Here is a 135,569-nt window from a genome sequence, read left to right as displayed (position 1 = left end):
TAGCATCCCAGTGGCCCCAGCCCCCCAGGGATGCTCTGTAACCACCATAAGTGTTTGTTCCTTGCCTCTGGGCTGGGTACCCAGTGCCACAGAGGCCACATGAGCTTTGCAGTTGGATAGCTCTGGGTTCAAGTACCAGCCTGGCCACTTGCCAAGCTGCCTTTGCATAGGCCCTTCCCTTGTCTGGAAAGCTGGGTGTGATACCCATCGCCTCACTGGGCATCTATGAGAATCCAACTAAGTAGCCAGTCACCCCCTTGAGCCCCTGGGTCACTGGCAGGACTCTTGCCTGTTGGGGGTATGTGGGTGCTGGGGGTCAGGCTGATGGCTATCTTAAGGACAAGTCAAGGTTCCAAGTACCAACTTTGAAGGGGCCTCTGGTGGCGGCCTAGCTCTTGGTATGTGGAGTGCTCACCGCTGCTTCTATTGACTTGAGGGAAATGGGGTAGGGAGAGGGCCTTACCTAGGTCTTCCAGCTGGTGAGCGGCCATTGCAGTTTGGAGAGGAAGCCAGCTGAAGATGAAGAAGCTGGAGGTGAGAGGTTGGGGCCTGAGGTGCTCCAGGCTTTCTTGTGGGTGGTGGGGGGAGATAGGTATTAGTGTGCAGAAGCCACAGCCCAGCTCTGGGCAGGTGTGTGAGGGTAAATGAGTGCCAGGTAGCCGGGTGGATCCAGACCTCCCACCAGACTCCCCTTAGGCTAGGTAGGAACTTCTTGGTTAGGGTTCAACCCACCCTAAAGTTCTTACCACAGTGGATGCTTGGCAGAGAAAACTCCCAGAATTCACTTCTTAACAAGCCTTGCCCAAGTTCACCTCCTCCATCCAGCCCTATGGTAAGAGCTGGGGGACCCAGATGGAAATGAGGCCCCTGCCAGCTTCGAGCTCTGTCTGGTAGGCAAGCAGACGTGGGGACAGTGGGACCCAGTGTGATCAGCACTGTAGCAGAGATGATGCTGGGACTGGGGGCCAACACCAAACAGGGGAGGCCCCTTGCCACAAAGGTGTCAAGTGGTACCCTCCAGGATACAGAATCAGATGTTCCCAGGGGAGGAGACGGATGGTCTAGCGCCTCTAGTGGTTTAGGATGGCTGAACGTGGGGTAGTGGCTGGAGCGGAGGTCAGCGAGACTCTGCCATCCTGGGCTTTGAAAGCTGTGTTAAGATGCGGGGTCTCATCTGGAGGGTGGGGCAGTCCTGAAGGGTTGTAGGTGGTTGTGTCAGGGTGTCTCCCTAGCATGTACAAAAGCACCCCATGTTTCCTTTGGGTAGACTCCCCTCAGTCCTTTTGGTTTATATGAGACTGGGCTTGCACCCCCTGCATACACATACACCCAGAGCATGTGACCCAGGTTGGGCTGTTAGGAATCTTTGGTTGCAAGTGACAGAGCTGTCCTATAGCTAACTTAGAAAGTGTTAAAGGGATATGGAGGGGCTTCCCTGGTGGTGCAGTGGTTAAGAATCCGCCTACCAATGCAGGAAACACGGATTCGAGCCCTGGTCTGGGAACATCCCACATGCCGCAGAGCAACTGAGCCTGTGCTCTAGAGCCCGCAAGCTACAACTACTGAGCCCGCGTGCCACAATTACTGAAGCCCGTGAGCCTAGAGCCCATGCTCCGCAGCAAGAGAAGCCACCACAATGAGAAGTTCATGCACCACAATGAAGAGTAGCCCACGCTCGCCTCAACTAGAGAAAAGCCCGCGCGCAGCAACGATGACCCAATGCAGCCAAAAGTTAATTAATTAAAAAAAAAAAGATATGGAGGAGCTGAGTGGGGAAGAATCAGAACTGAGGCAGCTCATCAAGGCACAACCTCCAGAAGCAATATGCTACAGCCATGTTTATGTCTCTGCACCACTGAGCTCCAGATCCAAGGAATCCAAATGACCAGGCTGGGAACCTGCCCACTGTACATCGGGGGCAACTAATGGGGTGAAATGAGTCCCCCAATGAAATCAGGGTGCTCAAAGAAAAGGTAACATACTGGGTGGCTGAACACATATCCCTTCCCCCATACCTCGATTGGATCACCTATGGGCACTTGGCCAAAATGAATCCAAAAAGAACCTAGGGGGTTGCTAGAACTGTTGGGGAAGAATTGGGGTTCTCAGTTCCTCCGGGGATGGGTGACTTGTGCCTAGAGCTATGGGGTCATCCTTGCCACCATTTGGCGGCAAATTTGCTTGAAAATAATGCAAACAGAAGAGAACCGAGTGGAGAGAACAGATAAATGCCTCATTCCATTGCTGGAACACAATTGTGATCACAGCTAAAATCTACCCCTGGACTTCGCAGTTACATGTGCCAAATGCCTTTGAGCTCAAGCCTATTTGTTTTGAGGTTCTGTCACTTGGAACTCAAAATGCCCCAGCCAACATGATGGTGGAGGATGTTTTAGAAGACCACCCTAAGCATGGTGGAGAATTTGGACTGGAAACAAAGAACCCAATTAAGAGGCTGATGGACAGTCAGGTTCAGACTCAGCCTAGGTAGCGGGGCCCTCACTAGAGCTCACCTCTGTTCCCTGGGGATGAGCAGGGTCCATGAAAGCCAGGGCTATGGATCCAGCACTAGGTTTTCCCTGTGCTACTTCTTACTAGACATGTGATAGTGTGTGCTGGGAACACAGTGGGAAGGGCCGTGAGTTGGGAGTGGGCTATGTATTTGTGAGTTGGAGCCACATTGGGGTGCCTGCCTGCTCCAGCCCCTGCCCACTGCGTGTGTGCGGTGCCCGTCAGGATGTGGCCAGGGCCTGGACATGTGTGCGTTCTCCGGGTGGAGGTAGGTAGGTAGGTAGGTTCGTTCTCCATCTCAGCTCCTTGGCTGAGCATCCTGTGTGCTCAGCCGACGACGGTGTGCACCGGGTCTGCTAGCGTCTGCCGGGTCCGGACAGCATGTTGCCAGGAGCTGTGCGGCGTGGCGTGGGCATTCCCTGTGCAGGGTGAACCCGGCGCCCTGCCTGCCGAGTCTCGGTGCGGCAGGTGGGTGCCGGGTCCTCAGCCTTTCGCTCCCGGGACAGCATCCTCGGCGGCGACTGACTGGGGGTGGGGGCCCTCTGCCGGCGGCCGCGCGCGCGCACGCCGGGCTCGGTACGCGCCGTGTACGCGCCCGTGCGCGCGCCCCGCGGCTCCAGCCCAGCTCTCGGAGCCGCCTTCGCTGCCACAGTCCGTTCCCTGGGGCCGCCGCCGCCTCCCCCGGGTCGCGGGCTCTGTCCGCGGGGCCCGTGCCGCTTGCCCCGAGCCAGGAGGACGAGCTCGAGGAGGATGCCTGGGCCCGTGAGTACCGCGGTGGCGGGCCGGTCGGTCCGGAGCGCGGGCGGAAGATGATCCCGGGGCTAAGCCCCTCCCCGCGGGCGGCTCCGCGCCCTGGCCCCGGGTCGCCGCCCCGGACCCCCGCCCCGGCCGGCCCCTCCCCCAGCCCACACCGGAGGAAGGGAGGGAGGCAGGGAGAAAGAGGGAAGGCGCCAGTGAGCCAAGAAGCGGGAGCAGGGCGCAAGCCGCCGCCGGTTCGCTTGGAAACGGTTGCCACAGCAACCGGGTTGCGCTCCCCGGCAACGCGGCTGCAGGGCGGTGACCCCCTATCCCCGCCCCCACGAGGGGCCGAAGCCCCGGGGGACTCTCCCTCTCGCGGTGGGGGGAACTTCGACCCTCTGGCCCGTCTGGGTGTTCCTGCCTCCACAGCCGTCGAGGGTGGGGGTGGGGGGCGAGCGGCCCCGTGGGCAGGAGCTGGCTCCCACGTGGCTGCAGTCGTCGCAGCAGGGCTCCTGGGGTGGCAGCAAACGTGGGGGCGGGCCAGCCCCTGGGCCAGCCACGGGAGGAGGAGGCATGGGTCCGGGGTCTGTGCCCGTCATCCCAAACCCAAACCCCACCACCACCACCCCCCGCCAGCGAAATGGCCTGACCCGAGTTGGGTGCCCCAAAGGTGATGGTCCCTACCAGGGGAGATGAAAGACGCTCGCATCCCTCCTCCTCACGGCCAGAGCATGTGCCAAACCGTGGCTTGGGCCCGCGGTGGGTCTCTGCTCCTCTTCTCAAGCCACCATTCTCCGGGAAGGGGTGGAAGGAGCGTGGGCAGTAGCAGAGGAAAGGACACTGCTGACCCAGGGAAGCTGAATCCCAGGCCAAATAGAAGCACCCGACCCCCTGTCTGGATCACAAGTGTCCCTTTCTTGTCTGAGCACAAAGCCCAGACTGTGCTGGGTGGCATGCAGGTTGGCCGGCAGGCAGGCCAGCGCCACATGGAGATGCCCTATCTTCCAGGGGAGCTCCTCTGAGAGGAGAATGGCCGCTGAGTCAGAGGAAATGACCTCTGGCTCCCCTCCCAACCTCCCCTCAGTGGATAGCTTGCTGGGGGAGAGAAATGGCCCTCCTGCCATCTCTCCCGGGCCTGACTCAGCAGATGCCAGCCCCAACCGCAGGCCTTGGACCCAACATCCCAGTGACCACAACCACCCTTGGGTTTCCTTTCCCATCCAGGGAGGTCTCCTGGGTACCAGAGGTGACCATTACCTGGGCATGTGAGGCCTTGACATAGATGCCCTTAGATGGGTGGTATCCTAAGTCAGGTCTGAGTCTCCCACAGGCAGGAGTGCCTTTGGAATTACTCACAGGCTCCTTTCATTCTGTTCCTGCTGTGTGAGACCTGTGCTGAGCACTCTGCATCCATGATCTCCTAGTCCTTACAACATTGTGCAAGGTAAGTTTATTATCCCCATTTTAGAGATGATGACTCCAAGGCTCAGGGAGGTAAAATGACTTGCCCAAGGTTGCACAACTAATAAGTGGTGGAGCTAGGTTTCCAGTGCAGGTTTCTCTGCTGGCATGGCGCCTCTTTGCTATGGTATTGCTACATACTATCTCTTGTGAGCCAGGCAGAAAAGAACTGTAGAGCCTTCTAGAGGAGCATTCTTAACCTTCTTCTGCATTCCTCCAGTGAGGAAATTCCCTATGTCTTTTAGGCCTTGGCACACCTTTCCTTCTTCCAGCAAAATCAGCCAGATTCTTGCCCCCAGATGCTCTGTAGGACCGTGCTATGGCTGGGTTGCCTCCTTTCCTCCCTCCTTCCATTTTCTCTCTCTGAGGGAAGCTGAGCAGTGAGGGCTACCTCAGTCCCCTGGGAAGCCCCCAAGGCCCTATTCCTTGGTTTGTGGGCTCTGTGGCCTGGTCAGCTTGCAGCCCTGGCTGTAGCAGAAGGAATTTAGCAATGATGGGCCCATGCACTGCTGGCCGCTGTGGGTGCTCAGTCTAGCTCAGGGGTTAGAAACCCAAATGCCTCCAAAGCCCAGGTGGACTAGGGCACTAATCAGCTGCAGTCTGTGTCACCATCTGAGAATGTGGACTTGGTATGACAAGGTTGTCCAGTTTTCAAGTTGACCCAGAAATGTATGTAAAATCTCCTGGTTTTTAAATCTTGGCAACTAATCATATTTTTTAAAAAATGGTTATGGGCCAACAAAACATGTCCATGAACTGTGTCAAGGCTGAGAGTCACAAGGCTGAGATCTCTAGTCCAAGGGAAAGTGATGGCAATTTTTGCTAGACCATCTCCAGGCTTGTGTAGATGTAGTTCCATGGGCCAGTTTCCACAGTTGAGCCTCTTGAGGCTGCAAGGTGCTGGCATTTGGTTTGTCAAGTGCAGCTGTATATGCTGGTGTATTTTCACATCCCCCATCAGTTCTGCTCCTACCTTGGCACTGCCAGGCAAGTCTCATCGTCTCTGTCATACAGGTGAAGAAACTTCAGCTCAGGCGTGGGAATAGCTGGGATGGGATTACACAGCCTGGGCAGGGTATAAGCAGGATTTGAACCCAGGGCTCCCTGCTCAGTGCTCTGCGTGTTCACCAGGCTGCCCCTCAAAAGAGGGTACAATCACCTCCGCTGCCCCCCCCACAACCCCCGAGGTGTGGCCAACTCCCTTGGAGGGACAGATCTGAGTACAGTAGACACCAACCCACTAGGGCCCCAATCTCTATTGTCCTGTTTGCAGTTTCGCAAGCCCTGGGTTCCTGGCATTGTGCTGAGGTTGGATCACAGAGATGCTGCCTGCAGGTGAGGGTGTCAAGCCAGTACCTTGGCCTCGCTGGAAATGAGGTTCTGGCCAGCTCCGCGCCTGGCCGACTGTGGCAGCTGGGACAGTTGCCATCATCTCTCTCTGGTTTCAGTTCATTTGTCTTGGTGTGGGAGGAGTGTAAAAATGTCACCAATGCCTCCCTAAAATGGCCTTCCTGCCAGGACAGTGGGCTTTACAGTCCCCTGGATTTCATAAGCCCACAGGCTATGTGGGCCTGTACTGGCCCCAGCTCCCTGCCTGTAGAGTGGGGATGGCAGCAGCTCCCTCCTCGCTGAGGTAATGAATCTAGAGAGGTTAGCAGGGGGCTTGGCACGTGCAGGGCACGCAGGACAGGTGAGCGGTCACCTTTCCTACCCCACCCTCATTCCACACACCATACTCTCCTCCTTCTCTCCTCTGTCCCCCGGCCTGAATGCCTATTCCTTCACTTGACCAACAACTCTGGTGTCACATCCACGGCTTCCCCTTGTGACCCAGAGCCCCTGTTGCCTGGGATTCCTTCTTTTCACTCCAGAGCCCCTGGTACACATCTCCACGTAGACTTTTCCTTTTATTCACATAGACGTATGCATCCTCAGCTTGCTTACAAACCTCCCTGTGAGGGCTGAGAGCTGCTTTCTCAGTGACATTTTGGTGAATGGCCAACATTTCCCAGGAATGAACTAGATGCAGACCTAGCTCTTGAGGTATTCCTTGTCAGACAGCTAAAAGACCAAACAGGTAACTGGACACCTCCAGTTACTCCTTCAACAAGTGGTTTTTGAGCTACCGTATGCCAGATGATCAAGGCAGATGCAGCCCTCGTGTTGGACACAGGCCACTACAGAACACTGTGATTGATATCGTTGGACTTCTCATCCAGCCCTGCAGGGTGAGGTAGCTGGAGGCTGACACGTCCAGGGAGGTAACAGGTGAGGCTGAGGAGCACGCGCTGGGGCGAGAGCAGCGAGGCTGTGTAGCAGCTGGGTTCAGGAGCAGGCCAGGGGGAAATGGACAGTGTGGAGAGTGGCAGGCCAGGCAGAAGCACAGCGTGGAAGTAGAGAGAGTGGTGGCAAGCACGGTAATGGGGGCCCAGGTGAGAGATGACAGTGACCTGACCCAGCCAGCTGCGGTGGGGGGACAAAAGGAAGTGGACAGATGAAGACACACTATACTGAGGGTTAAAAACAACAGGATTTGGCAGATGGTGAAAACGGTGGGCCCTTTGCTGAGATAAAAGAGCCAGCAGCAGATCTTTGGGGTCTAAGGTTAGGGGGCCGGGGTTCTCCATACAGAGGAGTAATGTGGGAGGTGCCCACAGCAGTGCACCAGGCCCTAGAGTAAGAGATCTGTGTGACCTTGGGGGTCATTTAATCTCTCTGAGCCAAGTGTTCTCATCTGTCAAATGGGCAGAATGCTCACCTAGTTTATAGGGTGACTGAGAACTCTCTGTGGCATCCAGCCCGGGGGCACACACCTCTGCACCCCCAGCTCTGAAACTGTGGACAGCAGTGCTCATGTTTGTTGGGCATCTCCAAGCCCTTTGTATGGATTAGCTCACTCTTTCTCCACGGCCACTGACGAGGAAACTGAGACAACATGTCACCCTCCAGCTCTCACTCCCATCCCCTGCTGTGCTCCCAGTGAGTGTGTGGCCTAAGAAAACCCTACAAAGTGATATACTCACAAACTCCACAAATAAACCAAGATGGAATCCTGAAAAACGTCCAAATAACCCGCAAAAAGGTAAGAAAAGAGAATAAGGAAACAAACAGAAAACAAATCATAAAACGGCAGACTTAAGGATGAGTCTGGCCAAAGGCTCCGCTCCCAGCACACAGTTGGAGTTGGTATTTACTAGGGACCAGGCATGCATCTGAAGGGGATGGGGAAGGTGAGTGGCTGTGAGCAAGAGGCAGGGTCTGAGTTTGAAGGGCGCCCCAGACCTGGACAGGAGCATGCACAGGTGTGAAGGGATAAAGGAACAGCCCTTTGGAAAGGCTTTGAGAAGCTTGGCTTGGTCAGGAAGAGCACTTGGAAAAGCCTGAATTAATTCCTTGACATTTATATATTGGGCAACTACTGTGGATTAGATGGGATATTACTGAGCAACTCCTATGGACCAGCCTGTGTGGGGTCAGAGGGCCAGCTCAGCTGTGAGACCTTAAGCAGACTTCCTCTCTCAGACCCACAGAGGCCAAGTCTGTAAAATTCAGCAATAGTTCCTGCCTCTCAGCTGGAGTTTAGCTAAATTAGAAATAAAAATACCCACCAAGGCTTGTCTACTGTGTGTCAGGCCTTGTTCTGGGCCCCTTCCACACAGAATCTTATGTGATCTTCAACACTGCCTTCTCACTGGGGGTCATGCCCATTTGATAGATGAGACAGGCTGAGAGGCGACAGTGGCACCCAGTGGGTCTTGGGTGTGGCCTGTCCCAATCCTCCTAATGCCCAGCGAGCTGAGCTGGACCCCTCAGGGCACAGTCCCTGTCCTTTGTTCCTTGTTAACCCTAGAGCTGCCATTCCATCTCTCCTTCACCCTGTAGCCTTTCCCACTGTTGGGCTGAGGACTGGTTGCCAGAAGCACCAAGTTTTGGTGGGAAGGAGTAGGAAGGCGCGTTTTGGTTACAGGCTGGCCAGCCTGGCCAGTGTCCCCACGACTGCCAAATCTCCTGTACTGAGTGCTCACGTGCATTTATTTACATCTCACTCATCACTTAGGGGAAAGTGTTTCAACACAGACTTTGGATTCACACTCAGGCTAAATCCTAGCTCTTCCCCTTATTAGCTGTGTGACCCAGGGCAAGTCACTTCCTTCTCTAAGACTGTCTCATCCATCAAATGGGCATGACCCCCAGTGAGAAGGTGGTGTTGAAGATTGCATTAGATTACTCTGCATGGAAGGGGCCTAGAATGAGCCTTCACACAGTAGACAATCCTTGGCAGGTATTTTTATTTCTAATTCAGCTAAACTCCATCACCTCCAGCCCCAGAAGTGCTTTCCTGACCCAGAGCTGTTCCTACTTTGCAGGCCAAGGAGCCCCCTAGTTAGGGCCAGCTTCCTCAGAGCACTCCTGAAAATTCCTGTGGGCTCAGGAAAAGGAGAATAACAGATTTAATTAACTCCCAGTGACTGGCAGCATCGTGTTTTTATCTGGGCTGCGTCACCATGGCAGCCTCATGGTGGGGTTGTCGAGGGGGCGGGTGGAGCTATTGTTCCTGCCATTGTGTGTTCTGGAACACAGGCCCAGGAGAAAGGGACTGGCACGGGCACCAATGGCACATGGCACAAAGCAGTCACGGAGTCAGAAAGGAGCCATCTGGGGGAGAAGTGTGGGGTGGCCTGTGTGGCCTGGCTTCCCCCCAGCTTGCTCTCAGACCAGTCTAAGTCAGCTTAATGTGGGGTCCCCAGCTTGGGGCTCAGGCTCACTGTGGCCCCCAGAGCTGAATGCATGTGTGCCTTGGTTGGGCATGCTGAGGATGGGGGGTCCATGGGGCTCCTGGAAGAGACCCACAAAGTAGCTCAAGCAGCAGCACTTTCCCACCCCAGGCTAGGGTTTTGTGGCCAGGCTTGGGTTCAAATTATGGAACCGTCAACTGCCATCCACACAGCTAATTGTGTAAAATCTGTAAAACAGGAATAATTTGTTACCCCAAAGGGTTGTATGTGAAAGCCCCTGGGTATAAGGCAGTCAGGAAGGGGTCATTCCTGTTCTGAGGGGGTGGTGAACAGTCGCCTGTCCCTCCTCAGTTAGGCCTCCCTCCTACATACCTCTTAGGATGCAAGGTTCCCCTCTCAACCCTGGCTGTGGAGAGGAAATGGAACTAGAGGTGCCCATCTGGAGTGATGTGGAACCAGGTGGTACCGATTACTTGAGCTAATTTTCCTACCCTCTGCAGAGAGGGAAAGGAATTGGGGGAAGAGACATGGCGGCCTGGAGCTAGAAGGGCAGGGCCAAGTGGGGCTGCGCATGGGTAGGAGGCTGAGGAAGCGGAGACGGAGCTGGGATTCAGCAAGCGGAGGCGCCTAGAGTAAAGGAAAAGAGGGAACGGCCCACGCTCGGCGGCGCGTTGGGCTCAGACAAAGGCTGGTAGCACGCAGTAGCCGCGGGAACCACCCGCCCGATCGCCCCCTACAAGAGCTGAGACAAGCAGGAAGCCGCGGTGCGGTCCGGAATGTTACACGCTTTGGACATCCAGGGTTGGGAGCGGATACAAGGCCTAGGGCGCCAGGGGCTGCCAGGTGTGTATGCATAGGGCTGAAGCTGGGCACCGGCGGGCTGCTTGTGGGGCCTAGGAGGTGGACCACCTTTTCTCCGCCGCAAAACAACTGCGCCATGGCTCCCCTTCGGCGCCCTGGGAGTCTGCCTATGGGCCTCTCGAGCCCTTTCGGAGCTGGGGTACCCTGCACCCCGGGGATGCGGATGGCGAATCTCCGTTCGCACTGAGGTCGAACCTGGCATTCGCGCGCCCCCTGCTGGCCTGCCTGGAGTCACCTCGGCTGGGAGGCGGCGGCGGCCGGGTCTCAGATACGGGAAAGCCCTACGGGGGAAACCTCTGAGCGTGACGTCATCCAGGTGACGTCACCGGGCCCCCGCGGAGTGCGGAGGTTCCGTAGAGGAGGCTTCCCCGGGATTGCGCAGGGCACCGGCGCGGGCAGGGAAGTCGTCCGGGGCACGCCTTCACCGCGCCCTGTGTCTGTCCCACAGGTCCCGCGCGGCCCCGGGTGAGGCCCGCCAGCGTGCCTGTCGGCGCCATGGGAAGGAGCGGGCGCCGCTGCTGCTGCCCCCTGCGTGCGCGCGCACGACTTGAACCCAGCTGCGGGCAGCCCCCGGCCGCGGGTCCCCGAGTGACGCTGGAGGCATCTGGGAGCTTGGCGCGGGCCCGGGGCCACGTCGAGGAGCCCATTGTCCAGTGAAACAGCCGAGGACCCGCCGCCCGCGCCGCCGCCATGGTTATGTCCCAGGGCACCTACACGTTCCTCACGTGCTTTGCCGGTTTCTGGCTCATCTGGGGTCTCATCGTCCTACTCTGCTGCTTCTGCAGCTTCCTGCGCCGCCGCCTCAAACGGCGCCAGGAGGAGCGGCTGCGTGAGCAGAATCTGCGCGCGCTTGAGCTGGAGCCCCTTGAGCTCGAGGGCAGCCAGGCCGGGAGCCCCCCCGGCCTGGCGCCCCCGCCACCACCTCACCGCGGTCGTCTCGAGGCGCCAGCGCACGCCCACCAGCACGTGCACGTGCACCCGATGCTGCACCACGGGCCCGCGCAGCCGCACGCGCACCCGCACGCACACCACCACGCGCTTCCGCACCCACCGCCGCAGCACCTATCAGTACCGCCGCGGCCGTGGAGCTACCCGCGCCAAGGTAAGTACCGACCTCCGCCAGAGGGCAGCCTGGGTCACTAGGGTGGGCGAGGCCTCGTCAGGGGGCGGGCTCGCTGCTTACCCGCGGGGCTTCCACAGGACAGCCTCCTTGAGAAGCTAGGAGGAGGGAGCGGGCTGGGTCTGGGGTTGGCGGCTGGCCAAGGCCTCTGCGGGAGGCTGAGGACGGAGAGCCTCACGTCCTCGGACCGCTTCCCACTTCGCAGCGGAATCGGACACGTCCAAGCCACCGTGCTACGAAGAGGCGGTGCTGATGGCCGAGCCGCCGCCGCCCTACAGCGAGGTGCTCACGGACACGCGCGGCCTGTATCGCAAGATTGTCACGCCCTTTCTGAGCCGCCGCGACAGCGCGGAGAAACAGGAGCAGCCGCCGCCCAGCTACAAGCCGCTCTTCCTGGACCGGGGCTACACGTCGGCGCTGCACCTGCCCAGTGCCCCGCGGCCAGCGCCGCCCTGCCCTGCGCTCTGCCTGCAGGCGGACCGCAGCCGTCGGGTCTTCCCCAGCTGGACCGACTCAGAGCTCAGCAGCCGAGAGCCACTGGAGCACGGAGCTTGGCGCCTGCCGGTCTCCATCCCCTTGTTCGGGAGGACTACAGCCGTATAGAGGGCGCCCGGCGTCCCGGGCCCCACCCGCGGACTCCTGGCCTGATTGCGGGGCTTTTTAAACGCTTCCCTTGGACTGCGGAGGTGGGGGGCGGGGCGGGAGGGAGGGATTTCTTACCCCGTTTGTTACATTTTGAGGATAATAAAGGTGTGTGATCTGGTTTGGTACAAGCGGAGGGGGCACCCACTGCTTGCACCCAAGGTTCTGGCGGCCAGGTGTGCCCGGCCTTATCGGGACCGAACCTTGTTGCGCCTTTCAGCTACAAACTGGCCTGAGGGTGTAGAACTAAACCTGAGGTCTGCCTGCTTCAAACCACTGGCCGGTTCCCCAGGGAGCCTCATATCCCACCTTCCTTGCCCTTGAGGTCTTGGCGAGGGCGCTCCCTGCTGCCTTGGAAGTGGGAAGAGTTGGGAATGGGGTCGTGGCAGGCAGTCCACCCCAGATCAGCCCCTGGAGGCCCGGAGCAGCAGGCCCGAAGGGATCTGGATTTCTTTATTAACAGACATGAGCACGACCTGTTACAGAAGTTTGTGCTTTCCAAAAAACAGTTACTGAACGTGAAAAAGGAACCCAAGCAAAGAGGGAGGAGATGGAAAGGGGCCACCCATAGCCCTGACCTGAATCACGCCTAGGGCCTCCAGCCTGGGACCTGCCCAGCAGGAGGGGGCAGGAAAGGGCCAGGAAGCTGAGAGGCCCCAGCTGGGCCTGCTACTTCCTTCGGACCAGGTTGGGAGGGGTCAAGAGAAGGGGGGAGGGGGGCGGGTCCCAGGGAACCAGAGCCCACGAGCCATTTATTGCCATGTTTTAAAATTCGTGCAAAATATCTGAAGCCCTGGACAGAGAATACAAAGTGATATTTTTCCAAGAAACAGAAAACTAGGAAAAGAGGTGGGGGGAACATTTTCCCACCAGAACTTCCCCCCACGCCAGGCCCCAAGCAGGGTGAGGCCTCCACCCCGGCCAGCTGAGTGAGCAGGGAGGACTAAGAGCTACAATCTGGACCGGGTGGGAAGGGGGTGGAATTTGCAACAGCATCTCAACTACCAACGGGAGGAAAACCAGTCAACTGTACAAGTCTCCTATCAACTTTAAAAAAGAGAGAAAAGCTGTAAAAGTAGGGCCCTGTGGGTAGGGAAGCGGCCAAGTCCCCGGCCAGGGCCGGAATCCAGAGTGGGTGCCAGGCGGAGCTGCTGCAAGTGCAGGCACTGCGGGCCGTCTGGCCAGAGGCCAGCGCAGGTGGGCGGCCTTGGCGAGGGCAGCCTGAGGGCAAGCATCACCGCTAGTCGCCACCCTCGAAGCCCTCCTCCTCTTCTGGTACCGGGTCTGCATCCCAGCAGGTGATGTCGATTTCTATGGTGTAGGGAAGGGAGGGGAGTTAAGGAGATGGCCCAGCAGATCCATGCCTGTGTCCCTCCCAACCCTGGGGAGCTGTGCCAGCTGTGTGGGGGGGGTAGGGGGGGCGCTGCCTGTCCACACTTGAACACAGCACCGCCACCCAAATTCTTCTCCATCACCCATCCCAGTACTACCTGGAGGCTTGTTGTAGAACATAGGAGGTGGAGCCTTTGCACACAGCTCTTCCGATTGGGCAAACTCCTCCTCCTGTGATTGGCTGAAATACCCCTCACTGGCCTGTAGGAGAAAAGGTCCATGTCACTGGGTCCCACCCAGCAGGACTAGGGCTGACCTACCAGGCCTGAGCACGTTTCCCCTGCAACCAGCGATTCTATCAGCGGTTGCCAGGCAAACACAGATGCCCGCCTTGGGAATAAAAGCAGAGCTGGCCCAGGGAGGGGGAATGAAATACAGCTTCCCCCCCACCCCCGAACAATGTGGGTCACAGAGAAAGGGGGCAGGGTACTGCTGCAAGCCTAAGGAAGGCAGGGTCAGCCCCCTGCTCCAGCCCTGACCACTTCCCCTCCCATTAGGCAGCCCCAGCCCCACCTGGGTCCCCTCCTTCTGGGTGGTCTCGCCATTGGTCAGCAGCTGGGGCTCTGGCTCCAGCTCCGGCTCCGGCTCCTGATCCAGCTCCTCTAGAGCTGAGGGCAGAGTTGGAGCCTGGGGGGCAGCCAGGGGCTCCCCTTCTACTTCCTCCCCTGGGTCACAGAAGGTGGCTGGTGGCTCAGGCAGCTCATCAAAATTGAGAAGGTTGGCACTGCCTTCACCAGCCGGCGGCAGTGGCTCCTGAGCCACCTCGTCCAGCAGGGGCACTTCTGCCAGAGTGACTTCGGCACCTGAGGGTGGTGTGGGGGCCCTAGGCTCAGCCTGGGGTACGGAGGCCCCTTCCCCATTGCCAGGCCATAGGTCAATGAGGCTGGCAGTGGCAGGGGTGACGGTGTTGGCAACACTGGTGTCAGCAGCGGCAGTGTCGGTTTCAATGGCATCAGCTGCTGGGGTATCAGCTGCAGAGGCTCCAGCCATGGCAGGCTCTAGAGAGGCAGCCAGGACTGCCTGCTCTGTAGACGCCATGAACATCAAGTCCTCTGTGGGGCTGCCTTGGCCCTGGGGAGGCTCTGGTGCCTGAGGGGACTCCTCCAGGGGGCTGGCCCAGGCCTGAGGGTCTGCTGCTCTGGCTTCCTTGCTGGTCTCTTCACTATCCAGGCCAGGGCTGGGTTCCTGGGTCTCTGTCAAAGCACAGATGGAGGAGACATGTGATCAGCTCCCAGGAAAGGATGCAGGCCCTGGGCAGGCACCCTACAGTACCCTGCCCACCCACTGAGGAGTCCAGGAAAGAAGGCCTCCACTAAGACTTCCATGCAGAGTGCCTTCTAGCACCCACTGGTCCCCACTGCCCCTTTACCTAGTGTCTTTCAACCTCTCAGCAGCCCTGGGAGGAAGGCGCAATCCCCACTCCAGGGAGACACTGAGGTTCAGAGAGGGCAGGTCTGACCAGGGCTCCTCGCTGCCCCAGCCACTTCCAGGGCAGTACAGTCTGGCCCAGATCCCTGGGGGGTTGTTACCATGGCCATTTGGCGTTCCCAGCCCAGGGGCTAGGGTCGTTCACACACCTTGGGCTGCTGGGGGTGGTGGTGGCAGTGGTGGAGGCTGCGAGGACGTGACCTCATCCAGGGCCCGCTCGATCTGCTCAGTGACAGGGGTAGAGGCCATGCTGGAGTCAGATGGGCTCCGGGCAGGGATGGGGGTAGGCACCATCCTCCGGTGGCTGTCCAGGTGGCTGCCTGTGGAACAAAAACCCCTAGGCTGGTCAGTAAGGGCCAGGGAGCCAGGTGGAACCAGGATTGTCCACCTTGGGGCCTGACCAGCCCCTCCTCTCTAGAGTCTGGGTCGGGGCTGGGAGCTCCCCAGGCCCCCCAGGGGCCAGACCACAGCTCCAGACCCTATAAGCCAGGCCCCTAAGGGCCAGTGTCCCTTCAGGGCCAGGGGAAAGAGGCAGGCGGTACCTGCTCTGGGGACAAACACCAGAGGTCAGCAGTCAGGCTGGGGGAGTGAGGGCAGGGGGACTGCTGGGAAGCGGGGGGCCCTCCTTACCCCCCCACGGAGGCCTGGGGTCTGCTACCTACATGGGAGGGAGGAAGAGAGGTTTGGGGTGCGGTGACAGGTGATATAGGGAAAGGGAGTCCGTGGAGGGGAGGAGGAGGAAGAGGAGGAGGAGGAAGGCCCACTGTCCGATGCCTTTATGAAAGGGCAGTACGGACGACCTGCCAAGAGAGACAGACAGAGAGAGAGACAGAGGACAAGAGAGGGTCAGTCTCCCCCACCCCCACCCCGAGGCCTCATCCACCCCCAAGCTGGCCCTGGATGTCCAAGCTGCCTTCAGCCAGGGCGCACATTCAGCCAAGCTGGGCCAGAGCCTCAAGCCAACGGATGACTCCACCATACCAGCCACACACAGCAAAGAGCCTGATACGCCACAGTGCAACCAGCCTCAGGGCAGCCCACGCCTCGGAACAGCCTGCCCCACCCCTCGGAGCAGCCTGCCCCAGCCCTGGAACCCTAGCCCAGAGCCAAGCACACAGAAGGGGCAAACAGACCAGCAGACAGGGAGCGGAAGGGGGCTTCAAGGAGAGGTGGAAGCTGCACAGGGAGAATCCAAACAGGGAACCCTGGGTACAGGCTCCAGGCTGCTCAAACTCAGGACCAGGGAAAGAGCCCACTCCCCATGCACCCACAGGCCTTCAGATAAGACCTAGTTCAACCCCAGCAGGGCTACTCCTTGCAGCCAGGGGGATGCCTTAGCCCTTGTGTGAAATGCCCAGATGGCTCGAGCACAGCCCATTGCTCAGCCCAGGCCCAACACTGACCCTGCCCGAGCCCTTCTCAGCCCTGCCACCTGGAGGTGGCGGGTGGAAGCACACTCAATGACTGGCCTTGCCTTCTCCAAGGGGTCCTTGGGCAAGGTTTCCCTTCCAAGAAAGGTCCCAAAGAGGCTCAAGGCCAAAACCTGAGGAGTGGGGATTGGGTGGGGGTGGGAGCTGGGACTACCTGGTCGGTGGTTGAAGGGTGAGGGCACATCACAGCTGCCTGCGGAGGCCGATGCAACTCTTTCCTGCTGCTTAAAGAACTCCCGTGGGTTATCAGGTCGCTGGGCAATAATGGCTGCTGCCTCCTGGGGGCACATGGAAAGGGTCAGGCCAGGCGGGGCCCGACTGAGGCAGCCCTACCAAACTCAGATGTCTGGTCCCCCTGGCTCTCACCTCTACCTCCGATTCTGACTTCTTCATCTGGGTCTCTTCCTCCTCATCCCGCTGGTCACCCTGGAAACCAAAAGGGAAAGTGTTCTGAGCACCCCACTCCCACAAGAGCTCTTGGCTTTCTTACAGCCCCTATGTTTCCTCCACTATCTGGAACCACTTTCACGACCCAGTCACACAGCACTTTCTATCTGCAAGGTCCTCAGCCACCTCATCTCCAGTCCAGACAGGCCCCTGGGCACCCCAGGACACCCAGGAGCACTCCCTGATTTGCAGCTAACTTTTCTCGAACCTCCTACCCCAGCACCTAGCCAACCACACCTCCATCACTGCTGCGTGGATCTTGGTATCATGACTGAGGTTTCTTCATTAGTCCCCTGCCTCCTTGTTCTCTTTCCCCCCATTTCTTCTCTACAGACCTGAAAGGATCTTTTCAAAATGTTAATTAGTCGCCATCACTTAAAAATCAGGTTTTCTTACTGAGATCAGGGTCTCCAGTTTCTCTTGAAATGCCAGAAGCCCTGGCAACACAGGCCAGCATGTCCCAAAGCAGCCATCGACTAGAGCTGCACTGTAGCAGCCCACAGGGTGTGTGTTGTCCAGTTCACCACAGTCCCCACCACTCCCTACTGCCCTTCACATGCCCACTTCACTCGCTGTTTTGAGATTGCAACCACAGGAATAAAGGTAGGTGGGGCCCCTTTGCTTGGCCCATGTTCCCTTCTCCCTGCCTGATCTAGTCCATCACCTCTCACAACGCTCCCCTCCCACCCTGACTCGCCCACACCCTGTGAGATGTAGGCATAAAGTCCTCAGCATGATGTAGTTGCAGTTCCTGGAACATGCATACAACTTCCCACCTCCGTGCCTTGGCATGGGAGACGAATATCTCTCCCCAAGTACCCGACCCCCACCCCAGGTCCAGCTCTTCCTGCTTCCGGTCTCAGCTTGGGCACTGCCTCCTTGGGAAGGGGTCCCTGGCCCATTCAGGTCATTTCCTTCCCTGGGTCCCCATGAGGTGTTCCAGGCATACACCACAGATTACACTGCGTCGTAATTTCCTGTTTCTGGATCATCTCCCCACCCTCTGTGTGTAATACAGGATAAGAACTCACTTATGTGTGAGTGACCAGCCCAAGGTTCAGTTCATACCTGTTTCCTCAGTTGAACTCATCACACCAAAAGCCTCAAGAGGGTTGTCACCCCAACTGCCACTTTGTGTCTTCCAGAATGAAGTCTAAACTCCTCCTCTGACCTTGCTCTCTCCTCCCAAATTTCCCAGCGGGCTCCAGTCATTGGGGAAGGCTCCTTGCCTTCCCCCCAAAATGTACATCCCACCAGCCTTTGCTGTTACGCTGCCCCTGCCTAGTATAACCTTGCTAGGTTCCTCTGCCTTGTTCAAAAAAAGGACCAGAGGCAGCTTACCACAAAAACCTTAACTACATAACACTGTGAAAAAAACACTGAAACAAATTAGAGCTTGGGGTTGGAGAGAGACATCAATGCACTAACCATAAATGTCAATAGCATTGCTATGCCTGAGCATCTTCAGATAAATGGAAGCTCCCCGGCATCCCAGGCAAAAAGGGAACTCACATAAGGAATGCAATTCTTATCAGAAGAGAGAAAGCAGAATAGCTCCTTAAGCCAATATAAAGCACTTCTAAATTCCAAAGTTTCTCATGTGGGAATTCCCTCAGAGGACCTGAAGTTGCAGGGTAACCACAGTGACCTGCTAAAACACCTACTGTCACTGTCACATGAGCCACACTTGAAGGGCCAGATGAGACTATAAAATAATGATGTGACACTGTAAGCCTTTGCCTGAAACACTGGTAATTGGTGAAGATGAGCAATCAGTTCAGTGGGTTCACTATACTATTCTTTCTACTTTTGTGTACGTATGTGAAATTTTCCATAAAAATAAGCTTTTTCGAAAAGAAATTGCTCTGAATGGATGAACAAAATCTGGTATACGTATACAGTGGAATATTAACAGCTTTCAAAAGAAAAGACATTCTGACACATGGATAAACCTTGAAGATGTTATGCTAAATGAAATAAGCCAGTCACAAAAGGTAAAATAACGGCGTGATTCCATTCATACAAGGTACTTTGAGTAGTGACATTCTTAAACACAGAAAGCAGAAAGCAGTTGCCAGAGGCTGGGGGAGGGGGCAGTGGGGAGTTAGTGTTTAATGGGTACAGAGATTCAGTATGGGAAGATGAAGAAAATTCCGGAGATAAACAGTGGTGATGGCTGTACAATATAAATACACTTAACACCACGGAACTGTACACTGAAAAATGGTAAAGATGGTACGTTTTATGTTATGTACACTTTGCCACAATTAAAAATAAACTAATTAATCAATTAATTGTAAAAAAGCCTTGTTCATCTTGTTCTCCACCATGTTTCTCACACTGGCACATGGCAGGTGGCAAGGGTTTGCTGAATGAATGAGGCTGCAGCTTACTAACCACACGTCCTCTCCACCCCCAGGGGCTAACGTGAGTGGAATGACCTATGACAGCCATTAATGCCAGTGCCGGCAGGGCTGTCCTGCCAGCTCCCTCCCAGCCTCCTGTGGGTGTGACCTTGGAGTCTGTCTGAGTCCCCATGGCCCAACGGCTACCCAACACAGTCCCAGTCCAGATGACTACTGCCCACCTCCTGTCCTAAACTCTACCATGCTCAGCTTTGAATGATCTTAACTATTTCTCAAGTATAAAATTCAATTCAAAGCATGAAGATTTGACTCCACTGTGATTTTGAAGGGGTCAATCATGATGACCCTATGGGCCATCCCAGTGTTTGGAGGTTCAGCCAGCACCCCTGGAACAAGTACCTGTTCTCAAAGAGACACTACACACACTTGTATGTAGATGCTCAGAACTCCAGCCCAGATCCATTCAATGGCTCTGCAGTATTCTTGCCGTGGGGACCAGGCCTCGAGCCCCATATAAGTGCAGGAAGCATGTCTAATCCACCTCGAGCCCCTCAGGCCCTGCTGGGCGGGGGCAGGAGGAGCCTGGTCAGTGAGGGTCTGGGTCAAGGTAGATTTTCTCTTTCGGTCTAGAGTATTAGCTTCTCCAAGGAGGTCTCTTTCCACAGCCAGGGAACAGAGCCTCACATGATCGGGTACCAGGCCTGACACTGCATGCTACCCCATGCCCATGCAGCGGTACCCAGAATGCCCAGCACTGTCCCCAAGACACTTACTCCCCCCACAAGAGGCGCAGGAACACGAGGACCATCCTCGCTTCCCTGGGCAGGAGACAGGAACCCCGACTAAGAACTTACAAAGACTGACTGCTCCTTCAACCGCCTCTTGGCCTCCTCTGCTTCTAAAGTCTGTTGTTTCCTCCTGGAATGAGAGGTGCAGGCAAGCCTTCAGGATGGGCCCACGTGGGGCCCACGGCCCAGCACCCCGGGGGCGGGGCGGGGCGGGGCGCACCTGTGCTCCTCGATCTGCTGCTCCCGCTCCCGGTAGCGCCGCTCCCGCTCCTCCTGCTCCTGCCGCTCCTGCTCCATCCGCTCTTGCTCAAACCGGAGTCTCTCATCCAGAGCCTTCTTCCGCTCCTCCTCCTTCCTCAGCTCTTCCTCCTTCTGCAGCACCCCGTGCCAAGGCAGTGCAGGCCCTGAGCCTGGGGCCCGCCCCAGCCCTCCAGCCCATCCCCAACCCAGGGTTCTGAGAACTCAGGGGCTCGCTCTTTCAGTAGGGGAAGCACGTAGGATGGCCCATGCTGTGCAAGCGAGGCCCTTAGGGAGAGAAGGCAGAGCTACCCCATGGGGTTAGGACAGGGAGTGGCAGCTCAGCCTGCAGGCCGGGGTCAGGGTTCACACCTTGGCCTGCTCCCAGAACTGCTCGCGGTTAATCCGCTTCATCTCCACAGCTGCGTCGGTCTTCTGATAGGTGGTGCCCTGCAGAGTCAAGCGGCCTGGCGTGAGCGCAGCCCACAGGCCGAGTGCTCAGGAGCCCCCACACGCAAAGGGTGAGGACTGAGAGGAACCGGACGGCGGAGCCCTGGGCAGGGCCAGCCTGCCCGGGGCGCACACTGACCACCGGCTCGGCGTTCTCATCCTCACGCAGCCGCAGTCGGTGCAGCACGGGGCTGGAAAGCCGTGCCAGCCCGTTGGAGAGCCGCTGCCCGATGGCGCCCGCATCTATGTCTTCCACACTGCTGGCGTTCACGATCACATCGACGCCCTGCAGCAGGAAGAAGGCGTGTTCAGGCGGCAGGGCTCCCTCCCATCACCGCCCCCATAAGCCCTGACCCTGCTCGCACCTGGAAGAACTCGGCCACCTTAGCCACGTGGCTGGCACAAGCACATTTGCGGGCATCAGGCACATCTTCGCCAACCTGCAAAGTACCCAGCGAAAGGGGGTGTCGGGAAAGGACAAGAGTTGGCGGCAGGCTGAGGGCCAGGGCTCTCTTCCCGGGACTAGTGGGGTTCTCTCCAGCAGTATCAGTGAGTGGAGTGGGATGGAGGATAACCGTTCTTGGGCCTTCGGCTCCCTTCCCCAGCCCATAGCTGCATACCCAGTTGATGAGCACGTATTTCGGCAGAGCAGCCTGGGAGTCCTTGACGCTGCAGAAGCCATACATCACCTTCTGGTTCTCAAAGTGGCCAGAGAGCTCCTGCAAGCCCCCATCTGGGGGAATCAGGAGGGTGTCAGGCGCCATCTCCTGAATCCCTCCCCCACAAAGGGCCTGGAACCCAAAGCAAAGACTCTTCTTGTGGGCTCTGCAGGCACCGCCAGAGATCTGGAAGTCCCAGAGTTCTGTGTTGGTGTGAAAGAGGCAGCAGGCAGGTGTGAGCTTTGCCTCTGAATCCCCCAGGACCTTGGGGAAGAACTGAGGAAGTGTTCTTCACACATCAAGTCTCACGCGGGGCTGGCACCCACTGAGGTAAAATAAAACCTTTTAGGGCTCTCAAGAAAGTGGGGTGATCTGGGCCATCCCTGCCAGGCCCATTCCCGTCTAGCTGTGTGACTTCGGGCAAGTCACTCTCCCTCTCTGAGGCTCAGTCTTCTCATAATCAAACAGGAAACAAGTCTCCCTCCCTCCCCACCCTGGGGATCTTAGGGATAACCACAGGAAGGACACAAGTGTGGGTCTGCTGGATGAAGGCAGCGAGGTGGCCTGGAGCCAGGCGGGTGGGGAAGAAAGCAACCGGAGGGGCGAGCGGAGAGGAAGGCAAAGGAATGGCTGGAATTCTTACCTCCTGACGCTGCAAGCTTGAGGTCATCTGAGCCATCCTCATATGTGTACAGAGCCCTGGGGAGAGGGAGGGGTGGCTGGGAGAACTGGCAGGGCCCAGGCAGCCAATTTTGGGTGGAGACGGCTCTCGGGGATAGGAGGGATACAGAGGGGGCAGGACAGGAGGGGGGTTCCAGCCCAGCACTTAAGCCTTGTCACCATGACAACAATGGCTAAGCACCATTTCAGGCTGGAACCCAGTGGGGGACAGTCTGGGATCTGATGGAGGGAGGCCTGGGTCAGGTGGGGAGCAGGCAGTGGGGAAGAAATCGCTGCCCAGTCGCTTGCTTCCAGTGAGCCAGTGTGTTGCGTCCTCGGAGCCCTGGCCCTAGCAGCCTGCAACTCAGCCAGCGGTGTGAGATGGAGATTCCAAGGCGACGGTTCCTTGGTTACCGTTCCCTGGCTACCGCTCCTCATCCCCATTGGCCGTTGCCAGGAACCTACCTGGCGCGTGCCTCGGTACCCACTGCCCCTCCCCCCACACCGAGGGGGATGGGGAGAGAGAACCTGGTGCTGTTCAGCTCTGGGCATCCCCTGGTAACTATGGCAACCCAGCAATTGGCACGCGACTGGCCCACCCCAGCTGCATTCTCCTGAACACAAAGGACCCCAAGGGGACACGCCCTCAGTCTCAATCTCAGTCTCTCTGAAATGGGGATGAGGTCACCATGGTCACTCCTGCCTGGACTCTGGCCCCTGGGTGAATGTGCTCTCCTGGCCTTCCAGCCCTAGGCCTCCTCCGCCCTAGCTGAGGCTCTGGCCTCTTGGGACTGCTGGCCTTGCCTTCCCTCTCAGCTTTGGCAGAAAGCTGACCTAGCAGCCTTCCTCCTTCCTCCTCCTCCCTAGCTTTTTCTTCACAGGTAGCAGTGGCACAGCATCCATTCCACAGAAGGGAAGACAGAGATAGCTCCTCCCCAGGACCCACTTGGAGGACAGGCTTGGGGCCAGGAATAAAGGTCATGTACCGGAGGTGCAGGAGGCTCAGCCCCTCCCCCAAGCTCCTCTTTCCTTACTGCCAAGGTAGGGGGCTAGGAGGGGAGGAAGCAGGAGCACCAGGGAGATGCAGAAGAGAAAGCGAGCAGGGAGAGGAGGCAGACAGAGAAGACAAGAGAAGGGAGGGAAGTGAAGGGATGAAGAGAAAATGAAGGAGCAAGGGAAATGGGAGGGAAGGAAAGAGGGAGGAGAGAAGAGGGAGGAAGGGAGAGAGGGAGGAGGGTGGAGGGCGGAGCAAGGAGGGAGCAGGGAGGGCCTGGTCCAGGCCCAGCCCCATGAGGTCAGCACAAGTCACTGCCAGAGCCAAATGGGCCCCCAGCCCCCTGCTTCTCGGGATCCCTCCCTCCTGAAAGGGACACAGGTGGGCTGTGGGGCCGGGAGCTCCTGGTCCAACTGTTGCCCAGGCTACAGTCCTGGCAGCTGCTTCTCAACACAGCTGTCCCACCACCTGTCTGGCTGCCCTAAACCCACCACTGGGAACAAAAGGCCCTTAGAGAAGCAGGGTCTTCCCTTCTCCATTCCACAGATGAGAAACTGAGGCAGAACTCCAAGACCCTGGTTCCCAGACACTGCTCTGGCCATCACACCTCCCTGGGGTGACTTGTCAGCCTCTCCTAGGCTCTCTGAGGGACCCTGGCTCCTCCCAGGAACCTGCCCCTTCCATTCTTTACTCCTTGCCTACCCACCTGCAGCCACCTTTCCTGCTGCAGCCCTGGCCCTTACCTGGTGGAAACCATAGCTAAGTTCAAAGGTTTCAGCAGGCCTTCAACCCTGAGCTCCGCCCACCTGCCTTTCCAGCCAGACCTCCGTATCCATACCATACACTAGGGTCACATTGGATGGCTCCCTGATTCCCAGCACAGTTCTGGATATTTCCCAACCTGGAGCCTCTGCATATGTGGTTCCCTTCACAGGAAGGCCAGACCTGTTTCTCCACCCATGCCCATCCCTGACTGAAATCTCTCAGGGACCCAATGCCAGCTCCCATGAAGCCCTGCCCTGCGCTGCACCTCCCCAAAGCGCTTACCACACTCCAGCAGGGACAGGAAGAGGCACCTGATCCTGCCCCAGATCTCACTAGACCACCAGTGCTTCTCAAACACATTCGAGGTGGCCTGAGCCTTGGGTGGGTGGGAGCTGGTGAAACTGCAAGGAATCAGGATGGAGGGGGGCAGGAATCTACACCACCTCCAACCCCTGGAGACAGACACTGTCCTGAACTATAAGCTTCGTGAAGGTGGGACCATCTCGGCCAGAGAAAGTGGACTGGGGTGAGGTGGGAGCTGAATGTAGCAGCTCCAGGGAGATCCTGGGGTCAGCTGAGGATGGGGGGCTCAGGGCAGGTGGATTCTTCAGGACAATCACACTCTCAGGATATCAGAACTGGAAGGGCCTTGGGTATCCCAGGTATGGTTGAGCCCAATCCCCTTTTCCTCTTTTCAAGAGGACCAGAGAGGAGCAGAGACTTGGTGTGGCTATGTATAGCGAGTCGGATCACATCCAGGACAACACTAGTTCTTTTCACTACACAGTCTGACTTCCTGGGTCCCCTGCTGCCAGCATCAGGGCAGCGGTCCATTTCAGAGTGAGCCACCTAGGAGTGAACTCCCCCACCCCTACTCCCCACTCAGAGGCAAGGTAAGGGAGGGAAGTGCCAAGCCCCATTTGCCCAGACAGCAATTTTACCCAAGACGCCCTCCTCCAGCCTCTGAGTACAGGGTCTGCCCCTGAGTCTTGAGACTCCACTGTACCCCTGGTTCTGTGCTAGGTGCTGGGGGCCCTCATGTCCCCTTCTGCAGGTTGATCCTCACATCCTTTCTACCAAATGTTTATCTGGGCCCTTGGGAGTAAGCAAATGTATGTATGTATGACGGTGCATGTGTACATCTGTGTGTGTCCCACACACAACGCAGATTGGGGTGGGGGAGGGGTGAGGCACGCCAGTGATGAATAACTCACTTTGGCCACATGGATGCTGCTGGGTGGTGGGAGCCCAGGCCTCTGCTGAGCAGGATGTGGGCCAGCAGTGGCTGTGGGAGCTCTGCCTTTGGGAAGGTAGGGGTAAACGGGGTGGTGGCAGGCAGCACCCCCGCACTGGAGGGCAAGGGTTCCAAGGTGGGCTGTGCCTCTCTCCAGGCATGGCCCATATCCCAAGGCCAGCTCCTCCACCAGGCCAAGCCGGCCACTTGCCCTGAACTCCTCCCATGATCTCAGTCCCCATGGGGCAGGGCTGGGACAACGGATGGGCCGCTTGCCCGCTTAGCCTGTGCTGGCCTCTCCTATGACTGACCCGCAGGACACGAGAGCTTGCTTGTCTCCCGCGTCCATCCCTCCAGGCCTGGCCGCCCGCCAGTGCTGCAGTACTGTGGCATGGATGCCTGGCCATCTTGTCCCCTCCTCCAGCCCCCAGGTCAGTGTCCTCCCAGAATGAGGGTGAGGCCATCCCAAGTGAGGTCCCTCAGACCTGCCTTCACTTTGTGTTTCCTGCCTGCCAAGGGGAGAAGAGCCCTAGGGAACAGAATGGGCATCTGCCCCAGGAGAAGAGTATCTTGGGAGGATGATGATTCCTGAATGGGGCAGTGTGAAACCCCCTGGCTTTCCTGCCACCATGGGGACTCCAGTCCCAGAGCAGGTGGTCCAACCCCTCCCACAGCCTAGGGGGAGACAACAGCTGGGGAGGGAGGAGAGGGCAGCCCAGCTCCTCCCCCACAGAGGAGCTGAGAGCCCCTTGCCCCTGGGCCACCGGGCTAGGGGCTCAGTGGATCCACTCACCCCCTCATCCTTCTCTGGGAACTCCCTGCAGAGTGGTGCGCCTGGGGGCTTCCTCCCAGGGACCCCACCTGGCTCCCTAGGCAGGCAGTTCAGTTCCTTTGGCATGTCCCAGCCCAGCTGCCTACTCCCTGCAATCCCCTTGGCATCGAGGAGAGCACTTATCCTTGCCTCCTCCTCGACCCCTCAGGGGAACAGGAGTCACTTGGCGGTGGCCCTGTGGCAATGAACGTCTTTCCATCACACCCCAACTCCGAGAGGCCCCCCGGTGGGCGGGGCGCCCCGGCCCCCAGCCCGCTCTGCTCCTCCCCCGCCCTAGCTTTCCTTTGTGCTGTGGCCGGGGCCGGGTTGGGCCGGGTAGGCTGCGCTGGCTCTGCTAGCTCGGTCCCTGCCCCGTCCTCGCCCGCTCAAAGGTGGCAAAGGTGCCCTTGGCCGCCCATGCACACCTGTCCGCCCGGCCCGAGGCAAAGGGGAGGGGGCGGGCGATGGGCTTCCACAAGGCCGGGAGGCCCCGGGCCACACATCTGGACCCTGCGTCTCTCCAGCCCGCGTCCGGCCACCGTTCCCACCGCGCGGCTGGGGCCGCCTCCGGGCGCTTGGGGCCCGCCGGTGCCCCGCCTGGCCCAGCCCGGCCCCTCCCCCGGCGCGCACAAAAGCAGCCCCTCCCTGGCCCTCCCGGGCCGCTGCACCATTTCGGGGTCTCCCCCTCCCTCCCGGCTGCGGGGCGACTGGGCCGGGTGGAAACAAAGGCGCGGCAGCACGGGGACAAAGGGGCTGGGGGGCGGGGGCGGGGGCTCACCAGTCGGCCGCGCTCTCCTCCCGAATCACCTCCTCGTACGCCGCCAGCAGCTCCAGGCGGTGGCCGCTGAAGCTGACGCCGGCCATGCTGCGGGCCGGACCGAGGCCGAACGGACAGACGCACGGACGGACGGAGAAGGAGGGAGGGAAAGAGGGAGTCGCCGCGCCGCCGCCGCCTCGGAGCCTCTGCAGCGTTGCGAGCCGAGCGAGCCAGCGGCCGGGGGAGGGGAGCCGGCCGGCGGGGGGCGGGGGGCGCTGGCTCCGCCCGGCTCGCTCACTCCGCGCGCTCGGTCCTAGCGCCGCCCCGACCCGGCCGGGGGGAGGCCCGCCCCCCCTTCCCGGCCTGCCCCGGGGCGCCCCCACGCCCCTCGCCGTCAGTCACTGCACCCCGCGCCCGGGCGGGTGTACCCATCTGCACGGGTCCATTCTTCCCGTGTCCCAAATTCTCACCTGTGGTGTCCCCAGCCACAAACCTAGCCCCGTCCCCACCTCTCCAATCCCTATCCAGGCCCAGCTTCATCCCTCTCCTTCCCAGCTCCCGGTCCCAATCCCAAATCCACTCCATTCCAATCCGGCCCAGCCCCACTCCGTCCTTAATTTATCTCCACCCAGCTTCACCCCTATCACTGGTCCATCCCAACCTCCAGCCCCAACCCAATTCCCGTGCCAGCCACCCCTGGCCCATCTGCAGCCCATCCCCACCTCTGAAAGGCCCATTCCTAGTCCATCCCCATCACTGTCCACTGCTGTCTTCATCTCCAAATCCAGCCCATTTCTTTCCCCTCCCAGCTCCAGCCCCACTCCCAACCCCATGCTTAGCACACACCCACTACCCATTCATCAGACCCCATCCCTAGCTGCACCCTCCTCTTTCCAACCTACCCTATTCCCATTCTGATCCCTGTTCCCAACCACACCCCTCCATCCCTGCCTCCTAGACCATTCTCAGCTCCTTACCCCAACAATGCCAACCTCTACCCCATCCCTGCCCTACCCTATGCTGAGCACCCCTCCCTTACCAGCTGCCCCCTGAGTCCTCTCAGGTGGGGCTAGACTAGGAGATCCTTTGCCTTCTCTCCCAAGCCTCAGGCCTCCCAGAGGAATCTAACCCCAGACTCTCAGGGCAGGGCTCCTCCAAGGAGACTCCAGGGCCAGCTTCCTGGCACCTTAATTTCCCAAAGCTCTGAACACAGAAAACACTGGGGCCTAAGAGGAGTCCCTCGAGGGGAAGTGGACACCACTGCCAGGGCCTCCTGGAGCATCTCTGCTCCTGTCTGAGCTGGAATCCTGAAACCCTCTGCAGCTCTCAGAAGCCTTTACCACCACCTACAAAGCCTCCCACCCCTGTCTTCCCAGAGGAGGTGACAGAACCTGAGCAAACTTTACCTGGTCCAATCTGGGAGGTGGTGGGGCTGGGCCTCTGAGTTCTGAGTTGGGTAACCAGCTGGGCCAAGAGGAGGAGAGCAGTGTGTGCACTGATCTCCAGCAGTGGGTCCCAGCACTTTGGGGTGGGAAGAACCTCTTAAAACTCAATACATTTCATGGGAACTCTCTGCGTCCACTATGCCCATGGACCCCTGGTTTCTCCACGGCCCCCACTTGGAGCAAGTCCCAGGCAGAGTCAGTAGGATTTCCGGGGAGGGAGGAAGACCCCACAGCAGGGCTGAGGGGTGCCTGGGAGCGGTAGGTAGAGGGATCTCCAGCCTCGTCCCTTCCTGCTTCCTTTGACTTTTCCCAGCCCAGAATGCCTTTCATCTCCCCATCCCGAAGCCCCCTCCCCAGCCTCCTGCTCACTCAATTTCACATCCAAAAAACAGAAGCCCTACCTGCATGCTCTCCCTTCCTCAAATTCCTACTTCCCCCCAGCCACCTACAAACTCCAGCCACACCCACTCTTACCTCTTTGCCATCTATATTTTTAAACAAACTTAATTTTAGAACAGTTTGAAATTCACAGAAAAATTACAAAGATAGTACAGAGTCCCCATATGCCCCATGCCCAGTTTTCTCTATTTTCAGGGGAGCAAGAAGTTTCCCTGCTCACCCTCCTTGGAGCCTACCCTTCACCCCTCCACATCATTATCATCCTATAATTTGTACATCTGTAGTCTGTCTCCTTCCCGCATTTCCCTGGCACTGCTCTGGCCAAGGTCACCAGAGACCACTAAATTGCCAAGTTCAGTGGCCCTGTTGTAGTCCTCAGTTTCCTCAACCGGTGGGAGCAGGGTGACCAATGATCACTACCTCTTCTGCAAATCTGCCTCCCATCAGCTACCTGCTGCCCCTGAAACCCACACACTCAGCCTTGGTGGGTGGGTGCTGGGTGCCTCCTTGGAGGCCCTCCCACCAGGCTTTCATGTCTACCACTCCCAGCACTGATCACCCTTCAAGTCTCTCCCACTCCTAGATCTCCAGCTCCTCCCTGCCCCTCACCCCCTCAGCACTGGGAGCCTAGTCCAATGGCTTCTGGGTCCCCAGAGTGGAAAAGCCAAGAAAGAGAGAGGATTCAGATCCAGAAGCTGGATCACTTGCTGTGTGACCTTGAGGAAAATGCTTTCCCTCTCTGAGTTTCCTCTTTGACAACATGTTGTGAGGATAAGATATGACTGGATGAAGGCTTAGGAAGCAAGAACCCCTTCCCCTTCCTCCTTGCAGCCCCGCCCTCCCACGCCCACTTTCCTGCTCTGCACTCCCCCACACCTCTCAGAGAAGGCTTCAAGGCTGACATGTAGGTTTCAGGACTTTTTCAGCACCAGCTGGTGGAGCCTTCTCTGCCCTCACCCTCCCTCTGCAAGTTCCTACCAAGCACACCTTCAGAATTTGCCCTCTCATCATTACAATGCTCCCAGCACTTTCCAGGTCTTGCCCCTGGCATGGGGCCAGCCACTTTCACCACTTAGCTCTGCTCCTGAGCTGCACAGACTACCGTGTGACTTTAGACTCTGCTTGGCCTTTCTTGTCTCACTATAAAATGGGGATGATAATGATGGTACCCACCTCATAAGGTCTGTTTGAGGAGGGTTTTTTTTTAATTTGTTTATTTTATTTATTTATTTTTGGATGTGCTGGGTCTTTGTTGCTGCGCATGGGCTTTCTCTAGTTGCGGTGAGCGGGGAGGGGGGGCTACTCTTTGTTGCAGTGCGCGGGCTTCTCATTGTGGTGGCTTCTCTCATTGTGGAGCACGGGCTCTAGGCCTGCGAGCTTCAGTAGTTGTGGCACACAGGCTCAGTACTTGTGGCTCACGGGCTCTAGAGTGCAGATTCAGTAGTTGTGGAGTATGGGCTTAGTTGCTCCGTGGCATGTGGGATCGTCCCAGACCGGGGCTCGAACCCATGTCCCTGCATTGGCAGGTGGATTCTCAACCACTGCGCCACCAGGGAAGACCCTGTTTGAGGATTTTTAAAAAGTATCTAGAAAATGCTTAAAATGGCAACTGCACATAGTAGGTGCTATTGACAGGTTGGCCATTATTACTATTTCACGGCTGGGAAAACCGAGGTTCAGAGAGCGGCAGTTACTCGCCCTGTAATACACAGCTGGTGAGTGGCAAAATCTGTATGGGAACCCCAGTCTGTCCTGCATCATTTCAGCATAGCACACACCCTCCCTGCTTCCCCTTCTAGCACCCCCATTTTTGCATCCAGGGGCTGGCCTGGAATTTGGTAGTAGCTCCTGAGGCTACAGCTGTGGGGTCTAGGGAAGGAGTCAGGGGGCAGGGATCCTAGGCGTGGAGAGCAGGATGTCTGCCCAGTGCAGTGGATGTCCATGGTCAGGCATCCCTGCCCGTCTTCCAGTTGATTTTCCACTGCAGGCTCCAGAGGGGAGCATGTGATTCAGGCCAGTGGGTCAGAACCAGTGACTGCTTCAGGAATGGACACATGACCCAAGTCAGTCCAATGGGAGCCAGCCCTGAGCTGGCCCCACTGGATGTGGGCCTGGAGCTGGCTGAGGGGCGTCTTTGCTAATAATGGGGAGAGTTGCCTGAGAATAAAGCCAGCACTGAGAAAAGCAGAACTGAGAAATGGAGGTGGGGGGAGATCTGGGGGTGGGGGGTGCGGACAGCGACCCGGGGGCTCAGAGACTCCTGATATACATCCATGGGTACTGGATCCTGCTATGTCTGAAGCCATTAACCTTTTAAGTTAAATGAGACAGATTATCCCTTTTTTTTTTTTCTTTGACAGGCGAACATAGAAGTACAGAAAAGAGAGAAAGAAGGTAAAGAATTGCAGCATTGAGTCCTCTTAATAACGTGTCTCTTTATAATCATTGGGCTATCCCTGTTTTTGCTTAAACTAGTTTGAAATGCAGCTGAGGGTCCTTCCTAGTTGACCTAGTCTCCAAGTAGTAGTCATTTTTGTCAGTGGCAAGGGACATGGGTGAAAGCTGAGTTGACCTTCTACTGCTCCCGGGCCCTGAGTGGGAGAACCTAGGCTGGTCTTGGGACTCTCCCTGGCCACTCTGTAGTGACCCCACTGCACAGTCTCCCAGGGCTGACCCCAGCCTCCTGAGTTCTCCGCAGGCTCCCAGCAAGCTTCTTCTTGCCCCACCATAGCTCCTGGAACCCTAGGGTCACCCCCACATGCCCTACCCTGCTCCACTTTAGGTCCCAGTTGGGGAGGAGCCCTTCCTCCACTCTCAGGTTTGGCTTTGGACTCAGGCCAACTCAGGTTCGAATCCCAGCCCTGGCTGCTGCCCCTGTGTGCCATGGGGCAGGGGCCTTTAGCCCGTAGCCTCAGCTCCCTTCCTATAGCAGGACTCTGTGTACCCTGTGAGTGTTCCAAGGCCCAGGTGGGGCCCAGCACCAAGAAGGCAGCACCAGAATCATCAGTTCCTGCCTGTGTACCCTGTACTCCACCGCCTGTCTCCCTGCTGACTTCCAATGAGCTCAAGCTGCTCAGGGCTGGAAAATGCCCCTCCCTGGCCTGCTGTCTCTCCAGTTGCCCACTCAGCCCCCCGCCAAGGGCTCTGCCCCCTCGGCTGGGGGGACTGCACTCTCCAAGGGTGCTAATGGCCTCCCATGCCCGGTACAAAGACATTTCCCAGTACCCTTGGCCTCCACCTGCATAGCCTCACACCCAAGCTTGAGAACACCGTGATCCCTGCAGTTCTGTGTTGGGGAGGGCGGGTGCTTGGAGGTGCCGTGGGGGAGCACCTTGGCCTTTGATCCATGGAGCAGCAGACCCGGGCCATTCAGGCTGGGTGGCTCTGGACAGGTCACTTTCCCTCTCTGAGGGAAAAGTCCCTCAGATGTTCAGGTCCCTCATCTGAATATCTTTAATGATATCTCTCTTAAGCATGTTTTGATGATTAAATGACATCTAAGAGATTGCTCTGTGGTTCCGGCAGAGAGAGAGGTGGCTGTTCAGAGCAGGTGCCCATGCTTGTTTTTACTTCCATCCAGACCAGCTCTGCTTTCCTGAGGTTCAGTCCCCAGCTCTCTGCTCTTTGCTCTACTCTCCCTTTACATCTGCCCTCCAATTTCTTCAACCACCTTCCCTTGGCAGGAGCCTCCAAGCTGCCTCCTCCACCCCTCTTGGCTACTCAGCTGACCACGACTGCTAGTGGTCCTCTGGGCCCACCACAGCCAAGCCTCTTAAGACAGCCGTCTACACTCTCATCTACACCCTCCCCCTTGATCTTCCAACCCTGGCATCGGCCCCAGCTCTCTGCTAAACTGATCTGGCAAACTTCACCCTGTTGCAAAAGGCCATGGGGACTCCTCGGCCTTACCTGCCTGGTTGACACTCTTGGCGACTTCTGGAAACACTCCTTTCCCGCCTGGGCTTCCCTGCCTCAAGCTCCCTCCCTCCAGAGGCTGTGGTCCTCCACTTCTGGCAGCTGCTTCTGCTTTCTCTGCCCTGTGCTGTGATGTTGCTACTCCCCCATCTCTCATGTCTTCTCTATGCTGCGGCCCTGGCCATCCTCACACTGGATTTGGTCCATGTTTTTTTTTTTTAATAGGATTTTAAAAAAATCTAACTTAGTTGCCAACATTGAAAAACCAAATTTCACATAGAAGTCTGAATCTCTGGACGCTGTTGGTAAACTGGCAGATCTGGCTACAGCTCAGCATTCCCACAGGGCTGCCCCCAGAAGGCCCCCCACAGACGGCTTCCAGCAGCACTCACCATCCACCCCTCTCCATGGAAACCAAGGATGGACTGAGAGAGCTTCATGGTTCAAGAGAAGTGGGAGGGAGTATATTTCTTTGTGGAAGTGAAAGATACTCTGCATTTAATATGCCAAGGATGTCTAGGGACTTCCCTGGTGGTCCAGTGGTAAAGAATCCGCCTTCTAATGCAGGGGACATGGGTTTGATCCCTGGTCAGGGAACTAAAATCCCACATGCCACGGGGCAACTAAGCCTGAGTGCCACAACTACTGAGCTCACGTGCCTCAACGAGAGAGCCCGTGTGCCGCAAACTACAGAGCCCACGCGCCCTGGAGCCCGCGTGCCACAACTAGAGAGAGAAAACCTGCACGCCACAACTAGAGAGAAGTCCGTGCGCCACAACGAAGAGCCCACGCCGCAATGAAAGATCCTGCATGCCTCAATGAAGACCCTGCATGCCTCAACTAAAGACCCGACGCAGCCAAAAAAAATAAAATAAATATTTTTAAAAAGGCAACAAGAAATTCTTAAAAAAAAATAAGCCAGGGATAACTATGTTGAAAGAAAATGACATCTTACCTGCCTTACTCCTGTTGTGACCTGCCTGGGCCCCTCTCTGGGCATCAAAGACAAGTATCTGTGATAACTACCCCAAACTCACTCCCAAATTGAATCCAAGGTGAATCTAGACTTGAATATTCTGCTGCTCCCTGAATTGGTCTCCTAAATGTCCCATAGGCACCTCATTCAGTCATTCAGCAAACATTCACTGGGCATCCACTGTGTGCTAGGCACTGTTCTAGGCTCTGGCAAGACATCATGAAATTGGAAAAACCCGAATGAACTTTTTGGCCAACCCAACAACACAGGAAGCCCTGCACTCATGCTCCAGGGGTCCTCGAGAGAACACAACAGAGAGGCCCTTCTCTTCTCTTAAAGAGGACAGGCCCAAGCATCTGTTGAGAATGACAACAACTTTAGATGTGCTGAGGTTCCTCATGCCAAGGGAGCCCTGGAGGACAGGTGGCCATGGGCGCACTGAATTGTCTTGGCCTAGTTTGGGGCCTCTCCTCAGTCCTTCTCCAGTCCAAACTTGGAACAGGAGAAATGACAGTCTCCCTGGGGTAGTGGAGGGCACCAGTGGGAAGCAAGAGACCCCAGGGAAAGATGGGGCCACCACCATAGCCTCCAGGTTTTGAGGCAGCAGACAGAAGTAAGCTTCCGAAGGATCCTCCCTGGAGCATGGCACTCAGTGCCGGCCAGTCCCAGGGCAGTGCAGCCAGCTTCGTGCCTGCCTTCTAGTCTGGCTCATGGCTCAGCATCTGTGCGACTTTGGTCAGGTTTCCTAAGCTTTCATCTATAAAATGAGAATAACTGCAGGCACCTCACAGTGTTGCCGGGAGGATCATGTAAGATGATGTGAGGAATGACTGGTATACTCCAGATGTCTAGCAAACCTGCCTTCCTTCCTCTCCTCACCTCTCATCCCAGGTCTCCACTCTGGGCTCCCTGGGACCTGTCACTGGATCCCATCTCTGCCTTTTGGCTTGTTGCTCTTCTCTTCCCCTGAGTCCTGCCCCTCCTCCCAGTCTCTCTCCTTCTGTTCACCCCACTCACGGCTCTCGGGGCTTTTTCTACAACACAGATCTGAGCACTTCTGTGCCCTGATCTCCCCACCGCCACCTTGCCCTCAGGAAGCAGTCCTGGCTCCTTGTCCTGGCACTTGTGGCTTCCCAGGACCAGAGGGCTGCCCTCTCCAGCCCCACCTTCTTTGCCTGCAGCATACAGATGGCAGAGGTCCCTCTAGGCCCTCACTCTGGTGTACTGTTTTCCATGTCCCATCCCTGAGGATGCCCCTCAACTCCTCTTCTCTGACCTCCACGCCAGGCCAGCCCAGGTGCCCCCCACTTCTGCGGGTGCTGGGCCCAGCACATGCGATTCCCCTTTGCCTCCTCCTGCTGACTGAACGTCCTCCGTGTCCCCATCACAGGACCACCAGGACAGTAAGCCCTGGAAAACTTAATCTCCACCCTGCTACGTGCCTCAGATCCCACCTTTCTTGATGCGTAGGGGGAAGTGCACGCTGGACACAGCTGGATATAGGTTTATTGTGGCACTGGACGTGAAGAGGGGCCGGTGAGGCCAGCACCAGTGTGCGGAGGTGGTGGAGGGAGTGGGGGGAGGTGAAGCGGGTGGGCAGGGGCTTGGGGAACCGCAGGCTCAGGCCAAGAGTCGGAGTTGGGCAAATTTTGCTGGCCCTACCCAGAAATCTGGGGCGATGACTCCAGAACCAGCAACCCCTCCAGCTGGACAGGGCAGGGTGGCAGCAGTGGGTGGGAGGGGCTCACACGTGGGAGAAGGCGTGGCTCTTGCAAAGGGGCTTGTCCTTCTTGGAGTAGAAAGTCTTTCCTTCCAGGTTGATCTGACATATCTGGGAACAGCCAAGGTCCAGTTACATGGGGTTGGAGGTGGCAAGAGAGGCCCCTTCCCAACCTCTTCGGAATCCCAGAGGCAGGGGTGGGAGGGAGGCTAGTGAAGAACACAGGGCTCTGGGGGCGGGGCCTGAGTCGGAGGAGGGGCACTCACCGCGCACACGAAGCATGTATCGTGCCAGCTGAAGCCCAGCGCCTCCAGGAAGCGGTCCCCGGCATCGATCTTGAAGTCACAGCCTCGGCATTTTGTGCCAAACATCTTCTCATAGTCTGGAGACACACAGAGAGGAAGGGGCCCCTGGGTTCTCCCCTGCCGCGCCCCGCCCCCTCACCCAGCCCCGCCTCCTTGCCTGTTCCACCCGATACCTCGCTCGCAGTAGGGGGCCCCCTCCTCCATATAGAAGGCCCTATTCCGAATGGGTGTCTTGCAGGCCGCACAGGTGAAGCAATGCACGTGCCAGGTCATCTTCAGGGCGTGCATGATCTCCTGGGAGGAAGCGACAGTCACTTGGCAGCTCAGCACCCTCCTCTCCAGAGCCGGGGACACAGGAAAGCAGGCTTGGGTCCTCTTTCTTTCAGGGTAAATGTTATGTCTGCACACGCATTGCTGCTACTTTCTTTCTCCAACCCTGAGGTCTCCCCGTGGCTGTCCACCACGCCACGTCTAAAGCTCAGCTCCCCATCTCTGCACCCCATACCTCTCGCATTCCCACAGCTGTCTCCATCTCAGTTGATGGCAACTCCATCCACGTGGACCAAATTCCCTGCTTTCTCCCACACCTCACTTCAGGTCCACCAGGAAATCCTGCTGGGTCCACCTTCAAGATGCGTCCAGATTCTGAGCACTTCTCACAGCCTCCCTGATGTGAGATGTGAGCCTTGGGCACCTCTGACCTGGATGACTGCATGAAACTGGCTTCTGTGCTCCTCCCTCTGCCCTTACAGACTGATATCAACCTGTGCCAGGCCACATCCTTCTCTGCCCCAATTCCTGCCTAGTCCACATTTCTCTGAGCAAAAGCCAAAGCCCTGGGAAGGGCCCAGAGGCCAGCAAGTCTGGCCTCTGTCCCTCTGCTCTCCCCATATGGCCTCTCATCCCTGGTTGACACACCAGGCAAACCGTCTTGGGGCTGCACACCAGCTGTCCCCTCTACCTGGACTGCTCTGCACCAGATACCTGCAAGGCCCACCCCTCACCTCCTTCAAGTTTCTGCTCAAAGGTCACCTTCTCCATGAGGCCCACTCTGATACCACCAGTTCATAGGCCAACCCGCCTTCCCAAAGCCACACTCCCAATAGCGCTTTCCTTTTTTCCATAACATACTACCAGGTAATTTACCTATTTTGTCATTGCTTATTGTCTGCTCCCCACCCCCCTCTTCTTCCTGATCCAGTGTAAGGTCCAGGAGGGCATGAAATACCAACTGTCCTGTTAGTAGGTATATCCCAACAGTGCCTGGTCCATGGGTATGCATCACAAGTGCTCGTGAGTTGAGTTAACCTGCTCCAATGGAGGCCTGCCAAAGCAGAGGCTGCTGGTGGGCTGAGCTCTCCCTGGGGCTGCGACCCCCGGGCCAACCAGGGCAGCAGCATTCCTATCCGGAGCAGGCAGAAGGCAATGTGGAGCCCGGAGGGGGGATCAGATCTTTGAGTTCAGCCAGACCGTAGCTGTGTGGCTTGCCCAACAGCTTTACCTTCTCTTTACATTTGGCTCCTTCCCTTTTGAACTGAGAGCCTAATCCCAGCTTTGCAGGGGTGTTGTAAAGATAGTCCCACATCTAAAGCCAGGGGTCCCAGACCCAGTACCTGCCAAGGCCAGGTGGGGACTGTGCTGCGGGAGAGCACCTGTTCTCCCTGCGGGGGTGGTGCTGACCACTTCATTCAGGAACGCCTGGAAGGCTCAGGTGGAAATCTAGGTGTTAAAGTCAAATCCAGTTTTTCAATGTTGGCCATTAATTTAAAAATGAAGTGTGGACCAAGTAAGACAAGACATAAGCGTGGGAAGCACCTAACTCTCAGCTGGCCCGTGTGACCTCTATAAAATCTGTCACAGGAATTCCCTGGCAGTCCAGTGGTTAGGACTCCATGCTCTCACTGCTGAGGGTCCAGGTTCGATCCCTGGTCGGGGAACTAAAATCCCACAAGCTGTGTGGAGTGGCCAAAAAAAAAAAAAAAATTTGTCACATCTCACATATACCTCTCAACCACCCTGGCCAGGAAGTTACTGCCACCCCCATTTTAGTGAGGCCCAGAGAAAGTGACTTGCCCCAGGTCATACAGCCAATAGATGGTGGAAATGTGTTTTGAGCCCAAGTCTGGCTCGCTACAAAGCTGGCCCTTCCCACTGCCTGGTGTTGCCTCTTTGTAAGGAAAAGACAAAGGGTTGGGGGAAGGAACTTGGCTGTGAGCCCACAGAACAGGGTCTTGGCAGGAGCATGGGGAGCCCAGAGCTGGGTCCAGTGGGAACATGGGCAGGGAGGCAGGTCTCTGCCAGTATCCAGAAGAACCCGTGAGCCAGTGTTCCCTGTCTCATGCCCAAAGCTTCCTAAATCTATCTGCCTCTCCCATCCCACCATGCTGACCCAGGGCCAGCAGCTCAGTTCTCCTCCTCTAGCTGTCTCCCTCTGCCCCAGGGAAGCTTGCCAGGCACACCTGACCTCAGAAGTCCCCAGCTCTGAACTTCTAACACGGCCCCTGCCCCCCTCTTCCGCCTCATCTCACACCCTCCCTGTGTGTTTCCTTGTGACACAGCTCTTCCCTCCTCTTGGAGCACTTTCCCCTGATCCTTCTCCAAGCTAATTACTACTCATGTTTTAAGTTCAGCTTAGAGGCCACTTCCATCCACTCCTTCAAGTGTTAATTGACCACTTCCTATATATTGGGCACAGCATAATGTGTGAGCAAAACAGCCCTGGTCCCAACCCATGAAGTGCACCCTGCGGAAGAGATGGGACAACAGGACTGGAAGGTAGTGAGCAAACAGTAGGGAGCCTGGGCTGGTGGGGAGGGTGGGTATCAGGGAAAGTACCCCTGAGGAAGTGCTATTTGTCCCGGATGAGAAGAAATGAGGTAAAGAGAGTGCTAAAGAGTATTCCTAGCAGAGAACAGCCTGTGCAAAGGTCCTGTGGTGAAGGGAACAGCACACTGGCAAAATGGAGAAGTGCATGTGGCTGGAGCATAGAGTGAGGGGGGCTGGTGGTGAGTGGTGAGCCTTGAGAGCATAGTGTTCCAGAGGGTCCCCAGACCAGGGGACAGGTCCCCTCTAATGTGTCCCCTCCAACTCTGCTGAAACAACCTGATTGTCCTGTGTTTCTCTCCCCACGCTCCACTCTGAGCTCCGAGAGCAGGCATAGTCCCAAGCACCAGGCACAGGGAGAGCCCAAAGCGCGTGGTAAATTGGGAAGGTTAGCTTTCTGCCCCATGCGAGGGTGAGGCAGGAGCTTCCCGGGGTCTGTCAGGCCCTGGAGTCCCTGCAAGAGGGGAAGCTGAGGGCCCTTGGGCCACACTGTGGAACCACTGGCCTGGGCTGGGGCAGGAGCAGGGCTTGCCACCTTACTCTGGGCTTACTCTAGGACCCAGGAGCCAGTCAGGCTCTGTGAGCCTTGCCTCCTCATCTGTGGCCTGGGTGATAACCCTGCCCACCCAAAACTGGGGCAGGGAGGGACAAGAGTGCCATGCAACACAGGCAGGGCCATCAGCGAACAGCAGGGCCTTGATCTGTGGGAAACAAACCCAGATGCCAGCTTAAGAAAGGTCCTGGGATCCAACCCGTTCCGCTAGAACAGTCCAACAGGGTATGGCCTAGGCTGGTGGAGAAATTACTGTGATCTTGGGCAAAATTTCCTCATCTGTAAGATGAGAATAATCAAACTGACTTCGTAGTACGATTAGTTGGATGCCTACGCATAGTAAATTACCCACAACACAAGACTGTGATAATATCCTTTCTTCCCTTCCAGTCTACTGATGGAACCCCCATTTTTTGCTGGGCACATATCTATACCAGACTATATTTCTCAGCCTCCCTTGCAGCTCAGTGTGGTTATGCGATTGAGTTCTGGGCAATGGGATGGAAGCGGAAGGGTTGGGTGGCAGCATCTTCTAAAGATGGCTCCCAAGAGCCTTCTTCTCATTCCAACATCCTGCTGGTTGGAACGTGGAAATTTTGCCTGAAGCTCAAGCGGCATCTTGGACTACAAGTGGTAAGTAAGCCAATGTTGAGAATGTCCGAGAAACAAGATCCAGGAGCCTGGATCTGCCTACAAGTCCCAGATTGCCCACCTCTGGACTTTCTTAGGTAAGTAATAGCCGCCATTATTTTTTCTATCACTTGCGGTCAAGGTAATCATCACTAACATGACCATCACTACAGAGCTCTCTAGCCACATCTGGAAGCTCTGCCTATGAATCCAGAACTGGGGAGAAGCGTGAACGGCGAGAAGAGCCCAAGCTGAAAGTCAGCAGTGCCTGGGGCTGCTCTGGCTCGGCCCTCATGCTCTGCAGCCTTGGGCAATTTCTGCCTCTCTCTGGACTTCAGTTTCCATACAGGTACAACTGAAACCCCCTCAACTTGTTACCCTGCCTGTTATGCTCCCCTTTCCTCAGGCTGCTGAGCCCCTGACACCCTCAGAGTCCCCTTCCTCTGTGTGAGCTCCTGGGGGCAGGGCCACGCCTGTCTCTTCACGAGGTGTCCCTAGCGTGGGGCATACTGCCCACACTCAGTAAAGAGAACGAATGGGAGAAGGTAGATAGTGCATCACTCTTAACCCATGACCTGTGCTGACTCAAGTCCCAAGCCCAGCTCTGGGTGGCAGCTAGGTTGCCCTGCCGGAGACCAGGCCAGGCTATGCTGCATATTTAGCCTCAGCGAGGAGAAGAGGATTTTGAATCACAAGTTTTTGAGCCTAAATTTCTGGCTTTGCAAATCAATAGTCCTGTGTCCTTCAAGCCCATCAAGTCATCTTTCAGAGTTTCCGTTTTCATATGTACTAGGGGCGGCAGACACGGTGCATTAGCCTCCCAAAAGCCTGTCACAACCCCCTTCTCTTTTGCCTTTCTCCCTTACAGAGGACAGAAGCTAAAATACTGGATTTGCCAGCTTCCCCCATGGTCCAGGTGCTCACAGGATAACAATTCCAACAACTGAGATAAGGATTCAAGTTCCTGGTTTTTCTCCCAGAGTCAAAAGGCAAAACCTCATTAAAAGAAAGCATCTGCCCCAACCATGATACAATACACTTGAGGACAAAGATCTACATGCTAAGGGTTTCGGAACTTAAAAAGAGGAAAAGCCTAAAGGCATCCTTGAGCTGCTATTCCACCCCTGGAATTCTTGTGATTGAAGTAAATATTACTCCTTCTGTTTCAACCTCTGTAGTGGGGTTTTCTATTACCGAAGCTGAATGCAATCCCCACACAGCAGCCATCTCTTGTTTTGGCCTGATTAGCACTTACCTCCCTTCTTTGGGTAATGTCATCCTGGTTTTATTTTCAAGGAACCAGTCCTGTGGTTCAGGCAAGGCCACCAGACCCCACTCCAGGAGGGGGTGTCACCCAGGCCTGGCCAATTAGAGTCATGGGGCTTGGTTCAGAGATGGGTATCAGCACTGGGACTCTTTATACATCAACTGGCACAGAGATGCTCTCTTTCACTTTGTGGTGCTAACCTGGGGAGATGTAACCCTGGAGCCACTGTGGCACCATCTTTGCCGCTTTCTAGGGAAAAGCATGCTGGGAACTAAGCCAACAAAGATGAAACCAGAGGCAAGTAGTAGAAAGACTCCTGATGACCCCGGGATACGCATTCAGCTGGGCCTGAAGTTAGCACCCCTCAGCCTTTCTGATTATTTGCGCCAACACTCTCTTGCTTGAGCCCTTTTGAGTGGGATTTAGGTCATTTTTAAGAGGATCCTGATTAATGAAAAGTAAGGTCAATAAAGCAGCCCGACTGTTAGGCTGGTAAGGTTCCAATAGGCTCCTGCAGGGAGAGCTCCCAGGCTCAGGAGTTGCTCAACAACACTCCTCAACACTCAAGGGTCAGACTTGCCTTCCCAGCCACCCACCAGCCCCACTCACGCCAGTGATCTTCTTCTTGCATTTGGCACAGCTGGGTGCATAGCGCACGTCATAGCAGGGCGGGCAGAAGATGGCGCCCTTTTCCTCGAAGAAGCCACCCTCTTCCAGGACCTTCCCACACTGACTGCACACAAACTCCTCCGGGTGGTATGCGTGGCCCAGCGCCACCAGGTAGCGGCCCCTGGCGGGAGGCAAGGGCAGTGAGCAGGAATGGATGCAAACGAAGTCGGGGTTCCTGGCTAGAACCCCATGGGGTTTACCCAAAACCTACTATGAAGCCTTGAAGGAAAAGTTCATTCTCTCCATCTCCAAATAGGGGAGAAACAGGCTTGGGAGGTGACTTGCCCAAGGTCACACAGCAAGAGAGACAAAGCTGCACTGTTTTGATGACAGGAGATGAGGGAGAGGGGCAGTGTTGGAAAAGGAGGAAGGTTACACTGGGTGAGAGCTGCTGATTTGGGCCTAATAAGTTGAACCCAGGGAATTGGTGCCCTGGGAGGGGGGGCAGGACGCCTGGAGTGCCCGTGAGCCCTGAAGACCAGTGGGCACTTGAGCTGAGCCTGGTGCCCACCCTGTCCTGCTTGCCTGTTCCATCTGGCCTGGGGAGGGCCCTGCAGGTCCCAGAGAAATGGGGATGTCTGAAGGAGGGGGTGCTTCACAGAACCTAAGAGCTGACAGGAATCTAGAGCAGTGCAGGGCCTGGGATGAGAACTACGAAGGCACACTGTCACACTGATTCTGGGGGGCTGTGTGACTCTGCTGGGCCCCGGGGAGCAGTGCAGAGAGGGAGGGACTTCAGAGGCTTAGCAGAGAGAGACCGAGTGAGCAGGAAGGAGAGAGGCAGAGGGACTGGGAAGGGGAGGCCCTTCTTTGCCCAGAGAGCAGCAAGTCTAGGGCTGCAGCTTGGCTGTGTCATTGGCACTTCCTCCATTTCACCAGGGCAACTGCTGAACAGAGGCTAATGACGGGTGGGCTGCGGGTAAGGAGTGCGGGATTCAGAACCTGAGGAACCAGCCCAGGTCCCTACCCTCACTCCAATAGGGAACCGAATCCTCATCCTCCCGCAGGGGCGGCTGAGATGAGTGGGGAGATATATGGGGAGCAGAGATCAGAAAGACACCAGGGCTGGACTTGAGGTCAGGAAAGACCACGGTAGGAAAGGAACAGGGCCACCCACCGGATGACCTTGTGGCACTGGTGGCACACGGGAGTCTTGCCATTGCTGCCACTGCCGCCTCCAGGGCCCCCTCCAGCGGCAGCTTGCACAATGGAGGTGCGGTTCTGCATGGGCGTGGGTGTGGCTGGCTGGGTGTGCCGGGTCAGCACCGTGCTGGTCTTGTCAGGGGCGTAGCGCTCGGCGAATGCAGGGTCCACAGCCCAGGGCGGGCGGCTGGTGGGGCTGGGGGTGGTAGGGCCTGCCAAGGCCAGGAAAGTGACTCCAGGGGGGTGCCCAGGGACGCCACAGGACCGTGGGGAGACCCCGGGGCAGCTTGGAGGGGCCCACCCCCATGCCTCTGGAGGCTACCCACCCTTCCCCAGGCCCGAGCCCACTCTCTCTCACCAGGCCAGGGTTCCTGGGGTGTAGCTGAAGCTGGGGCTGGGGCTTCTGTCCTGGGCACCTGGCTGTAAGATCTGCCATTCAAGGCCCTGCACGGCTAAGGCTCCTGGCATGGCTCCACCCCCCAACCTTGGTCCTGCTGGCCCCATGGGAGATGTGTGGGTGCATGAGAGCTGCTGGGTTGGACTCCAGGTCCCACTGGGGTAGGGATGGGTAGGGCAGCTTCTCCTAGCCAGGTTCCAGCTGGCTGGTCTGTGGCACAGGGCTGGGAGGTGGAGCAAGGCTCTCACTTCTGGGGCAACTCTTGGGTCTCCTTCTGATGGCAAGGCCCCCTTTTCTGGGTACCCCCACCCACTGAGACCCAAACTGGCAGGGCCCATACTGGATCTTATCCATCTAACACCCCCTTACCCCAAATGCAAACCAAGCCTACAAAGATAGAAGACAGAGGCAGAAAAAGCAGGGCCGAGCATGTTTATTTTCATGCCTAAGCCAGCACAGACCTGGCAGACAGCAGTACCATAGGGCAAAGAGTGAAGACAGTGTCAGATGGAGCCGGGCCCTGTGCCAGGAGGGCAGCCGAGGCCAGGCCAGTAGGAGGCTCAGTCCAGGGGCAGGAAAGGGAGGGGTGAGGTAGGCAGAAGCTGGAGGCACCAAGGGGGGGGGTGCCTGGGAGGAGGAACAGAAAGAGAGAGGCAGAGAGGGCAGCCGGCCGGCGAGGGCCAGGCTACGACTGCACGTTGAGCACGTGGGCAGAGCGCTGGTGGTGCCAGTCCCGGAGGCGGGTGTAGCGTGGGCTCTGCAGCTCCAGGACATACTTTTCCCTGAGGGGCAGAGAGAGAAGGAGGAGAAAGTGGAAGGAAGGAGAGATGGAAGGGAGGAAGGGAGGAAGGGAGGAAGGGAAGGAGGACTGAAGAAAGGAAGGAGAATGGAGAAGCCTGGCTAGGGATGGCCAGGAGCAGACACAGGATGGTGGGTGGAATGGGAGAGGCAGGAAGTGAGAAAGAGGGGCTGGAGCTCGTCCTGTTACCTTGATTTCTTCAGATGCTCCTCATCCGGGTCTTGCACTGAGAGGGCAGAGGCAGGCATTGACCAAGAGCAGACAGAAGGCCACCCCAGCCCTGAGCCCTGGCAGAGGGTCACGGGGTGCCGGAGCAGGCTCCAGCTAAGCCCAGGCCCGGGTTGGGGGCCAGGAAGAGAGTCTGCCCTGCCCTGGGATGGCACTTACTGAACTCGGTGCCCGTGAGGTGGGCGAGAATGCGGAAGGAACGGGACTGGCCTGTCCCAGGCCTCGGCCGCCAGTCCTCCGTGTCCTCCATCAGCCGCTGCTTGCTGGCGTCTGGGACCAGCGGTCGGAGCGGCTGTCTGTGGGGAGGGTGTGGCTCAGAACCTCATGCTGGGGTGGGCAGTGGGGGCAGCCCCTCCCCAGATTTGGTACATGTGGGCTATGGTGATGGCAGAGTGGGGAAGGGCAAGGCCAGGGCCCTGCTGGGTGGGAGGTTGGATAGGTAAGTGAGAGGGGAGGAGGGCAATCAAGGTGAGAGTAGGGCAGCCAGGGTGGGGAGGGGCCACCACCCAGAGTGCCAAAAGGAAGAAAGAGAGGGACAGGCAGAGGGGGCTCACTGACTTGTCAGGGGTCTGCACCTGTGAAGGAAATAGACACATGGACAGATAAAGGGACAAAGAAATAGACAAGGGGAGGAAGAAAGACGACATGGGGTCAGAATAGCTTGAGGCAAGGCTGCACTGAGCGTCTAGGGCTCAGACGGCCCGACACTAAACCCCAACCCCAGGCCACCAGCGAGGGAGCGCTGCCTCGTTCAGAGCCTCCAGGAGGACAGTGCCCAGGCAGGAGCCACACCCTCGGTGGGGCCCTGTGCCTGCAGTCCCCGCCCTGGCCGCCAGGGGTCGCTGCCGCACGGTTCCGGCCGGGCTGGGGCACAGCGCAGACTGAGCAGCAGCGGGCAGCGGGCGGGCGTGGGGTTGTGGACAGATGGCGTGGGCGGTGGGCGGGCAGGAGGGATGTGGGCGGGCAGGGTGGACGTACCCATTCTGCTGCGGGGCGCTGTCAGCGGGCTGGGGGGCCCCGAAGGGCCGGGCCGTCTTGTTGAGGGAGGCGCTGGGTGCAAAGGTGTACCGCGGGGGGTCCGCGGCTGGGGCCAGGGCCTGGGCGGAGACAGAGCGGGCAGGGCGGGCAGGGGCGGGGACCTGGCTAGAGTGGGGTGCCCCCCTGGCGCGGAGAGGACTGCGGCGCTCCAGCCCCACCCCCACACATCTGGCCTGAGGCTACGGGGAAGGGGCGACTCGGGTTTCAAGGGTTTCAAGGGGCCCATTTGGGAGCGATGATCTCAGCCCACGCGGCCCGAGGGCGAGGGCGGACTAGTGCAGCTTGCAGCACAGGCCGGCGGGAGGCAGACAGGCAGACGGACAGACAGGCAGATACGCGTGGTACCCTGACCGTGCGGCAGCCCCCGGCCCAACTCCCAGTCCCCAGACTCCCCAGCTCTGGCCTCCACCCTCTACTCCCAGCCAGGGATGGGGGTACCAAGGCTGCACCAGGGAGGGCAGTTCAGCCCGGACGTCCAATCCCACCCCGCCTGCCACCCAGATGTCCCAAGCCCCTCACATACCTTCTGCGGTTTGCTCTGAGGCGGCTGGGCCCTAAAAGAGAAGGGAAAGGGGTGTTGATGGGCAGCCCCAATGGCATGCCCACCTGCCAGGCCTGCTCAGCGCCCGCATACCTGCTGAGACCCAGGCTGAGGCACTCCCCACAGGCACGGATCTTGTTCTGGGCTTCGATGTGTGTGAGGCCTCCCGCATTCTCACCATCGATACTCAGCACCCAGTCGCCCACGGCCACGCCGGCCTGTGCAGCTTTACCTCCAGGAGTGAGCTATGGAGAGACAGAGGATCGTCGAGGCCCAAGGCTCTGCAGGCCAAACTCAGGCCAACAGCAGCCAACCCTGCCTTTCCTTAGCTGCCCCACGTGCAGAACCCAGAGGCCTCTTCATTCAACATATTTCTGGGCAGCTGCTGCATACTAAAGCCATCTGGAAGGGGGTGGGGCTCACCTGAGCTTCACCACCGCCCCAATCACCCTGCTTATTTATTCATTCACCTCCAGGGACCCTCCCCACAGTCCAGAAACTGCTGACATCAACAAGCAGCCACCTTCAGGCTAAAACCCAAGCTTCTCAGCTCCAGCCACAGCCTTTTGAGGCCCCTGCTGGCCTCTCGCCCAGGCCATTCCACCCACCAGACATGCCCTCTGGCTTGTGCGTGTGGCATGTACCTCCCTGAGCACTGTTGGGTGCTCTCATTGACCTCTTACATTCCTAGCACCCTGTCCTGGAGCCATCGTCAGGGATCTACTGGAACACTTCAAGCACCAGGAATAGGCCCCCTCACCTCTAGGTTCCCGGTGATCAGTGTGACTGAATGGGGTCCAAAATGTCAGCCGGGGCTTCATAGGTTGTAAATAAATATGGATGTCACCCCCAAGCCCTCAACTGCCACATCACCCTCTGCCTCCAATCCTTCAGGCTCTGAGTTGTGAATCCCTGGTTCCCATGGCAAATGAGAAGCAATACTAGGCTGGAAGGAATGGTCACCACCAACATGAGCTGAAACCATCAGGATGACTTCTGGGAAGTGGTGGGCTTTGGCGAAAGGAGAGTGGGATGGGCTGCCTATGGTGTGAGAGAGTCCAGCTATTTACGACGGCCTCAAATGCTGGAAGGAACCAGGATTTGGTCTTGAGATTGGGAGGAACCAACAGCAGTTTTAAGGCCCAGGGTGGGGTATTTGCCAGGGTCCAGATAGAGGTGACCCTGAAGAACCCCACTGGGCCCTCCCAGCCCTCTAGCCTAGTGGCAGCAACACAGGCAGGAGTGGCACTGCTGTTCATAAGTCTAAGCCCACAGGGCTGCCTGGCCATCTGGCAAGGGGCCTGGCATTGAGCAGGCTTGTGGGGAAGTGCTGGGAGGCAAATTCACAGTGAGATTTGAGGGGTACAGGCTGTCTGTGGCCCCATGAGGCTCATCAGGTAGGCTGATGCTCAGACTCAGTTGAGGCAGAGAGAGGAGATAAGGGGTTCCAGAGAGATGGCAGAGGGACCAGATGCAGAGAGTAATGGCACTAGGGAAAGAAGGGAGAACTGGGTTTGATGGCTCTATTTCATGCTTGGGAAGTTAGAAGGGTAAGACAGCTGGGTGGCCCTTTCTTCACCTGCTAAATGGTAATAGCAGCTTACGCTTATTGAGTACCTAGTACTGCCACACACTGAATCCGTCAACAACCCTGTGGAGTAGAGTCTGGGAATATACCTATTTTACACATGGAAAAACAGAGAGGTTAAGTAACTTGCTTCAAGTTACCCAGCTAGCAACTCAAGAGGCAAGGCCAGGACCCTGACCCTAAGGCCCCACCCTACCAGGCCATCTCTGCTGAGAGCTGGGGCCCAACTCAGAGGTCAGCCCTCTGGCTGGAAAGACCCCCTGACCTCCTAGCTGGGTTTAGGGCTTGGATCCCCTACTTACCTCTAGTCCAATCCAACCCCTTATAATGGGCATGGGGAAGTGACGCCCTTGCAAGGAAGTGACTTACTCAAGGTCGTGGTGAGTCAGTAGACGGGAAACCTGGTCTGGCCACTCCCTACCCACACTGGCTGGCTCCTGGGAGGTGTGGGCTAAGCCTGAGGTGGGGGTCTCAGGTTGAGCAGGAGCAGTTGGCTCCCAGAGAGGAGCTGGGGAGCTGGGGACTACTTCCTTCTCTCGAGTGAGGAGGATAGGAAGCACAGGAGGGATAGGGGAGTGATCAGAAAGGTGGAGACAGAAGCAGAATGGGGGGGGGCAGGGGGGGCGGGGTGTGTCTGGAGAGAGAAGCAAGAGGGCCCAAGGGACCAAGGAGGGGAAAAGCCAGGGGGCTGGACACTGCATGGAGTAGGGGGTGAGTCAGCCTGAGGGCTCCACTGAGCAGCCCAACCCCCAAGTCCCAGACATTACCTCATCTCCCAGGCCCGGGCCTACAGCCAGCCCTAGCCCCTCCCTGCCCCACTCCATGCTGGGGTCAGGGGAGAGAAAGGGTGCCAGCCCAGCTCAGAAAAGACCACCCCACACACCCACCCACCAGAGCCTAGGTCCAAATCCAGGGATGGGCTCGGCTAGTGGCCCCACCCACATGCTGGGGCTGCTGACAAGGAAGCCTGGGCTCAGACTGCCCCCAACAGGCCACATCTGAAAGTCCACCCCTTAGGCTACTTTGTTGCCCATCCTCACCAATGAAGAAACTGAGGCTCAGAGGTCAGCCAAGGCCCCAGCCACACTGGCCAGCACTTTCCCAGGGAGGGGAGTATAGGGTAGGTTTCCAGGGCTGGCAAGGCTTGAGAACTGGGTGTGGGATAGGTGTATGTGGTAGGGACACCACTGCCCTTGGCTACCTTGCTGGTAGGGCAGCTTCCAGGGAACCCTGTGGAAGGGTCCCTGGGAACAGTGACTGCCTGCCTGCCCTGGCCACCAAGCCCAACTCTGACAGACTGCCTTGGGGCCCCCTCTAGCTGGGCCCTCTGGCCCCCTCCAGGCTGTGCTTGCCCTGGGCTTTCTGCCAATAGCTGCCTGCCCACCAGGAGCCTGGGTGGGCCTCTCTGGACAAGCGGATATGGTGACAGGAAGTCCCCACCCCCTCCTGACCCCCAGGCCACAGTCAGAGACACCAACCCAAGGGCTGGCCTCGTGCTCTCAGTGCAGGCAGTTTGTTCTATGTCCCACAACTGACCCCACAGCTGGAGCCACAGCCTGGTGGTGATCAGCTGAGGGGCCCACTCATGCGGTTCAGGGGTCCAGGCCTAGGCCAGCTTTTTTCCAGCTCTGCAGACTCCAGCCACCAGTTGGCCATCCCAGCATGGGACTGCATTCTTGGGCTTATAAGGCAATCCCCCTGCCATAGGGAGGAGCCAGCCCTCAGCTCCACCCCCACCAGAACAGGCTCTTGGGAGCTGAAGTCACAGCCCTAGAGCCTGGTCCTAACCCCTGCTTGGGGTCAAAGGCCACTGCATCCTGAATGGGACCAGTGGCTGGGATAAAGGTCCTCACATAGGCTGGGGAGAGGCAACCCACCCACCCACCCACAAAAACTACAGGCCATCCCTGTGCCTGAATTCCAATCCCTGCTTTGCCATGGAATCGCTGAAGGAGCCCCTTCACCTCTCCAAGTTATCTCAACTGGATAAACAGGATGACAGTTGCTATTCCTTGGGTGGCAATGAGGATGGAGTGAGATCCTGCAGTCAGAGTGCCCTGCCTGGGGTCCAGCTCCAAGCATTGCTCCCTGAAGCAGCTTAGGCCCTTCCTGGAGACCTGAGGCTCCCCTCCTCCAGAAATGGCATCTCCCTGAGCCTCGAAGGTGGCCCCAGGAGCTTCGTGGACTGGCATCAGGTACAGTGCAGTGCTGTGGAAGTGTGGGAGCTCCTTTCCTAGTATCTGCCTAGTTGGCAGTCCTTGTGGCAGGAGCCCACATCTCTGGACCTGGACACCTCCTGGCCTACTGGCCTCAGCTCACTCCTGCTCAGACGCCTCCCATCACTCACTGGAGATCTGAGCACCCAAAGATTCCTGAAGGAGCCCCTGCCTCAACCTAGGCTCACCCGGGAGATGGAGAGGGGCACATTGAAGTCCTTGCCCCCCTGCAGCCGGAAGCCCCAAGGTGCTGGCCCCTCTAGCACCACCTTGAAGGAATCCATGGTGCCGCTCCTGAGAGGAGAGAAAAGGTGAGTGATGCATAGTGGGTGCACAGGCAGGCCCATCACAGGACACCAGCCTCGGACTAGTGCCAGGCAGGCACGGGCAGACGCTGAGCACACCCAGGGGGAGGATAGGCGGGCACCTTGTTAGGTTTGGCTGGGCTACTAGCTGGCAGACCTCACTTTAGAAAGACAGGGGCAACCCCCCTTCCCTAAGGAACTGGGAGGGTGAGGGGAGCCCGCATCCAGTCTTGAGGTTCCTCTCATCCAGGAGTGGATCGCAGGGCTAATTTGGCACGGCCTCCTCCCAAGCCAACCTTGAGCCTCGGACTGGACGGCAAGGCCAGTCCGGGGCCGGCGCTCCTCTCCCCCGCCCCCAGGTCCCGGCAGGCAGGCCTCGACTGGAGCCTGCTCGGACTATATAAGGCATGTAAGCTGACACTGTGCGGAGAGCCAGCGGAGGGAGCACACAGGGGCTTCGGACGCGAGGGGGAGGGGTGGGGAGGGAGGCGGCTGGAGCGGGTCCTAGCCATTCCAGGCCCAGTCGTAGCTGCTGGGAGCCAGGGCGGGACCCCTGGGCGCTGGGGGGGACTGCGCGGGGGCGCGGCCCCTGCGGAGGCTGGTGGGGGCTGGGACTCCAAAGCGTGGCCAGGAAGGGGATTCATCGTGGAGCTCAGTGGGGGTGGTGCCTCCCACACAGGCCTGCTACCATCCAGACGTGACTCAGTTTCTCCCGCCCGGGCCCCATGCACTGGCCGAGTCCGGGGAGTAGGGAGCGGCGCAGGCGCCAATCAGCCCCGCCGCAGCCGGCTTTGCCGCAGGAAGGCGGGGGCGGGGGTAGGGGCTCCGGCCCACCGGAGGAAGCGCAGAGCTGGCTAAGACCCCCAGTACCCTCTGTGGTCCCCAGTAGGCCTCTGCTACCCGCCTGGTCCTGCCCGAGACGCCCCGCGCTGTCGCATGTACCTGCCCGGCCCCGCCGGGGCGCTGCTCGCCGGCGATCTCCAAAGAGCAGCGTTGGGATCCGCCGCCCGAGTTCTGACCCCGCCCCCGTGGCCGTCGTCCGCTTTGAGCCCGCGTAAGGGGGCGGAGCCAGATACCACGCCCCTGTCAGAGTCACGGCCTCTCGGGCGGTGGGAAGCCCCACCCAATCCTTCCGCTCCGCCCAATCACGAAGTCCCATCTCGCTTTGAGCTGTAAGACACGGTCCTCGGGGCTTGGACGGGGCCTGGGCGGGGACTGGGCTGCTGGACACCTTCCTCGCCCCGGAGCCCGAGCCGCCGTTCTCCTGGCCCCTTGCGCCTCCCGTTGGAGGAATGAAAGGAAAGCCGCCTTGGAAACCAGACAGATCTGGACCTCAGTCATCTCTGAACCTTAGTTTCCAACTCGGAAAAATGGGACAATAATACTCGCCTCTCAGGGCCGCCGTGAAGATAGGCACAGTTTGGCGTAAGGCACAGCCATTGGCGGTTCCAGAATTTCTAAATCGGACGGATTTGGTAGAGAGTTGTGGGGGGGGGTACCTCGAGGTGGGGTTAGTGGAGGAGGACACAGGGGAGCTTGAAGTTAAGTTTGCAGAACACTCCACTGAAGGCAGAAAATAATGGCAGCGGACGGAGGTGGAAGGGCCCTTGGCTCGGCCCCGATCCTGACCTGTGGGCCCTGCCCTTACTCCTACCCCCGACCCCTGGCAGTCAGCAGCCTGTGGCCCTGCAACCACGGCTCAGCGCTGACTGTCGCGATGGGCTGTGTCCTGGTATCCCGCTCCAGAGCGTGCAGCGCCTCCAATGGTGGTGTCAGCGTCCCCACTTTGCCCCAGTGCTCAGCCCCGGCAGCTAAGCGCAGGCGGCGGGGGAAATTGAGCAGGGACCGAAGTGTGTGGGTGGACGAATAGGCGTTCACCCCTCAACTCTTTTTAGGGCATGGCCCATGCTATTCTCCCCCCTCCACCATCATCTTCTGCATCACCCCCTCACTACAGAAACCGATGTAAGCGTTCTCATCTTTAAAGAAATTCTCTCTTGATCCCACATCCCTCTCCAGCTATCTCTCTTTTATTCTACTCCCCTTGAGAGTAAAATTCCTCTTGAGTTGTCTATCGCCCTGCCACCCTTGCTTTCCTCCCGTTCTCTCTTGAACCCACTCCAGTCAGGCTCTTGTCCCCACCAGTCCTCTGAATTAATTCCCTCTTCAAAAGGTCTATAATGATTTCCAGGTTATCAAATCAATGGTGGTTTCTCAGCTTTCCTCTTACCCTGTCTAGGAGCAGCTCTGGTCCAGGTGCACTCCCTCTTCCCCATGGCTTCATGCCTTCCTCCTGCCCCACTGACTGCTCCTTCTCCACCTCCTTTGGCAGCGTCTCATTTACTTCCCAAAGTGGCCATCAGATGTTTCCTCTCTACATTCACTCTCTGGGACCCCATCCTGTTCTGTGGCTATCAATAACACCTACATGCCAAAGATTCCCAACTTACCTGTCCAGCTCTGGCCTTCCCCCAGGAGCCCCAGACTCTAGTATCCAACAGCTTGTCAAACCTTGGATATCTACTAGGTATGTCAAATCATCATGTCCCAATTTAAACTTGCAATTTCCCCAGCTCCCTAACTCCTTCCTCACCTCGGTTAAACAAAACAAAAAACAAAACAAAAAACCCCCGCAATACTATTCATCTGCCTGGTCCAGTAAAAATTATGGTTTTCCTTCCTTTATCTTCTGTGTCATACATCAGATTCTGCAAATTCCACCTTCAGAATCTGTTCCACACCTGGATTCCATGGTTGTCCCTGACACTTGTCTCATGCCTGGACGTCTTAACAGTCTCCTGATAGAGCTCCCTGCTTCTACCCTTACCCAGTCCAGAGTCTTCTCCATGCAGCAGCCAAAGTGGTATTTTTATTTTTATTTATTTTCTTAAAAGATGTGTTTATTATTTTATTCATTTATTTTATTTATTTTTGGCTGCATCGGGTCTTAGTTGCAGCACGCAGGATCTTCATTGAGGCATGCAGGGTCTTTAGTTGCAGTGCGCGGGCTTCTCTCTAGTTGTGGTGCAGAGGCTCCAGGGCGTGTGGGCTTTGTAATTTGTGGCACACAGGCTCTCTAGCTGAGGCGCACGAGCTCAGTAGTTGTGGCACACGGGCCTAGTTGCTCCGCGGCATGTGGGATCCCAGTTCCCTGACCAGGGATCAAACCCGCGTCCCCTGCATTGTAAGGTGGATTCTTTACCACTGGACCACCAGGGAAGTCCCCAAAGTGGTATTTTTAAAGCAGAAATCACACTACATCACCCACAGCTTTTAGCATTCCAGGGGGCTGGCATTGTGCTTAAAACTAAAGTCTTTCAGACATACATGACACTGATAAACTGGGTCCACCCCCCATCACTCTGCTCCTCGCTCACTCCACTCTAGCCACTCCGGCCTCCTCACTAATCCTCCAACACAGCAAATGTATTCTTGCCTCAGGGCCTTTGCACTTGTGACTCCTGCTTGAAACACCTTCTCCCAGATATCTAAACAACAGGCTGTCTCATTGTGTTCAGGTCTCTTGCTCAGATGTTGCCTCCTCCTTCCTTGATTGTCCTATCTAAAACAGCAGCCCCCTGACACCTCACCTGCATAATGCACTAGTCCCTTATCCTGCTTTATTTTTCCCTATAGCACTTACCACCATTTGACATTATATTAAGTGTTTGTTTCTTCATTGCCCTTTGTCCCCATTAGAAAGTCATTCCTATGAGAGCAGGGGCTTGTCTGTCTTGTTCAGCATCTCCCCAGTGCCTGCACACAGTGGATATGAATGAACAGATGAAGGAAGGACTGAGAAAGTGAAACAGCAAATGAGCAAAGGAAGAAGTGGCAGCTTGGGGCCCTGGGCAGTCCTCCAACAGAGAGGGCCCTGGGATCCCAGTCCTTGGGTCCCTGCAGGGCTCAGACCTAGATGGTGCCACTAAGAGCTCCCTGCACAGACAGCCCCTGGGTAGAAACAGGCCTTGGGCTAGGACACAGTGCCTCCTGGTGGTCAGGACACCTGCAGCTCCAGGGCTAGTTCCCTAGATGTTTCCAAAGACTTTCTCTTCCACAGTCTGGTTGGAACCTCACAAAAATAGCCATGAAACAAAAAGGTTTAGATTTGTAATAAAAAAAAGTATGCCAAAACAAAAAGAATCTACTGTATAAAACAGGAAACTATATTCAATATCTTGTAATAACCTATAATAGAAAATAATTTGAAAAAGAATGTATATTTGTAACTGAATCACTTTGCTGTACATTTGAAACATTGTAAATCAACTATACTTCAATTTAAAAATGAATATAGGGTTTCCCTGGTGGCGCAGTGGTTGAGAGTCCGCCTGCCGATGCAGGGGACACGGGTTCGTGCCCCAGTCTGGGAGGATCCCACATGCTGCGGAGTGGTTGGACCCGTGAGCCATGGCCGCTGGGCCTGCACATCTGGAGCCTGTGCTCCGCAATGGGAGAGGTGACAACAGTGAGAGGCCCGCGTACCGCAAAAAAATAAATAAATAAAAATGAATATAAATGGGCTTCCCTGGTGGCAGAGTGGTTAAGAATCTGCCTGCCAATGCAGGGGACACAGGTTTGAGCCCTGGTCTGGGAAGATCCCACATGCTGCGGAGCAACTAAGCCCGTGTACCACAACTACTGAGCCTGTGCTCTAGAGCCCTAGAGCTACAACTACTGAGCCATATGCCACAACTACTGGAGCCTACGCGCCTAGAGCTCATGCTCCGCTACAAGAGAAGTCACCACAATGAGTAGCCCCTGCTCGCTGCAACTAGAGAAAGCCTGCGTGTGCAGCAATGAAGGCCCAACGCAGCCAAAAATAAAATAAATAAATAAATTTATTTTAAAAAAAAAAGACTGTATCATTGTGAAGTGACAGTGGAGTGTCACTGTCATAAAGATGAGGCTTGGGATGTACCAAGGGTGTGAGCAGCTGAGGTGGAGTTGAGGTCAAGGGGCCAGGAGGCCGGATCTTTGGGGGCACGATCCTTGAGTGCATGGTGGCCCAGCGTTGGTGACAGGAACAGCAATAAAGGGAGGACAGTAAGGCAGGCACTAAAGTCTTCAAGAGACTCCTTATTTCCCTCTGGAGTGAGGACTCCTTGAGAACAGGACTGTGGCTGTAATGAACATGGCCGTGACCTCAGTGCCTGGCACAGAGTAGGCACCTGATCAAACTCGAATGAATGTATGCTTGGTATGCAATTTGATCTTTATCCTTGACAGTTGAGGAAGACTGAGGCCAGGGGTTCCACAGAAGTGTCTGTGCATTTTTGAGTCTCAGTGGGGAGTGTTTTGGGTGTGCGCACATTTGAACTCCCTTCCACCTGCCCGTCTCCCCCCCGCCCCCAACTCCTCCCCAGCCCAGGCTTTCTGGTCCCTCAAAATCAGCCTCCACACTGCTTCCCTGGCTGACTATGTCCCTCTACTGAGGATGAGACCAAGCTCATTGTAGGATGGTGAGGTCTCTCATGTGCGGCCAACTCTCCCTCAGCCCCTTGGAGCCCTCCAGGTCCATGGTCTTCCCTTGCTCTCTGCACCCACCATGCCCACCTTCATCCTGGAAAGCTCCAGGGCTCACTGCCAGCCTGGTGAAGCCCTGCCTGCCCTTCACACTCAATTCAGGGGGCACCTCTCCCATCAGCAAGCCTTATTTCTCCCTCTGCCCTACTGTCGGAGTTATTTCTGCTGAACAGGACCACGTGGAGCCGTAATTACCTGCATCTCACCCTCCTGCTCCAGGAGACTTGAGCCTACTGGTGGCAGAGGTCAGGTCCAGGTCACGTGTGTCCCTGGAACCCAGCACAGGGCACTGGTGTTTGCTGCAATGCCTGTGTTTGAGGGTCTGTGTGGACCCGGGCAAGCCACTGCAAGGAGCCGTAGGGAGGAGGTATGAACTGTGGGCCACAAGGTGGGATGGAGAGGAGAACTAAAAGGCTTTATTACCAGCAAATTTGTACACTGTACACTGGGGTCCAGCAGGGCACCTGAGGGGTCCTCCCCAGGCTGTCTGCCTTGTCCCTCCAGGCTAGAGTGAGTGTGGGGGTGTGTCTGCAGATGTCCATTGTTCCCCCGCCCTCTTGTCCCAGGGAGAGAGCCTTCCTCTCCTCCGGCCGCCACGATACTCGGTCAGGGCCTGTCGCAGGGAGCCGGTCCCTTCCTGCGCTCGCGGCTCAGCAGCGTCACCAGCTTGGCCTTGAAGCCCAAGTGGGCGCCGGCGCGGGCGCAGCCCCCGGCCTCGTCGCCGTCGTCGGCCAGCTCCAGCTCCAGCAGCCGCCGGTACTGGGCCTCCAGGCTGCTGTCATGGGCCGCGCCGGGCCAGCCCAGGTCCTGGCTATTGTGGTAGATGTGGCTGGCCAGGGGGCTGCGGCCGCCCGGGCCCTCCTGCTCCGGACAGCCGACGTCGGGCGCTGGGCCGGCGTCCAGCACGCACAGGTTCTCGTACAGGTGCTCGGCGGCGTCCGGAAGCCGGCTGGCCCGCTTGCACACCGACGCGTAGAGCGCGGGCGCCGGCTCGTCCGGGGCTGCGGGGCCCAGCAGAGGGGGCAGGCTCTGGGGCCCGGGCTCGGCCGCGCGCGCCCTCCGGGAGCCGGGCGCCTCGGGCCCCGGGGGCACCTCCCGCAGCTCCCCCGGAGGCTCCAGCGAGGGCAGGGAGGTGGCCCGCGGCAGGGGCCAGGGCTGGGGCCCCGCCGTCTCCGGGAGCCGCTCCCGCTGGCGGGCGATGGCGGCGGCTACGGCCCCGCATAGGTCGCGGGAGCGGGGGCTGATGAAGGCGAAGAGGCCCTCGCCCGAGTCGCAGCGGCGGCCGGCTTCAAAGGAGAACACGCCCTGGGCACGGGCGGCACGGGGAGTCAGCGGCTGAGGGGCCGCCCGCCAACCGCTACCCTTCCCTGCGGGACCAGTGGGGCGGCCGCCCAGCACCTCACCTTGTCGGAGCCGAACTTGCGCAGGAATCGGTAGGGCCAGGTGTAGAGCGCCTGGGGGCTGGCGGGCTCGTTCAGCTGGATGGAGTCCTGGCCCAGCAGCAGGAGGTAGGGCCCCTTCAGCTGGCAGCGGGCGGCTGCCTCCGTCCTCTGTACCACCACTGGAAACTCGTCCACTGCAGGCACGGCGCCGTGAGGGCCACAAGCACAGCCCCCCGGGGGGTCCCGGAAAGATCCCAGCCCTGTTTGTGCTAGGGCTGAGGCTGCCCCTGTACCTCCCCGACTCACCTTCCTGCCAGGAGGAGTAGATGGAGTTTTCCTCCATCTGGACCAGGCCCTTCTTGGGAGCCTCTGCTTCCCCTGGTCCTTGGGAGCTCTCCCCTGTGCCCTGGGGAATGGGACAAGGTCAGAGGTTAGTGTCCCATCCACTCCTCTTCCCACATCCTTTCTCTGGGGTTCATGACAAGCAAGGGCACCCAGAGACTTGAGTGCCAGTCCCAGTTCTGCCCCTGACACACTGCAAGACCCTGGACACCCTTCTGAGCCTATTTCCCCACCTGCAATCCCCGCCGGCTCCCCCTTGAGGGTGCTGAGTGCTATAAAGCAGAGGGCACAAACGAGGCTGTCCATTGCCCTTGAGGTTGGCCAGCGACTGGGCCGGCCTGTGTGTGTCCCTGACAGCTTGGAGCAGTAAAGGGGTGGGAGCTTCAAGGGTGGGACCCACGAGTGAATGGCCACTTGTTCCTCCCATCTCTGGCCTCTTTCCCCATCTCCCACCATGTCCTTTGGGCTCTGACCCTGAGCTCTCCATCATGACCACCTTGGCCCATGGTACCATGGCCAGGGTCAAATGCAATGGCTTTCCACTGGTCTCCTTGCTCCTGTTTATTTCCCTTTTTTTTTTAATTATAAGAATTGTGGTAAAATATACAACATAAAATTTACCATTTTAACCATTTTAAAGTGTATGATTCAGAATTTTATCATCATTCCAAATGGAAGCCCCGTACCCATTAACTGTCACTTCCCATTCCCCCCTCTCCCCATTCCCTGGCAACCCCTAAGCTGCTTTCTGTCACTATAGATTTGTCTCTTCTGTATTTCACATTAATGGAATCATAAAATGTGTGGCCCTTGGTGTCTAGCTTCTCTGACTTAGCGTGTTTTCAAGGTCCATCCATGTTGTAGCATGTATCAGTGCTTCATTCCTTTTCATGGCCAAGTAATGTTCTGTTGTATGGATAGACTGCATTTGGTTTATCCACTCATCAGTTGATGGACATTTGCGTTGTTTGCATCTTTGGGCTATTGTGAACAATGCTGCTCTAAAGATTCTCGTACAAGTTTTATTTTGACACCTGTTTCAGTTCTCTTGGGTATACACCTAGGAGAATTGCTGGGTCATATGTTAACTCTATGTTTAGTTTTTGAGGAACCGCCACTCATTTCCTTTTGGTCCATCACGGATCCTGTAAAGCTTTAAAACTCTCAGCTTCTGTGTCCAACTCCCCAAAGGCTTCTCCTCACACTCAGAATAAAATCCCAAACTCCACATGTGGCCCAAGGCAGTTTCAGTTGGCTCCCACCGGACTCTCCACTGTTGCCTCTTCCTGGGCCCCCTCTCACTCCTTACCTTCCAGCCACACTGGCCTTTCTGCTGCTTGAACATCAAGCTTTTCCCTGGGCCCTTGCCCATGCTGCTCCCTTAGTTCAGGGGACTCCTCAGACCTGTGTTTAGGACACTCTTTCCTCAGATCTTTGCCTGGTGGGTTATTTTTCCTCAAGGATTCAGGCGCACTCTCCTCTCCTGAGAAGCCTTCCTGGACCATCCTAACATCCCCCTACTCACTCCTGCTCCCACCCAGCCTCTCATTTTCTCCATAGCATGCATGGCCATCTGAGATTTGTTCTGTGGGCTTCTGGGCTGTTTCCCAGGCTTCTAGGTGCTTCGCAGGTGCTTGCTGAGTGATGAGATGTGAATGAGCATGGAGATGAACAAGGTGTGAGTGAACTGGTCTCCCCGGCTGGCCCCTGGATGCCTTACCCGCCCACTCTGTGCTCACCGGGAAGGCCAGCTGGCAAATGGGGGCCATCCAAGACTGGCGGTGCTGTGCGGCCAGCAGGTGGCTTCGCTCCGTGGTGGTGAGCAGGAAGGCACCAGTGTCCCGCGGGCAGCTCTCACCGTCAGCCGGCAGCACGGATACGCAGTCAGCCAGGCGGATGACCCGCCGCTCTCCTCTCCGGCCAGGCCCCACAGACCTGTCACCTGTTGGCCCCAGGCCACCATCCCGGACCTCCCAGCTCTCTAGCCGTGCCACGCCTGATGGGCCTCCTGCATACAGTAGACCCCATACCTTCCTCCAGGACTTCTGCAGGAGATGAAGATGGGGGAGATGACCCTCGGGTGGCAGTTCTCCCTGCAGCTCAGCCTAGCACAAGCCACTTAGCAAACACTCCTGGCCACCTAGGCTGGCCTCTGCCTCGCAGCTCTTCAGGCCACAGAGGATGCCTTGCCAGAGCCAGCCCGGCAGCAGGAAGCGTCTGTGCTTGGAGTCGGTCAGCCCTAGCTTCAAATCCACCCCACGCTTTCCTAACTGTGACCCCCCCATAAGCACTAGGATCCTCGTCTCTCAAAAGATTATGAGAACACGGGGCTGGGGCTTCTACTGGGCAATGTCTGTAAAGTATCTAGCGGCCAGAGCAGACCACCTGACACTACTGCTTTGTTGGTGCACCCACCCCCTGTAAAGAAAAGGTCAATTGGGCCACGGAACAAGGGCTGGGGCGGGAGGGAGGCCTCAGTCTCATGATGGCAAGGAAGGAAACATGCAAATAGCGTCGAGCAAAGGAAACAGACGGTTTATCTGCCTGGGCAGCAGCTGCAGCTGAGCTGTGGGTGTGCAGGGCCTGCTACCCCAGGACAGGGCTGGGAGGACCTGAGCCCTCTTCTGCAGGATGGAGCTCCACTTTTGGGGGCTCCTCCAGCTCAGCCTCCAGCCCTCTCGAGGGGCCACAGTGCCTCTAGTAGATGGGATGGAAGGCAGTTGGATTAACCAGCCTCTCAGCTCTGCCCTGCCCCAAGGGTTCCATTCTTGGCTCCCCCCGCTCTTGGCTTCCCATCTGTAAATGAGGCAGGGTCTCGAAAAGGCCCACTCAGCCCAACCTGCTCAGGCTGAGAATGGGGCTCTGTTCCACTTCCCCACACCTGGGTTGGATTCCCCACCTGGACTCCTACCCCCATTCTCCCAGGTTCTGGTGGGCTGTCCAAGGCTGGGGCAGAGGCCCACCATCTGTCCCAGGCAGCTGCCTGGCAGCCAGGGTCCCCACCTTGCCAAACTTGATGTGCTGCTGGTAGAGGATGCCGTCCTTGATGGGTGTCTCCAGAGGCTCCATGGCCATGGCCGCCGCTCCGAGGGCCTGAGGAGACTGGTGACGGGCCGGAGGGGAACTCCTCACACTTCCCCTTCTGGCCACTTCCCCCTCCCTCTGTCCAGAGAGGCAGCTGCAGGGTTGGGGGAGGGGAGCCCTGTCTTCGGAAAAGGAGCTAGGATGGGGGTGAAGGGCATCACATATTTCTTCCTTGGGGTTCCAGCTGGCCCAAGGTACCCACTAGTGCCAGGCAGGGGCCTTGGACCACCAGATGACCCATGCCTGCCTGGGTCAGCTGGGTGTGAGCCTCTGACCGCAGGCTGGCTCCCGAATCAGGAGCTCCTACCCCTCCCCCATCCTGGGGCTGTTGTGTACCCTGGGGCCTGTCATTCCCACAGCCTGGTCCCTACCCCAGGACCTTTCTCTAGCCAGACTGGCAAATTCCTTGTTTTCCCCCTTGGAGTCCTGGTTGGTCTGCTTGTCTTTATTCTGGAAATAGTTCTAATGTTCACTTGCTCCTCTCCGTCTTCACAGCCCCTATCCATTGCCAGCTTTGGCATCTCCCCTTTGAACCACGTCCCCATCTGGGCCCACCGGGCCCTCTCTAACCCCAAACCAACCTGTCTCTTCCCTCCCTAAATGCTTCCTGGCTCCCAAGTGCCCTGAGGTTTAGCTTGGACTCCTTGGCCCAGCATTCAGGGTGCTGGGTATTCTGGCCTCCACCTCCCCCAGCCTGGCCCCTTCAGGGCACCTCTCACCGTGCTGCTCAGGGCTCTGGGACTTCTTCCTCTGGGAGGCCTCCCCAGACCACCCCACGCTGTCTGAGAGCACAAAGGCCCCAGCCCTCATGGCATGGCCCCAGCCACGTGAGCATGGGTGGCACGCCCCCAGCGGGTTCCCTGGAGAGCTCACAGGCTTTTTAAGCTCTGCTTCTTGCTAGAGTCCTGTTTCAGTCTTGTCTTCCTGGAGGCCAGTATGGGAGCTCTGCATATGAATCTGAATCCTGAGAACAGCCTCATTTCATTTATTCAGTGCCACCTCTGGGAAGGAATGTGTAAACAGGCTGAATACTGCTTGGTGGTCACATGTGGGGTGTGTAGCTTCTCGGGCAGGAAATCTTTTCCAAGGGCCTCATTCACCTGGCTTTGTGCCCACTGTGGCCCAAGCAGCCCTGAGCTCTGGCAGCCTCAGACACCATGTCCTTTGCATTCTCATTGCCATTTCAGCGATGAGGAAATCAAGGCTCAGAAACATTAAGTAACTTGCCCTAGGCCACACACCAAGTGACAAACATGGCTTGAGCAACTGCTGTCCTGCTGGGATAAGCATGTGGCTTTGCACATGAAGTGCCTGGACAGAGGAGCTATCACCAATGCTTTTTCTGTCTACCCTTTGCAAGATGCTGAAATCCTGGCCCATTTGCCAGCAGTCCCGTGACCGCTGCCCACATTTATTCATGGCTGATCTGTCTGTCCCACTCACCTGTGAACTCCTCAGAGGGCAACTGCCTGGCTCATTTGTGTCCTGAGCCCAGCAGATACCTGGGCACAGAGCTGGGTCAGTGGGTGCTTGTGGCCTGAGTGGCAGTCCTGTGGCATCTGCTGCCCCCTTGGCAAACAGAGCACAGGGTTCCCTACTGGGAGCCTGTGTGGGCAAGGGGCCTGAGGCAGGAAGTCTCCTCCTAAAGGGCCTTAGGAGAAGCCCCAGGACCTTTACACAGTGACAGGAAGAGGGAGGCTGGGGCAGGGCTGGAGATTATAACAGCCAATCAGAAAGACCAGTAGACCCAACCAACCATTTCCCCTTGGTCCATCAGTGTGGTTCTTCTCTGAGTTATAAATCCAGGTAGACTAGAGGAAATACCCTAAGCCCCCAGAGGGGAACCTGGGTAGGCAGCTCCTTCCACAACTGAGTACCAGCAGGTATAGCAGTAGTGGTGGGAGATGCCAAGGCCCTACCTGAGAGGGGCTCTGGAGGTCAGAGGGTGAGGCCTGCCCAGGAAGCACAGGGCAGAGAAGGCAAAACACAGAGGCTGAGACCAAAAAGGCTGGTGTTTTAATGGCAGCTGGGATAAAGAGGAGCAAAAATAGTAATTCTGGGGGGCACAGGGAACAGGCAGCCAGGTCCAGCCTGGCCCAACCCAGGCCAGCTGGGCCGAGGATGCTGGCTTCTTGCCCACGGGGCAGGGGTGTGTGGGAGGTGGCTGGAGCCCCAGGGACGGAGGCCCCTTGGAGAGAAAGAGGGATGACAGCCAGCTCAGAAGTCCATGGAGCTGTGGGCCAGGTAGTCCTTGCGGCCGATGTTGCTAACCTGCTTCGTCTGCATAGCCTCGAGTTTGGGGCAGTCGGTGATCCGATGGCCCAGGCCCCCACAGAAGGCACAGCCACGCTCTCCTGGGGGAATGGGGTAGCGGTGGGTGGGGGAGGAGGGTCAGCATGGTGATGGGGCCAGGCTCTGTGCCCCAGACCCTGGGCCCCCATCAGACCCCCAGGCCACTGAGGGGCAGAATGGACTTGTTCCGTGGTGTTCCCGTCACGCCCCCATTGGACTAGTGTCTCCCACCCCGTGTCACCTCCAATGTCCAGCATGGACTCGTCCCCGCAGTGCAGTACTTGCAGCACGGGTGGAACCTTCTGCTTGGCCTCCAGCAGCAGGGCTTTGAGATCCATCAGCACCGACTCATCTGTGGGGGTGGCGGAGAACCATCAGGTCCAGCCCTGGGCCCTGTAGCCAGGACCTGGCTGGTCATAGGTGGAGGACCCAGGGGACAGCCAAAGGTGGCCCTGGTGGCAGACTCACCACAGGCCTTGTTGATGAAGGTAGTGGCAATGCCTGTGTTTCCTGAGCGCCCAGTGCGGCCGATACGGTGCACTGCAGAGAGAGGGAACAGAGCATCTGGCCCACTGCCCAGGGGCTGGGACCTAGGCCGCAACCCCAGCCCCCCGAACAGCCCACCATAGTTCTCGATCTCCTCAGGCATGTCATAATTGATGACGTGCTGGATGGCAGGGAAGTCCAAGCCCTTGGAGGCTACGTCTGTGGCCACTAGGACATCCTTCTTGCCCTCCCGGAATGCCTCGATGGCCTTGGTTCGTTCCTCTTGGTCTGGGAAGGGTCAGGTAGGAGCTATTAGAGCGACAGCAAGAGTCTGGGGAGTAGTGGCAGGCTGGCCAGGTAGGGGAAGGGATAAGATGAGGGGCTGCTATGGCAGCGGGGTCCATGCCTATGCATGTGCCACGCTAACCTTTGCCCCCATGGATGGCCACAGCCTCAACCCCCTTGAGGAGCAGGTACTCATGGATGGCGTCCACATCTGCTTTCTTCTCTGCAAAGATGAGCACCTGTCCAAGAAAGCCAACTCCAGTCACAGGGGCTGACTCCTGGGCGCCCCCGCAACCTTCCGCCAGCATGCTGCCCCTGGGCTAGCCTGGCTGGCAGCACTCACGGGCGGCGGTGTCTTCTGCAGGCACTCAAGCAGGTACACCATCTTGGCTTCCTCCTTCACATATTCCACTTCCTGCCACCACCAGGATCAGGTTAGGTGGTCCTGAGAACAGGCTCACCAGCCATGGCCCTGCCACAGAGGATGGGCCCCCAGTCCTGGCTAGGAGGTGACCAGAGAGCCTCTTGCCAACGGCTGGGTACCATGAGAAGGCTTCCTGCTAAGGGCTGTGGCTGTGAATGAAACCCCTAGTGCCCACAAGGTGGCCCCCCACCCGGCTCCGATCAGCTAAGGGAGCCTCGCCAGATCCAGCCCTCACAGGTGAGACTGCCCATCAGGAGTGCTTGCCCACCTGGATGACATCCAGGCTGGCAGCCCCGGCACGCCCCACATTGATCGTGACAGGCTTTACCAGGGCGCTCTTGGCAAAGTTCTGAATCTTCTTAGGCATGGTGGCACTAAAGAGTAGAGTCTGTCGCTGGCCCTAAGAAAGAAGAAGGCTGGGGCTGAGGGCACGTGGGGCCTGGGGAGCCTGAGGGGCTGGGACAGTGGGTGGGCAGCACAGGGCCTTAGGGACCTCCAGAGTTGAATGTGGTGTGTAGGGGGAAGGTGGCAGGAGCGTCCCGGCCAGGTGGGGAAGGGCACCTTGAAGTAGGAGAAGATGGTACGGATGTCACCCTCGAAACCCATGTCGATCATGCGGTCAGCCTCGTCCAGGGCCAGGTAACGACAGATATCCAGGCTGACCATCTTCTTCTGTAGCAGATCCATGAGGCGCCCAGGGGTGGCCACCATCATGTGCACACCACTGGGGACCAAGGAGGGACATTGACAGCAGGGCCACCTGCTAAGCCCTACCTAGAGGCCGGCACTCCACCTTGTTCTGCCCTCCAGCCTCTTTCCTATCTCTCCTCACCTGATGCTCCTTGTCACTGCCACCACCTTGCTCTATGGACGGCACAAGGCTCTCCTGGAGAGCGCTGCAACCTTCTCGACCACCACTCTGTTCCACTGCTCTACCCGAGCCATGTGGTCACCTCGGCCCCACATACCCTTCCCCCAGGTCACTCCTCTTGCCCCCAGGAGGACGGTCCTAAATCTTCAGATAGGGCTCAGCCTGTGCTCCCACAGCTCCCTTTGTAGACCTCAAAGGCTCACTTTCGTAGTACAATGAGCTCATCTTTTCCATGTCTGCAACCTCCCTGACTAGCAATGCCTATGAAACAGGAAATGGGTTTGGTCTGTCTGTAACCCTGGACATCTAGTGATGTCTGTTGGGAACTGCACTGTGTGGAAAGGGCACAGGTCCAGCCATGCCCCAGAGCCTCAGCCTCCTCAATGGGTCACACTGAACAACCCTGACCTTCCTGGACACCCCGGGGCCCCCACCTCTTTGCCTTCTGCCTGGAATGCCCCGGCTCTTTGACCTCCCAGATGCCCCCGTTCCATCTGCTGTGTTCCCACAGTACCTCACCACATCCCTCTGTCCCACCCCAACCAACCTCCCCATTAGACTGGGGCTCATTGAGGGCTGGGCCCATCAGAGGCCTCTGCAAGGATCTGTCGAGTGGCTAAAGCAAAGGGTCCTTTAGCTTGTCTGGGCAGCGACTTTGGGGAAGCCCTTGGGGCGGGGGTGCCTATACTCACTGTCGGATGGTCTCCATCTGCTCTTTGACGGACATGCCCCCGATGCAGAGAGCACAGCGCAGGAGTGGAGAGCTGTCCTCCTGCAGCAGGCGGCAGTAATACTCCAGGATGCCGTGGGTCTGCCGGGCCAGCTCCCGCTGCAGGTACAGGGGCAGTGGCTGGCACCAGAAGGTGGCCCCATCTGCACCCTGTCCTCCAGGCCAGGCTTTCTTACCGAGGGGCAGATAATGAGTCCATAGGGCCCTTCACGCTTAGAGAAAGGTAACCTCTTCTCTTGCTCCAGGCAGAACATGATGACCGGCAAAGTGAACACCAGTGTCTTGCCTGAACCCGTGAAGGCTATGCCTATCATGTCACGGCCAGACAGACTGGTGAGAGAAGAGAGGCCTGAGGGTCAGGTTCACTGGAATACAGGGACTACTTCTCATCTAGCAACCACTCCTCCCCAGGGCCACCAGGTTCACACTCACATGGTGGGAATTCCCTGGATCTGAATGGGTGTTGGGTGGTGGATGCCCTTCTTCTTCAGGCCTCTCAGGATGGCTACAGAAAACAACACTGGCATCATCCTTGTGTCTCATAGGTACTCCAACAAGCCCCCAAAGCCAAAAAGTTGGCACTATGTCCTTCATGTTACAAATGATGAAACTAAGACCCAGAAAGAAAAAAAGAAAGAAAAACAAACACACAGACTTGTCCAAGGCCTCTAGGTTAAGCAGAGGCAGGATTCACACCCAGGTCTGTTTAAGGCCGTCATCACTTGCCCACCAAAGCTCCCTAATGACAGAAATTGGTAAATATGAACAGTTGCAACAACTGAAAATGGAGAATAAAGACAAATCTCTCCTTCTCAAATCCCTCATCCCCACTGACTAGACCCAATGCTGCAGTTGCTGGGCTTGGTGAGCGCTAGGCTGCAACCTTGCAGATATTTCCCTATCAAAATGTGGTGTTGCTCCCAGCTCCCAGGCACCTGCAGGAAATTTCATTTCCTTGAAGCTCTTGATGGGTGGTGGGATACCATCTCCTTCCACCAAGATGTGGTACTTCTTCCGTACACGCTCATGCCGCTCTTCAGACATGCTCAGGACGTAACGGGGTGGTGTCCAACTGTGGGTGGGTGGCAAGAGTCAAGAGAGCCCCTGGGCACAGCTGGCTTTGGGGTGTTCCCGCCAGTCTCCACCACATACTGTCTGAAGTAAGAGTGACTGACTTTCCAGACTGGAAAGACATACCTAGTTTTGATTGGATCGTCATACGTGATTCCCTTAGCCATCTCCTTCACTGACATCAAGGCTGAGGAAACAGATGTGGCTCAGGGCTGGTTCCTGCTTCCCAGAGGCCAGGCCCTTTGAAATATAACATGCCTAGGACTGGGAGAGGAGGCTCAGTCCACCTCCTCTCTGCCCTAGCTACAGCCATACCTCGACCCTCAGCCACACTCTCCAGGATCTTCTCCTCTTCCTTCAGTTGCTTCTCTTTGGCAGACTCCTTGCGGGCTGACCAAACAAGCAGAAGATGTCAGAGAGACACCAAAGCAGTGCACCAAGCTGAGCCTCCCGCCTGCTGCCCAGCCCACCTTCAGCCTTCTCTTTGAGGTGCTGGTGCTGATCCAGGAGGCTGACGTTGGACTGAGGGCCCAACGGGATGTCGTCCTCATCTCCCCGCGCCTCGCTGCCGCTGTCCTGCTGCTCCTCTTCCGCAGCTCCCTTGCGTCTTCGCTGCAGCAGCTTCTGGAGCTGAGGTTCCACCAGCGCCCCACAGAGCCGAGCCCAACGCACAGTGGGGCATCGGGCCCAGGGGCCTGAGTCAGGATCCTGGCTTTTGGGACTGGGTTCTGTGCCCCGAGGCGCACAGCTGCCCCACCCCTCAGATCAGGTCGCCAGTTCCTCGTTTGCGTGGGGACCACGCTCCCGTGTACTTGACACCTTACTCCGCAGACCGGGGACCACCCCCCATCCCACCGCCAAACCCCCATCTCCTGCCCTCGTTCCACCCTCGAGCCGGGGCCCTCACCAGCAGTTGCCGGCGCTGTCGCAACGGCACGTACGGCACGTAGTCTTCGTCGTCCTCATCGTCTGCCTCGGAGCGGCTTCCTGTGGCAGTCGCCTCGTCGGTGCGAGCCCGCTGCAGATACACACGAGTCAGACCCGGACCCCCGCCCCCCACTTCACGATCGCTCGCGACCCGCGCGGACCCCCACCCGTCTCCCACCTTCCGCTCGGGTTCCGATTCTTCCATCCTCTGCTGCACGCATGCGCACCGCGGTAAAACCCCCCCGCCTCGCCTATGATGAGATCCAATCAGATGTGAAGAAACGGACGTCGGCGCCTAGCAACGACCTCTAAGTGCCGGATCGCGCAGAGGGACAAATTTTCTCCTGAGCCCCTGTCTTGCGGTGTGGCGTCTCCGCCCCCTGTGGGCGGCTACGCAGCTGTTGCCAGGGCTGAGGGCGAAAGCGTCAGGCAAGGTATTGTGGGACGCTGGAGGACTTGGAGCACGCGCTGAAGGCGCAAAGCGAGTCGGGTTGAGTCGTGGGGACCGCTGATCCCGAAGACGGCGGTGTGCTGGGTCCCCAGCCTCGCCCAGGGCGTGACGTCACCCGGCACGCCCCCGCCAGCGGACACTGCGCCCTCTCGTGGCCGGGGTGCGGTGGGACCCAGCCAGCTGGGATCCCGACCCGCTCTCTATCCCGCCCCCATTAACTGGCGCGGGCCAAGGAGGGCAGGGCGGGGCTTGAAGAGAAAGTGACTCAACACACGCTGCCGCTCTGACTGGTGTTCTCATCTGTGTGAGATGCCTATGTTCAGAGTGGTGAGGGATAAACAAAATGATGACGGTGGGTTTTAACTGAGGGCCTGTATATGTATGTAAACGATTATTTAATGTAAATGCTGTAACAGAGCTCAGAGTGTGACTGGGGAACCAGAGAAGGCTTCGAGGAGACCTGCATCTGAAGTTACAAGGAAGTGTGGAATCTCAGAGCTGGGAATGCAAGAGAGGGAGAGGCTTCCTGATAGAGGGTCTAGCAGGAGTGAAGTTCTGGCCATGTGCAAGTTCCCAGGGAACAAAGTGATCACGTGGCCCGTGTGGGGTTGGGTAGTCAGAGCTAAGGCTTTAAGGTAGACCCAGAGCATGCAGGGCCAAGACTGTCAGGGTGATTTCAACTTCACTGGGAACTTTTAAAGACGAGTGATGGGTCAGTGCTATTTTCTTCCTTCATATATTAAACATGAGTATGTGCTGGGCATTGTGCGTAGTGTCGAAGCAGATAAGCTTGTGAGGACCTTACAGATTAGGTGAGGAGACAAACACAGATAACTGGTTTTGAGATTAAGAAATCTCGAAGACACAAAAGGTACCACTTTTGGAATTAGCATAAACGCAGGGCAAACTTGATTCTCACAGTAAAAGTGGCTTCTCAGTTGAAAGAAAGGGATGTGAAAGTTATGGTGGAATTCATGAACAAAGTGTTAACTGGGAAGAGGGAAACAAGTGAGCAAAAGTCAGAAGCCCCGAGGGTGCCAGGCCTAGCTGGAGACTGAGGTCATCAGGTGTGGAGAGAGTGTGCCAGAGGCAGGGGCCGGGCTTAGGGCCCTCAATGCCATTCTCAAAAGTCTTCTTTCTCTGTATGTAAAGTGGCTGCTTGATCAGACCTGCAACTTTGAAATGATGAAGCAGAATTTTAGATAGTTGTGAGAATTCAATTGCAAGGCAGGAGCCTAGTGTAAGAGCTGAAGGGAGAGAGGAGCACAGGTAATAAATACACAGAGAAAAGTTTCACAGAAGTGTCCACACTTCCTTGGGGATTGGCCAAGGGACCAGGAACTGTGAGCCCATGGTTAATGCTGTTTTACCTCTTTGGAAAAGGAAGCGCTTGTATTGGGGCGGGGGGGGAGAGAGAGAGAGAGAGAGACAGACAGAGACAGAGAGAGAGAGAGAGAGAGACAGAGACAGAGACAGAGACAGAGACAGACAGAGAGAGAGAGAGAGAGAATATGTGTCCAACCTTGGAGGAGGGAGGGACTGGTTTCCGATTCTGCTCCCAACACTCCACAAAGGGCTCTTAGTGACTGCGTCGCCACTACCACTGTCGCTCCACACATTGAGCTCAGGCTAAGAGTTGGTTATAGTAGGAAAATGGAGAGGATTCGGGACAAAAGTGTGTGAGGCATTTCTAGCAAACTATTATATTAAAATCTGAATTCACTAACCAGATCCACGGTGGGGAGGGGGGGGATGAGATAGTTCATTACTCTCCTAACTCTCAACTACTTAGGCTGCACGTCCATTCCCATTGTAAAGTCAAATCCAATTTATAAAAACTCCATTTACCACCAACTTCCCCTGACAACTCCAATCGTCCAGGCTATAGATGCACAGTTCACAAAGTCCTCAAGGCTTCCCCTGATACCTTCTCAAATCAGCTGCACAGAGATCAAGTTGCACCCCTCCAACTCATCCATCTTGGAGGGAGGGAAACTAAGACAGTGTGGGGAAGGGGTTGCTCAGGGTTTCCATACCAGAGTCCTCCCAATGGGTGAAATGGCACAGATGCTGCTGGCATACAGGCCTATGCTCTAATCCTAGTTGGTCAAACTGAACTCAGTAGAGTCACCTTCTGGTCTGAGCTTTAATTTCCACATCTGTAAAATGGAATAACAGTCCCACTTAGCATTGCTTCGAGAATTAAGCAGAAACGATGCCAACCTGTTGACAGGTAGCACATGCTCAAGAAGGTTAATGACTAAGAAGGACTCCAATGCTTCTGAGTACATCCTTCACCCTCACTCCCCACCCAGACAAGCGAACCACCAACATACCAACTCTGTGTCCAAATGTTGCTTTATCTTTCGGCAGGAAAGATCTTCACAGTATCAAAAAGAATTGAAAAAACAAGTAAAACAAAATACCAAACACAAAGAAAGCAGTGTTGGGCCAGCAGTACCATCAGCCCCCAAACCCAAAGGCCAGCCCAGCCCCCGGGCTCTGAATGTGGAGGCTGCGTAGCACCAGGAAGCGGTTCTGCAGAGGTCCTGAGGAGCCCCAGCACACACGGCATCTATTCAGCTTTTGGTTGGTCCGGGATGGCAGGGAGGGTCTTGGGCAGGTGGGTGGCGATGTGAAGGAAAAAGGTGTAGACCTTCAGCTGGCAGTCAGGGTCTCAGGACACCCTGAAGAAGCTTGATCTGGCAGGGGCTGAGAAAACAGAAGAGCATGGCCACACGGTGAGCAATGGCTCCCACCCTAGCCTCCTCATGCTGGCTCTGAGTCTCCACAGGTGCCCATGGAGGCAGGAACAGCTGCCTACTATTTTTGTCCCCTGGGCTGAAAACACTGAACAGACGATCACCTCCAGCAGGGGATGAAGGTTAAGTCACAGTTGGGGGACAGAGCCCCGGCCCCAGTGAACATCATCCTAAATCTCAAGGAAAGTGGACAACACTCGAGGAGCCCACAATGCTCTGCTGTAGGCCAGGGTGGAATAAGAGGCCAGCCTCTGGCATTGCGCTCCTGTTGACAGTGAAGAGGCCACCTATGCACTCAGACTCCTGCCTCAGGCTCCAGGTACATGGCCCGGGCTGGGTCCCGAGTCTGTGCCAGCACTGCTTTCTTAACGCACTTGGGGCTCACAATCACGCTATGAGGAGGGTGGAGAAGGTCAGAGGAGAGCATTCACTGGAGGGGAGCATCCCCTGTCTGAGAAAGAGATCAGCCAAGAGGGAGTGGGAGAAAATTATGGCTGGATGAGGTTTCCTAGATGACAGGGGCATTGGGCTGTAGGAGAAGGTGTGACCCGTTTTCTCTCATGAAGGGCAACAGATGAAGGTGCCTGGGGTCCTTGTAGCTCCTGGTTCTTGTAGAAGTGGTGAAGAAAGGCAGGAGGGCAACCCAGCCCTAGCAGAAGCTCCTGGGGGCATGGATGTATCAGTCTGGCAAAGGATCAGGAAGCCCAGGCCCACAGAGCAGAGGGGATGAGGTGAGTCTGAGGACAGTCCTGACTCTGGGGTAGTACAAAGGTGCCATAGGGAGCCCAGCCCTGAAGGCTGCCCCTGGGAAGCTGACGTCAGTGTCAAGGGTGGGGGGATCCTCACCCCAAACGGGACTCGGGGACTCAGCCCAGGGTCCAGAAGTCTGTTTCCCTGGCACTGGAAAGAGGAGGAAGAGGACAGGTGAGGACATCCTCCTGGGGGGTTCCTGAGCTCAGCCCACTTGCCCCAGCTTCCTGTTGCCTTGAAGGCAGCTGTGTGGTTGCCAGCCAGAAAAGGCCTGACCCCAGGGACGCATCTTAGGGTGAACTATGGCACTGCATAGCCATTAAGCCCCAAGCCCAGGACCAAGGCCTGCCAGACAGCCATCTCTTTTGCCCTTGGTTCCCAGCCCACCACTGCCTTCTCAGTTTTCAGCCTGGAACATCATCTGATATGTCAATATTTCAGACAAAAGGACCCTTGCAGGTGACTGGGAGAGGAGGCCAGAGCCCAGGTCGGGGCCAAGCTCTTCTTCCAGGAGGCGGTTTCACTACCAATTTCCTCGTGGAATCTGTCCTGTTTGGGGAAGAGGGCCCACCTATTCCTCTATGCCTAAATGACTTCCAAGGCCTTGGTCTAGCGTGGCTGCCCTGTCACTGTTCCCTTGGGGCTGTGTCCTTTTCGCATGGCTTCAACTCGGAAGCACCTTGGTAGCCTGCGTGGAGAAGCCAGGCCAGGCAAACGAGATTCAACCCTCAGGCTGATGATGTCAGGCATGGGGGCAGCCCTCTGAGGCCCATGGCCTCCTGGACACTTTGGGAGGCAGCTGGTGAGGGAAGTAGAGGCCTGGCAGTGATACCCCAGGAGATGGCAGGGCTGGAAGGGCCCTTCAGGAACACAAGCAGGAGGGCTCTCAGGAGAAGAGATGTGGCCAGCCGAGCACCTAGTCCAACTCTCTATGCCCCAGAGCATGAAATGGCCTGGCAGGGGCACAAAAGGTGGCACAGCATGGCAAGAGAGGGTGCATGCAACACTTGAAGGGGGTCTCTATACCTCACTGAGCTGTGCTGGGAGTGGTTTTCTTGAGGCTGAAGTTGGTCCAGTTCACGGCAACTTTCTGACGCGTTTGCTTTGCAGAATCCAAACAGAACCTGTTAGGTTCGGGAGATGCCAGAGAAGCACAATCAGAGGTTCCCTCCTCTCTCCATTGGACCCTCTTCTAGACCTGTGTGTCATGGTCACTAAAGAAACCAGGTCAGCTCTGCACAACCCCTCTGGCTCCCAGGTGTTGGGGTCTAGCAGTATGGGGCTTCCTGGATGAGATGCCCACAGGCCCAGGGGACAATGTGTAAAGAGAGTGACAATGCCTTAGGATACAGCCTCCCTCCTCACCCTGTATTTTACTCTAGCTATACTGAGATGCCTTCTGTTCCTTCAAGGATGATGTGTTTCTTCTGCCCTCAAACTCTTTTCATTTTACTTGGCCCACTCATTCCTATTCCTCAGGTTTCAGCCTGGTTACCACCTTTTTTGGGAGGGCTGCCCTGGCCACCCCACCTCTCAGCTTGGCCATTCCTAGGCCCTAGCCCCATGCCCTTACTCCTCGGACAGCACTTATCACTGGATTGTATGTTTATGGCTCTCTCTCCCCACCTAGATGGACTGTGTTTGATTTGTCTCTGCCCCTCAAACTCATCCCCGGCAGAGCAGAGGAAGTGCAGGTGAATAAAACTGGAGAAAGCCCTTGTTCTTGGGGTCTGACATGCCTCCTGCTCCCTGTCCCTTGCACCTTCCCAGATGACCTGTCCTGCCAAATCATCCTGGCTACCTGTGTCCCAGCAGATAGGCTGGTGGGAGAGAGCCAGGAGGGGCTGGACAAGTTCTCCCTCCAAGGGCACATGGCTGAGGGTGAGGCCTTTCTGAGGCTTGAGTGTGTATGTGTGTCGGGGGGGGCCCTGGAGTCCACCGTGAGCGGGAAAGCAGGCAGCCTCATACCTACCTCTTGAAATACTCCACCTCCCGGTCAGTCTCATCCATCTCCACCCCATCCATGTCCTTGGGCAGGAATACATCGTCTAGGAAGACACAGCCAGGAGGGCTCAGTGCTCACAGCCAGGCGTCTGGGTCATGCTTTTGGGGCAATGCTGCTCACATGTGAGGACTGCCCTCCACCCCATGGCCTGGCTGGGTGGGGGGGTCAGCCACTCAGTTCCTGGTGCACTCACCCAAGGAGGAGGCTGACTTCTCCTGCTTGTTGCGGCTCCGGCGGCTGCGGGCCTTGCCCTGTGGCAAGCTCTGTGGCCTTGCTGGGCCTGGGGGCTGCACAGACTCCTGCTCCAGAGGCTGTGCCTTGGCTTCACCTGGCCAGTTTTGCCAGGAGCTGCCCTTCTCCTTGTCAGCTTTGGGGCTGCTAGCCCAGCCTGGTCCTGGTCGGGTCCCCTGGCTCCCTTCTCCAGCCTCGGCACAGCTGTCCACTCTGGGAGGCTCTGGGGCCTTGCTTGGCTGCTTGGGGCTGGGGGTCTGGCCCTTGGCACTGGGAGTCTCAAGGCAGGCTGGGGACTGGGGAGCTGGGCTCACCTTGCTCTTCTTGGCCTGACTACCCTGTCTCTTGCCCTTCCGTGGCTTGCCACCTGAGGCCACAGGCTCAGGCAGCTCCTGCTTGCAACCAGGGACCTCCTTTACACTTAGCTCCTCAGAGCTAGGGTTACCTGGCTTGGGTGTCTTGACCCAGATCACCCGGGACAGGTTGGGCACGGTGTTGAGTCTCCTCACTAGCCCATTCTCAGGGATGATACCAGGAGGGGGGCCCCTCACCTCTGTCCATGGTGGGTGGAGACTTCTCATTTCTGCCCATGGTGGGGCTGGCTCGCCTGGAGCATGTAACATATGGTTCTGAGGGGAGCCCAAAGTCAAAGGGGACAGGTCAAGGTTAACGTCAGGCCGTTGCTCTGAGGAGCCATTGAGGTTTGAGGGGGCTAGACTCTGAGGCTCTGGCTCAGCAGCCCCCTCTTTAGTGAAGCCATTGCTGTTCATGCTGAGCTCACACACACTGAAGCTGGCGCAGATGGAGTCCTTGACAGTGTTCTTGATCTCCTGTAGACGGCTGCTCAGAAAGCTGTTGACCCGATCCAGCTCCTGATCGGGCCACTCCAAGAGCCTCTCCCTGGTAGGCCTCAGCTCCCGGCTTCCAGAAACACTACGATTTGCCTGCTTTAGAGCTTCTGCTGCCAACTGGGCCTTCTCCTTTTCCTGCCAATACAAGAGGCAGTTTCCGCAGGGCCTTGGCAGCTGCCAGGCACAATGCGACACCTGACATGTCTGCCTCTGGCCCAGCTTTGTCACTAACTGGCTAGAGGCAGGGCCTGGCAATCCTGGCCTGCTCACCCTGCAGTAATGAGGATGAAATGCAATCAGATAGGTACATATCCTGGGGATGGAGGCAGTTATACCCACAGAGGATAGGGTTTTTACATCTTGTTCATCCAGGGCCCCAGTAGCAGTTCTAGGGCCTAAAAAAGCTAAGGCGGCTAGGACTCAAAAGGGATAGGATCTGCCTCCCAGGCATAAGCTTAAACAACTCACTCACTTGCTGAGTCTCAGTGGACTCATCTGCAAAATGGGGACAATAATTCTGGAGTGAAGACCAACGTGGGGATGCATTAAGGAAGATGGCTGCTACAGAGGCATTCTCTCCAATTCTGCAGGTGGTAGGGGAAAAAAAGCCATGACATCAGGTAGGTCTTTCAAGAAGAAAGATGTGGGGTTGTGAGACTACCATGGTAGATCAGACTGCCCTGGGTGGCTGGGAATGTGTGTGCCCTCCTCATGGCGCATAAGGGAGGCTATTGGAGAGGGCCAAGTTCCCACAGGAAGGCCACTCAGTGCTTAGTTGGCCTCAGGCAATCAAGGCCATGCCTAAAGCATGCCCAGTGGCATACAACAGACAGCTACATGTGGCCCCCACAGCAAGATGTAAAAGCAGCCCCTTTGCCCAGGTGAGGACCAGGAGGCTGAGGAAGGCTGGACCCTGCCATTCAGCATTGACAGAGTCAGATCTGGAGAGCGAAAACATGTCTGTGGGTTCTGAGTCAGCTCACCCCTCTGCCTAACCTCAAGGCACCAGCAGGCTAAGGAGGCCTTTAGAGGGAGATGGGAGACAGTTGTCAAAAGCCAACGGGGGGCTTCCCTGGTGGCGCAGTGGTTGAGAGTCCACCTGCCGATGCAGGGGACACGGGTTCGTGTCCCGGTCCGGGAAGATCCCACTTGCCGCGGAGCGGCTGGGCCCGTGAGCCATGGCCACTGAGCCTGCGCGTCCGGAGCCTGTGCTCCACAACGGGAGAGGCCACAACAGTGAGAGGCCTGCGTACCGCAAAAAAAAAAAAAAAAAAAGCCAACGGGGACAAAGTGGTAGTCATGTGCTAGGAGCCAGATGATTTCACCATTTCACCTATTTCAGGCTGATTTGGGAATGGAGAGGGAGAAACAGGATGAGTGAAGCGAGAAAAGAGGTCTTGCGACCACCTCAATGTCAACTTAACAGGTGACCCTGTGCCCCAGGGTTATTTATTCTCTTAAAATACTAGCTCCACAACTGTGGGACCTTGGACAAATCACTTATTCTCCCTGAACCTTAAAATCTCCATTTGCAAATTTGGGAGAAAAACTGCCAACCTATATACGTCAGAGGGTCATTATGAGGACACCTGAGTGGGTGTGTGCCCCTTTCCCTGGGCACTAATAAGGCTGTGCCTTGGCAATGTGGTACTCAGGTGAGGAAGAGAAACAGTCTAGAGCAGCTGTGTGCCGTGGAGTTCAATGCTACAGAGCTCTGAGGCCATGGGGATGGACAAAGGACTGGAAGGCCCTTCACTCTGCTCCTCCTCTGCACCAGAACAGCTTTGCTTTTATTTGTTAGGAACTGAGGTTCCATGGAAGATTTCAATTGCAGAAAAGAGTTTTGCTGCTCTACAAAAGACTGAAAACTACTGGTGTAGAGGGAGTGACGTGGAATCATGTATAATTTGGTAGTGAGAGAAGGAGAAAGCACAGAACCACGCATTTTCTGCTATGTACCATGAGCCTGGTACTTCCCCATGTTGTCTCACTTAATCCTCACAACTGCCCTTGCTGTGTCGTTATCCTCAATTTACAGATGAGGAAACTCATCTTTGGAAAGAATAAGGAACTGGCCCTAGATTACATGCTAATTAAGAGGCAGAGTTGGGAAAGCACACCCAGGGGTGATCTTCAGAAGTTCTTATGTTTTTCAATATCCTTTGACAATCATTTTTTGACTTGTGATTCTATGAGGCACTGGGAATTCAGCCACGCGTGAGACAGTCTCTGCTCACTGACTTGAATCTGCCAGGGGAGACGGACATGCAAACAGGCTGTTTAATTCTGAGTGCCAGTGACAAGAGGTACAGGGAAAAAAGCACAGAGTGCTCTGGGAACCCAGACTGGGCCATCAGGAGGTGGTTGCCAGAGAAGGCAGGATCTCACTGAGCACTGAAGGGTGAACAGGATTATCCTGGGAAGTGTGAGACAAGCACTTTCTAGACAAAAGGAAATAGAAAGGCTGGGAAATGGGAACAGGCGAAATATTTAGGGAATGCAAACATTCAGAGGAACAGCTGGAGCACAGATTTCTTCTGGTGGGGGGGAGTGGGCAGGAAGGCAATAGGGGCAGACTGAGAGATGAAGCTGGAAAGCTAAGCAGGGGCTGGATCCTCAAGAGCCCTGCAGGCCATGCTTGAGCCTGGATTTGACCCTAAGGGCAATGTTCAGCCACGGAAGGCTTTTTAAGCAGTGGCAGTAGGGTGTGAGCTACTTGGGAGGTAGCACAGCCAGGACTTTTGGTTACGGGGAGGGGAGAGAGAATGAGATGAGTCATGAAATCAACATCAACAACCACTACTGCTGCTGCAGCAGCTACACTGACCAAGCGTTCACTCTGCCCAACCTTTCTGTGCATCACTCCATTTTATTCTTGCAAAAGCCTTGAATTAGGTTCTACGGTTATTCTCATTTTATGGAGGAAGAAACTGAGGCTTAGAAGTTAAGTGATTTGCCCAAGGTCATACAGCAAATATGGCAGAGCCAGGTTTCAAACTGGGGTCCAATTCCAAGGCCCGCTGCTCTCCATCACCATGATGTAGTCCTCCCAGATGGCACCTGGGGTTCTGGTTCAGGCAACTGGGTGGATGGTAGTGCTGTTAACTAGACAGACAACGGAGAAGGAAAAGCGGGCTCTTTGGACAAAGATGACAAGCTCAGTTTGGTATATGCTGAGTTTGGGTACCTGCAGGACATGTGTGAGGAGGTGCCCAGCAGCAGGAGATGTCACCATGAAGCGCAGGGAGGAAATAGGTGGACATAATGACCTGGGAGGCAACACTATCTAGATGGCTCTTTCCCAGGGACCTGTCCTCAAGGGGGAGGGCCAGGCAGAGGAAGAGGCGCTCACAAAGGAGACAGGACAGAGGGCAGAGAAGGAGAGAGAAATGTGGAGAATGTGGCCTCCCCATTGCCCTTTCCCCACCCCCACTTGGCTGAAGTTGGAGGAGCCAAAGAAAACAGTGTTTGAAAAGGAGAACAAAGTGTGAGATGTTGCCTAGTGGAAAAGAAGATGGAACAGGAGAGAATGATTTGGCAACAAAGAACTCATTGGTGGCTCTGTGGAGCAGTGGAGGTGGAAGACAATTTGCAGTGAGCTGACAATTGCAGAGTAAATGCAGATGACGTTTTTCTGTGAAGAGGAAAGAGACTGGGGTAGTGTGAGGTTGTATGCTCAAAGGACAGTCTTCTTTCAAAAAAGAGAGTACTGGGCACAGTGAACTGCTGACGGGAAACAGCCCAGAGAGGCTGGAGCCACACAGCAGGAAGCCGGTGTTAGACTGAGGAGGAGGAAGGACTGCACAGGCCTTAGGTAGGAAAAGGGCTAACTCTTCCCTCATGACAATGAAGTCTGCAGGTGGGGTGGTAAGACATTGAAAGAGTGCCTGTCCACTTGGCTTTTAATCTTTGTTGAAACAGTAAGTAAGGTTATCTGCCAAAAAATAAGGTGGGGGTGGGGAGAGCCTGGCAGTTGGAGCAGAATGGAGGTCTGACAAAGGGACTGGGGAGAATGGAAGTGACGAGGAGCCAGAAGACTAGAGAGCAGCAAAGTGGGGGCTCAGGCACTCGGGAGACCACTCGGCCTGGGTGCCACAGATAGATTCAATCCAGTGCCTTCCTCAAGGTGTAGAAGGGGAGAGGCAGGCTGGGGTCGAACCCAGGACTGGTTTTTCTGAGCGGGTGTAAAGGAAGGGCAACGGCGCAAGGAACTAAGAGGACTGGTAGGAGAGTGAATGAATGATGGTCAAGGTAAGGGAAGAAGGACAGGAGACAGTCTTCAGTGGATGAAGAGGAGTGGTGGTGGGAGGTTGCAGATGACACAGCCAGGGGTTGGTTTCAAAGGAGCAAGGGTTAGGACATGAGAGAGAGAGAGAGTCATGGTCCAGAAATTGTATGAGGGAGCAAAAAAATACCCAGCTTTACCTGTCTCCCCAGGTGGGTAGTGGGTGGATGGTTCTTGGTGGAAGCTGTGTTTTTGATGGACTGTAGTTAAGTCTGGGAGGTGGAGGAGGGGTACTGGGGAGGAGGTTGATGTATAAACAGATAATGACCATGATCGCTAGTTATAGGATATCAGAACTACCCGCTTCTGTGTTTGTGTTGTATCTTGGCCTCTAGACTGGGCAGGGCAGACAGTAGCTGTGCAGGAAGTTTCTGAACGAGTAGAGAATGATAAAAGGCAGACTAGAGAGACGTGGGAGGTGCAGCCGTAGCACAGCGGAAGATATTACCTGAGGAAGACTGCAAAGAAGGAAACACGTGAGTTGGGCTTGGGAGGAGGTTTTCAGAAGGAAAACGAGGGGGCAGACATGAAGGAGAAAGGATATCCAGGCATAGCGATTTATGAAAAGCACACCAGGCCTGGGAACTGTGAAGCGTACTTGCTGGGACCTAACTAGGAACCACTGCCTTGGGAGGCCAGGAAAGGCCAAAGAGACCACTGTTGCCCACTGCACACTTCTGGCCAGGCAATGCTGGCCAGGAGACAGAAAATGCTGACCATTTTCTGAAGGCAGTGGTGGGACCCTTTGGCTTACTACTTCAGGCTGCAGAGAAGGGGTCCTGGTTTGTCCTTTGGTTTGGAAAAAGATGGAGAATCATTGCTGCTTTCCAGAGCACCAGGGCTGTTTGACCACCCAGGACCTGGAGCTAGCTAGTTGTCAAACCCATTCTCTTCGGCTGAGCTCCTGAGTGTGGCACTGTGCAGACAAAGCTGAGGGCAGGCAGGCCAAGAGGTGATGGGGTGGCAGGGGTTGAGCCATCAAACTGTGGTGCTTGCCTGGCAGCAGGGTTGCCCAGGAATAGCTCCCCTGGTTCTATCCTCAGCCTTCTGGGAGGAGCTCACTCAGCCCTCAGGCTGGGTCATTCCCATAGCTTCAATTACATCCCCATGCCAGCAACTCCCAGACCCACACCTCCATCTCCACTTGGACGTCTCATGAGAATCTCTGAGTCACCGTGTCCCAACTGAATTCCCAGTCTTCTGCCAATTCCACCCTTGCTCATTAAAGGTACGCCATCCTGACAGTCACCCTAGCAAACACCTGGGAGATAATCCCAAACTCCATCATCTCCTTGTCCTGCAATCAGATCACCTGCCTCCTCTGAAAAACCCATCTCTCTTGCTCCAGGCCCATTATCAATCATTCCTCTCCTGGTTCTTGGTTCTCCAGCCTGGAGTATTACCCCTCCGGGCTACCTTCCATACTGTCACACCGTAATCTTGGGATGCAGATCTGGCGAGTGCATTCTGTGATTAAAGCCCTCCAGCGACCACCCCACCCCCCTGCAGCTGCAGGATCAAGTCAAAGCCCAAGAGGCCCTTCCCTCACCTCCACTATCTCTCCTACCTCTCTTGGGTTTGAGCTCTGGCTTCACAAAGGTGCTGTGGACGTGCTATTCCTGCTGCCAGGAGGGCCCTCCTGATGAATCTGTACTCACCCCCTACAACTCAGCTCCCAAGGCAGCCTCGTTGTACAGCCATTTCCAGCACACCCAGGCAGGACGGGGGGCTTCCCTCATCCCAGCACTTGTCACACACTAACGTGCTTGTCCAGTTTTGTGTCAGTCTCTCCACTGGACTGAGTTTCTCCAGGGTGAGAACTTAACTGCATCATATTTTAGCGCCCAGTATTTGCAGAAGTGTTTGCTGAATGAATACCTGACTAAAGCAAGTCCTGGGCTTTGAGGAATCCAGCAAGCGGCTTCTGACGCTATGACTTGTTTTTCCTCCAATCACTGGCCCCCAGGCTCCCTCACCCTGATGCCTCCCAAACTTATTCAGACCTTCCCAGAGCAGAGAGCCGCCAGCACCATTCATGCCCCAAAAGTCCTGGGGGTTGGGGCGAGGGATTCCTCGGGGAGAAGAGGTGGTAGAGCTGGGCTCCCGCCACACCCACCTTCTTTTTCAGTTTGTGCCGGGCCCGCTTGGCGGCCCTGGCGCTGTTGGGGACTTTGGGCTCCGTGCTGTTGATGAATTCCAGCAGCTCATCCACATCTCGGTGGTCCACGGCAGGCTCCCCAGGGATCCCGCCCAGGGCGCCCCCCTTCATGGGCAGCTCCTCTTTCCGCCTGGTCAGCCTTGAGCGGAGCTTCTCTCGGATCTCGGTATAATTCCGACTCGTCGGGGCAGCGGGTGGCTGGGGGAGGGGGAGGTGCTGACGTTACACCCTGGGCCTGTGAAGCCCGTAGCACTCCCACCCGCCGGCACCAAACGTGGTGAGAAGCGAGACAACTGTTCTTTCTACCACAGCCACTAAGGCCAAATGGCTTCACCCTCAGCCAGGCCCGGAGCCAAGGCAGTGGTGGGTGGAGGGAGTGAGAGGTACGCAGCAGTGTTGGGAGCACAGTAACTTGGGAGCCAAGAAAGCAGGTTTGAGCCCAGGCTTTGTCACTCAGAAGCTGTATGACCTTGGGCAGGTTCACTGAGCCTTTGTGAGCCTCAATTTTGTCATCTCTAAAATGAGGATAACAACCGCTAGCTCAAAGGTGACTAGCCATGTAATTACTTTCATTTCTTCTGTCCTCAACTGCTCTCCCTTAGCCAGCAGCCCTTCCCTCTTCACCTTATGAGACTTCTGAACTGCTTTCTCCCCGTCCAGAGACAGCATGTACTCTGCTCTGAGCCTCCTTCCTGGCACCACCTGTGTTCACTACCTGTCCCTCGGCTGGCTCTCACACTGGGGACTGAGAGCTTTTGCTTCCACTCTGCCTTCATCATGCACAAGCCTTCACTTCTCTGTGATTACACACACGTATACATACTCATCAGAATCATAGCTTTCCTCTGCCACCTCCTTTCTTTTTGCCTAAGGAACAAAAGTGAATCTTAAGAGAAACCATGAGAAGAGCAAAGGCAGCAAAATGTTGAGAAATCTCTACCTCACCAATGTGCTGTGAGGATCAAGCGAGTGGACGCTGGTGGGAGGACTCACAGGGTCCAAGCACAATTATTAGCCCCATGAGCAAGGGGGCCTTGGGGAGAGCAGGGTGCTCCTCTGGCTCCCCTCGGCTGGCCACAAGCCCGCTCTGGCCTGGGCGGGGCTCACTCACCGCATTGTGGCCGAAGAACTCACAGTAGCAGCAGTCACAGAACTTCCCATCTCTCTGGTGGGTGGAGGATGAGGTGCAGGAGCTACGCTCTGAGCTGCTGTCCTCTTCCTCACCCAGCCCCTCGTCTGCCTCGCAGGGCTGGGGTAGCTGGCAGGTCAGGCCACTATGGGTAAACTTGTGCCCCTTGCACCCAGGGTCCCTGCTGATGGGGAAGAAAGACAGGCCCAAAGGTGAGGAAGGGAAGGGCAGGAGCAGGCCACAAGGAGCCCAGGAAGCACCCCCACCATCACCTTCAACTGCCTCATCCCACAAAAGCCAAGGCAGTCAGACCAAATCAGAACCTCACAAAAACAGGGCAAACACTCTCTCTGTCCCTCAGGGCCCAGCTCAATGGCGCTATTCTGGAAAGGTTCCCTGTGCCTCCTGCCCACGCCTACCATGTGAGCCTCCTGGACTCTGAGGACACCAGGTATACCTCTATCCTACAATCACGCTTTATAGCAATGGTCTGTTTACCCATCTTTCTTTCAGATCAGATTGTGTATTCCTCAAGAATAGGGACTATGCCACTTCTAATTTTGGGCCCCAGTGTGTAGCATAACAACCTTGTACACAGTAGGTGCTCAGTAAGTATGTGTCTGAACAGATTAGTGGACTGATGGCTCCCTGGAACCTCCAAAGGAGGTCAATGTCCTTTTACTAAGGCCCTTTTTTCCCCATTTTGTTTGTTTTTGGCCATGCCACGCGGCTTGTGGGATCTTAGTTCCCTGACCAGGAACTGAACCTGGGACCCTGGCAGTGCAAGTGCCGAGTCCTAACCACTGGACCACCAGGGAATTCCCTCTAAGGTTCTTATGATTGAGTCTGAATCACTGGACAGAGCTGCCTTAGCCATGGGGCCTTGAAGTTAAGAAAGCAAATGTGCCTTGTGGGCCACAGACTCTAAGAGCTACTATTTGCGCCAGATACTGTATACAGCATATTATTTCTAACAATCCCCCAAATCCTGCAAAATAGGTGCTGCCATCCCCACACTGCAGTGGAGGAGGCCGAGGCTCAGAGTGCTTCACTGCTTTGCCCAAGGATCACCTAGGACTCAGTCTGTGTACACAGCTCATGCTCTCTCACTGCACTGCTCTGCCTGTGGATTTCTGGAAGCACCCTGTAATATAGACTATTTTCCCAGGGTAAGGAAGAGACAGGCCTGCAAGGTCCCAGAATTGGAGCCAGAAGAGTCAGAGCCCTGGGTTGGCCATCAGCAGTAGGAGTGCCCCAGGGCTAGGGCCAAGGGAGGCAGGAGGAAGGGTGGGGCAAGGAGCAGGGGTGGGTCAACAGTCCTACTCAGCCTTGAAGCAGTTACAGAAGACGGACCAACCATTGCCCTTCTGCTTCCCATAAGAATGTGGGAGTAAAATCTTTGAGGGGGGGATGAAACAGGAGGGAAAGGGGCAGGGCACAGCCTTTGAAAGAATGACATAGCCCAAGGACATGACATAAACTGATTAGAATGAAATGGGTCCAAGATGGCACACTAGTTAACTTCCACTAGACCTTGAGCCTCTGTATACGCTTACTGTAACACATCAGCAAGCTAAATGACACACCCACAGGCACCATAACAGTTCCAAGATGGACCAAAAGGATCAAAAAGTGGGCTCTGGCCCAATTCCTGGAAATCCCCGCCCCTTCCCAGAAGAGCTGGAACACTCCTCCCACTCATTAGCCTATGAAATTACCCACCCCTATAAAAACTGACAACCCCCATACTCTGGGGCCTTTCTCACCTTCTGAGATGGGAGAAGGTGAGGGAGGTTCCACGGGGAAGGAATCATTATCAAGGTGCTTAGAGGACTTTCCTGGCAGTCCTGTGCTTAAGACCCGAGCTTCCACTACAGGGGGCATGGGTTCAATCCCTAGTAAGGGAATTAAGATCCCACATGCCACCAGGCATGGCCAAAAATCACACACATGTGATTTACAATATAAAAAGATAAATCTATCTTCTCCAAAAAATTGTATCTTTCATATATATATTAATATAAACTTTCTCAGTACTTAAGAGTTACTTCTAGGAATCTATCTTAAGGACAGAACTCCTGACTCAAACAGATTTGTGTGCAAGGATGCTTATTACAGCCTAGTCTATAACAGTTAAAAACTAGAAATGCCTAAATATCCAGGAATAGGGGAATGATAAACTATGCGAGAGCTGTACAATTAGACACTATATGGCCACTGAAAAGTTTTCTGAAGAATTTTAACTGGGGAAATGATCATGGTATACTGTTAAAAAATAAACACACAAAAATATATAGAATGTGGACCTCGTTTTGTTATTTATATATATTATTTATATATAGAAACATCACGGGACTTCCCTAGTGGTCCAGTAGCTAAGACTCCGCACTCCCAATGCAGGGGGCCTGGGTTCGAATCCTGGTCAGGGAACTAGATCCCACATGCCACAACTAAGAGTTCACATGCTGCAATTAAAGACCCTGCATGCCACAACTAAAGATCTCGCATGCTGCAACTAAGACTCAGCGAAGCCAAATACATAAAAAAATATTAAAAAAAAAAAAAGAACATCAAGAAAAAATGTACTGCAGTGTTAAAGTTTAGGTTGCCAGGAATTTTATACATTTCTAAATTTTTCCAAGTTTTTAAATAATAAACACATATTTCTTTTATAATTGAACAAACTATGGAAAAAACATAAACACATTAATTTCTATCCCAAAGGTACCCTTTGCAAAGTTTCCCAAAACTCTTTTAAGTTCAAGCTGTCAGGGAGTTTGCTCTTTGCGCCACTCACCTGTGAGTGCTAGTGAGCTGCTGAGAGCTGGGCGGTGGGAGGAGGGGCCCGCTGCAGTGCCCGCTGCAATGCCCACTACAGGGGTGGCTGCAACCCGAGAATGGTGGAGGCATCTTCAGGAGCGGCATGCTAGTGGAGGGAAGGTGGGGGCTCTGACATGGCCCTGGGGTGTGGGGGGCAGCAGCCATGGCAATAGGGCATTCTGAAACCTGGGCAGGGAAAGGTGCTGCCGGGGTGGTGGGCAGCAGGTGCGGGTGGGGAGGTGAGCCAAAGGATCCGGGGTGAGATGGGATCAGCAGCGCTGGCTGGGGGTGGTGGCCGGTGGGGCTGTTAGGTGGAGCAGTGAGGTCTGAGTGCCGGTGGTGCTCCGAGATGGGGAAAACCTCACCTGTGGGCGGACGGGGGAGAGAGGTGTCAGTGGGAGCCCAGATCTTGGGAAGGAAGCCCAATGACTCGTTGCTGCAGCATCCTGCTTACTGTGACCATAGGGAACATGCCTGGGAACAGCCTTTCAGCATGGTGGACTTGTGAGCTTTCGGAAAAGCCCAGCAGTAGCTTGGGCTGGAGAGATTTCTCTTTAGGCAGCAGCTGGACAGGCTGAAGTCCAGGCCTGAGAGAGAAGGCACCAGGAATGCCAGCCCCATGCAAGGCCACAACACCTCTGCTGGCATAAACAGGGGATACATGTTCTGTCTCTCAGTGCCTCTTTAGGACCTGCCTGTCAACAGGCATTCCTCAGGCCCAGGGCAGGATCTACAGAAGCCAGTGGAGCAGCAGGTTGAGGCTCTGCCTCTGGGCCATGTGGACTGAGGCAGCCAGGGTATGCCAGACTCCCGGGTGGCCCCAGATTTCAGAGGACAAGTGGGAAAAGGCTTTGATGACTCTCTCTGGCTTATGCACCAAAATAACTGGAATTATGCATTACTCAACTCACAATTCTGGGGGCAGCACCCCTTTGAAGAATTCAGGTCCTTCATTTAGAAGCAGACAGTAATTCATATTTACACAGTACATCAAAAACCCAAGATTTTTTCTTTGGGTCACTAAGTGTTATCTCAGGGTCTAGAAAAGGCTTACATAGCTGCAAAACTGGCTAATAATCAAGGCAGCTCACACTGCCTATCTCTTGTGGATGGAAGTGCAGTGCTTTTATAAAAGCACCCATGCCCTAGATGGAGAAAAGGAGGCACCCAGGCCCTCTGTGCTGCTGCAGGAGTCAGGTGATCTGATTCCTAATTCCCTAAAGGCCCTTTCAGACTTCACTTTCTGTTCAGCCAGTGCTTACCAGGTCCCCTCTTGGATCCAATGGGAACAGCTATCAGAGCCAGTCCTGGGGAAAGGATTCCCACCAAGACAGTCAAGGGCTAGATTCCCTGCTTGGCTTCCACCAGAACAGCTCCACTTTTACTTATTGGGTTGGCCAAAAGAGTTTGTTCAGGTTTTTCCATAAGATGTTATGGAAAAACCCAAACGAACTTTTCGGCCAGCTCAATATTTTAATAACCGATCTTCTGATTGTTTGAACAAGCAGTTAGGAAAACAGAGCTCTCTCCACTTATGGGGCCTGGCTGTCTTCCGAGCTTGAAGACTCACCAGGGATGGAAGGAGGACTCCCGAGAGAGCTGCCTGGCATGGCCCCACTGGAGTGCGGGGAGTTCCAGAGGCCCGAGAGCTTATGTGCTGACAGGAACGAGCTGGGATCCCAGTCCCCTGAGTTCCCATGGCAGGAGGACGACGAGGATGAGGACGATGAAGAGGAGGACGAAGAGGAATGAGAGTCACCCCCACAAGACTGCGATTCGCAGGATGTGTGTGACAAGGAGATCTGGGGAAGGGGGAAGAAAAAGGCTCATGGTAAAAGGGGAAACATCAGAGCTAACCCTCTGCTGCCTCAGCTTCCCCAGGGACACCTCCTCCTCCAGGCCCCCATGCCATGGCCAAAGCACAGTTCCCACAACTAAAGGTTCAAGGCCAAATGCGGGCCAGGCCTTTGCCAAGAGGGGCTGTGGTGCTCCCAGTGAAGTATGTGGATATGATGAGAGAGATTCTGGTAATGGCAGAGACTGCCTGTTAACTGTGGGCCTTTGGGGAGTCCTGAGAGCTGGCAAGGAGAGGAACAGTCTTTAAATTAGGAGTCCTGAAGCTGAACTGATTCTGGGTAAAAGAGAGGGGCTGGGGGGAATAAGAAACAAGGAGTCGGACCTCTGTGATTCAGGAGATAGCACTTGGACAGCTTCTAGGCATCTTGGAAGCCTTCTAATGGAGGCACATTGCAGACCCTCAAACTGACCTTTGCCCTCCATATCATATTGGTTGGCTTTTGAGCTGCCAGAGAGCTGAAGGCAGCACAGTCACAGGGAAGGGTCAGGATCTCAATCTACCAGTACATCTGAGCCGGCCCTCACACTGTGCACTGTCCTCAGGGGCTGGTGGGCTGCCTGAAACCTCTCTTTTCTTCCCCCAAATGTGAACCCAAGCTGCTAAGGCTGTGTGGATGCAGCCCAGCAGCCTCTTGGCACTTGGGCATAGGTGCTGCCTGAGGAGAGCCACCTGAGAGGACAAGGCAGCAACGGCTCAGCAGCCTGACTTCTTTGGGCAGGCAGCGCTCCTGCATTCAGGGACCCCTTCTCAGCGGTTACCTACCGCCACTGCATGTTCTCGACCTGTCTGCCTTTCATCTTCCTCCATGCTCTTTCGGCAACTCTGGCAGACCCATAGAGGCATCTCGCCTAGGAGATTCTTGACGAGCTTTGGCATGAAGTCAGGGGGCAGCTTCTCACCCTGCAACACCAGTCCATTTTGGGAAGGGCCTTCTTCCCAGCCTTTGCGTTCCCGGTGACACAGCAGGCAGCAAGTCTGCAGAGACTGGCTGGAGGTGGGGGGAACCTGTCCAACAGACAGAAACAGGGTTTCCCAGAAGGGGAAGGGCTCTGCTTAGAAATAATATTAACAATACTAATGACATCACTTATTACGTGCCAGGCACTCGGTTAGGCACTTTATTTACCAAATTTTAGTCCTTGTAACAGCTCTGCAAACTAGGTGTTATCATTCTTCTCTTTTTTTTAAAAGAAGAAACAAATTTCAAGAAGTTAAATAAGTTGCCCAAGGTTATAGAGTTAGTGAGTGGTTGAACTAGGATTTGAACCCTAGTGAGGCTGACTCCAAAGCTCATGCTCAAATGCCCTAATGCCCCGATGTCCCCAAATCTTGAAGGTTAATGAGAAGATGGCCCTTCCTTCTCTGGCATGTCTGGGAGACGCCACAAACCTTGGGAGTCTGTGAAGTCTACAGACCAATCCCCACCTGAAAGAAAAAATGTTTCAGTTAATGCAGTTTGGGGGAACATGTGGGTTTCCTGAAGAGCTGCACAATTCCATTAGGATCACAGCAGCATTTTGGAGGAGCCAGTCAAAGAGTTATCAACTCAGTTGAAAACTGAGTTGGAGGGTAAGGCAAATCCTGGTGCTTCTGAGAGGCAGTGAGGTATGGTGAAAAAACCCTGGGCTTCGGGGGTCAGACTGACACACATTCTAATCCTTCCCTGACCACAAATTAGCTGGGTGACCTTGAGCAAGTTATTGAACTTCCTGAGCTCTGACTTCCTACCTACCTTGCAGAGTTGTGAGGGTTCGTGCCTAGATAGGGAAAGTGCCTAGCCCTGTGTGTGCCGATAGCATGGTCCCAGTACACGGTAATTATTATTTGGATTTTGTTTTTCCCTTCTAGGACAAACTTTACCTAGAAATATAAGTCTACAGGTTTTCTGTCACATTGAGGGGTACTGACTGGGAGACTGATTGTGTCTAATGACCCCAATTAATGGCTTTCCTATATCCTGCAACTTTGTACTATAGTCCCTTCTCACTCTGACAGTCACGTCACTTTCTTCAGCCAACGGGATGTTAGCAAACATGCTGCCAGCATAAGCTTGAAAAGTGTGTATGCATTTCTACTTGCCTCCTTGCATGGCTGGGCTTGCTCGCTCTCGCACCCGTCATGCCATGTAAGCATGACCAGGCTAGCTGTTGGAGGGATGTGAGAGACATGTGGGGAAAACTGAGTCTTCCCAGCTGATTGGCCAGCAGATCAGATACACGAGTGAGCACAGCTGAGATCAGCCAAGTAGGCCGCGATCAGCAGAAACACCCAGTCAACCCAGAGACTCATGACAAATAATAAATAGTATTGTTTTAACCCACTAAGTTTTGGGGTGGTTTGTTACACACAGTAGTTAACTGATATACCTTCCAAACTTACCCACCACTAGGTAACAGGTATTTGCAGAGGCCTAAGCAAAGGAATTAATAAGAGTATTATTTTCATCCTACCAATAAAATAAATGGCATCATGTTTTTCGAATAAAATCACCTTCTCACAATAAGTTGGCATCAGGGTATCCTTAAATCTGTAATGTTACAATTACACTGACCTGGGTCCCTGGTTTCTAGAAAAAGAAAGGAATCAAGCAGTAGTACCAGAAGCATACTGAAACATTTACAGAAGTACAAGGACCTTGGAAAAGAGTACCAGAGAGAGAGAGAAAGAAAGGAATCTTACATATGGAACTCATGTGAGATGCTGCCTAAACAGTCCGTGCCAAGGAGACATTTCAGTGAGCAAGTCGGCTGCTTAATGGCAGTTGCAAAAGAATATAGGCTTCTAGAACCCACTGGTGATGAGTATCTCATGGAAAGAGTGGAAGGCTGATGGAGAAGGATGGTGTTCAGATAAGTTATGGCAAGAGAAGCCTTTCTGAGATGTGTACCCAGGAAACTTTCCATAGCTACAAAATGCCGCAGTAACTCCAGAAGGAGATGAGGTCAATGCCCAAGTCCCTTTCCCTGTGAGAAATAGAAAAGTAACCATATTTTTAAGGCAAACACCAGGACATGTAATTTTACTATAATGGAGTTTCATTTCATTTCAGTGTTAGGTTCTATAGTTATTACATAAGATGAAAATCTTGTATGAGTAAAATTATTCTCGAAATTTTTTATATGGCCTGTAAGGTACAGTATATATGGTTTTGTAGGTACAACCAAGAATTCAAATGTATAATGTAAATGACAAGGTGTAATAAGTGATTTTTTCTGTTTTCTTTTAAAAGTGAAAACAGAATTCTTATAAATTAAATATGTAATCAATGTGACTGTACTTAGTGCCAAAGTACTTGTGGGAGGTGCTGGGGTGTAGCAGAAACAACACTCACTTTGGCATTAATCCTGGGCCTCCATCACTTACCAGCTGTATAATGCTGGGCAAGTTCTACTTATTCTACGTCTCTCCATCTATAAAATGGGATTAAGTCCTGACTTGCAGAGTTGGCTGTGAGCATTGTGATAAAGCACCTAGTGCCAGGCATATATGTTGCTCAACATATGGCACTAATTATGAACATGATGGGGGCAATGGGAAACAGTATTTAAAATCAGGATTACGCTTGAAAACATAGAATATACAATCACTGTATTTTAAGAGAATGCAAGAGTCTCTCACATGCAATGAACTGAAGGTGATTTTTAGGCATCTTAATCTGTCCTCACTCCATGAAGTCATTCCTTAAGTTCCCCAAATACTCCCTGTACTCTTATGTCATGCCTTTGCTAAAGGGGATCCTCTGCCTAAAACCCCCTTCCTCCCCACATTTACCACTAAGTAGAAGGTCAAGGCTTAAATAAGGCCCAGCTTAGATCCAATCTCACCCAAGCTTTCCTAGAGACTCCCTCTTATAATTCACCTCTCCTTCCCATATCCCCACAGCACATTGTGCCTTTGTTACAACATCTGTGCCTTCCACTTAACTTATTTATCTGTCCCTTCTACTAGATTGTGCTCTTAGAAGGCAAGTACCAGATCTGATTCTTGTCTGGATCCCTCACAGTACAGCACAGGGCACAGGCTCAGCTGGGCACATAGTGGCTAAATCAGATTTGTTAAGTGTCCCCATGGCAATACAGCTGGCAGGCAGTTTGGTGAGACATTGCTTGAAATTACTGTTTCCCACAGAAAAAGGCCATCTCCCCACCCTGGACCTCCACCCAAATGGTTACAATCTCAAGTGTGGAAGAGTGGAAGATTGCATTCCTTGGGGATTACAATGAGATTCCACATTCATGGAAATAACATGACTTTCCCTAGAGCCAAAATGGTACACATGATAAATAAGAATAGCCATCAATGGAAGTGAATTTACAGGGCAGGCTCTTTCTGGTTAAAGGAAGAAACACAGGGCCTGGAAAGCTAATTAAGTACAATCTGAAGCAGGGATATACCACCTACATTGCATAAGGTTGCCCAGAGGATTAAGTGACATTAGAGATGCAAAGCACTTAGCTCAAGGGATCCATACAGGAGGTATTCAATCTATCATCTATGCCCCTTGGCTGGTCTGTTCTTAATAAGTCTACACTGGAAACTAGCTTATCCACTGTCTTGAGTTTGGTATACTAGATTCTTTCTTTCTAGGCCCAGGTAGTTCTGGGGGCCACCCTCAGAGCTGTCTTAACTCTAATCTTTGCTGCCTGCCCCTGGGTAAAACTCCCAGTGGAGCCTGGGGACTTTTCCCTCTGACATTTTCATCTCTACTTTAATTGCCAGAGGGTTGTTTGAATTCCAATCCCTGGAGATATTATATACAGTTAATACTACCAGATTTTTCAAATTTTTGCTTTGGCAGAGAAAAGCTCTTGGTTCACAGTTCCCTTTGACTGCAATCTCCTGCCATTTTCCAAATTCCTGGCAATCATGACTTCTTATCCTCTGTAGTCAATTCAGGCTTTCAACTAGCTGTTCTCAAGCTGTACTTTTTAGCACCTGGCACAGTATTCCCACATGAATAACATAATCAATAAATGTTTATCGAATGAATGAAAATTCCAACCATGTTTCTTCATCATAAAGGCTGATGGAACTGATTCTTAAATCCAGAAACCCTGGGCAACAGCTAACTATTACTTCTTACCTCAGTTTAAATTCAGAGCCTCTCCAGATTCCAGTCTAGCCTTAGGTAAAACATGGAGGAGAAAAAGGAAAGGTTCTAGTGGTTCTCTAGATTTGGGATCTGCTCAAAAAAGCTCCAAGATAATTCTGCTTCATTCTCTGAGCAAACCCCAAATCTCTGGACAGTGTGGGGTTACTCACACAGGGGATCAGTGTTGTAGCACGCACAACCCCAGAGCAGTCAATGAGCCAGGGGAACCCTAGACTGTGGCCACTCTCAGCCCAGGAGGCTGGCATGTGCAGCCATTAAAACCAGTGCCTGCTCCCTCGCCTGGCCAGGCCCAAGACTTTTCTTCTTTGTCTGAGAAGCATTATGCTAAGACATTCTAGTTTTCCTGTGAAAAAAGAGATAAAATCAAAGAAAGGGGAAGACAGTTTTTTCATGGAACACCATTTTTACTTCAAAGAATGACTGACAAACTATGGTTATTCAAACCTGGGTTACTGGCAGACATTTTCTCAAAAAATGACCAAAACGAGCCTGTCACTTCAAGGAAAACAACTCTGTATTTATGGTCAATGATAAAATTCAAGTTTTAGGAGAAAATTAGAATTTTGGAAAAGTTGTATCCACAACAATGAGCTTGACAGCTTCCCAATACTTAAAGACTTTATGATGAAATTGATGGTGATATTAACAAATGTTATCTTTTGATATTATAAAATGAAACAGGAAAACATTTGGAAGATCTACATAACTCAGTGAACCTACTTTCCAAATGATCAAAGCATAATGTTACAGAATCATGCACTGGTATAAAGTCCACTCAAAGTGTCAGGTGAACCAACAGATTTTTTTTTTTTTTTTGAACCAACAGATTTTAATGTAAATGAGTATAAAGACTTTATTGATATGGTCTCAGATTCCATATTGCAAAGAAGAATACCAACAATCGTCTGGACAGGCTATCAAAATACTTTTCTCTTTCCAACTATGTATCTGTGTGAGGTTGAATTTTTTTTTTTAACATACTTCAATCAAAATGTATTGCAACAGACTGAATACAGAAGCATATATGAGAATCTAACTTCTATTAAGGTAGACATAAATTTGCAAAAGTGAAAACAAGACCATTTTTCTAATTTGTTTGGAAAATTATTATTTTTAATTTAGAAGTTGTTATTTATGTTAATGTGATAGGTTTAATATTGTTATTCTGCAATGAATTAGTAACTAAATATTTTTAAACTTTCTCAGTTTTAATACTTAATTTGGTAAATATCAATAGTTTAACCAACAAAAGCTCTTTCGGGTCCTCAAAATGTAAAAGGGTCCCAAGACCAAACCCTTTGAGAACTGCTGATGTAAAGCATCTAACAGTGCCTGTCACCCAGTGAGTACACTATAAGCAATAGTGATTATTAACAACCATATAGCAGTTCATGGCATATCTGGATAGCTCTTTGGGGGCATGAGTAAACTTTGCACTTCAGACTTTCTGGCCACAACTTGGGAATTATGTGTCACTAGGCCAGATGGCTGTCAAGGACTGCTCTTGAAGCTGGATCTAATTTCCAGAACCAAACCTGCTCTCATTCCTTTCATGGATTCTTTTTACTCCCAAGAGTTTGTGTATGTTTGAGAGGATTCCCCCAAGACACATGCTGTATCTAACCAGCAGCCCTGCAATAGTTTCCAAATTCTATTCTGAAGTGGCCCAGTAGAGCACTCTACTCTCAAGTCACCCAACTCCAAAAGCCTCCTTGTCACTGAGGCAGGCAGAGGACAACAGTTAAAATTCCCTTCCAAAAGCAGAGAAAATGATTAATCCCCAGCCTAGAAAAACTTATCAGCCCAGTCATTACCACTCACTCTTCCGTTCACCCATTCATTCCCTCATTCAACAAACATTCTCAGGGCCCCTACCTGGTGCCAACCATTGTGCTAGGTGCTGTGAACCATAGAGTTCCTGCCTTAAGAACACATGCATAAACCAGGCAGGTTCATGCACGGGGTTGTCAATGCTCCCAAACTCCCAGGATGCCTCATATTCATTTTGGAGAATCAGGCAGGAACACATTAAAATAACATACAATTATAATAAACAAAATAATACATAAATTAAAAACTGATTAGGACATTGGGCTTCTCTACTTAATATAAGCTTATTATGTGCCTTCTCACATACCTATCCAGTTTGAGGATCTCTTTCCTTTACCTCCTCTTTCCTACCTTAGTCTCTCTTTGATCTCTAGGCTCCTTTCTGGTGGAGCTCGCTACCAGGGCACCCTTTGGCCCCTGGCATTTATAACTTGGCCCCAGCTGACCTCTCCATACTCCATTTCCACACTTAACACCTGAGAGCCATAGGTTCTATTCATACTGTTCCTCAGATACACCTTGCCCCTTCAAACCCCAGCACCTCAGCTTTACTCCTCAGGAAATTCCTACTTATCCCCTAAAATCTTGGTCAAAGGTCGATGAAGCTTTTGCTGGACCAGGCTGAGTAGAATTATTTCAGTATAGCACCTATCACATTGTGCCATAGACATATCTTCTGCCTACTCCAAATCCTGGTAGAATGGGAGCTCTTTGGGGGCAGGGAGTAGACTGCGGCCATTTAAGTGTATCCAGGAACTAGGCTTGGCTTGGGTCTGGCACATAGTAGGCATTCACTGAATAAATGAACGAATCCTTAAAGCCCATCTGGCTCATGTCTCAGCTGCTCTACACAAAGGATAGAAACTAAAACACAGCCAAACCAGCCCCTTTCCCGACATACCATGTTGAAAAGGCATGGCTGCGTCACTCCAGGCCACTAATGGGTAAGAATCTCAGACCATTCTACTGCTGGCCATCAGAGGTGTAGTTAATTCTTAGGGAGCTGATACAACCTCAGTGCCCTGGAGCTTTCACCCGAACTCCCACTCAGGCTGTTGGCTCAGGTCCTTCCAAGAGGTAGGACAATAGTTTCACAACATAAAGCCATTTTGTGGAGAATTCTCTTCGGTTGTACAAGCTGAGTCAAGGACAGGGCAGTGAGTCTTTCTGACCCCAGGGGCCCTCTACCCGCCAAGGCTAGTTCATCTGTCAAACCTGCCTCCTGGGTGTAAGCAGCCACAGAAGGCCTAAGCTGCTTCTTATTTACCTGGAACCTTGGGCAAACCTTATTACCGACTACTCTGTAATGGCAACACAGAGTTCTCATGGGTGGAAGAGTATGAACTTTGGAGACAGACTGTTGTGAGTTCAAATCCCAGTTCTGCCATTTTCAGTATGATCTTGGATTATTACTGAATTTCTTTGAGCCTCAATTTCCTCATTTATGAAATGAGAATAAAACCATACTTCACAGAGTGGTGAGGACAGAAGGAAATAAATTATATAAAGTACCTGGCCTGGGCCTGGCACACAGTAGGTGCTCAATACCCGTTAGTTTCTTTCCTCTTCTGTCCTGGAAGAAATGACAGGGAAACTTACTAAGTGAGACTTGCCCAATCCAAAGTTATTACTTGAAGCACAGGACAGAAGACTAGACAGGTGACCTTCAAGGTCTCTTTGACCCCCGCCCCCCCCCCCCCAGCCCACATTCTCTGGCTGCAACTTCCTAATAAGAACCTTCAATATTTCCGGGCCCTTCTTTCTGCCTTAGTTTCCCTATATCTATTCACTTCAGAATGGAGGGGGAAACCACAAAGGGATCTGGATAGCTAAGAGCCTTGGGTAGGAAATAAAGGACAGGTGGCCTATAGGACTGCACCATGTTCATCCACCTAGAGTCTGAAGGATGAGGGTGGGAACATGGGCACAGAACTGAAGGGTGCAAACACTGGGCCTTTCCCGGGACACAAGCATGCCTCTCCTCAGTCCTTCTCTGCTCTGCATATTCTGCCACGAAGAACCATTAACCACTCCTTCCCACAATATCCATTCCCCTTCTCCAATACATAAGCACTCACATCTTCACTCACACTGTTCCCTCTGCCTCTTCCTTTTTAGGCTCAATTTGGGTGTTACATTCTCCTAAGTCCACAGGCAAAATAAACTGTGCTTTGCTCTGGGATGCCCTAACACTTTTTTACATGTCTCTTGTAGAGAGCTTATCATGTGTATCATGATTATTAAAATCTGTCTTCTCCACAGAAGACAGCTTTTCAAGGGCAGGGCCTGTGTCTCATGAATCAGTGCATCCCAATCATTCAGTAGAGGTGGCAGCACGTGTTTCCATACACGAAGAAAGATTAGCAGTTGGAGAATATGGGCAACAACTGGAGAACTAGGAAAAGTTTGTTTTTTTTAAAAAACTAAGGCTGTTTCTTCTCCTGCTTATGGAAAAGCTCTCTCCTCCCCCAGGAAGCCCCATTCTTTAAAGAATAGCCTAGGCCTCCGCAAAGATCCCCATGGCACCCTCAGTTCAGCAATTCCCAGACCCAGCCACACATCAGAATCACCTGGGGCAATTTAATAACAATAGATGCTGGGCTTCAGACCTAAAGACTAGGTCTGGGATACGGTCCAGCAAAGCACAAGGGATCTGATTATTAGTTAGGCTGGGGTGAGGGAGAGGTAGAGGTAGAATCAAGCAATCACAGCTGCCTCTCCCACTGAGAATTACTTCCATGCTATCAGAGAGAATTTAATGAAGCACATCACATTCACTTTCCTACTTAAAACCTTTCATTGATTCCTCATTGCCTACAGGATAAAGCCCAAACCTTTTGGTTTTCAAGAACCTGCTAAACTCTCCAGCCAGACCTCTCACCACTCTCCATAAGCTGGGCAGTTCTGGCCTCTGGGTCTTTGTCTATACTGTTTGCTTTGGTTAGACACTTTCTCTCACCTTCTCTGGAGGACCTTCTACTTGACCTTGAAGCCTCAGCTCTGAGAAGCTTTTTCTAGGCTATCACGTCTGTGCATCCTCAGAACAAAGCATCTATAATAATCACAGCTACCACTTGTGCTCAGTGCTTGACATGCAGTACTTGTTGAACCCTAGTGTGAGCCCAGCATCACTGTCATTTTATACATAAAAAAAAACTAAAAGGCTGAAATACTTCTAAAAGCATGTACTAGGATCTAGGATTTGACTCAACTCAGAGGAAGCGATGCTCTTCTAGCCATACTGCAATTATTATATGTATGTTCTTTAGACCATGAGCCCCTGTGGGCAGGGACCATGTCTGATTCACTTCTGCATTCCCAGCTAGCCCAGGGCCTGGCACAGATCAGGTGTCCATTAGTGTTGGTAGAATAAATGAACGCCAGGTCAGGTGAGAGGAAGGCTGGGCATGGTGTGTGTGCAATGGGCCTGAATGAATGACTGCCAGCCTGGCCTAGCAGTGCGGGCAGATAAGAAAAAAGTGCTAGAAACCTAACATCTCTTTTATTATAATTTAGTTTAACAGCCACTCATTGAACTCATAAGGACCATGCGTAATAAATACACCAGAAATGAATTAAAACATAGCCCATGCTCTCAAAAATTCTAGGTTTAGTAAGTAAAGGTGTTAGGACCTTAATAGTACATCTGATATCATTTATTAAGCTTATAGCTCTGGGACATTTTAAGGAAATTTTAAATTTTAATTATTATTATTATTTTTTTTGCGCTGTACCGCATGGCATGTGGGATCTTAGTTCCCTGACCGGGAATTGAACCCATGCTCCCTGCATTGGAAGCTCGGAATCTTAACTGCTGGACCAACCAGGGAAGTCCGGAAATTTAAAATTTTAAAATCTCAGTAGGTAAGTCTTCATCTTCAAAAGACTTTTGGCATTTCTACATAGTGAATCTCTACTGGCTTACAAAGAACCAGAGGAGACAAGGATCTCTCCTCAGTACCATTTCTTCCTACCTGCAATGAAAATGGCTGGGTGGGCAGTGATTTTAAGGAGGAAGTCCCAGGGTATAGGGATTATCTCATTCATCTGTGTGCCCCGAATAAAGGCCTTGGCACAGAGATCGTTAATACTTGCTGAGTGGATTAAACATAATGAGATGATTTTAATAAAGATACTGGCTGATCATCTGCTCCAGTCCCATGAGGGAGCAGGTTTAACTCTGAGCAGTGGGGGAGCCAGGTCTCTAGAGTTCCTTTAAACTAGGCTGGGCAAAGTCCCAGGTGATGCTGTAGAGATGAGAAATGGGAAGGGCAGGATGAGCTCAACCCCCACCAAATGCCAGTTTATAGTCTAGCAAGTCTCCTGGGGGTTTACTGAGTGTGCACCTGGACTACAAGCTGAGTGGTCCAAGAGAACTAGAGACAGCCAGCAGAGCTGGCAGGTGAGAACACTCAGGCTTTGGATGGCCAAATGGCTCCCTGCCACACGTCACGTCCAATTCTAGCTCTGGCGTGAGAAGAACTAGGTGCTATGTGGGTTGCTCCACATTCTCTGGGGAAGCTCTAGAAGAGGCTTAAAGAAGGGAAGAAACATGCCCACAGCAACAAAGCTAAGAGAATGAGCAGGAAGCTCACCCCAAGTCTGCAACATTAAATACTATGTCTCACTGCCTCCTCCAGCTGCTTTGTAAGTTGGGTGTTTTTTTTTTTCTTTGCTAAGAAGGCTGTAACTGTTTTAGTCTTCTTGTGAAATAAATGAGGATTTGGGTTTTTAGGGAATGTATCAATGTAGTTTAGTGGCCTAATCAATTAGAAGTAAGGACTTTTGGGATTCCAATTAAGCTCAAAGTCCTGCATTTAAATGTGTACAGGTTATGAAAATGAGCAAAGGAAACTGGATGCAACCAGTGGCCTATGAGCCTTAACTCAGAGGAAGTAATGATCTTCTAAGCCTTACCGCAAACTACTATAAACCAAACTCATTTACTCATTTGGTCTCTAGACCAACTAAGCCCCTTGTGAGGAGGGACCACGGCTGATTCACTTCTGCATTTCCAGCTGGTCCAGGGCCTGGCACAGATCAGGTGTCCTTCATATGATAAAGAGGGCAGACACTTCTCAGAGACTGCAGATTACTGCCTCCTGGAAATGTGGGCCCAGGAGCACCAGATTTTAAGAGATGACACAAATCCAGTTTTGCAGGAAACCTTTGATTTTTAAAAATACTGGCTCAAATCAAAACAAAAACAGAAACAAAACTTGAGGCATTTAAACCTGTATGTGGACTGAAAGTGATCTCATTTGCCATCTTTGGCTTCGGTTTGGCATATGACACTGAATTTCACCTTACTTACCCACTCTAAGTATTTAAGATAGGGTTCTAAGTGGTGGTGGGAGCCAGTGATCCTCACCAAAGGTATGCCTGTGGGTAGAGCAATGACTGATCCCAATTCTTTCAGCAGGTGCTTTTCACCAAGGCACAAAGGCCTGCTTCTGGCACACAGAACCCCCTTCCCCAACAAAAATGGGGCACAATCAGAGGAGTTTGTCAGTTTGTTTCACCTATTGTGGCTAGAGTAAAAAAATGCCTTGTTAAATACCCCACAGTACAGAGAGTGTCCTGTTTTTGGTGGTAGTGGGGGCACCTATAGTAGGAGTTATTTGGGCAAATATTTAGTTTCTCTGAGTTTCTGTTTCTTCATCTGAAAAACGGGGTTAATAGTATTTATATCCTTCAGTTCATTCATTAAAATTTGTTAACCACCAGGCATAGGGGTACAATGGTGACTGACTTGGTTCCTGCACTCTCAGAGTTTACATAGCAAAAGCAGACCAATAATTACACCAATAGCTAACTCATCACATTTGTGCTAAATGCTGAGAGAACACGGGTGGTGGGAAGGTATGTAAAGTGCCTAGTATGAATAAATGAATGAATTGGCAGGTCAAGCAGTGCAGTAGGTAGGAACCTACATGTTAAAGTTGTGTCCTATATAAAAACTAAATGGTTAAGCCATCAACCAAACTTTCTGGCCATGAATACTATAGGCTGGTTAAGTGGCAGGGGACCCTGAATGGGAAAGAGAGAAGACAACAGCTCCCTGGTTCTCTCCTCCCCCACTATCCCCTTCTGGAGAACAGCACTCCCAGGGGGCCCAGAGAAGGGAAAGAGAAAGCTAGAGGAGAAAGCAGCTTCAGGGTGGGATGTCAAATCAGGCAAGGGTGGGGTCCAACCTGAGGAGTCAAATCCTTTGGAACCAGTCTCAGCCCAGGGTAGGGGTGGGGATGAAGGTGGGGCTTCTGACACTCAATAAGTGGTGACATCTTCATTAATTAAAAATCTGACTGTGATCTGAGACACAAAGGAGACCAGTATCAAAACTGGGTTACAATAAGTACAGCTTCTCAACGGATTCATTCTCTCTCATTCACCTAGTTATTCCTACTCTGTGTCAGCAAGGCCCAGGGCTAGGTGTGGAGGACCAGAGATAGATGGCATGATCTGTGCCCTGGTGGAGTTCAAAGTTGGGGGGGGGCGGGCACAGACACATCAACAGACTATCTCATTGTAGAATGGGGAGTGCTACCAGAGGGGAGCACAGGGGGCTGTGGGACAGAGGGGGCACTTCACGCAACTGGGGAGGTTAGGGAAGGCTTTCTGGGAATGGTACCCCAAATAGCATCCCCACTCACATGCACAATTCCAGAGATTCTACTAGAAGGCTGTCAAGAGCCATGCCTTCTGGCTGCACCAGCCTCCCAGAGTCCCCTGCTGCCCGATGCAGTGTCTGCAGAGCCAAACGCATCTTCTGCCACGCCTCATCCTCATCCGGCGCTGCATCCGACCCTCCAAGACTCCTGCAGGAGCCTGCCTTCCTTGGCAGGCTCATCCAAAAAACCAACTCAAAACTCTTTTGTCAGAGCAAGCTTAGGGCGAGCCACCCAGCCCCAGGTGCCATAACCCTCCCAGAGCAACTGTGGCTCATGCCACCCCAGCTTCGCAGTGAACACCGGCAGGGTACCTCCTATTATCTCCTTTGCTCAAATGAAAGTGACCTTCTCCCAGGTGGCAAACTGGAAGCTTTGGAGAGTCCTTCTACTGCTCACTCTCAGCAAGATTCGCCAAACCCAGGGATTTGAGGGTCTGGGTGGGCCGCCTTGTAGGTCGGGGGTATACAGGGGAGAAAGAGCAGGCTTTGCTGGGTTTCCACCTCGGTGCAGGAGACCCACCAAATAGTCTTCTGGGCAGCCTGGCTGTCTGCTGCAACTGCTCCGCTGGGCAAGGAGAGGAGGGAGGCCCCGGGAGACATATGCTGGGGGCACAGCTGCTGAGGGGGCAGCGAGGGGAAGGGGTGGAGCCGCTCCCGGGGGGAGAGAAAAGAGGCTGCAGCCTTCCAGGCCCCAGCGCCCCGAGGTGGCCTATGGGTGGGTGGGGAAGCAGGTGGGCCCAGGGGAGGTAAAGGGCACAGACCTAAGCTGTAGCCTCAAGATTGGTGCGCGGTCCCAGTGTGGGTGTGCGACCAGAACGTTTCCCGGAGGCGGCGGGAGAGGGCAGGAAGCCTGGTCTCAGGAGAACCGGACGTGCCGTGCCTCGGCTTTGGACCAAAGGATCCAGACTCCACTCCCGCCTTGGGGGAGAAAGCCTCAGCCCTGGCCCAGGGGGTAAGGCTCTGGCCCCAGCCGGGGGAGGATGGTCCATCCCCAAACCCGTCCCGGCCCCGCTCCGGGGAGGTAAAAGAGCCCGAGCAGCCAGACTTGCCTCGCTCGCTCCTACCTGGGGACCGGGAGCCAGATTGGGGTCGTCCTCCTCCCTGGGGCCGTCGCGGTAGGGCTCCGCCGGCGCCTCCGGGGGCCCTGCACCCGCTCCTGCTTCCAGGCTCGGCGGCGGCGGGGGCTCCGGCGCCTGGGGCTTCTGCGGCCCCGCGGCCCGCGCCCGCTCGCGCCGGCCCGCGCCGCCACTCGGCCTGCTCCGCCTCCGAGTCATGCTGCTGCTCGCGCCGCTCCCTCGCTTCACTCGCGCCGCCGCCTCCGCCTCCGCCGCCGCAGCCGCCGCTCCCCTCGCAGGACAACAGCCAATATGGCGGCGCCCGGCTCCCCCTCTGTCGCTGCCAGCAGGTCAGAGGGCACGTGGAGTCCGCGCCGCCGCACTAGCCCCCGAGGCTGCCTGCGCCATTTTGAGTAAGGTCACCACCCGGAGTTCCGCGGAAGAGTGAACCTGGTGAGGAAACGCCCTCCCCATCCCAGGATCCAAGGGATGAGACCTGCGCGAGGGGAGGGTGTGCGCTGTAGTAATCGTGCTGCACGGCCCTGGGCGCTTAATAACTGTTAAATGGATGCGTGAATTCGTAATTTCTGTAGTGCTACGCTACTTTCACAGCCATGACCTGACTCCTTGTACCTACACTGAGTGGCAGGTACAGTAGTTCCCATTTTGCAGCGGAGAAAACCGAGGCTGCAAAAGGCGAAATGGTTGCTCAACATCAGCCAGCCAGAACTCATGGGCTCGTGGACAGCCTGAGCTGAAAGGGACAAAGGGATTGTCTAGATTCGTCTTTTCAGTGTATGGTACACGGGGAGTCTAGCGTTTGGTGCTTGGGACAGCGAGACTCACCGTCTCAGTCTGGTGGGGAGAGTGGACACTTAAATACACAATTACAAGTGTGATAAAGATAAGATGACTGGGGCATGTACTAGGTGTTTCCAAAAAAGTGGTATGTGTGCGAGAGGATTTTGAGTGGTACACAAAGGAACATTTAAAAAATGTAATGATTATGTATTTAATTGTTAAAACTGGGATATTTTCCCTCCCTTTCTTTTTTGAATATATGACATGCGTATAGTACAAATTTTTAAAAATAGTTTTGAGTGCAACTTGTCTCATGCCAGGGCCAGTGGTGTCCTGAAACCATATGGTGGTTATATGTAGAGTTGCTGTTGATCCATCAACAAGGGCAGAATTCTGACATTGGCCCAACCCAAGGGAGCAAGGACTATTTTGAGAGGAAGGGCTAAATGGAAGGCCCTGGAGCTCTCCCTAACTGCCAAATGAAAAAATAATACTTCATCTCATTACAGGGATTAGCACCGCCATCAAAGATTTGAAAGATTCAGGGTGATTCCCACTATATCAACATTACCTCTTCAGTTTGTCCAGAACAGAGGATAGATGGTATTTTTTCCCATTCATTTATTTTCTTTGTGGTAAAATTTGAGTAACATAAAACTTATTGTCTTAACCATTTCTAAGTGTACAGTTCATTGGTATTAAGTACATTCATATTGTTGTGCAACCATCACCACCATCTATCTCCAGAACACTTTTCTTCTTGTAAAACTGAAACTCTGTACTCATTAAATAATAACTCCCCATTCTCCTGTCCCTTCAGCCCTTTGCAACCACCATTCTACTTAAGAAAACCTCCCCCTTTTCCCTACACCCCAGCCTCTGGTAGCCACTATTCTACTCTCTGTTATTATGAGTTTACCTTTTTTTTTTTAATATTCCACATATAAGTGAGATCATGCAATATTTATCTTTTTGCGACTGGCTTGTTTCACTTAAAATGTCCTCTAGTTTCATCCATGTTGTTGCAAATGGCAGGATTTCCTTCTTTTTTAAAGCTGAATAATATTCATTTATATTTTATATATATATACTTTTTGTATATTCCTCATATATATTCCTATATATATTGTAGATATCTATATATTCCTTTATATACATATACACATATACAGATATCTATCCATCTATATCACATTTTCTTTATCCATTCATACATCAACAGAGAAGATCTATCTATCTATCCATCTATCTATCTGTCTATATCACATTTTCTTTATCCATTCATACATCAACAGAGAAGATAGGGCTTCCCTGGTGGCACAGTGGTTAAGAATCCACCTGCCAATGCAGGGGACACAGGTTTGAGCCCTGGTCCGGGAAGATCCCACATGCTGTGTAGCAACTAAGCCCATGCACCACAACTACTGAGCCTGTGTTCTAGTGCCCACAAGCCACAACTACTGTGCCCGCGTGCAACAACTACTGAAGCCCTTGCGCCTAGAGCCCGTGCTTCGCAGCAAGAGAAGACACTGCAATGAGAAGCCCGTGCACCGCAACAAAGAGTAGCCCGTGCTCGCCGCAACTAGAGAAAGCCTGCGTGCTGCAACGAAGACCCAATGCAGCCAAAAATAAATAAATAAAATAAATAAATTTATAAAAGCAATAGTAAAAAAACCCCAAAAAACAAAACCAGAGAAGATGGATGGTCTTAAATCATGACCGAGCATTATGATAAACTCATTCTGGTAGGCCAGTGCAATTGTTGGCCCACAATTATAGGTCTGATCAATGCTTTTTTTTTTTTTTTTACGGTACGTGGGCCTCTCACTGTTGTGGCCTCTCCCGTTGCAGAGCATAGGCTTCGGACGCGCAGGCTCAGCGGCCATGGCTCACAGGCCCAGCCGCTCCGCGGCATGTGGCATCTTCCCGGACCGGGGCACGAACCCGTGTCCCCTGCATCAGCAGGCGGACTCTCAACCACTGCTCCACCAGGGAAGCCCTGATCAATGCTTTTTTAAAAATATATATTTATTTGTTTATTTGGCTATGCCAGGTCTTAGCTGCGGCACGTGGGATCTTTGTTGCAGCATGTGGGATCTAGTTCCCTGACAAGGGATTGAACCTGGGCACCCTGCATTGGGAGCATGGAGTCTTAACCACTGGACCACCAGGGAAGACCCTAGTCAATGCTATTTATTCTATACCAAACCTCAGAAAAAGTTTGTGTTCCTCTGGCAGGGGCAGCAGTAGACCTTTACTGTCTTGCTTCAGGGGTATGTCACTCTCTGGACATACTCAGTTTATCGGAATTTTTGACCAAATCACCATTTCAGTGGATATCAGGCTAATCTACTGTGATGCTGATGACAATATCCTGAAGGACCTTGAGAACAGGAAGTAGCAGATACCCTAGATGATTTGGTAAGCATGATGTGTGTGCCAGAGAGCAGATAATAAATCCCACGAATATATAGTGGCCTATCTACTCAGTGAACTATCTAGGGTTCTGCGGTGTGTTTTGATATTCTGCACCAAATAAAGGACAAGCTGCTGAACATCACACTCCTGACCACTAAGAAAGCAGTACTGTACTTGGTGGGCTTCTTTACTTGGTTATAAAATATACCATATTTAGGTATATTATTTTTACCTATTACTGGGTCACTTGAAAGCTATCAACTTTAAGGGGGACCATACAAGGAGAGAAGGTATTCTTACTGGATCAGGCTGCAAAGTAGGTAGTTCTGCCTTTGGCCCTTATATTCAGGCATTGGCTTTTGGAGCAAAGTTATGACCTTGTTCAGCAGTTGTTTTCCTTCTGAGAAACATCTCCTGGCTTGCTTCCCGGGTATGTGGAAATTGGATGCCTGACCATGGCATAGCAGGTGACCACGTGACCTGAGCTACCATGTTATCTGATCTACCTAGTCATAGAATTAGGGGTAGCCAGCAGTACTCCATCATGAAGAAGTGACATATATGGCCTCGGTCCAGCAGGCCCTAAAAGCACAAGTAGGTTGCCTGAGCAAGTTGTTTACATTCCTCTCCTACTGATGTTCATGGTCTCCTGGAGAGTTGTTTGTGATGGGTTGACTAAGGAAGAATAATCTAAAGCCCTGTTTATAAACGGCTTTGCACATTATGTTGGCTCCAGCCGGAAATGGATTGTTGGGGTCTTCCAGTCTTCCTCCGAGAAGGCCTGAGGGACCTGGAAAAGGGAAGTGTGCCCAGAGGCCCCAAAGTAAAGATGCACTGATTCCTAGCCATTGGATAATGGTTTAGTCTGTTGGTCAGGGACTTGGAAGGAACCAGACTGAAGGCTTAGTGACAAGAAGTTTTGAGGAAGATAAATGTGGATAGACTGCCCAGAATGGCTTCAGAGCATAGAGTTATTAGTGTGCCAGATGAACATTCACCAAAGGGTCTCACTACAGAAGAACTTCTTAAGAGCCTGGTGGGCAGCTTGACTCCTGTGGCTATCAGGCAGTCTCCTTCCCTAGCCATCTCAGGACTTGCTCCGTGGGTTTATGAGAAAACTGGCCCAGTATTACGGACTGCTCCCTCCCACGGCTGGCCTACTCTTTGTGCTGAACCGAATTTGCAAGCCTCAGGGAACCAGCCTGAGCCCCCAGGTGGAGCCTTACTTTGAGGGAAACAGCCAGCTATCTCATGGCAGGGAGATTACATTGGGCTCTGTATTAGTCAGGGTTGGCTAACTGCTGTAACAACTGACCCCGACATGTCAGGGGGTTAAAACCATAATAGTCAATTCTTGTTCATGTCACAATTCAATGCTGGATGAAGGGGACTTTGCTTCATGCAGTCATTCAGGGGTCCACTCCCTCTCTGTCTTGTGGCTCTGCCCTCATCCAGGTTCTCTCCATTCAACGAGAGGATGGTAAAGATAGAGCGAGGGTTGCCTGGGCTGTTTTTATGAGCAATACCTAGTAATGACTATACATCACTTTCACTCACATTCTGTTGGGGAGATTTCAGCCACATGGCTCCACCTGACTGTAATCTTTCCTTCCCACTCCTTCCCCTCTCCCCAGGCAAACACTGATCTGCTTTCTGTCTCTATGAATGTTCTATATTTTCATACAGTATGCACTCTGTTTTGCCTGACTTCTTTCCCTCAGCGTAATTACTTTGCAATTTATCCATTTCGTAGTGTGTATCCATAGCTCATTCCTTCTTAGTACCGAGTGGTATTCCATTGTATGGAAGTACCACAGTTTGTTTATCCATTCAATATTGATGAATAGTCATGACAGACCTTTCTTATACATTTAATTAACTTATTATACTGCTCTGAGAACTGGAAGAAAATATTTTTAAAGCATGTATGCAAGGTACTAAAATCACATCTTTTGCCACTGCTTACATTTATATATTTTTTTAATATGCTAACCTTAAAATGTGTGAGAGCAGGGCCAGCTTCATGGATGTACAACCTGCACAGCCACTCAGGGTCCCTTATTCGGAAGGGCTCTGAGCTTGGCTTAACTTTCTGCCATCACCTTCTTGAAATTCTCTCTCTCTTTTTTTTTTTGGCCATGCTGTGCAGCATGGAGGATCAACCCTGTGCCCCCTGCAGTGGAAGCGCAGAGTCTTAACCACTGGACCGCCAGGGAAGTCCTTTGTAATTCTTAATAATGTTTGAACAAGGGGCTCACATTCTCATTTTGTACCAGGCACTCCAGTTTATGTAGCTGGTCCTGAATGAGAGGGTGTGTAGTTTTTGAAACTGTTTTTTGGGGGCATGAAGCAAAAGTTTGAAGGCCACTGGCCTTGACTGTCAAGTCTGTAAGAGCTTGGGCTTTTGAAACACAGCATCCAGGATGGTTTGCAAGTTCTCCTACCTTCCACTCTGTGATCTACCTTACTCCTACTGCAAGGCAACAGTTACAGAACTAACTGCTTGAGGGGTGAGGAGGGAAGGGGAAACTATAAGGGTGATGCAAACCACATTACCAGATCAGCATAGTGTCCCATCTGCACAGGTGAGGTTGGGCACCGTGGGCCTCACACAGCTAACTGAGGGTTTTACCCTTTCCCTGGGGTTGTGTTTAAGGCCCTGGAGTCTTATCTAGTACTCAACTGTGAGTGTGTGTGTATGTGTGTGTGAGAGAGAGACAGTGAGAGTGAGTGTGTGTGTGTACAGGTGTATCTAGTTCTCAAGGTCATCCATCCACACAGGCATTCATGGAGATGTCATTTGTCCCCAGTGGCTGCTGCTGAGAACTGGCTGTTCTCACTCACATGTCTACTAGAGACCCCAGCTCTCTTCCTGCCTCATGAGAATCTTGGTGAGGTTACCTAAGGTTCTTTTTGCCTAGATGTGCCCCAGAGCCATCTCCATGCCCGGTTTTGCTGTTTCCCCAGGCAACTTTCCCCTCTATTCTTGGATTCTTTGCTTTTCCTCCGGCCTCTCTCTGTGCTCTCATCGCTTCCCTCCATCCTCCTCTTCTTTACTTCTGTGACAGGGGAGAGCCAAATCTGACTACATGTTGGATCTGTTTCTTTTACTTTAACCTTTGCTTTCCACTGCTTTTGTTCACTAAAAGGATACTGTCTATACATAATGGCCTAATAATGCCTCGGGGAACCCTGCCCCTCTGCCTGAATGCTAAACTAAAGTGCCTTTGTTCAGGGAAGCATCCTCACCCTGTCCACCTGTGGATGGCTGCAAGTAAGAAGAAATTAACACATCCCCTCCCAGAGGCTGGCCATTCCAGGGGATATTTACAAAACGTATAGCGTTTTTACTTTACTTCCTCATCTCCTCCCCCAGCCCCACCCCACCCCCGCACCCCTACCTCGTTCTATAAAAGAAATGGGCATCCAAACCCCGATAAGATGGTTTTTGGAGAATTTAGTTGGCCATCTTCTCAGTCTGCCGGCTTTCCGAATAAAGTTGTACTCCTTGCCTCAACACCTTGTCTCCCGATTTATTGGCCTGTCTTCTGTCATGCGGCGAGCAGAGTGAGCTTGGACTCGGTAAAACTTCCATTTCTCCAGACCCCTGAAGTCCTTCTTTTGGAGTATCTGGAGGAAGCCCCAGTAGATAACACTGTCTTCTTCTTTTTTTTAAAATATGTATTTATTTATTTATTTGGTTGCACCGGGTCTTAGTTGTGGCAGGCGGGCTCCTTAGTTGCGGCTCTCCAGCTCCTTAGTTGTGACTTGCAGGCCCCTTAGTTGTGGCACATGGGCTCCTTAATTGCAGCAGACAGGCTCCTTAGTTGTGGCATGCATGTGGGATCTAGCTCTCTGACCAGGGATCGAACCCGGGCCCTCTGCATTGGGAGTGTGGAATCTTAACCACTGCACCACCAGGGAAGTCCCAATGGCACTGTCTTCTTGACTAGAGTTCTCTACATACTGGAAAATGAAGCAAAGGAGAGGCAGGTGGAGGCTGAATATTACCATATTACTGACAAAGACCAGGGCAGAGCATTTGCTCAATGTGGGCAACTGAACCCCCAGCCCCCAGTCATGGCAGTGCTAGAATGGGTGGACCTCCCTTCCAGAGCCCCTGGAGGGGTGGTGGATGTGGCAGATCCTAAGAAGAAGAAGGGCAGAACTGAGCAGAGCATGTACCATGTTCTTCCCAAGTACACAAGTACAGTAATCAGATGAGTTCTCTCTCCTAAGAGCAGAAGTTTCCTGTCAGTGGAACCTCTTCACCCTGGGCCAGTTCTTCCTCCCCTCCCCTCCCCTCCCCTCCCCTCCCCTCCCCTCCCCTCCCCTCCCCTCCCCTCTCCCTCATGAAGTTTCTTAAAACTTTTCAGGGACTTCCCTGGTGGTGCAGTGGTTAAGAATCCTCCTGCCAATGCAGGGGACACGGGTTCGATCCCTGGTCCAGGAAGATTCCACATGCTGCGGAGCAACTAAGCCCATGCGCCACAACTACTGAGCCTGAGCTCTAGAGCCCGCGAGCCACAACTACTGAGCCCGTGTGCCACAACTACTGAAGCCCGTGTGCCTAGAGCCCATGCTCCGCAACAAGAGAAGCCACCGCCATGAGAAACCCACGCACCACAACGAAGAGTATTTCCCGCTCACCGCAACTAGAGAAAAGCCTGCGCACAGAAACGAAGACCCAATGCAGTCAAATATAAATAAATTAATTAATTAAAAAAAAACTTTTCAGCTGTGGCTGACACTTCTCTCCTTTGCCCTGAGTCCTTGTTGAAACCGAATCCAGAAATACTTAAAAAAAATCTTTTTAGGGCTTCCCTGGTGGCGCAGTGGTTGAGAGTCCACCTGCCGATGCAGGGGACACGAGTTCGTGCCCCGGTCCGGGAGGATCCCACATGCTGTGGAGCGGCTGGGCCCGTGAGCCATGGCTGCTGAGCCTGCGCGTCCGGAGCCTGTGCTCCGCAATGGGAGAGGCCACAACAGTGAGAGGCCCGCGTACCGCAAAAAAAAAGAGAAAAATCTTTTTAAAATAAAAATTTAAAACATAGACAAATGTAGACAGAATTCTATAATGAGTCCCCTTGCAGTCATCACCCAGCTTCCACAATAATCAACTCATGGCCAATCTTGATTTATCTATAAATTTTACCTTCTCCCCCCCATCCCAACTCCTGTGTTGTTTGAAACAAGTCCAACGTATCACACTGAAAAGACTCTTATTTTCTGCCCTGTCACATTCCACCCATGAGGAGCAATGAGCACAGAATGGACTAGCTGTTGGAAACAGGGTTGGAGTGAATTACTAGGGGAAAAAAAGTGGTAACATTATAAAGATATTATCCTGCCATAGTAGTTAGGCTGTTTCCATTTTCCTTGCCACAGTTGAGGTTCAAGGACTTATCATTTGTCTCTGGCAACAACCTTGTTCTTAGTTTCCTTGCTTTTCTCCCTCTGGATTACTAGTGTTTCTTCATGTGACCACCTGCATCAGAATCCCTCGGAAAACTTGTTAAAATGCAGACCCTGCGCCCCTCTCCAGCCCTGCTGAATCAGATTTTTTAATTTTATTTTATTTTATTTATTTATTTTTGGCTGTGTCGGATCTTCATTGCTGCGCACAGGCTTTCTCTAGTTGCAGCGAGCGGGGGCTACTCTTCCTTGTGGTGTGCCAGCTTCTCATTGCGGTGGCTTCTCTTGTTGCAGAGCACGGGCTCTAGGCGGGTGGGCTTCAGTAGTTGTGTCACGCGGCTCTGTAGTTGTGACTCACGGGCTCTAGAGCACAGGTCAGTAGTTGTGGCGCACGAGCTTAGTTGCTCTGCAGCATGTGGCATCTTCCTGGAGCAGGGATCGAGCCCGTGTCCCCTGCATTGGCAGGCGGATTCTCAACCACTGTGCCATGAGGGAAGTCCCTGAATCAGACTTTTGAGTGTGGTTCCAGATGTTTTTTACAGGGAGCCCAGAATGATTCTGATGCACACTGATGTTGAGAACTGCTGTCCCAATCTAGCCTCCATGCTGTCCCCAGATAGTCTTCAAACACCAAATCTGACCATGTCACCCCCCACTTTGGACAACCAGGAGGCCCCCCAGACACACAGGATAAGTTCCAGGTTAAGGCCTGGTACTTAGGGCCCTTCAAGAGCTGGCCTTTGCGTGCAGCAGCCTCGCTCCCCACCACTCTCTCCCTTGAACCCTGGGTTTCAGCCCTATCATACAACCTTGATGCGCTCAACACTGCATTCTCTCCCTTACCCCTCCAGGGTTTAATAAACGTGTTCTGATTATTCAAGGGCTGGGCCAGGCCAGTGTCTCTTCTTCTTGGAAGCCATCTGTGACTCATTCCTATGTACATTGTGGTAGAAAAGCTGGGGGTTCAGATAGACTCAGGTGTCCATCTAAGCTCTACCACTTTATGGCTATGTGACCTTAGGAATGTCCTCGATTGCTTTGGGTCTCAGTCTCACCATCTAGAGAATGGGGATGAAAGCAGTATCTCATGGGACTGTGAGACATAAATGGAGACCTTGGCACAGTAGGGAGGCAAAACTTAACCTCTGTCCTCTTAGAATCTCTGGCTGGTTCCAAGAATTAAATTGACATGGGACAGATTAAAAGAAGAAAATCATATAGATCTTTACATGGGAGCCCCCACAGGAAAAACAAAGATCCAGAGAAGTGGCCAGGCCTAAGTGTTTATATAGTAGGCTGGACAAAGAGAGACAGTTGTGGAAAAGTAACTAAAATACATGGAGAGGGACTTCCCTGGCGGTCAAGTGGTTAAGACTCCACACTTCCACTGCAGGGGGCAAGGGTTTGATCCCTGGTTGGGAAACTAAGATCCTGCATGCCGTGTGGCGTGGCCAAAAAAGAAAAAATGGGGAGACTAAAGATGAATTATTTTAATAAGGTCTGTTTGTGCAGATTTCTCTTGGTCTCGACTTCCCATCTCTGGTGATAAGAATCTTTCCTCCTGGTACAGAGAGAGCATCTTTCACAAATTTTGTCTCCTGTTTTCAGGAAGAAAAGCGGAGGTCAGAGTACCCTTCACATACCTGCTATTTCTTCAAGAGCCTTTAGCTCAATAATTCTTATGCCAAAGTGGCATATTTGGGATGGCATATTCTGCCACTTTTCAGCACAGTGCCTGGCACATACAGTAGGGTGTTCATAAACAAGAGCTCCCAAACAAGGCCCTGGCCAAGAGAGAGTTAAAGGCCAGAGCATCTCAGATCACTCTGATATCTAATGGAGCCCATGCTGTCAGAATTCACCTAATACAATGATTTATCATGACAATAACTATGAGGGCATCATAACAATGAGATCATCACTGCTCATTGGCCAATATTAGCTCCATCACAGGGCACTCTGACTCCAGTTTTGTCCCCTTTGGCCCCCTGCCACCTTAGAGTGACTTTTCTAGTAAGTGTTATAATGTTGTAACCCAGGGTTTTAGTAATTTCCCATTCCAAAATAGCATTCCAGATCTGTCCTTAGACTTACACCCTTTTCCAGTTTTCCCCAAAATAGTCAAACAGAAGTAATAGGAAAACTTCTTCTATATCACTGGAAATTAGGAAGGGTCTCACGTATACCCTGAGAATATATAGTCATGGCAGAGTATGGATGGGGAGTCTGCTGGTGACACCCCACTCCCCCACTTCCCAGTCCCACTGATATCTCTTGGTTTTAAATGGGGCCAGGAGATGAGAGCTCTAGTAGTCTGCAAAGGACGTGAACTCCAATGGGCTTGGAGGGACTGGAGGATCTCTTCCCAAGGTGGCTCACTCACATGGCTATTGGCAGGAGGCCTCAGTTCCTCACCACAAGGGCCTCTCCACAGGGGGACTGGAGTGTCCTTGTGCACTGGTGGCTGGCTTCCCTCAAGTGAGAAAATCAAGAGAGCAAGGTGGAAGCATAATGCCTTTATGACTCAGCCTTAGAAGCCACATGTTGTCATTTCTGCAGCATCCTATTGGTTACATAGGTCAACACCATTCAGTGTGAGAGGGGACCACATAGGACCATGGATACCTGTAAAGAAAAATCATTAGGGACTGTCTGGGATGCTGACTACCACAGGGATGCTGTCTCAGACATACTTGTGTTGCCAAGACATGGGGGAGGAGGAGAGGTCCCCCCACTCTCAGCATAAAATATTACACAAAATTTAGATACATTGTTCAGCTAGAAAAGAAGGAAGGGGCATTTTCAGAGCTAGGAGAAAGAGGAACACTGCAGTGAGTGAGCCTTGAAGGCCTGTGGCCAATGATGAGTGAATAAACCTTAGGGGTTGGGGTTCTCTGGCTCTAGGCAAGTCAGTGCACAGCAACCTTGACCTACAGGACATCATGTTGGTCTACTGCATGGATGATATCATGCTGACAGGAACAGCTTGGATTCCCCCTCATCAAAAAAAAAAAAGTTATATGTCTTTTAATATTCCTATTAATTGGCTTGGGGCCCTACTCACATTCCCAAGGATGTCCTCCTTCCTGTGGTAGGTCTGCAACTCAGTTGCCCTGGCTAGTTTGGCGTGCAGATGTTTATTGGATAGGACCCCAGAAAGCTTGGGGCATCTCCAGAAGCACCCCATTTTCTCTGGCTACTGTTGCTGCCAAGCCCCACTCTGTAGCCAGAGGTCCAGCAGGGGTGGGGTACCCTGTTCTGGTGCAGCTGGAGTGTCCTTAGGAAGCTGGGGTTCTGCTCCCATCGGTCTGCCAGTTACCACTTCTGCCACCATCAGTGGCTCCAGGAGAGAGAAAGTGATGGAAGGTTCAGGTTCTGGCTCACCCTGGCCATCTTCTCGAAGAAAGAAGCAGTTCTGCTGCTTTAGAGCCTCCAGAGACTCTCTGATGTTGGGCTGGACCACACTGGTAGCCTTAAATTTGGGAGGAGACTTCCTTTCCTCTATTCCAAAGCCTACCCTCATTTCCTATCCCAGAAGAGGGACATCACTTGGGGAGATGGGAGGAAACTAACCTGGCTATTTTCTCCTCTGCAGGTAAACCTTCGCAGTTAGTTACATGGGTGATGACCTCCCTCCAAAAGTCCTTTCTTGGAGGTCACCTTGTGGTAGAGATGTCTTGTACTTCTAGCCTGGTCCTCCAGGGCTGAAGATTTCCGCATACAAAATACCCCTTCACAGAGCCTGTGCATGGGATCAGTAGTTGTGCCTCGCGGGCTGTAGGGCGCAGTCTCAGTAGTTGTAGCGCACGGGCTTAGTTGCTCCACGGCATGTGGGATCTTCCCAGCCCAGAGCTCCAACCCGTGTCCCCTGCATTGGCAGGCGGATTCTTAACCACTGTGCCACCAGGAAAGTCCCAATAACCTAATGATTTTAAAGACAGAGAAATAGAATTTGAGTTACTTCATTTCTGTCATTCTACATGTGACCACATTTATTTCTGTTTAACATGTAAAACAGTGAGAGAGGAAAAAATGCAAACTGTGAGGTGTAATAATCTTGTTAGATTTTCGTTCATATATGAAGTATTTTATTAAGTTTGACCCATATCATTACAATTGATAGTTGTTTTAAATTGTTAATTTTTTTACTAAAAAATGAATCAAGAAGATAAAATATTTCATCAGTGGTATGATTTAGTAGTTGCCTCAAACCTTTTGTAGATGTTTTTATTTATTTTATATTTAAAATTGTGGCAAAATATAAATAACACAATTTACCATTTAGACCACTTTAAAGTGTACAGTTCAGTGGCATAAAGTACGTTCATAGTGTTGTGCAACCATCACCATTATCCATCTCCAGAACTCTGTTCATCTTGTAAAACTGAAACTCTGTACTCACTAAACAATAACCTCCCCCTTCCCTCTCCCCCTAGCCATTGGGAACCACCATTCTACTTTCTGTCTCTATGAATTTGACTGCTATAAGTGGAATCGTACAACAGAGATTTTGGGTTTATTCAAATTCATGTATCAGTTAATTTACTAACTAGTCATAGTAATAACTAGACATTTATTTACATATGATATTACTAAATCAGACTACAAAAAAGAGGAAAACCGCCCCTGACATCTAGGGCTGGCCTGGCACTCACAAGTAGGCCTTGGTGTTCTGTTGAACATGACCAATTTCATAGGACCTCAACATCAGATGAGGTCACTATGTGACTGTGATGGATCAAGAAACAGGATTCCACTCAATAATCAGGTCTGACCACAGACAAAAACTTGACCATTGTCCCAACCTCCCAGAATGACCAGGCATCCTCTGGTCCTGGCACGTACGAGGGCTGCTTCTTTACCAATCACACCTTTAGCCTTCATTCATTCCTCCTGCCTTACAGATTGGATTTATTATACATCCTCTGGTCGTAAAATTACCCCCACTTCTTGACAGCATCCAATCCAGAGGAAAACCCACTGCCTTGAGCCCTCCTCCAAAATGCCTACAGGAGCCCTAATCCCATAACAAATTCTTTCCAACACCCTCTTGCTGAGTTGCCTCAGGGTTCCCCTGTGATGTGCATCTAACTTTGCTGAAATGAAAAACAAACCCCACTTGTTCAGTTGCGGGTGAGCTCTTGCTGGTCTTTGGCTGGAGGATGTTGACAGAATTGGAGGTTCACCAAGATTCAGCAGAAGCCCTCCCAACCTTGGACCAGGACCCTTGAATCAGTAATACTGTGTGCATCTGATACTCCTCCCAGTCTCTACCTATTTGAGGTGTCCATAGTCAGGAGACAAGCTCATGCTGAACTGAGATCTGATGTTTTGTTGAAATCCCTCAGCACTGAGTTTCTTTTTTTTTTTTCCCAGGAATAAGGCCTCTTGAGGTTGTTTTGGTTACTTGTTTCTAGCCTTCTAACACTTGTTCTATGGTCTATCTGCCTGCCCAGTGTCTTGAGCGTTTTTCTATAAGATGAAAACTGTGTTTTTTTAATTGAGATGTAATTGACATATAACATCGTATTTGTTTTTTATTAATATTTATTTATTTGGTTGCACCAGGTCTTAGTTGCGGCAGGCGGGCTCCTTAGTTGTGGCTTGCTGGCTCCTTAGTTTTAGCATGTGGGCTCCTTAGTTGTGGCATGTGAGCTCTTAGTTGCGGCATGCATGTGGGATCTAGTTCCCTGACCAGAGATTGAACCCGGGCTCCCTGCACTGGGAGCGTGGAGTCTTATCCACTGTGCCACCAGGGAAGTCCCAACATTGTATTAGTTTTAGGTGTACAACATAGTGATTTGAAATATGTATATATTGAGAAATGATCATCACACACCAGGGTAAATTTAATAAACATCCATCACCACATATAGTTACATAATGTTTTTCTTGTGAAGAGAACTTTAAGATCTACTCTTTTGGCAACTTTCAAATATACAATACAGTATTATTAACTATAGTCCTCATTGTTGTACATTACATCCCCAGAGCTTATTTATCTTGTAACAGGAAGTTTATGCCCTTTTACCACCTTCACTCATTTTGCCACTCCTATCCTGCCGCCTCTGGCAGCCACGAATCTGTTCTCTGTATTTATGAGTTTGTTTGTTTGTTTAGAATCCACATGTAAATGAGATAATATGGTATTTGTCTTCTCTGACTTATTTCACTTAGCATAATGTCCCCTAGGTCCACCCATGTTGTCACTATTGGCAGGATCTCCTTCTTTTTTATGGCTGAAAAATGCTCCTCTGTGTGTGTGTGTGTGTGTGTGTGTGTGTGTGTGTGTGTGTGTGTGTGTGTGTTACCATGTCCTGGATTTACTGTAAATAATGCTGCAATAAACATGGGGGGTGCAGATATCTTTCTAAGATAGTGATCTTGTTTGCTTCGGATGAATACCTAGAAGTGGGATTGCTGGATCATATGGTAATTCTATTTTTAATTTTCTGAGGAACCTCCATGATGTTTTCTGTAGTGGGTGCACCAACTTACATTCCCACCAACAATGCACAAGGGTTTCCTTTTCTCCACATCCTCTCCAGCATTTGCTGCTTCTTGAGAATGAAAATTCTATGGGAGAGATGGGCATAACCCTGATAAGTTCATTCTCTAGTTGGACATTCTTTGTCTTGGGTCATCATTTCAAAACCTTGTAAAGATTTCCTCCTTGATCTTGTCCTTGTATCCCTGAGAACTATTTTGTTTAGCTTAGTTTGCCTAGAATTAGGAGGTTGTATCTGGCTCTGATGGGTGCTGATTGATTGGCCTTTGGCCAAGCTTCAGAGAAATAAAGTTACACATGAACCATCCTTATGGACCATTCGGTTCCATGGGCTCTTTTAAAAAAGGGCTTCTTCCTGGTCGAACACTTACCTGCTGCATGCTTTCTAACCACAACACCACCAACTTGTACTTAGTTTTCTGACTGCTCCAATTTCACCAGTGACAATTTGGAATTGCAGTAGCCACTTTGGGGGCTTTTAAAAAATTTTTAATTTTATTTATTTATTTATTGCGGTACGCGGGCCTCTCACTGTTGTGGCCTCTCCCGTTGCGGAGCACAGGCTCCGGACGCGCAGGCTCAGCTGCCATGGCTCACGGGCCCAGCCGCTCCGCGGCATGTGGGATCTGCCCGGACCGGGGCACGAACCTGTGCCGCCTGCATGGGCAGGCGGACTCTCAACCACTGTGCCACCAGGGAAGCCCACTTTGGGGGGCTTTTGACATTGAAAAGATTGTTCATTTAAGAGACACCTTCAAGCAAAAAACAAACTCTCATGAAGAGATTGTCTTGTTTGTTGAAAAGAGAGATCATTTTATTTAATGTAGGATGAACTCCATGCCTCCATTTCCATACCTCGGGGATTAGTAAATGTGGGCTTTCTAATTGTAAGGCTTGAGAAATTTGTCAAAGGCCCAAGTTACTCTCTAAACCAGCTGTAATGTGGTTTCTTCTGTTTTCCTGTTTCTAAAGTTCTTCCCTTCCCTTGCAGAGGAAACATAAGTAGTCTTTTAAAATAACAATTTCAGATTGGTCTAAAGCCAGCTGCTTCTCACTTTTTCTGTTCCTCTCTCTTATGCTCTCAGTAAACTTAAAGATTACCATTAAAATGGAAAACAAAACAAGACATTCGGTTGTTATGTGCACACTCTAGAACTATCTAGTCCAAATAAATAGTAAAAGTTGTCTAAAACAAAATTATTCAACTGTGTTTTTTATGTGTGTAGACACTCGAAAGTCTATGTGCATAATAGCCTTTGTTAAAAGACAAGAAGAAGGTTTAATTCCAAGATAAAAGAGCTTTGGGCATGGTTGAGAGTCTTGGAAAAGTAGTTTACCATATAAAAATAATGTCAACACAATATTCTGGTTTGTACATGACCAGGGTTAAATTTCTCATGATTTAAACTTTCTTAATTTCCTGATTCATTTTATGAGGTACGTAAGTTACCACTGTTTCCATAACCTGTTTAAAATGAAAGATATGTATATAGTTTTATGTCACTAAATGAAATTATAATGTTGGATGTCTTTTTTTATTGTGGTAAAATATACATAACATAAAATTTTACCACTGTAACCATTTTTAAGTGTACAGTTTCGTGGTACTTACTACATTCACATTGTTGTGCAATCATCACCACCATCCATCTCCAGAACTTTTCTTCATCCCAAACTGAAACTCTGTACCCATTAAACACTAACTCATCATTCTCCCCTTCCCCCAGCCCCTGGGAATCATTGTCCTACCTTCTGTCTCTATGAATTTGGCTATTCTAGGTACCTCATGTAAGTGGAATTATACAATATTTGTCCTTTTGTGTCTGGCTTATTTCACTGAGCATAATGTCCTCAAGGTTCATCCATGTTGCAGTGAATGTCAGAATTTTCTTGTTTTTGAGGCTGAATAATATTCCATTGTATGTATATGCTACAGTTTGTATATTCATTCATCCACTGATGGACATTTGGGTTTTTTCCACCTTTTGGCTATTGTGAGTAATGCTGCTATGAACATTGGTGTACAAATATCTGCTCAAGTCCCTGCTTTCATTTCTTTTGTGTATATACCCAGAAGCAGAATTGTTGGGTCATAACGGTAATTCTACATTTAATTTTTTGAAGAACTGCCATACCATTTTCCACAGCAGTTGCATACATTCCCACCAGCAAAGCACAATAGTTCCAATTTCTCCGCTTATTGGCCATTTGTATATCTTCTTTGGAGAAATGTATATTCAAGTTCTTTGTATATTTAAAAATCAGGTTGTTTGTTTTTTTGTCATTGATTTGTAGGAGTTCCTTATATATTCTGGATGTTAATCCATTATCAGATATATATAATTTTAAAATATTTTCTCCCATTCCATGACTTGCCTCTTTACTCTGTTGATTTTGTCTATTGATGAAAAAAAAATTTTTAATTTTCAAGTAGTTCTATTTATATAGTTTTTCCTTTGTTGACTGTGCTTTTGGTGTCACATCAAGAAATCATTGCCAAATCCAAAGTTGTGAAGCTTTTCCCCAATGTTTTGTTCTAAGAGTTTTATGGTTTTAGCTCTTATATTTAGGTCTTTGATCCACTAAAAAATAATTAGCTTCGTTAATTTACGTTATTAAAATTTTACTTTATTTAGTTTTTAGTCATGATAAAAAAACATAAAATTTACCATCTTAATGATTTTTTTAAATATATCATTTTATTTTATTTTATTTTTTTTTGGCCATGCCGTGCAGCTGTGAGATCTTAGTTCCCCCACCAGGAATTGAACCCACGCCTTCAGCAGTGAAAGCGTGGAGTCCTAACCATGGGACTGCCAGGGAATTCCCCATCTTAATGATTTTTTTTAAAAAGATTTATTTATTTAATTTATTAGTTTTGGCTGCGTCAGGACTTAGTTGCAGCTCATGGGCATTTCGTTTTGGTGCGCGGGCTTCTCTTTAGTTGTGGCGTGTGGGTTTTCTCTCCCCTAGTTGTGGCACGCAGGCTCCAGGGCATGTGGACTCTGTAGTTTGTGGCCCGCAGGCTTTCTAGTTGAGGCGCACAAGCTCAGTAGTCGTGGCACGTGGGCTTCGCTGCCCAGTGGCATGTGGGATCTTAGTTCCCTGACCAGGGATCGAAGCTGCGTCCCCTGCATTGTAAGGCAGATTCTTTACCACTGGACCACCAGGGAAGTCCCTCTTGATGATTTTTAAGTGTACTGTTTAGTAGTGTGAAGTACAGTGTATTCACATTGCTGTGCAACTGATCGCTAGAATTTTTCATCTTGCAAAACTGAAGCGCTATACCCATTAAACAGTAACTCCCCATTTTCTCCTCCCCACCAGCCCCTGGCAACTACCATTCTACTTTCTGCGCCTATGAATTTGACTACTCTAGATATCTCACACAAGTGGCATCACACAGTATTTGTCTTTTTGCGACTGGCTTATTTCACTTAGCACAATGTCTTTAAGCTTCACCCATGTTGTAGCATGTGATATGATTTCCTTCCTTTTTTAAGGCTGAATAATATTCCATGGTATGTATACATTGTATTTTATTTATCCATCCATTCAATGAACACTTGTGTTGCTTCCACCCCCCTTGGCTATAGTGAATAATGCTGCTATTTTGAACATGGGTATGCAAATATCTCTTTGAGATTCTGCTTTCAATTATTTTTAATATACAGCAGTAGGATTGCCAAATCAATATGGTAATTCTATTTTTAGTTTTTGAGGAGCTGCCATACCATTTTCCATAGTGTTGTGCTGTTTTACATTCCCACCAACAATGCACAAGAGTTCTAATTTCTCCACATCCTTGTCAACACTTGTTTTCTGTTTTGTTTTGATTGTAGCCATTCCAGTGGGTGTGAGATGATGTCTCATTATGGGTTTTTTTCCTTTTAAACAGACTTTATTTTTTAGAGGAGTTTTAGGTTCACACCAAAATTGAGCAGAAAATGCACTGAGTTCCTGTAAACCCTCTGTCCCCACACAGAGCAGCCTCATCCACTTTCAACATTCTGCACCAAAGTGGTACATTTGTGACAATCGATGAATCTTACATAATTATCACCCAAAGTCTATAGTTTCATTAGTGTTCATTCTTGGTGTTGTACATTGTATGGGTTTTGATAAATGTAGAATGACATGTATCTATCATTATATTATCATACAGAATAATTTCACTGCCCTGAATATCCTCTATGCTCAGCCTATTCATCCCTCCTACCCTCCCCTCCTAACCCCTGTAGCCAGTAATCTTTTTACTGTTTCCATAGTTTTGCCTTTTTTAGAATGTCATATAGTTGGAATTGGAGAGCAGATTAGGCCACCCCAAGAAATCATCCTTATTGTCAGGGATAGGGAATTCAAGGCTGAGAAGGCTCTATAAACAAATTTTGTTTCTTTTCATTAATTTGCTACCCCAAGTCCAAACCCCCTTGTTTTGTCAAATCTTCACAAGTAATTGTTTCTTTGTCTAAAAGGTTAAGAAGCAGCCTGCTTTGGTAACTTCTCTGAGTCTCACATTCCTTCAAGCACTCATATGTACAAATTAAATTTTTCTCCTGTTAATGTCTTACGTCTAATTATTAAACCAGCCACGAAACCTAGAAGGGAAGAAAGGAAAAGTTTTCCTCCCCTAAAGAATAATACAGTATGCAGCCTTTTAAGATTGGCTTCTTTCACTTAGTAATACACTTTTAGAAAAAAAATTTTATTTATTTATTTTGGTTGCTCTGGGTCTTAGTTGTGGCATGCGGGATCTTCGTTGCGGCATGCACATGGGATCTAGTTCCCCAACCAGGGATTGAACCCAGGCCTTCTGCATTGGGAGCGCGGAGTCTTACCCACTGGACCACCAGGGAAGTCTCTTAGTAATATACTTTTAAGGATCCTCCATGTCTTTTCACGGCTTGATAGTTCTTTTTTTTAGTGCTGAATAATATTCCATAGTTTAGATATACCGCAGTTTTTTTTATTCATTCACCTACTGAAGGACATCTTGATTGCTTCCAAGTTTTGGTAATTATGAATAAGTCTGCTATAAACATTCATGTGCATGTTTTTGTGTGGACATAAGTTTTCAACTCATTTGTGTAAATATTAAAGAGCATGATTGCTGAATTATATGCTAAGAGTATGTTTAGTTTCGTAAGAAGCTGCCAGTCTTCCAAAGTGACTGCATCATTTTGAATTTTCACCACCAATGAATGAGAACTCCTGTTGCTCTACATCCTCACCAGCATTTGGTGTTGTCAGTGTTCTGGATTTTGGCCAATCTAATAGGTGTGTAGTGGTATCTTATTGTTGTTTTAATTTGCATTTCCCTATGACATGATGTGGAACATCTTTTCATATGTGTGTTTACCATCTGTATATCTTCTTTGGCAAATTGTCTATTCAGGTCTTTGGCCCATTTTTAAGTTGGATTGTTAGTTTTCTGTTGTTGACTTTTAAGAATTCTTTGTATATTTTGGATAACAATCCTTTATCAATATGTCTTTTGCAAATATTCTCTCCCTGTCTGTGGCCTGTCTTTCCATTCTGACAGTGTCTTTTGCAGAGCAGAGGTTTTTAATATTAATTAAAATGAAATTATTATCTATTATTTATTTCATGGATCATGACTTTAGTGTTGTTTCTTATAAGTCATTGCCATATCCAAGGTCATCTAGTTTGTCTCCTGTGTTACCCTCTAGGAGTTTTATAGCTTTGTTGTTTTACATTTAGGTCTGCGATCCATTTTGAGTAAATTTTTTTTTTTTTTCTTTTTGCAGTACGCGGGCCTCTCACTGTTGTGGCCTCTCCCATTGTGGAGCACAGGCTCCGGACGCTCAGGCTCAGCGGCCATGGCTCATGGGCCCAACCGTTCCACGGCATGTGGGATCTTCCCGGACCAGGGCACAAACCCGTGCCCCCTGCATCGGCAGGCGGACTCTCAACCACTGCACCACCAGGGAAGCCCCCCCAATTTTGAGTAAATTTTTGTGGAGGGTGTAAAGTCTGTGTCTAGATTCATTTTTTTTAAATTTAATTTTACTTTTGGTTGCGTTGGGTCTTCGTTGCTGTGTGCAGACTTTCTCTAGTTGCAGCAAGCGGGGGTTACTCTTCGTTGCAGTGCATGGGCTTCTCATTGTGGTGGCTTCTCTTGTTGTGGAGCATGGGTCCTAGGTGCATGGGCTTCAGTTGTTGTGGCGCATGGGCTCAGTAGTTGTGGCTCACGGGGTCTAGAGCACAGACTCAGTAGTTGTGGCGCATGGGCTTAGTTGCTCCGCAGCATGTGGGATCTTCCTGGACCAGGTATCGAACCTGTGTACCCTGCACTGGCAGGTGGATTCTTAACCACTGCACCACCAAGGAAGTCCCTAGATTCATTTATTTTGCGTATGATGTCCAGCTGTTCCAGCACCATTTGTTGAAAAGACTCTTTTCTCCATTGTATTGTCTTTGCTCCTTTGTCAAAGATCAGTTGACTACATTTATGTGGGTCTATTTCTGGGCTTTCTACTCTCTTCTGTTACTCTATTTGTCTATTCTTCCACCAATACCACACTGTCTTGATGACTGTAGCTTTGTAGTAAATCTTGAAGTTGGGTAGTGTCAATCCTCTAACTTTATTCTCTTCCTTCAATATTGTGTTGGCTATTTTTCTTCCAGTTACTTCATTTTTACTAGTTCACATTTTCAGCAGACAAATCAAGGTGCAAACAGGGTCTTTTACCCTTCCATAGAAACTTTAGAATCAGTTTATTAAAGTCCATAAATTAATTTGTTGGGATTTTTATTGGGATTGTGTTGAATCACAATCCAGTTTGGAAGAACTGACATTGTGACAGTATTGTGTCTTCCTACCCATGAATATGGAATATCTTTCCATTTATTTAGTTCTTCTTTGATTTCTTTCATCAGAGTTTTGTAGATTTTTCTCATATAAATCTCGTACATATTTTGTTAGATTCATACCTATTTCATTTTTGGGGGTGCTAATGTAAATGATACTAGATTTTTTCTTTTCTTTTTATCGAACTATAGTTGATTTACAATGTTGTGTTAATTTCTGCTGTATGGCAAAGTGATTCAGTTATACATATAAATACATTCTTTTTTATATTCTTTTTCATTATGGTTTATCACAGGATATTGAATATAGTGCCCTGTGCTATAAAGTAAGACGTTGTTGTTTATCCATTCTATAAATACTAGTTTGTAGCTGCTAACCTGGAACTTCCACTCCCTCCCTCCCCCACACCCCTCTCCCCTTGGCAACCACGAGTCTATTCTCTATGTCTGTGAATCTGTTTCTGTTTCATAGATAAGTTTATTTGTGCCATATTTTAGATTCCACGATGATATTATATTTTTAATTTCAAATTCCACTTTTTCATTGTAAGAAAACAGTTGACTTTTGAATATCCATCTTGTGTCCTGCAAACTTGTATCTTGCAACCAGGATCACTTATTAGTTCCAGGAGTTTTTTGTTGTTGTTGTTGTTGATTCTTTCAGATTTTCTACATAGATGATCAAAGTTTGTTTGATCATGGGGGAGCCAACCTTGGAGAGCTGAGCGTGAGGCAGGGTGCTGGGCTGGTGGGCTGGCCCCGGGCTCCCTGGCTCAGGCTCCTGACCCCACTTCCACACAGAGGCATTTCTCAGGACAACTGGCACAAGCGCTGCAAGACTGGGGGCAAGAGAAAGCCCTACCACAAGAAGTGGAAGTATGAGCTGGGACACCCTGTTGCCAACACCAGGAGTGGCCCCCGCCGCATACACACAGTCTGTGTGTGAGGAGGTGACAAGAAGTACTGGGCCTTGAGGCTGGACGTTGGGAACTTCTGCTGGGGCTCAGAGTGTTGTACATGCAAGACAAGGATCATTGATGTTGTCTATAATGCATCCAACAATGAACTGGTCCACACTAAGACCCTGGTTAAGAATTGCATCGTGCTCATTGACAGCACACGTACCAACAGTGGTACGAGTCTCACTATACACTGCCCCTGGGCCGCAAGAAGGGGGCCAGGCTGACTCCTGAAGAGGAAGTGATTTTAAACAAAAAACGTTCAAAAAAGAAATTCAGAAGAAATATGATGAAAGGAAAAAGAATGCCCAAATCAGCAGTCTTCTAGAGGAGCAGTTCCAGCAGGGCAAGTTTCTTGCATGCATTGCTTCAAGACCAGGACAGTGTGGCAGAGCAGATGGTTATGTTTTAGAGGGAAAGGAGCTGGAGTTCTATCTGAGGAAAATCAAGGCCCGGAAAGGCAAATAAATCCTCTTCCCTCCTATCTTAGCTCATGTAATAAAGGTGTTTATTGTTCTTAAAAAAACCCCAAAACTGTTTGATCACAGAAAGTTTTATTTCTTCCTTCTCAATCTGAATATTTTTATTTCCTTTTCTTGTCTTATCATATTAGCTAGGCTTTCAGTATGATGTTGAAAAACAGCGGTGAGAGGGGACATCCTTGCCTCATTTCTGATCTTTACAGGAAATCTTCGAGTTCCTCACCACTAGGTATGATGTTAGCTGTAGGTTTTTTTGTAGATCGTCTTTATCAAGATGAGAAATTTCCTCTCTATTCTAGTTTGCTGAGAGTTTTTTAAAAAAATAAATTTATTTATTTATTTTTGGCTGCGTTGGGTCTTTGTTGCTGTGCGTGGGCTTTCTCTAGTTGCGATGAGTGGGGGCTACTCTTCATTGCAATGCACGGGCTTCTCATTGCGGTGGCTTCTCTTGTTGCAGAGCATGAGCTCTAGGCACGTGGGCTCTGTGGTTGTGGTGCACAGGCTTAGTTGCTCTACGGCATGTGGGATCTTCCCGGACCAGGGCTCGTACCCATGTCCCCTGCATTGGCAAGCAGATTCTTAACCACTGGGTCACCAGGGAAGCCCATCAAACATTTATTTATTTTTTTATTATTATTTTTTTTTCGGTACGCGGGCCTCTCACTGTTGTGGCCTCTCCCATTGCGGAGCACAGGCTCCGGACGTGCAGGCTCAGCGGCCACGGCTCATGGGCCCAGCCGCTCCGCGGCATGTGGGATCTTCCTGGACTGGGGCACGAACCCGCGTCCCCTGCATCGGCAGGCAGACTCTCAACCACCGCGCCACCAGGGAAGCCCCCAAACATTTATTAATAGTTCTAAACCTTTTGTTTCTCTGTAAAAGGAAGCCAGTGTTCAGTAATTAATGTTTCAGTATCTTATTTTATTTGGAAACGACCTAGTTATTTAATAAACTTCCATCATTTAACTTAATTTAGCACAACTCTAAATTTTCATGTTGTTGAATATCTGGAGAGAATTTTTTTTTTTAGCTTCAACCCCATGCGGCATGAAGGATCTTAGTTCCCAGACCAGGGATCGAGCCTGTGACCACTGCAGTGGAAGTGTGAAGTCTTAACCACTGGACCACCAGGGAAGTCCCTGGAGAGATTATTTTTAGATGGACATTCCTAAAACATAATTATTCCTAAAAAGTTCACCCAAAACTCTTATCTCATTTGCATTTTCTTTCCTTAAAAGTTTCCTCACATTGAGTGTCTCCAGCAGTCAGCCACAAAGGGCTTATGGACTGATGAGATCCTGATCTCCTTAGCTCTCACCCATGGCGAAGTCGAGCCTGAGGCAGCCAGAACCCCTGGGCCACTGGTCTTCAGTAGCAAGCATCCTCATCCATTTACCCCAGGGTGCTGAAAACTATTTCATTTTCTACACATGCAGTGAGTGAAAATGGCTGAAAAGTGGTGAGAAGAGCTAGTTTTTCCATTTCCCTGGCCCTGAACCAGATGGCGGAGTAGAAGGACGTGCTGTCACTCCCTCTTGTGAGAACACCAGAATCACAACTAGCTGCTGGACAATCATCGACAGGAAGACACTGGAATTCACCAAAAAAGATACCCCACATCCAAAGACAAAGGAGAAGCCACAATGAGATGGTAGGAGGGGCACAATCACAGTGAAATCAAATCCCATAACTGCTGGGTGGGTGACTCACAGACTGGAGAACACTTATACCACAGAAGTCCACCCAGTGGGGTGAATGCTCTGAGCCCCACGTCAGGCTTCCAAACCTGGGGGTCCGGCAATGGGAGGAGGAATCCCTAGAGAATCAGACTTTGAAGGTTAATGGGATTTGATTACAGGACTTTGAAAGGACTGGGGGAAACAGAGACTCCACTCTTGGAGGTCACACACAAAGTAGTGTGTGCATCGGGACCCAGGGGAAGGAGCAGTGACCCCAGGAGAGACTGAACCAGACCTACCTGCTAGTGTTGGAGGGCCTCCTGCAGAGGTGGGGGGTGGCTGTGGCTCACCATGGGGACAAGGACACTGACAGCAGAAGTTCTGGGAAGAACTCCTTGGCGTGAGCCCTCCCAGAGTCCTCCATTAGCCCCACCAAAGAGCCCAGGTAGTCTCCAGTGTTGGGTTGCCTCAGGCAAAACAACCAATAGGGAGGGAACCCAGCTCCACCCATCAGCAGTCAAGTGAATTAAAGTTTTACTGAGCTCTGCCCACCAGAGCAACAGTCAGCTCTACCCACCACCAGTCCCTCCAATCAGGAAACTTGCACAAGGCTCGTACATAGCTTCATCAACAAGAGAGGGCAGACAGCAGAAGCAAGAAGAACTACAATCCTGCAGCCTGTGGAACAAAAACCACATTCACAGAAAGACAGATAAGATGAAAAGGCTACGTACCAGATGAAGGAACAAGATAAAACCCCAGAAAAACAACTAAATGAAATGGAGATAGGCAACCTTCCAGAAAAAGAATTCAGAATAATGATAGCGAAGATGATCCAGGACCTTGGAAAAAGAATGGAGGCAAAGATGGAGAAGACACAAGAAATGTTTAACAAAGACCTAGAAGAATTAAAGAACAAACAAACAGAGATGAACAATACAATAACTGAAATGAAAACTACACTAGAAGGCATCAATAGCAGAATAACTGAGGCAGAAGAACGGATAAGTGGCCTGGAAGACAGAATGGTGGAATTCACTGCAGCGGAACAGAATAAAGAAAAAAGAATGAAAAGAAATGAAGACAGCCTAAGAGACCTCTGGGTCTTAAACACATTAAACACAAAAGCATTTGCATTATAGGGGTCCCAGAAGGAGAAGAGAGAGAGCAAGGACCCAAGAAAATATTTGAAGAGATTATAGTCGAAAACTTCCCTAACGTGGGAAAGGAAATAGCCACCAAAGTCCAGGAAGTGCAGAGAGTCCCATACAGGATAAACCCAAGGAGAAACACACCGATACACATAGTAATCAAATTGGCAAAAATTAAAGACAAAGAAAAGTTATTGAAAGCAGCAAGGGAAAAACAACAAATAACTTACAAGGGAACTACCGTAAGGTTAACAGGTTATTTCTCAGCAGAAACTCTACAAGCCAGAAGGGAGTGTCATAATATACTTAAAGTGATGAAAGGGAAGAACCTACAACCAAGATTACTCTACCCAGCAAGGATCTCCTTCAGATTTGATGGAGAAATCAAAAGGTTTACAGACAAGCAAAAACTAAGAGAATTCAGCACCCCCAAACCAGCTCTACAACAAATGCTAAAGGAACTTCTCTAAGTGGGAAACACAAGAGAAGAAAAAGACCTACAAAAACAAACCCCAAACAATTAAGAAAATGGTCATAGGAACACACGTATCGATAATTACCTTAAACGTGAATGGATTATATGCTCCAACCAAAAGACACAGGCTTGCTGAATGGATACAAAAACAAGACCCATATATATGCTGTCTACAAGAGACCCACTTCAGACCTAGGGACACATGCAGACTGAAAGTGAGGGGATGGAAAAAGATATTCCATGCAAATGGAAATCAAAAGAAATCTGGAGTAGCAATACTCATATCAGATAAAATAGACGTTAAAATAAAGAATGGTACAAGAGACAAGGAAGGAAACGACATAATGATCAAGGGATCAATCCAAGAAGAAGATATAACAATTATAAATATATATGCACCCAACATAGGAGCACCTCAATACATAAGGCAACTGCTAACAGCTATAAAACAGGAAATTGACAGTAACACAATAATACTGGGGGACGTTAACAGCTCACTTACACCAATGGACAGATCAATCCAAAATGAAAATAAATAAGGAAACAGAAACTTTAAATGACACAAAAGACCAGATAGATTTAATTGATATTTATAGGATATTCCATCCAAAAATAGCAGATTACACTTTCTCCTCAAGTGCGCACGGAACATTCTCCAGGATAGATCACATCTTGGGTCACAAATCAAGCCTCAGTAAATTTAAGAAAATTGAAATCATATCAAGTGTCTTTTCTGACCACAATGCTATGAGATTAGAAATGAATTAAAGGGAAAAAAACGTAAAAACACAAACACATGGAGGCTAAACAATATGTTAGTAAATAACCAAGAGATCACTGAAGAAATCAAAGAGGAAATTTAAAAAAACTTAGAGACAAATGACAATGAAAACACATGATCCAAAACCTATGGGATGCAGCAAAAGCAGTTCTAAGAGGGAAGTTTATAGCTATACAAGCCTACCTCAAGAAACAAGAAAAATCTCAAATAAACAATCTAACCTTACACCTAAAGGAACTAGAGAAAGAACAAACAAAATCCAAAGTTAGCAGAAGGAAAGAAATCATAAAGATCAGAGCAGAAATAAATGAAATAGAAACAAAGAAAACAATAGCAAAGATCAATAAAACTAAAAGCTGGTTCTTTGAGAAGATAAACAAAATTGATAAACCATTAGCCAGACGCATCAAGAAAAAGAGGGAGAGGACTTAAATCAATAAAATTAGAAATGAAAAAGGGGAAGTTACAACAGACACTGCAGAAATACAAAGCATCCTAAGAGACTACTACAAGCAACTCTATGCCAATAAAATAGACAACCTGGAAGAAATGGACAAATTCTTAGAAAGATATAACCTTCCAAGACTGAACCAGGAAGAAATAGAAAATATGAACAGACAAATCACAAGTAATGAAATTGAAACTGTGATTAAAAATCTTCCAACAAACAGAAGTCCAGGACCAGATGGCTTCACAGGTGAATTCTATCAAACATTTAGAGAAGAGCTAACACCCATCCTCCTCACACTCTTCCAAAAAATTGCAGAGGAAGAAACACTCCGAAACTCATTCTATGAGGCCACCATCACCCTGATACCAAAAGCAGATAAAGATACTACAAAAAAAGAAAATTGCAGACCGATATCACTGATGAATATAGATGCAAAAATCCTCAACAAAATACTAGCAAACAGAATCCAACAACACATTAAAAGAATCATACACCATGAATAAGTGGGATTTATCCCAGGGATGCAAGGATTCTTCAATATACACAAATCAATCAATATGATACACCATATTAACAAATTGAAGAAGAAAAACCATATGATCATCTCAATAGTGCAGAAAAAGCTTTTTTTTTTTTTTTTTTTTGCATTACGCGGGCCTCTCACTGTTGTGGCCTCTCTCATTGCGGAGCACAGGGTCCGGACGTGCAGGCTCAGCGGCCATGGCTCACGGGCCCAGCCTCTCTGTGGCATGTGGGATCTTCCTGGACCAGGGCACGAACCCGTGTCCCCTGCATCGGCAGGTGGACTCTCAACCACTGCGCTACCAGGGAAGCCCCAGAAAAAGCTTTTGAAAAAATTCAACACCCATTTATGATAAAAACTCTCCAGAAACTGTGCATAGAGGGAACCTACCTCAACATAATAAAGACCATATATGACAACCCACAGCAAACATTCTCAATGGTGAAAAACTGAAAGCACTTCCTCTAAGATCAGGAACAAGACATGGATGTCCCCTCACACCACTATTATTCAACATAGTTTTGGAAGTCCTAGCCGTGGCAATCAGAGAAGAAAAATAAATAAAAGGAATACAAATTGGAAAAGAAGAAGTAAAACTGTCACTGTTTGCAGATGACATGATACTATACATAGAGAAGCCTAAAGATGCCACCAGAAAATGACTAGAGCTAATCAATGAAATTGGTAAAGTTGCAGGATACAAAATTAATGCACAGAAATCTCTTGCATTCCTATACACTAATGATGAAAAATCTGAAAGAGAAATTAAGGAAACACTTCCATTTACCATTGCAACAAAAAGAATAAAATGCCTAGGAATAAACCTACCTAGGGGAAAAAAAGGCCTGTATGCAGAAAACCATAAGACACTGATGAAAGAAATTAAAAATGATACCAACAGATGGAGAGATATACCATATTCTTGGATTGGAAGAATCAATATTGTGAAAATGACTATACTACCCAAAGCAATCTACAGATTCAATGCAATCCCTATCAAATTAACAATGGCATTTTTTACGGAACTAGAACAAAAAATCTTAAAATTTGTATGGAAACACAAAAGACCCCGAATAGCCAAAGCAGTCTTGAGGGAAAAAAATGGAGCTGGAGGAATCAGCCTCCCTGACTTCAGACTATACTACAAAGCTACAGTAATCAAGACAATATGGTACTGGCACAAAAACAGGAACACAGATCAATGGAACAAGATAGAAAGCCCAGAGATAAACCCACGCACCTATGGTCAACTAGTCTATGACAAAGGAGGCAAGGATACACAATGGAGAAAAGACAGTCTCTTCAATAAGTGGTGCTGGGAAAACTGGACAGCTACATGTAAAAGAATGAAATTATAACACTCCCTAACACCATATACAAAAATAAACTCAAAATGGATTAGAGACCTAATGTAAGACCAGACATTATAAAACTCTTAGAGGAAAGCATAGGAAGAACACTCTTTGACATAAATCACAGCAAGATCTTTTTTGATCCACCTCCTAGAGTAATGGAAATAAAAACAAAAATAAACAACTGGGACCTAATGAAACTTCAAAGCTTTTGCACAGCAAAGGAAACCATAAACAAGACGAAAAGACAACCCTCAGAATGGGAGAAAATATTTGCAAATGAATCAATGGACAAAGGATTAATCTCCAAAATATATATGCAGCTCAATATTTTTTGTTTGTTTATTTGTTTGTTTTTTACGGTACGTGGGCCTCTCACTGTTGTGGCCTCTCCCATTGCAGAGCACAGGCTCCGGACACACCGGCTCAGCGTCCATGGCTCACGGGTCCAGCCGCTCCGTGGCATGTGGGATCTTCCTGGACCAGGGCACAAACCCGTGTCCCCTGCATCGGCAGGCGGACTCTCAACCACTGCGCCACCAGGGAAGCCCCAATGCAGCTCAATATTAAAAAAACAAACAACTGAATCCAAAAATGGGCAGAAGACCTAAATAGACATTTCTCCAAAGAAAACATACAGACGGCCAAGAAGCACATGAGAAGCTGCTCAACATCACTAATTATTAGAGAAATGCAAATCAAAAGTACAGTGAGGTACCACCTCACACCAGTTAGAATGGGCATCATCAGAAAGTCTACAAACAACAAATGTTGGAGAGGGTGTGGAGAAAATGGAATCTTTTTGCACTGTTGGTGGGAATGTAAATTGATACAGCCACTATGGAGAACAGTATGGAGGTTCCTTAAAAAACTAAAAATAGAATTACCATATGATCCAGCAATCCCACTACTGGGCATATACCCAGAGAAAACCATAATTCAAAAAGACACATGCACCCCAATGTTCATTGCAGCACTATTTACAATAGCCAGGTCATGGAAGCAACCTAAATGCCCATTGACAGACGAATGGATAAAGAAGATGTGGTACATATATACAATAGAATATTAGCCATAAAAAGGAACGAAACTGGGTCATTTATTGAGACATGGATGGATCTAGAGACTGTCATACAGAGTGAAGTAAGTCAGAAAGAGAAAAACAAATATCATATATTAACGTGTATATGTGGAAACTAGAAAAATGGTACAGATGAACCAGTTTGCAGGGCAGAAACTGAGACACAGATGTAGAGGACAAATGTATGGACACCAAGGGGGGAAAGCGGTGGGGGGATTGGGGTGGTGGTGTGATCAATTGGGCGATTGGGATTGACATGTATACACTGATGTGTATAAAACTGATGACTAGGGCTTCCCTGGTGGCGCAGTGGTTGAAGAGTCCGCCTGCTGATGCAGGGGACATCGGTTCGTGCCCTGGTCCGGGAAGATCCCACGTGCCGCGGAGCGGCTGGGCCCGTGAGCCATGGCCGCTGAGCCTGCACGTCTCGAGCCTGTGCTCCGCAACGGGAGAGGCCACAACAGTGAGAGGTCCGCGTACCGCAAAAACAAAACAAAACAAAACAAAACTGATGACTAATAAGAACCTGCTGTATAAAATAATAAATAAAATTTAAAAATTAAAAAACGTTTCTTCACATTGAGTTATATTCCTTGCTGATAAATTTGTAACAGATATAACAAGATTTTATTTAGCTTATATTAAACCTAGGCACAATAAAAGTATCATACTTAATGTTGATGACTCTAAAAAAAACAAAAAACAGGGCTTCCCTGGTGGCGCAGTGGTTGAGAGTCCGCCTGCCAATGCAGGGGACGCGGGTTCGTGCCCCAGTCCGGGAAGATACCACATGCCGTGGAGCGGCTGGGCCCGTAAACCATGACCGCTGAGCCTGCGCGTCCGGAGCCTGTGCTCCGCAACGGGAGAGGCCACAGCAGTGAGAGGCCCGCATACCGCAAAAAAAAAAAAAAAAACAAAGAAACAATACTATATCACTTCATGGGTAGTGCAAGTATCTTATAACAACAAAATATTTCTAATTCCTCTTTCCTATCCCTGTATCACTGCTATCATTCAGTTAACTTACCTCTAAGCTATAATCATTGAGTATCTTGTTGCTTTATTATCTTGAATGAACTGTTATCTATTAAATCAATTAAGAACAAAAAATTTAAGGTTTTCATTTTACCTTCACTTATTTCTTCTCTAATGGAGATCTCTTTATGTAGATCCAAGTTTCTGACCTATGTTGCTTTCCCTCTTTCTGAAGAATTCTATTAACTTTTTTTTGTTTGTTTTTGGCTGTGTAAGATCTTAGTTCCCTGACCAGGGATGGAACCCATGCCCCATACAATGGAAACACGTAGTCTTAACTACTGGACCGCCAGGGAAGTTCCAATTAACATTTCTTGCAAGGCAGGTCTACTGTCCACAAATTCCTTCAAGTTTTGTTTGTTTGAGGAAGTCTCTATTTATGCTTCATTTTTGAAGGATAGTTTCACAGAATTATGAAAATATAATATAGAATTCTAGGTTGGTGTTTATTTTCTCTCAATACGTTAAATATTTCACTTCACTCTCTTCTCACTTACATAGTTTCTGAGGAGTAGTTGGGTATAATTCTTATCTTTGCTTCTCTATAGGTAAGAAGTCCCCCTTCCCCCAGTTTTTTCAAAATTTTTCTTTATCTTTGATATTCTGCAGTTTGATTATGATATAACAAAGTATAGTTTTTGTTTCTTTTGTTTTTGTTTTCAGCATTTATTCTGCTTGCTGTTCTCTGAACTTCCTGGATCTGTGGTTTGGTGTCTGACATTAATTTGGGGGAAATTCGCATTCATTAATGTTTGAAATATTGCTTCTGTTCTTTTCTGTCTTTCTTTTCCTTCTGGTATTCCTGTTACACCTATATTATACTTTTGGTTGTTATCCCACAGTTCTTGGATAGTCTATTTCATTTTTTTCAGTCTTTTCTCTCTTCTCTTTCCAGTTTTGGAAGCTTCTATTGACATATCCTCAAGCTCAGAGATTCTTTCCTCAGATGTGTCCAGTCTACTAATGACCCATCAAAGGGATTCTTCATTCTGCTACAGCGTTTTGGATCTCTAGTATTTCCCTTTGATTCTTTCTTAGAATTTCCACCTGTCTGCTTACCTTATGCATGTGTTCTCTTATGTCATCTACTTTTTCCGTTAGAGTTCTTAGCATATTAGTCATAGTTATTTTAAATTCATGATTTGATAATTCCAGCATCCCTGCCATATCTGACTCTGATGCTTGCTTTGTCTCTTCAAATGGCATTTTTTTGTCTTGTAATATGCATTGTAATTTTTTTGTTGTTGAAAACCAGACATAATGTACTGGGTGAAAGTAACTCTGGTGAATAGTCTTTTAGGAATGTGGTGGTAAGGTGTCAGAGTAGGAGAAGCATTCTGTAGTCCTATGATTTGGTCTCAGTCTTTCAATGAGCCTGTGCTCCTGGGCTGTGAAGTTTACAAATGCCTCTTAGTACCCACCCACCCCCACCCCCCAATGGTTGAAGTTAGGTATTTTCCTTCTCCCAGTGTTAAACACTGATAAAATCTCAGTAGGTTAGGCTCTGGTAAAATAGTTTTTCTTGAGGGCAGGCCTTGTTAAGAAGAAAAGAATGCTTTGGCATATGTCAAAATGGTTACTTTTCCACTCCCCCTGATGGGAGCCCAAGGAGATTTTCCCTGATATTCAGGGGGATTCATAGACACTTAACCTGGTTGAGCTCCTGTGGATTAAATTCACAGAAGTGAGGGCCCCCTCTGGAGTTTTTAATTTTCAGACTTATCTACACTGAGCATCTAGCAATTTGTAAATTACAGTTCAGACTTTCCTACCCTGGTACTGGTTCCTGAGGAGGTTTCTGCTTGTGGGTTTCTGCTACAGTAAGTTGTGATTATTTGTATCCACTTTTCTGTCTCTCCAATTTTGGGGGCTGTGGTTTGCCCTGTGACCTTGCTTCTTTGACAGATCTAAGAAAAGTTGCTGATATTCCAGTGTTTTTTTCTTTCTTTCTTATTCTTAGAATGGAGTGTTGATTTCTAAGCTCCCTACATGCCAGACTGGAATCACTGTGATTTTCATTTGCATTTTCCTAATTATTAGTGTGTTGAGCATCTATTCATGTGCTTGTGCACCATTTGTATATCATCTCTGAAAAAATGTCCGTTCAAGTCCTTTGCCTATTAAAAAATTAGATTATTTGGGTTTTTGTTGTTAAATTGTAGGAGTATATATATTCTATATATTTTATATAGATTTGTAAATATTTTATCCCATTCCTTAAGTTTCTTTTTCACTCTGTGGATTGTGTCTTTTGATGTACAGAAGTTTTAATTTTCATATAGTCTCATTTATCTGTTTTTTCTTTTACTGTCTTGTCACATTCAAGAAATCATTGCCAAATTCAAAGTCATGACTATTTTCCCCAATGTATGCCTCTAGGAGTTTTATAGTATTAGATTGTATATTTGGGCCTTTGATTTGATCCATTTTGAGTTAATTTTTGTATATGGTGTAAGGTAAGGGTCCAACTTTATTCTTTTGCATGTGGATATCCAATTTTCCCAGCACCATTTGTTAAAGACTATCTTTCCCCCAGTGAATAGTCTTGACACCCTAGCTGAAATTCATTTAACCATATGTGCAAGAGTTTATTTCTGAGCTCTCTATTCTATTCCATTGGTCTATATGTCTGTGTTTATGCCAGTACCACATTGTTTAGCTTTGTATTAAGGTGTTTTTTGTTTTGTTTTGTTTTTTGGAGGTGGCATCAGCCTTTATTGTGGGGTCTGCACAGTAGGTGCCAGGCCCCTTCTGCTGAGGGAAGGCTGAGACTCCAGCCTGGACCGACCATCCAG

At 51.7% G+C, this 135,569-nt stretch overlaps 6 protein-coding genes and 1 pseudogene across 20 annotated transcripts; 2 read left to right on the top strand and 5 right to left on the bottom strand.

Moving 5' to 3' along the window:
* Positions 1 to 10,997: 10,997 nt before the first annotated feature.
* On the top strand, positions 10,998 to 12,030 carry PRR7 (proline rich 7, synaptic; the record flags this gene model as incomplete). Its single annotated transcript, XM_082837484.1, has 2 exons — positions 10,998 to 11,409; positions 11,633 to 12,030. The coding sequence occupies 2 exons, from the start codon at positions 10,998 to 11,000 to the stop codon at positions 12,028 to 12,030; spliced, it is 810 nt and encodes a 269-aa protein (XP_082693610.1).
* Positions 12,031 to 13,092: 1,062 nt separating this feature from the next.
* On the bottom strand, positions 13,093 to 26,609 carry DBN1 (drebrin 1; the record flags this gene model as incomplete). 12 transcript variants are annotated; one of them, XM_082836947.1, is made up of 15 exons in its annotated part: positions 13,287 to 13,380; positions 13,560 to 13,662; positions 13,975 to 14,654; positions 15,039 to 15,205; positions 15,548 to 15,689; positions 16,474 to 16,597; positions 16,686 to 16,745; positions 19,987 to 20,050; positions 20,141 to 20,292; positions 20,530 to 20,607; positions 20,747 to 20,893; positions 20,973 to 21,047; positions 21,228 to 21,340; positions 21,910 to 21,965; positions 26,509 to 26,594. In XM_082836947.1, the coding sequence occupies 15 exons, from the start codon at positions 26,592 to 26,594 to the stop codon at positions 13,310 to 13,312; spliced, it is 2,118 nt and encodes a 705-aa protein (XP_082693073.1). The 12 variants fall into 12 exon arrangements, with proteins under 12 accessions (XP_082693072.1, XP_082693073.1, XP_082693075.1 ...); XM_082836949.1 differs by having other exon boundaries at positions 16,474 to 16,594; XM_082836948.1 differs by having other exon boundaries at positions 20,750 to 20,893.
* Positions 26,610 to 34,720: 8,111 nt separating this feature from the next.
* On the bottom strand, positions 34,721 to 50,448 carry PDLIM7 (PDZ and LIM domain 7). Of its 3 annotated transcripts, none has more exons than XM_082835953.1 (13): positions 50,387 to 50,448; positions 49,328 to 49,433; positions 45,429 to 45,580; positions 45,318 to 45,348; positions 44,735 to 44,853; positions 43,916 to 44,052; positions 43,718 to 43,754; positions 42,691 to 42,752; positions 42,307 to 42,544; positions 41,130 to 41,310; positions 35,421 to 35,541; positions 35,209 to 35,324; positions 34,721 to 35,053 (listed from the first exon to the last, which is right to left on the bottom strand). In XM_082835953.1, exons 2-13 carry the CDS (start codon positions 49,421 to 49,423, stop codon positions 34,967 to 34,969), a joined length of 1,377 nt encoding a protein of 458 aa, XP_082692079.1. In that variant the 5' UTR covers positions 49,424 to 49,433; positions 50,387 to 50,448; the 3' UTR covers positions 34,721 to 34,966. The 3 variants fall into 3 exon arrangements, with proteins under 3 accessions (XP_082692079.1, XP_082692080.1, XP_082692081.1); XM_082835954.1 differs by lacking the exon at positions 44,735 to 44,853 and adding an exon at positions 44,315 to 44,331; XM_082835955.1 differs by lacking the exons at positions 34,721 to 35,053; positions 35,209 to 35,324; positions 35,421 to 35,541; ... (1 more) ...; positions 42,307 to 42,544; positions 42,691 to 42,752 and adding an exon at positions 43,306 to 43,511.
* Positions 50,449 to 55,364: 4,916 nt separating this feature from the next.
* DOK3 (docking protein 3) lies at positions 55,365 to 59,689 on the bottom strand. Its single transcript, XM_082835584.1, has 5 exons — positions 59,658 to 59,689; positions 58,434 to 58,739; positions 56,659 to 56,758; positions 56,374 to 56,546; positions 55,365 to 56,275 (listed from the first exon to the last, which is right to left on the bottom strand). The coding sequence occupies exons 1-5, from the start codon at positions 59,658 to 59,660 to the stop codon at positions 55,577 to 55,579; spliced, it is 1,281 nt and encodes a 426-aa protein (XP_082691710.1). The 5' UTR covers positions 59,661 to 59,689; the 3' UTR covers positions 55,365 to 55,576.
* A 2,083-nt stretch (positions 59,690 to 61,772) lies between these two features.
* On the bottom strand, positions 61,773 to 67,114 carry DDX41 (DEAD-box helicase 41). Its single transcript, XM_082835386.1, has 17 exons — positions 67,043 to 67,114; positions 66,845 to 66,955; positions 66,408 to 66,567; positions 66,253 to 66,327; positions 66,064 to 66,124; positions 65,802 to 65,938; positions 65,299 to 65,371; positions 65,043 to 65,196; positions 64,829 to 64,965; positions 63,827 to 63,989; positions 63,534 to 63,665; positions 63,185 to 63,256; positions 62,984 to 63,080; positions 62,695 to 62,844; positions 62,539 to 62,610; positions 62,312 to 62,422; positions 61,773 to 62,132 (listed from the first exon to the last, which is right to left on the bottom strand). Exons 1-17 carry the CDS (start codon positions 67,067 to 67,069, stop codon positions 61,996 to 61,998), a joined length of 1,869 nt encoding a protein of 622 aa, XP_082691512.1. The 5' UTR covers positions 67,070 to 67,114; the 3' UTR covers positions 61,773 to 61,995.
* Positions 67,115 to 69,655: 2,541 nt separating this feature from the next.
* Positions 69,656 to 101,076, bottom strand: FAM193B (family with sequence similarity 193 member B). Its single transcript, XM_082836397.1, has 10 exons — positions 100,842 to 101,076; positions 86,927 to 87,169; positions 85,877 to 86,108; positions 84,284 to 84,671; positions 81,469 to 81,670; positions 80,316 to 80,555; positions 73,026 to 74,049; positions 72,800 to 72,875; positions 71,854 to 71,951; positions 69,656 to 70,027 (listed from the first exon to the last, which is right to left on the bottom strand). Exons 1-9 carry the CDS (start codon positions 101,049 to 101,051, stop codon positions 71,855 to 71,857), a joined length of 2,712 nt encoding a protein of 903 aa, XP_082692523.1. The 5' UTR covers positions 101,052 to 101,076; the 3' UTR covers positions 69,656 to 70,027; position 71,854.
* Positions 101,077 to 108,131: 7,055 nt separating this feature from the next.
* LOC309959872 (small ribosomal subunit protein eS8-like) lies at positions 108,132 to 124,232 on the top strand (annotated as a pseudogene). Its single transcript has 2 exons — positions 108,132 to 108,232; positions 123,607 to 124,232. The product of its transcript is annotated as a small ribosomal subunit protein eS8-like (transcript).
* The last annotated feature ends 11,337 nt before the right edge of the window (positions 124,233 to 135,569 follow it).

The sequence above is a fragment of the Leucopleurus acutus genome (assembly GCF_964270905.1).
Source record: "Leucopleurus acutus genome assembly, chromosome: 3".
Lineage (NCBI taxonomy): Eukaryota > Metazoa > Chordata > Mammalia > Artiodactyla > Delphinidae > Leucopleurus > Leucopleurus acutus.
Note: the sequence above shows the minus strand (reverse complement) of the source record. Positions and strands in the feature narration are given on the sequence as shown.

Bases quoted from the DNA above. Each gene is read 5' to 3' on its own strand.
- FAM193B (XM_082836397.1), bottom strand. From the start codon at position 101,051: ATGACTCGGAGGCGGAGCAGGCCGAGTGGCGGCGCGGGCCGGCGCGAG. The intron at 86,109-86,926 runs GTAGGTAACCGC...CCCCTTCCCCAG, and splicing joins GTCGAGAACATGCAGTGGCG to ATCTCCTTGTCACACACATC. The intron at 81,671-84,283 runs GTGAGTGGCGCA...CTTCCCCATCAG, and splicing joins CAGCTCACTAGCACTCACAG to CAGGGACCCTGGGTGCAAGG.
- PDLIM7 (XM_082835953.1), bottom strand. From the start codon at position 49,423: ATGGATTCCTTCAAGGTGGTGCTAGAGGGGCCAGCACCTTGGGGCTTC. The intron at 45,581-49,327 runs GTGAGCCTAGGT...GTCTCTCCATAG, and splicing joins TGCCCCTCTCCATCTCCCGG to CTCACTCCTGGAGGTAAAGC. The intron at 41,311-42,306 runs GTGGGTGGCCCT...GCCTCCCGCCAG, and splicing joins CAGTGCCACAAGGTCATCCG to GGGCCGCTACCTGGTGGCGC.
- DOK3 (XM_082835584.1), bottom strand. The intron at 56,759-58,433 runs GTGAGCACAGAG...CCCATTCCCCAG, and splicing joins TTTGCCAGCTGGCCTTCCCG to GGCACAGGGGAGAGCTCCCA. The intron at 56,276-56,373 runs GTGAGGTGCTGG...GCCCGTGCCCAG, and splicing joins GCAAGTTCGGCTCCGACAAG to GGCGTGTTCTCCTTTGAAGC.
- DDX41 (XM_082835386.1), bottom strand. From the start codon at position 67,069: ATGGAAGAATCGGAACCCGAGCGGAAG. The intron at 65,372-65,801 runs GTGCCTGGGAGC...TGTTTTCTGTAG, and splicing joins GGAAATGAAATTTCCTGCAG to CCATCCTGAGAGGCCTGAAG. The intron at 64,966-65,042 runs GTAAGAAAGCCT...CTGTACCTGCAG, and splicing joins GACTCATTATCTGCCCCTCG to CGGGAGCTGGCCCGGCAGAC.